General features: G+C 43.1%; 2 protein-coding genes across 3 annotated transcripts; both read left to right on the top strand.

Annotated features, from left to right (window-relative positions):
- Nucleotides 1-38,081: 38,081 nt before the first annotated feature.
- On the top strand, nt 38,082-124,314 carry LOC112229568 (HIVEP zinc finger 1). Of its 2 annotated transcripts, none has more exons than XM_042310481.1 (9): nt 38,082-38,170; nt 41,303-41,428; nt 95,936-95,992; nt 108,351-114,163; nt 114,354-114,481; nt 114,621-114,796; nt 119,627-119,725; nt 121,400-121,944; nt 122,298-124,314. In XM_042310481.1, exons 2-9 carry the CDS (start codon nt 41,389-41,391, stop codon nt 123,516-123,518), a joined length of 8,079 nt encoding a protein of 2,692 aa, XP_042166415.1. In that variant the 5' UTR covers nt 38,082-38,170; nt 41,303-41,388; the 3' UTR covers nt 123,519-124,314. The 2 variants fall into 2 exon arrangements, with proteins under 2 accessions (XP_042166415.1, XP_024251258.1); XM_024395490.2 differs by lacking the exon at nt 38,082-38,170 and adding an exon at nt 38,444-38,618.
- Nucleotides 124,315-128,805: 4,491 nt separating this feature from the next.
- Nucleotides 128,806-132,458, top strand: edn1 (endothelin 1). The gene is made up of 5 exons (XM_024395491.2): nt 128,806-129,240; nt 129,549-129,708; nt 129,818-129,967; nt 130,348-130,464; nt 131,415-132,458. Exons 1-5 carry the CDS (start codon nt 129,180-129,182, stop codon nt 131,533-131,535), a joined length of 609 nt encoding a protein of 202 aa, XP_024251259.1. The 5' UTR covers nt 128,806-129,179; the 3' UTR covers nt 131,536-132,458.
- The last annotated feature ends 11,721 nt before the right edge of the window (nt 132,459-144,179 follow it).

The raw sequence follows: 144,179 nt of genomic DNA, 5'->3' as shown, positions 1-144,179 counted from the left end.
AACTGCGATGGGAGAATCCAGTGAAGGTAATAAGAAATGTCTTTCTCTTGTTTGCTTTTGGAAACTGTGATGATAGAGACGGTCTAAAGTGTCAATGTGCTACCTACATCTCCTATTAGAACAGAATTCTTAGGCCCCCCACCAGCCTATATGGGCTACTGGAAGAACACATGGAAGCAGAGCATGAGATTCTCCCTTTTGTAATTCTATATTAGCGGTCAAATTAATTCCACGCTGTTACGTTCCCCAGATTATGTGTTGTAGTTTGTGTATTTGCATGTGTTTATTTCAGGAAATGGCTTCCTGAAATCCCTCAAGCAGCTGATTGGTCGACTCCAGGGCTAATTGGAGAGCTGACCCCGCCCCCTCGTCAAGACACAGCTGTCTCCAATTACCCATTCCTTCAGAAGCTATATAAAAGCCAGTGTTCTGTTCAGGAGATCTTTCTTTTTTGTAGAGGATTTTGCTGGAGGTAGATTTGCTAGAGAGATTTGCTGGGAGGTCATTGTTTTGTAGAGAGATTTTTTGCTAGAGATTGATTTTGCTGGGAGTTCATTGCTGAGAGTTGGTATGTTTTGTGAGTTTGTTGCTCAGATAGAACTTATTTGATGTCCTTTGTTATTAGTTTGTTTGTGAAATTGTTTAATATTCTGTTTCATTTGTTCCCAGGGGGAAGGGGAAGGCACCTAGGGAGTGCTTAGGCAAGAGGCCCGCGGGCATACATATACCCGTAGTATATTCGCTGTCTAGGCACACTAGGTAGGACCTGGGCGGACCACCCCTTGTATTTTGGTTAGGGCACCAGGTGGTGCTAAATTAGGTAAGTAGTGGGTAGGCAGGCAAGATAGGAGAGGGGGGGGGGGCTTTGAAATTTACTTTCTTTGCTTTGGTTCCGTCCAGCCCCTTTTCCCCATATTACCGTGTAAAGGAATAAAGTCCTTGTAAACGGTACCACATTCTGCTTGTTGTCATTTTTACTCGTACCTACAGTCCATACCTTTTTCGCTTCACAGAGAGTTTAGTTGTAGCAGGGTGTTGCGTTCCCTCTTCATAGAGGCGTGCGTAACACACGCGGACCAGGTGTCTGCGGATTTTCACTGTTCCCTTGAACTTGATTGATGTATTAAGGTCACGAATCACGTGTATATACTACCTAAATTGGCCCGACCAACCAGTGCTCCCACACATTGGCTAATCGGGCTATCTGCATGATGTCCTACCAACCACCCGCAAACCCCTCTTTTTACGCTTCTGCTACTCTCTGTTCATCATATATGCATAGCCACTTTAACGATACCTACATGTACATACTACCTCAATAAGCCTGACTAACAGGTGTCTGAATATAGCCTTGCTACTCTTTTTCAAATGTCTTTTTACTGTTTTATTTCTTTACACACACACACACACACACACACTCCCCTTGCCTGATTGTCTAGGTCTTATTTCTATAGGAGAAAGACATCAATTCTGGAGACCTGGATTGACGATGGGGTGGCAGGTAGCCTAGTGGTTAAGAGTGTTGGGCGTGTAACCAAAAGGTCACTGTTTCAAATCCCCAAGCCGACTAGGTGAAAAATCAGCTGATGTGCCCTTGAGCAAGGCACTTCACCTTAGTTGCACCTGGTAGGTGCACTGGATAAGAGCATCTGCAATATGTAACTTTTTGGGTGGACCCGATCTGATTCACATAGAAATACGATCTGATTCACATAGAAATATAGATCTGTCATTCTCATTGAAAGTAAGTCTAAGTGGTAAATCTGTTCTATGCACACTATTTTTATGCTTCCAGTGCTTAAGTTTAGTTTTTGCATCTTTTCCTTTTGGTTTTGTAGACCAGCTTCAAACAGCTGAAAATTCTATATTTTTGGTTATGAAAAAGATACTTCACAGCAGTTTAGATGGTACAATGATTCTCTGCACTATACTTGCTTGTTTTGTAACAAGCTGAAATTAGGCGAACTATTTGAATTTTAGAAACCAGTAAATGGTGGAGCAATTTCTGCACAGTGCATCTTTAAATGTTAATTTAAATGATGAGCACCAACTCTTCATGAAGAAAAGAAAATGGAGGTCAGGAGAGTTGGTATCAGTGGTGGAGGAGAAACGATGCCAAAGATGGTAAATAAATGAAGATGTCCCACTCAGGCCATTTACCATTGAAAAAATGTAAGTGTGCTTAAGAAGGTGGTTCTCCCATAGGCACCAATGCATTAGCAGCTGGGTCTGGTCTGCTTAGTTCATAGATTGTATACAAACCAGAAAAAATGAGGGAGTGGAATGCCTCGCTTCCTCTTCCGTCTCTGACGATGCCTTCCTACGTGCATTAAGTATTTTCTATTAACCCCTTTTTTTATTATATATATATATTTTTTTTTAACTAGGCAAGTCAGTTAAGAACAAATTGTTATTTACCATGACGGTCTACACCGGCCAATCCCGGACGACGCTGGGCCAATTGTGTGCCGCCATATGGGACTCCCAATCACGACCGGTTGTAATACAGCCTGGATTCAAACCAGGGTGTCTGGCGCCTCTACCACTAAGATGCAGTGCCTTAGACCGCTGAGCATCTCAGGAGCCAAAGTAACCCCATTCATCAATTACATTGGTAACCAGTTTATAATAGCAATAGGTGTTAATTGAAAGGAAAAAACTAAAACCAGCAGGCACTAGGCCCTCCATGGAATGAGTTTGACATCCCTGTTCTATAGCAAAGGGATTCAACTTTTACCCTAGGACAGGGTTTCCCAAACTCTTGTTGTCAGAATGAATGCAGTGAATGCAACTGTTTTGTGGCTCAGAACGACTCATTTGACACTTCCTACAAAAGACCAAATCTCAGAGCATGTCAAGCCACCGTATTCAGGAAGCTCTTAGTGTATTATGGTTCAGTCATTTTACTGGAATGTACAGCTCAGAGGGACAAAGATGGAAATATACACTGGAAGATCTGTTTGTGAGTGCGTGTGAATGTGTGTGCGTTTGTTGAGGGGGTTCTGTCTTGTGGTCAGATGGGAGCTGAGGCTAGATCCAATCCCATATTGATGAATTATATATGGCTTGCATCGCACCTCCCACGCTCCAATCTTATGTAATGGCAGCAGGGTGTGGAAAGTGTGTGTGTGTGTGTGTGTGTGTGTGTGTGTGTGTGTGTGTGTGTGTGTCTATTTATACACAGACTGGGATTGAGGGAGCGATGAGTCACCCCCTCCCCCTGATATACCAAGAAATATGCCTCATAAAAATATTGGTTTAGACATATCCCAACTGTATCATGTTGTCATAATACTGTTTCAATGTCTCTGTCTTTAGGTCCTACCTACATATATTTGAGATGAAAACATTACCTAATGTGATGTTCTGGATATTGACAATAGAAAAGCTTAATATACTGGATCCTATGCTCTAGTGAAATTCTATAGCAAATACTGCAACAAATCTAAACTCAATAGACAGACTACTAGAAAGTAGTATATCAATCAGAGCGTACAGCCACTACTGTATTTGAAGAGGTTGCAGTCAGCACAAGTGAATAACATACAGTAAGCCTACAACACTTGCTTAAAGCAGTGATACAGTAGAGTACAACCTGCTGGCCCAGCTCACCTACCAAACAATCCCCCCCCCAGCATAACAATGCTAATCGGTATTTCTCTGTGGGCAAGCATTGGTGGAAAGGTCGGAACTGTGGGACTGATAGGAATGCCTGGGGCTGAATCCCATATGGCACCATATATTAAAAATTGTCTCCCCTGTTTTGAAAGCAACGGGATGGCGCTGACACCCATGTCTCTAAATCAGCTGAGGCTTCATAGTGGCAGCACCTTAGCGAAGCCTCAATGAAAATTTCATGCCTCAGGTTGGGCCCCAGGTTTGGTCCAGTTGGAGCATGAAAGCAGAGCTCCCTCATGAGTCTTTTCAAGTACCCCTATGTGTAGGCCAAGTACCTAGTACCCCTATGTGTAGGCCAAGTACCTAGTACCCCTGGTTGGGAAACACTATTCTATGTAATCAAAAGGAACATACATTTCGACATACCAATTATGATCTGGCTAAAAATACTTGAATTAGTTATAGAACCCATTGCCCTTTATGGTTGAGGTCTGGGGTTCGCTCACCAACCAAGAATTCACAAAATGTGAAAAACACCAAATTGAGACTCTGTATGCAACATTCTGCAAAAACATCCTCTGTGTACAACGTAAAACCCCAGATAATGCATATAAAGCAGAATTAGGCCGATACACGCTAATTATAAAAATCCAGAAAAGAGCTGTTAAATTCTACAACCAGCTAAAAGGAATGGATTCCCAAACCTGAGCAGGGAGACATCACCAACAGAGAGATGAACCTGGAGAAGAGTCCCCTAAGGAAGCTGGTCCTAGGGCTCTGTTCACAAACACAAACAGACCCCAAGACAGCAACACAATTAGACCCAACCAAATCATGAGAAAACAAAAAGATAATTACTTGACACATTGGAAATAATTAACAAAAAAACAGAGCATTTGCTATTTGGCCCTAAACAGAGAGTACACAGTGGCAGAGTACCTGACCACTGTGACTGACCCACAATTAAGGAAAGCTTTGACTATTTACAGGCTCAGTGAGCATAATCTTGCTATTGAGAGATGCTACCGGCAGACCTGGCTCTCAAGAGAAGACAGGCTGTGTGCACACTGCCCACAAAATGTGGTGGAAACTGAGCTGCACTTCCTAACCTCCTGCCAAATGTATGACCATATTGGAGACACATGCAGTGCATTCGGAAAAGTTTTCAGACCACTTGACTTTTTCCATATTTTGTTACGTTACAGCTTTATTCTAAAATGGATTCAATAGTCCCCCCCCTCATCTACACACAATACACCATAATGACAAACCAAAAACAGGTTTAGACATTTTTGCTAATTTATTTAACATAAAAAGAGAAATATCACATTTACATTAGTATTCAGACCCTTTACTTAGTACTTTGAAGCACCTTTGGCAGCAATTACAGCCTTGAGTCTTCTTGGGTCTGACACTACAAGTGTCACACCTGTATATGGGGCTCTTCTCCCATTCTTCTCTGCTGATCATCTCAAGCTCTGTCAGTCCCGAATCCACTCCTCCGTTGTCCTGGCTGTGTGCTTAGGGTCGTTGTCCTGTTGGAAGGTGAACCTTCGGCCCGGTCTGAGGTCCTGAGCAGGTTTTCATCAAGGTTCTCTCTGTACTTTGCTCCGTTGATCTTTCCCTCGATCCTGACTAGTCTCCTAGTCCCTGCCGCTGAAAAACATCCCCAGAGCATGACGCTGGTTCAACCATGCTTCACTGCAGGGATGGTGCCAGGTTTCTTTCAGATGGGACGCTTTCATACAGGCCAAAAAGTTCAATCTTGGTTTCATCAGACCAGAGAATCTTGTTTCTCATGGTCTGAGAGTCTGTAGGTGCCTGTTGGCAAACTCCAAGTAGGCTGTCATGTGTATTTTACTGAGGAGTGGCTTGCGTCTGGCCACTCTACCATAAAGGCCTGATTGGTGGTGCTGCAGAGATGGTTGTCCTTCTGAAAGGTTTTCCCATCTCCACAGACAAACTCTGGAGCTTTGTCAGAGTGACCATTGGGTTTTTGGTCACCTCCCTAACCAAGGCCTTTCTCACCCCCCCCACACACACACACACAGGCCACTGTGTTCTTGGGGACCTTCAATGCTGCAGAAATGTTTTGGTATCTGTGCCTCGACACAATCGACACAGTTGTGTCTCGAAGCTCTACTGACAATTGCTTCGACCTCATGGCTTGGTTTTTGCTCTGACATGCACTGTCAACTGTGGGACCTTACATAGACAGATGTGTGCCCTTCCCATGTCCAATCAATTGAATTTACCACAGGTGGACTCCAATCAAGTTGTAGAAACAAGGATGATCAATCGAAACAGGATACACTTGAACTCAATTTGGAGTCTCATAGCAAAGGGTCTGAATAATTATGTAAATAAGGTGTCTGTTTTTTATAAATTTGCAAAAATGTCTAAAAACCTGTTTCGCTTTGTCATTATGGGGTATTGTGTGTAGATTGATGAGAATTTTTTAAATATAAAAAAAATATATACAGTTGAAGTCAGAAGTTTACATGCACCTTAGCCAAACACATTTAAACTCAGTTTTTCCACAATTCCTGACATTTAATCCTAGTAAAAACTCCCTGTCTTAGGTCAGTTAGGATCACCACTTTATTTTAAGAATGTGAAATGTCAGAATAATAGTAGAGAAGGATTTATTTCAGCTTTTATTTCATTCATCACATTCCCAGTGGGTCAGAAGTTTAATACACTCAATTAGTATTTGGTAGCATTGCCTTTAAATTGTTTAACTTGGGTCAAACGTTTTGGGTAGCCTTCCACACACTTCCCACAATAAGTTGGGTGAATTTTGACCCATTCCTCCTGACAGCTGGTGTAACTGAGTCAGGTTTGTTGGCCTCCTTGCTCGCACACACTTTTTCAGTTCTGCCCACAAATCTTCTATAGGATTGAGGTCAGGGCTTTGTGATGGCCACTCCAATACCTTGACTTTGTTGTCCTTAAACCATTTTGCCACAACTTTGGAAGTATGCTTGGGGTCATTGTCCATTTGGAAGACCCATTTGCGACCAAGCTATAACTTCCTGACTGATGTCTTGAGATGTTGCTTCAATATATCCACATCATTTTCCATCCTCATGAAGCCATCTATTTTGTGAAGTGCACCAGTCCCTCCTGCAGTAATGCACCCACATAACATGATGCTGCCATGGATGGGATGGTGTTCTTCGGCTTGCAAGCCTCTCACTTTTTCCTCCAAACATAGCGATGATCAGTTCCATTTTTGTTTCATCAGACCAGAGGATATTTCTCCAAAAAGGGACGATCTTTGTCCAAATGTGTAGTTGCAAACTGTAGTCTGGCTTTTAAGTAGCGGTTCTGGAGCATTGGCTTCTTCCTTGCTGAGCGGCCTTTCAGGTTATGTCGATATAGGACTCGTTTTACTGTGGATATAGATACTTGTGTACCTGTTTTATCCAGCATCTTCACAAGGTCCTTTGCTGTTGTACTGGGATTGATTTGCACTTCTCGCACCAAAGTACGTTAATCTCTAGGAGACAGAACGCGTCTCCTTCCTGAGCAGTATGACGGCTGCATGGTCCCATGGTGTTTATACTTGCGTACTATTGTTTGGACAGATGAACATGTACCTTCAGGCGTTTGGAAATTGCTCCCAAGGATGAACCAGACTTGTGGAGGTCTACCATTTTTTCTGAGGTCTTGGCTGATTTGTTTTGAAGGTAGGCCTTGAAATACATCCACAGGTACACCTCCAATTGACTCAAATTATGTAAATTGGCCTATCAGAAGCTTTTAAAGCCATGACATTATTTTCTGGAATTTTCCAAGCTGTTTTAAGGCACAGTCAACTTAATGTATGGAAACTTCTGACCCACTGGAATTGTGATACAGTGAATAAGTCCGTTAACAATTGTTGGAAAAATTACTTGTGTCATGCACAAAGTAGATGTCCTAACAGACTTGCCAAAACTATAGTTTGTTAACAAGAAATTTGTGGAGTGCTTGAAAAATGAGTTTAATGACTCCAACCTAAGTGTATGTAAACTTCCGACCACTGTATATTTTTAGAATAAGGCCATAACGTAACAAATTGTGGAAAAAGTCAAGGGGTCTGAATACTTTCAGAATGCACTGTATCTCCCTCAGATTACACAGACCCACAAAGAATTCGAAAACAAATCTAATTTTGATAACCTCCCATACCTATTATGTGAAATACCAGTGTGCCATCACAGCAGCGAGATTTGTGACATGTTGCAACAAGAAAAGGGCAACCAGTGAAGATTGTAAATACAACCCATATTTCTGTTTATTTATTTTCCTTTTTGTACTTTAACTATTTGCACGTCGTTACAACACTGTATATAGACATAATATGGCATTTGAAATGTCTCTATTCCTTTCGAACATTTGTGAGTGTAATGTTAACTGTTCATTTTATATTGTTTATTATCTATTTCACATATCTTTGCCAATGTAAAATGTAAACATATGTTTCCCATGCCAATATTGCCCCTTGAATTAAGAGAGGGAGAGAGAGAGAGAGGGGGAGAGAGAGAGAGGGAGAGAGCTTAATCAGTGATCAAGTGGAGGCGTCAGAAAGACATTGAAACGCAGGTCTCTTCCTCTCTGCAGGCAGACCAGGCTGCGCCCCAAATGGCAACCTTTTCTTTATTTAGTGCACTAATTTTGACCAGGTTCCATATGGAAATCTCATAGTGCTCTGGTCAAAAGTAATGCACTAAATAGGGAATAGGGTTCCATTTGGGACGCAGGCCAGTCATGTGCCGCGCCACTGCTGCCCAGGGCCCCGGCCCAGCAACACAGAGGACCAGCTAGTGACACTGCAGCCTGCATGAGGAGGATTACTAAGTGGTGTGGGGAGCTCATAAATCATCTGATGTATGATCTACCAGGGGCCCTGCATCTGGCACCACCACCACCTCACCCCTCAGCTCCCCACAAATTGAGCTTTTCAAACGCTTTTCAAGTGTGTAGACAAAGAGAAGTGTCTGAAAGAAGGGTGGTAAGGTTGCGCTTGGGGTAGGTAGGGCTTTTCTTTCCAGTGATGGCTCAAAAAAGAAGTGGCTGCACAGTCAGAGCTTTTCGATGACTTGGATTTTCCTTGTTTTTTTCCAGAGATATTTTTTCCACTGCAGCCATTTCAGACTGTATGTGCTTTGCAGTCTTCTATATTCACTTTGTTCATAGAAGAGGGTAAAACAGCTTCAGTAGTGTTTTCTCATAACCATGCGTACGTGTATGCAGTAGCATTGTTATCTGAGACTTTATATAAAAGCAATGGAATAAAAGTGATTGGAATAACAATATGATTTTGCTTTCCTCAGCTCTCCTCCTCAGACTGCTCTATTAAAATGACTTGTCTCATGGTGTCTACTTGGGCATGTCTTCTAGCCTTCTTAATATAGACCTCTCCTCAGGGATTTGCCTTACCAACAACCCAAGCAGCTTTTTCCCTCAAATAATGTCACTGGAAATGTTGACAAAATATTGAGTCCCAAAACACACCAAGCATCCAGGTTTCCAGTCTCCCTTCTCTCCCCCTGGGTGAGGTTCCCTCTCTTCCCTCTCTCATCCCACTGTGGATCATTGCTGAATTGTTGCCACAATGTTGCCATAACATCGTCTCAGTTGTGCCCTGCTGGCCTGGCTGGTCTTCAGTTGAACCGCTGCAGGAAAATGGACTGTAGTAATCCACTCACACCATGACCGGGTCAGTGACTCTTAAATAGGCCCAACAAAAATCCCCCAAAGAAGTAGGGCACTTCCTAATAATCTGGCCCCACTTGAAAGAAGTGCCCTTAAAAATGCATCTATCGCTTGAATTCCTCCCCTGGCCAGGTCACATAGAGACAATTAAATATGGGATTTATTTTTCCTCAAGCCTCGTTTTGTGGAGAGAGAAAGCAGAGAGCTGGATCCCGCCAGGCAGCCGTAGGTCGAAGGGAGCACAGAATCAGGGTTTACCGCAGGCAGGCAGCAATGTTAGTTTTCCGAGAAACGCTCTGCTTAAAGCTGATTCAGGGCAGAGTGATTTTCTCACCAGGGATTAGTATTAGGGTGTAAGAATATTTTTAGACTTCTCTCTCAGTGGACGTCAAAACGTTATATTCCATTACAGTGGCAACACTGATGAGGGAAGTTTGCATTAAATGCCAAATTCAAACACTGCCTTTTTCAAATCAATGGTTGCTACCTACTTTCATGTCTACAAACCCAGAGAAAATGTCCCATTTGAGAAGGCATAAGCTATGCACCCTGTGGAAGGTAAGGTCATGGTGATATCATTGCTTTATTCATAAGAATTCTACACATTCTTTTGCAACAAAGGAAAAGGGGCATGGATGAAGAAAACATCTTAAGTGAATTTTCCCCTTAGTTTCCTTAACTTTAATCCTCAAGGGTCTATAATTGATCGATGTGGGCTGTGTCTCAATCCACCACATCCGCCTATGTCAGCTTACCGCATCTGTGGTGGAAGGTAGCCATGCTACAGCGGTGTTTGTCAGACCATGACACGTCCCGAAAACTATAGAAGGGGGAGATTCTCACGAACACGATGGGGTTCTCCATTTTGCTCCATAACCCCCACAAGGATCACAAGACTGGATTTAAGTCAGTAATGCTGATGTGCCAACTTCTGTCTATAGCATCCAGTTTGAGCTACAAACTAATATGACCCTACTATGGAAAAGGGAGAATCGCATGAACACAATGCTGTTCTACATTTTTTCCCACAACCCCCACAAATGTCACAGGATTAATTTGAGGTCAGTAATGCTGATATGCCAACTTCTGACCGTAGCAATTTCTGTCTTTGTGTTATTCAAGCGGTTCCCCCGTTTTAGAGGTTTTTAATTCAGTTGCACAAAACATTATAGTGAACTTCCCCCTTAAATCAAGTGAAAAAGTTAAGGTTGCTCTTGAGGTCCCTTAATAAATGCTTCATTCAGTATGGATAATGTAAACAGCATTTGTGGAGGTGAATGTTGCTTTCCTCTGCCCTGGTTTCAAAAACAAAACATCCACCAGCTAGCTACTTAGCTAAACAATGGAAGGTGCACAATCCATGGCTATAAGGCCAAAGTTAACTTGACGTGTTAAAAAGTAATAGAAACAAGTTGAGAAAAAGTAGCTAAAATAAGTGTTTTGTTATCTTCTGACTCAATTTGTTTCTCTTGAATGTAGAAGTTCCATTTGCAATCTCCCAAAATAAATGAGATCTCTTTGATAAGACATTCAGTGAATCAGGTTATCTCCATGGTAACCAGAGACTCTTTCTGTCTTACATGCCTTCAAACTATTGCAAAACCTTAAACGTTTTACTGCAGTGGGCTAAATCAGGGTCACACAGAGTGTTTCTTGGTAGTCTTAAACAAATCTACTTTGAAGCAAAAGTATATACCTCACACACATGGTTACGGGCTTAAAAAAAGACAACTCAAATCAAATTGTATTTGTCACATACACATGGTTAGCCGATGTTAATGCGAGGGTAGCGAAATGCTTGTGCTTCTAGTTCCGACAATGCAGTAGTAACCAACGAGTAATCTAATCGAACAATTTCACACCAACTACCTTGTACACAGAAGTGTAAAGGGATGAAGAATATGTACATAAAGATATATGAATGAGTGATGGTACAGAACGGCATAGGCAAGATGCAGTAGATGGTATCAGATGGACACATATGTGTCACACTCTGACCATGTTTTGCGTTGTTTGTTTCTATGTTTTGTTTGGTCAGGGTGTGATATGAATGGGCATTCTATGTTCTATGTTGTATGTCTAGTTTGTCTATTTCCATGTGTTTTGGCCTGATATGGTTCTCAATCAGTGGCAGGTGTTTGTCGTTGTCTCTGATTGGGAACCATATTTAGGTAGCCTTTTTTGTATTGAGGTTGGTGGATTATTGTCTATGTTACGTTGCATGTTAGCACAGTGTTTTGATAGCAGTCACGTTCGTCTTGTTAGTTTGCTTGTTTGTTTAGTGTACTTCGTGTTTTTTCGTCTTTCATTAAAAAGATGTATTCACATCCCGCTGCGCTTTGGTCTCCTCACTACGACGATCGTGGCAGAATAACCCACCAACAACGGACCAAGCAGCGTGGTAATGGCCAGCAGCAACAGCGGCAGAGAACACAGGACTCATGGACTTGGGAGGAGATTCTGGACGGCGAAGGACAGCCAGGGGAATATTGTCGCCCCAAAGCAGAGCTGAAGGCAGCAAAAGCAGAGAGGCGCCGGTATGAGGAGGCAGCACGGCTGGAAGCCCGAGAGGCAGCCCCAAAAAATTATTGGGGGGGACACAGGGAGAGAGTGGCAGAGTCAGGACTCAGACCTGAGCCAACTCCCCCAGCTTACCATAAGGAGCCAAGGATGGAACCAGAGCCAGTTAGGGCGGTATTGGAGGTGAGCGAAGCAGAGACAATGAAGGAGTTAATGGGGAGATTGGAGGAGAGAGTTATGAGGGAGGTGCTGTGTTGGTGCCTGAGGCACGACATCCGCCAGACGGAGCGTGTCAGGGATTTGATGTCACCTGGGTCAGCTCTCCATACTCGTCCTGAGGTGCGTGCTAGCCGTCTGGTGAAGACTGTGCCAGCCCCACGCACCAGGCCTCCTGTGCGCCTCCCTAGCCCTGCATGTCCTGTGCCAGCTCGGCGTTACAGTTCTCCGAGCCGTGCTTACCGTCGCGGGCGTTGTACTGGTCAGGCACCGTGTTATGCGGTGGAGCGCACGGAGTCCCCAGTACGCGTGCTTAGCCCGGTGCACTACATCCCAGCACCCCGCATCTGCCGGGCTAGGGTGAGGATCCAGCCAGGGCGGATGGTGCCAGCCCTGCTCTCAAAATCTCCAGTACGCCTTCACGGTCCGGTCTATCCGGTGCCACCTCCATGCACCAGCCCTCCGGTGGCAGCCCCCAGCACCAGGCTGTCTCTCCGTCTCATCCCTACAGGTGCTCCCGCCTGTCCAGCGCCGCCAGTGCCTTCCTCCTGCCCAGCGCCGCCAGAGTGTCCCATCTGTCCTGAGCCGCCAGAGTCTCCCATCTGTCCTGAGGCGCCAGAGTCTCCCGTCTGTCCTGACCCGCCAGAGTCTCCCGTCTGTCCTGACCCGCCAGAGTCTCCCGTCTGTCCTGACCCGCCAGAGTCTCCCGTCTGTCCTGAGCCGCTAGAGTCTCCCATCTGTCCTGAGCCGCCAGAGTCTCCCGTCTGTCCTGACCCGCCAGAGTCTCCCGTCTGTCCTGAGCCGCTACAGTCTCCGTCTGTCCTGAGCCGCTAGAGTCTCCCGTCTGTCCTGAGCCGCCAGAGCCGCCAGTCAGCCAGGAGCCGCCAGAGCCATCAGCCAGCCAGGACCCACCAGAGCCGGCAACCAGACAGGAGCCGCCAGAGCCTTCAGCCAGCCAGGATCCGCCAGAGCCATCAGCCAGCCAGGAGCCGCCAGAGCCGTCAGCCAGCCAGGAGCCGCCAGAGCCGTCAGCCAGCCAGGAGCCGCCAGAGCCGTCAGCCAGCCAGGAGCCGCCAGAGCCGTCAACCAGCCAGGAGCTGCCAGAGCCGTCAGTCAGCCAGGAGCTGCCAGAGCCGTCAATCAGTCCGGAGCTGCCCCTCAGTCCGGAGCTGCCCCTCAGTCCGGAGCTGCCCCTCAGTCCGGAGCTGCCCCTCAGTCCGGAGCTGCCCCTCAGTCCGGAGCTGACCCTCAGTTTGGAGCTGCCCCTCAGTTTGGAGCTGCCCCTCAGTCCGGAGCTGCCCCTCAGTCCAGAGGCGCTCCTCAGTCCAGTGGGGCCTTTAATTAGGGTCTTAGGCCCAAGGTCGGAGGCGAGGGTTGTCACTCTAAAGAGGCCCTTGAAGAGGGCAATGACTATGGTGGAGAGGGGTCCACGTCCCACGCCAGAGCCGCCACCGCGGCCAGATGCCCACCCTGACCCTCCCCTATAGGTTTAGGTTTTGCAGCCGGAGTCCGCACCTTACTGTCACACTCTGACCATGATTTGCGTTGTTTGTTTCTATGTTTTGTTTGGTCAGGGTGTGATATGAATGGGTATTCTATGTTGTATGTCTAGTTTGTCTATTTCTATGTGTTTTGGCCTGATATGGTTCTCAATCAGTGGCAGGTGATTGTCGTTGTCTCTGATTGGGAACCATATTTAGGTAGCCTGTTTTGTATTGTGGTTCGTGGGTTATTGTCTATGTGATCTTGCATGTTAGCACAGTGTTTTGATAGCAGTCACGTTCGTCTTGTTAGTTTGTTTGTTTGTTTAGTGTACTTCGTGTTTTTCGTCTTTCATTAAAAATATGTATTCACATCACGCTGCGCTTTGGTCTACTCACTACGACGATCGTGGCAATATGAGATGAGTAATGTAGGGTATGTAAACATATAAAAGTGGCATTGTTTAAAGTGGCTAGTGATACATGTATTACATAAAGATGGCAAGATGCAGTAGATGGTATAGAGTACAGTATACATTATACATATGAGATGAGTAATGTAGGGTATGTAAACATTATATTAAGTGGCTAACATTGTTTAACGTGGCTAGTGATACATTTTTTACATACATTTTTCCATTATTAAAGTGGCTGGAGTTGAGTCAGTATGTTGGCAGCAGCCACTCAATGTTAGTGGTGGCTGTTTAACAGTCTGATGGTCTTGAGATAGAAGCTGTTTTTCAGTCTCTCGGTCCCTGCTTTGATGCACCTGTACTGACCTTGCCTTCTGGATGATAGCGGGGTGAAAAGGCAGTGGCTCGGGTGGTTGTTGTCCTTGATGATCTTTTTGGCCTTCCTATGACTTTGGGTGGTGTAGGTGTCCTGGAGGGCAGGCAGTTTGCCCCGGGTGATGCGGACCTCACTACCCTCTGGAGAGCCTTACAGTTGTGGGCGGAGCAGTTGCCATACCAGGCGGTGATACCTGACATGGTACAGGTAAATTGTATTCAATTTCACACTTGATATACACACACACATCACAAAAGACTGAAATATAACAAAACCGTTTGACATAGAAACACCAGATTTTCGGCGGGTTTTTGAAATAGTTTATTAATTATGAATAACATTACACCCATAAGGCCACTAGGTCATTAGACTGCAGGAAAATGCTTCATTATGCCCTTACTTGTAACAGTTACGTAACCACAGACGCTGGGAGACGGGAAGCAAGTACAGGGTGAAATTGTAATAATAAATAGACATGAAACTAAACAAAGAACAGCATCTGGACAAGAAAAACAAAACAACATCAACATAGACAATGAATGAAACTGAGGACGTGCCAGATATAGAGGAGGCAATCAATGACGTGATGAAGTCCAGGTGAGTCTGATGAAGCGCTGGTGCGCGTAACAATGGTGACAGGTGTGCGTAATGATGAGCAGCCTGGCAGCCTCCAGCGCCAGAGTGGGGGAGCGGGAGCAGACGTGACACTTACCTAAGGAAATGTTTGAGGGGTTTCCTTAAGGTAAACCCTAAAAGGAAACACTTAAGTTGTTTTATGCAACCAGGCCAATGTCCTCACGTGTCATTATGTATTCACTGCACATGCAGTGGAACCTACAGCTCCATGATGGATCACATGGGGGATACTGTATATTCCATCTAGCTGTTCCACCAGCCTCAAGTCTTCATGTGCACACTCTTAATTCTCCCCTCCATTCTCTCGATAAGAATCTCTGCATCTGTGTGGCTCAGTGCCTGTGGGTGGAGTAGTTACTTTGATTTGTGCATGTCCGGAAGCCCCTCAAATACCTTGTGAATCATAGACATTGGCTTCCTCTGAGCAAAGTGCTCTCGCAATGGCCTTTTTGGTGGGTTCGTAAAACCATATGCTCGCAAACATGGACGCACGCATGCACACCAAAATGTGACTTGGAACTCATACCATCCAGGGCAAGAACACATCGTAACAGTTCTCTATATGTGGCTAAAACTGACATTCATGCTCAAGCAGAAGCCCTAGAGGTCCAATGACCATATAAAAAGATCACTGGGTTTATCTCTAATACAGACCTCTTATCGTTAGACGGTTTTCAATTTTCATCCTCCCAAATTGATTTTATGGATGTGCAAAGAGCTGCAATGTTTCAAGCTGAAATCTATCAAGGATATTGTGGAGAGCACAGACATCAATACTCTCTAAGTGAATAGTTGAGAAGCACAGATCAGCAAAAATGTGAAGAGAAAAATGGCACTTCATTGAGTTTTTCATTGATTGCTAGAAAGGCAAAGCAAGCAAAGAATGCTCAGACTTGCCGATTGGAAACATGGAAGCTTCTACTTATTCCAGAGAGGCTGGTTGATGGTAAGGACTACAGTCACATGGTAGGCTATATGAATGGAGAAGGGAGCGGCAGTGTTGAGCTGAGAGAGCACTCAGTGATGTTCCCTGGAATACAAAGAGACAGAGTCTTCTGTGGGGAAGCCGGGTGCTGTTATCGTACGGCTCAGGAGGACCAGAGTGCCTGTGACCTTGAGTCCATCTTCTAGAGGGGATTACACCCACAAAGTAATGAGAATCGACTCTCATTGTTACCAGTGATATTGCGTGTTTTGTATGTGACTTGAACAGGAAGTAGCCTCCTTACATTTCTCTCAAAGGTAAGGCTACCTAGGGGTTTGCTTTTTTGTACAACAATATGTTTGACATTTGATACTTTGGGGTAAATTAAATTGTGAAGGACCAAGGCTGGTTCAGATGTATACGATAAAATGCCATAAAAAAAAACATTTTAATATATTGTACTATTCCTACTACACAGATGCAACATGAGATCCCCTCATGATGAAAAATGCATTCATAATTCCTTCATTATCAATCCACTCCCTCAGATCCCCTTTAAAAACCTCTAAAGGTCTAAGCCATTAGAATGTGGGGGGTTCTAATAAGTTAACATTTGGAGGGCTTCCTGAGTGGCGCAGTGGTCTTATACACTGGCCCAGCGTCATCCTGGTTAGGGTAGGGTTTGGCCTGCTGGGATTTTCTTGTCCCATGGTGCTCTAGCGAAATCCTAGTGGCGGGCCAGGCACCTGCAAGCTGACTACTGTCGCCAGCTGGGCAGCTGTACGGTGTTTCTTCCGACATAATGGTGCGGCTGGCTTCCGGGTTAAGAAGTGTGTCAAGAAGCAGTGCGGCTTGGCAAGGTGGTGTTTCGGGGTACGCATGGCTCTCGACTTTCACCTCTCCCGAGTCCATAGGGGAGATCCAGTGATGGGACAAGACTGTAACTACTAATTGGATATCATGAAAAAAGGGGTAAAAACAAGTTAACATATGGAATTTTTTAAAGATGGTCATACCATGGATCATTTAGCTATTTGAACACTATTAAACATTATTTGATAAAATATTGAATTTGGCCTTTACTACTATAGCCCATAGAAACGCATTGAATTAAAAAAAGACAGTCAAAAATGTAATCATAAGGAATAAAGTTTTGAAATGTCTGTCCTATATCTAGGATATATTTTTATTTGTATTTGACACATATTTAACCACTTATTTTTGTTGGCACAAAACTACCTCCATACTTCCATTAATTTGTATGGGTTACATTCAGACGAGTCCCGTGGGGCTTGTGGGGGTCGGAAAGAAAATACTATGATGTTTGTGAGAGTCTCATCTTTCCATATTAAACCGTTTGGATGCTATAGACATTTTCATGAGAATACTGATTTTCAGGATGTCTCATGGTCTGACAAACATCGTTGTAGCTTGGCCACCTCCACCACAGATGCATAAGGCCAACAACAAAAACAGATTCTCTAGCTTAAACTGACACGTGTTTATTACAGGTGTGTCACTAGACTCTTCATTAATGTGGCTATTTCATTTGTGTGCATCTCAGCCCCAAGGTATCTATTTAGACCCTCTTAGAAATAACATTTCAGGGCACCAGAGAGAAAGAGCACATGGGGATGTGTGAAACTTACTCCTCAGCCTATAGTGTCCCACTTGTGTTGCTTCATTAGCTAGCTTATGAGGTGGTGCGATCGGCTAAGACGCTTGGGCATGAAGTCATGTGTGTTTGGGAGGCAGAGGTCCTGAGTTCACTCTGGGTATGGGCCAAATCGGGAGGAAATGGTACTCCCTAAGCAAGCAGCGTGAAGTCTTTTACATGAGCAGCATTAAATCAGTCAGTCACTCATGTGGCCACAGAATGTCCTCTCTCTCTCATGAGCAGGGGGGCCTTGGAGTGGAGTCAGAGTCAGCGTTGCCGGGGCAACAGCCTCAGTTATGTAACATCATATGGCAAGGTGTAAACAAAGCGCCCCAGCAGTGTTCCCTCTTTCCCTCCCTTTAACGCTTGCTTACAATAATAGGAGCATTTTAACAGCAATGCGTGGTAGCCCTAACAGAAAATACTGAAATATAGTTTGCTTGGGGACTTACCAGCTGTTTGCTCTGTGGCTTCAGATATATAATAGCATTTAATTAGAAAAACTGTCTTGTGTGATATATGTTTATAGTAGCGCTTATCACTGGAAGACAGCTCCTTGTAGTGAAGTAAAAATTAAAGAATTTATGTTATGGTGTTCAATTGAGCCAAATCCTTTTAATATCTATAGCACTGTAAAATGGATGGTGGAAATAAATGAAAGCACTTCAACCTATATACTTCAATAAGGACATAAATCTATACTCTATGAAGAACAAATGTGCTAAGAGGAATATGTGCAGCCTACATGCAAGCATGCCCCTGAGAAAAGCTTGCTTAATTTGTGGGCAGGTTTCTGTATTCAATGAATATTTATCCATCCCGCCAAGAAAAAACATACCAGAACGCAATAAAAAACCCACTTAAACATAGTGTGTCCCAAATGGCACCCTATTCCCTACATTCTTCAATCTCAAGAAAATGAAGGTAACCTGCTGAAATGATTACCGCCCCGTAGCACTCACGTCGGTAGCCATGAAGTGCTTTGAAAGGCTGGTCATGGCTCACATCAACAGCATCATGTCGAAACCCTAGACCCACTCCAATTCGCATACCGCCACAACAGATCCACAGATGACACAATCTCAATCGCACTCCACACTGCCCTTTCCCACCTGGACAAAAAGGACACCTATGTGAGAATGCTACTCACTGAATACTGCTCAGCATTCAACACCATAGTGCCCACAAAGCTCATCCTTAAGCTAAGGACCCTGGGACTAAACATCTCCCTCTACAACTGGACCCTGAACTTTCTGAAGGGCCGGCCCCATGTGGTAAGGGTGGGCAAAAACACATCTGCTGCGCTGATCCTCAACACTGGGACCCTCACGGGTGTGTGCATAGTCACCCACGACTGCTTGGCCAAACACGACTCCAACACCATCATTAAGTTTGCTGACGACACAACAGTGGTAGGCCTGGTCACCGACAACGATGAGACAGCTTATATTATAGGGAGGAGGTCAGGGACCTGGCAGTGTGGTGCCAGGACAACAACTTCTCCCTCAATGTGAGCAAGACAGAGTTGATCGTGGACTATAGGAAAAGGAGGGCAGAACAGGCTCCCATTAACATCGACGGGGCTGAAGTGGAGAGGTTCGAGAGTTTCAAGTTCCTTGGTGTCCACATCACCAACGCACTATCATGGTCCAAACACACCAAGACAGTTGTGAAGAGGGCATGACAACACCTTTTCACCCTCAGGAGACTGGAAAGATTTGGCATGGGTCCCCAGATCCTCAAAAAGTTCTGAAGCTGCACCGTCGAGAGCATCCTAACCGGTTGCATTGGTATGCAGTTGATATGGCAACTGCTCGGCATCTGACTGTAAGGCGCTACAGAGGGTAGTGCTTACAGCCTAGTATATTACTGGGGCCAAGATTCCTGACATCCAGTTGGACCTACAGTTGAAGTCGGAAGTTTACATACACTTAAGTTGGAGTCATTAAAACTTATTTTTCAAGCACTCCACAAATTCTTGTTAACAAACTATAGTTTTGTCAAGTCTGTTAGGACATCTACTTTGTGCATGACACAAGTAATTTCTCCAACAATTGTACACAGACAGATTTCACAATTCCAGTGGGTCAGAAGTTTACATACATCAAGTTGACTGTGCCTTTAAAAATCTTGGAAATTCCATAAAATTATGTCATGACTTTAGAAGTTCTGACATCATTTGAGTCAATTGGAGGTGTACCTGTGGATGTATTTCAAGGCCTACCTTCAAACTCAGTGCCTCTTTGCGTGACATCATGGGAAAATCAAAAGAAAGCAGCCAAGACTTCAGAAATAAATTGTAGACCTCTACAAATCTGGTTCATCCTTGGGAGCAATTTCCAAATGCCTGAAGGTACCACGTTCATCTGTACAAGCAATAGCATGCAAGAATAAACACCATGGGACCACACTGCCGTCATACCGCTCAGGAAGGAGACGCGTTCTGTCTCCTAGAGATGAACGTACTTTGGTGCGAGAAGTGCAAATCAATCCCAGAACAACAAAGGACCTTGTGGAGATGCTGGAGGAAACCGGCACAAAAGTATCTATATCCACAGTAAAACGAGTCCTATATCGACATAACCTGAAAGGCCGCTCAGCAAGGAAGAAGCCACTGCTCCAAAACCGCCATGAAAAAGCCAGACTACGGATTGCAACTGCACATGGGGGCAAAGATCAAACTTTTGGAGAATTTTTCTCTGGTCTGATGAAACTAAAATAGAACTGTTTGGCTATAATGACCATCGTTACGTTTGGAGGACAAAGGGGGAGGCTTGCAAGCCGAAAAACATCATCCCAACCATGAAGCACGGGGATGGCAGCATCATGTTGTAGGGGTGCTTTGCTGCAAGAGGGACTGGTGCACTTCACAAAATAGATGGCTTCATGAGGATGGAAAATGATGTGGATATATTGAAGCAACATCTCAAGACATCAGTCAGGAAGTTGTAGCTTGGTCGCAAATGGGTCTTCCAAATGGACAATGACCCCAAGCATACTTCCAAAGTTAAGGCAAAATGGCTTAAGGACAACAAAGTCAAGGTATTGGAGTGGCCATCACAAACCATGACCTCAATGACCTCAATCTTATAGACAATTTGTGGGCAGAACTGAAAAAGCGTGTGCCAGCGCAGAGGCATACAAACCTGACTCCATTACACCAGCTCTGTCAGGAAAAATTGACCGAAATTCACTTATTGTGGGAGGCATGTGGAAGGCTACCCGAAACGTTTGACCCAAGTTAAACTATTTAAAGGCAATGCTACCAAATACTAATTGAGTGTATATAAACCTCTGACCCACTGGGAATGGGATGAAAGAAATAAAAGATGAAATAAATCATTCTCTCTACTATTATTCTGGCATTTCACATTCTTAAAATAAAGTGGTGATCCTAGCTGACCTAAGGCAGGGAATTTTTCCTTGGATTAAATGTCAGGAATTGTGAAAACCTGAGTTTAAATGTGTTTGGCTAAGGTGCATGTAATAAACTTCCGACTTCAACAGTATATGCTAGGCGGTGTCAGAGGAAGGCCCAAAAAATTGTCAAAGACTCCAGTCACCGAAGTCATAGACTGTTCTCTCTGCTCCCGCGCGGCAAGCGGTACCGGAGCGCCAAGTCTCGGACCAAAAGGCTCCCCCAAACCATATGACTGCTGAACAGTCTGTCTATTTATATTGACCCCGCCTTGTTTTTACCCTTCTGCTACTCGCTGTTTATTATCTATAAATAGTCACATTACAAATGACCTCATCTAAACTGTACCACCGCATGTTGACTTGGTACCGGTACCCCCTGTATATAGCCCCCTTATTGTTATGTCATTTTCTTGTGTTACTTTTTGATTAATATATAATTATAATTATTTTATTTTTAATCACTTTAGTTTATTTCGTAAATATTTTATTAACTCTATTTCTTGAACTGTATTGTTGGTTAAGGGATGGAAAGTAAGCATTTCACAGTAAGGTGAAATACAACAGTACCTGTTGTATTCGGCATATGTGACAAAAATGTTTTGATTTGATAGTGCATAGTCAAAAGTAGTGCACTATGTAGGGAATAGGGTGCCATTTGGGACAAAGCTATGGTAGGGGATAATATGCCCCAACCAGAAGCGACCTCCTTCCTCTCAACCCAGTCACATAAGAGGCCATTGTTCAGCAGGACAGTTCTGGAGGGCAGCTGTGCTTATTTACTGAAACCACCCAGATTATTAATAGCCATTCGCTGGTGGAGCCATTGGCTATGACTGCTGTGGAGGCAGTTCCCCTCTTGTAATGTGACCAAAATGTTATTTTATTGGAACATTGTCACAGGTTTTGGTGGCATTTGCCAAGTGTTGGAAATCTGGGGTTTCTCGGCTTGAGGAAGGTTAGGGTTATCCTTGTGGACCCGATAGGAGCCCATAAGTGGAGGATGTATCACATTATTTGATACTCACACAGCTCTCAATGCAGGTCTGACAGTGTTGACAAGCAGAAGTGGCTTTTCGTAGCTGGTTAGGAGAACTTACTTAGTATGTTAAGAGAATTAGGTAAGGAAAAATGTTAGGGTTAGCTAAAATGCTAAAATCGTCCCCGACATGACTCAAAAATATCTAGCTACAAACAGGCCTGCCAGGCCTGAGAATAGTATTGGTTAACACAACAACCAGGCCTGTGAACAGTATTGGTTTACACTAATGCGATTCAGCTAAGGGGAGGCGGGATGACTCTCCATTGTTCAAATTAGACTGTGGTTGTGTCCAAAATGGCACCTTATTCCCTGTAAATTGACACTCAGGTCTATTTAAAGATGGCGCCGAAGAACATGGTTGACGTTTTACATTCTCCCAACCAATTGCGCTATTTAGTCTTTTTTTTGTATTATGCGTAACTTTAAAAAAAATAAAAAATTCTGGACAGTGAAGTGAAGTGATCCGAAAGGTGATTACTCAGCGCGGACTGGAAGAATCTTTTTCCTTTAACGAGTCTGATGAGAAGGATATCCTGCTTTCACTGGAACAGGCCCAGGTCCACGACTTTTGCATGTAGAAAGACACCGGAAAAGGGGCCGCAGATCGGGCAGCCTTCTGAGAATCCGGAGGTGAGTGAGTAAACTCCCACTGCCATCCATTCTTCTTGCCAACCTGCAATCATTGGAAAATAAAATGAATAACCAACGATTAAGATTATCCTAGCAACGGGACATTAAAAACTGTAGCAAGCGGGATTTTCCATGCACCAGCAGAACAGAGACGCTACCTCTCATAAGACGAGGGGTGTTTGTCTATTTGTCAACAGCTGGTGCGGGATATCTAATATTAAAGAAGTCTCGAGGTATTGCTCGCCTGAGGTAGAGTAGCTTATGATAAGCTGTGGACCACACTATCTACCAGGAGAGTTCTCATCTATATTATTTGTAGTCTTCTATTTACCACCACAGAATGAAGCTGGCACTAAGACTGCTCTCAACCAACTCTATAAGGCCATAATGAAAGAAAAAAATGTTCACCCAGAAGTGGCGCTCCTAGTGGCCGGGGACTTTAATGCAGGCAAACTTAAATCAGTTTTAACACATTTTTACCAGCATGTCACATGTGAAAGCAGGGGAAAAAAATCCAAGACCACCTTTACTCCACACACAGAGATGCATACAAAGTTCTCCCACGCCCTCCATTCGCAAATCTGAGCAGGAGTCTATCCTCCTGATTCCTGCTTACAAGAAAAAACTAAAGCAGGAAGTACCAGTGACTTGCTCAATACGTAAGTGGTCAGGTGACGTGGATGCTACACTACAGGACTGTTCTGCTAGCACAGACTGGAATATGTTCTGGGATTCATTTAATGGCATTGAGGAGTACACCACCTCAGTCATCGGCTTCATCAATAAGTGCATCGATGACGTCATCCCCACAGTGACTGTACGTACATATCCCAACCAGACGCCATGAATTACAGGCAACATCAGCATCGAGCTAAAGGCTAGAGCTGCCGCTTTCAATGAGTGGGAGACTAATCCGGATGCTTATAAGAATCCCGCTATGCCCTTAGACGAATCATCAAACAAGCAAAGTGTCAATAAGGGATTAAGATTGAATCCTACTACACCGACTCTGACGCTCGTCGGATATGGCAGGGCTTGAAAACTATTACGGACAACAAATCCAAACCCAGACGCGAGCTGCCCAGTGACGCGAGCCTGCTAGATGAGCTAAATGCCTTTTATGCTCGCTACGAGGCAAGCATCAATGAAGCATGCACCAGAGCACCAGCTGTTCTGGATGACTGTGTGATAACGCTCGCAGTAGCCTATGTGAACAAAACATTTAAACAGGTCAACATTCACAAAGCTGCTGGGTCAGACAGATTACCAGGACGTGTTCTCAAAGCATGCACGGACCAACTGTCAAGTGTCTTCACTGACATTTTCAACCTCTCCTTGACCGAGTCTGTAATACCTAAATTTTTCAAGCAGACCACCATAGTCCCTGTGCCCAAGGAAGCAAAGGTAACCTGTCTTAAAGATTACGTCCCTGTGGCACTCACTCGGACCCACTCCAATTCACATACCACCCCAAAAGATCCACAGATTACGCAATCTAAGTCGCACTCCACACTGCCCTTTCTCACCTGGACAAAAGGAACATCTGTTCTTTGACTACAGCTCAGCGTTCAACACCATAGTGCCCATGAAGCGCATCACTAAGCTAAGGACTCTGGGACTAAACACCTCCCTCTGCAACTGGATCCTGGACTCCCTGACGGGCCACCCCCATGTGGTAATAGTAGGCAACAACACGTCTGCCATGCTGATCCTTAACCCTGGGGCCCCTCAGGGGTGTGTACTTAGTCCCCTCCTGTATTCCCTGTTCACCCACGCCTGCGTGGCCAAAGACGACTCCAACACCATCATTAAGTTTGCTGATGACACAACAGTGATCACCGACAACGATGAGACGGCCTATAGGGAGGAGGTCAGAGAACTGGCAGTGTGGTGCCAGGGCAACATCCTCTCCCTTGGTGTGAGAAAGACAAAGGAGCTAATCGTGGACTACAGGAAAAGGCGGGCTGAACAGGCCCCCATTAATATCGACGGGGTTGTAGTGGAACGGGTCGAGAGTTTCAAGTTCCTTGGTGTCCACATCACCAACGAACTATCATGGACCAAACATACCAAGACACTTGTGAAGAGGGCACGACAAAACCTTTTTCCCCTCAGGAGACTTAATAGATTTAGCATGGGTCCCCAGATCCTCAAAAGGTTCTACAGCTCCTGACCGGTTGCATCACCGCATGGTATGGCAACTGCTCGGCATTTGACCATAAGGCGCTACAGATGGTAGTGCGAATGGCCCAGTACATCACTGGGGCCAAGCTTCCTGCCACCCAGGACCTATATAATAGGCGGTGTCAGAGGAAAGCCTATAAAATTGTCAGAGACTCCAGTCACCAAAGTTATAGACTGTTTTCTCTGCTACCGCACGGCAAGTGGTACCGGAGTGTCAAGTCTAGGACCAAAAGGCTCCTCAACAGCTTCTACCTCAAGCAGACAGACAATTTACATTGACCCCCCACCCCCTCCCTTTTGTACGCTGCTACTTGCTGTTTGTTTTTTTATCTATGCATTGTCATTACGCCCCCACCTACATGTACAGATTACCTCAACTAGCCTGTACCCCCGCACACTGACTCGGTACCGGTGCCCACCTGTATATAGTCTCGTTATTGTTATTCTTATTGTGTTACTTTTTATTATTACAGTCTACTTGGTAAATATTTTCTAAACTCTTCTTGAACTGCACTGTTGGTTAAAGGCTTATTAGTAATCATTTCACGGTAAAGTCTACATTTACTGTGTAGACTTTACACAAAAGTAAAGTTTTATTTAATTTGATCTACTGAACAAAAACTCAAATGCAACATGTAACAATTTCAACGATTTTACCGAGTTACAGTTCAATTCAAGAAACCAGTCAATTGAAATGAATTCATTATCCCCTAATCTATGGATTTCACATGACTAGACAGGGGCACAGCCATGGGTGGGCCTGGGAGGGCATGGGCCCACCCATTGGGGAGCTAGGCCCAGCCAATTAGAATGAGTTTTTCCACACAAAATGGCTTTATTACAGACAGCAATACTCCTCAGTTTTATCAGCTGTCTGGTGGCTGGTCTCAGACCATCCCGCAGGTGACGAAGCCGGATGTGGAGGTCCTGGGCTGGCGTGGTTACACGTGGTCTGCGGTTGTGAGGCCGGTTGGACGTACTGCCAAATTCTCTAAAACGACATTGGAGACGGCCTATGGTAGAGTAATTAACATTCAATTCTCTAGCAAACGCTCTGGTGGACATTCCTGCAGTCAACATGCCAATTGCACGCTCCCTCAAAATTTGAGACATCTGTGGCATTGTGTTGTGTGACAAAACTGCACATTTTAGAGTGACCTTTTATTGTCCCCAGCATAAGATGCACCGGTATAATGATGATGCTGTTCAATCATCTTCTTGATATGCCACACATGTCAGGTGGATGGATTATCTTGGCAAAGGAGAAATGCTCACTACAGGGATGTAAACAAAATTGTGCACAACATTTGAGAGAAAACCTTTGCGTATGGAACATTTCTGGAATCTTTTATTTCAGCTCATGAAACATGGGACTAACACTTTACATGTGTTTCTATTTTTGTTCAGTATAGAAGAGGTAGGGGTTTATCGGGACATGCAGATTGCTTCTCTGTGGCTTGGCTAAACCAATAGCATGCTAAACCAATAGCATGCTAAACCAATAGCATCCTAAACCAATAGCATCCTAAACCAAGACTGTTCCCAAAAAGACCTACAATTTCTGCTGAGAAGCAGTTATGACATGCCAATGCTTCTGTTGAAGACATTGGCTACTCTCAAGTCCAAACATGATATTGCCCTTACCTTGGCTGACAAGAGCCGGAGCTTTTACAGGTATTAACTTCTCGCGTAATGCGGTAGTTCTTCAGATTTTTATTCCTTTTACAGGCCCACGGTGCAGAGACATCAGTTCAACATCTAGTTTTGATTTACATTGAGGTTGAGGTGTCCACAAAATATGTCACCATGTCATGAATTTCGGTTAAAAGTTGGATGAAAAAAAGATGAAATGCCCTTTTGTTGATGACTTTTTGCAAATCCAACCAGTTTTCCACGTTGAATCAACATCCTCATCCTCATCCTCGAATTCGTTGGGTTGAAATGACGTGGAAATGATGTTGATTCAACCAGTTTTTGCCCAGTGGGAAGTCTTCAACTTCTGGCATATTGCAGTAGCTCCCCAAGCCAACTCATCATGGATGGACCAAAATGTAAAGAATGATTACCTGGAGGAAAATATCTAGTCCAGGGGAGGGTCGTGTAATTTTTTATTGATGAAATGTCTTTATTTCTCTGTGTTTTAGAATTAGTTGCTTATTAGGCTATATATCGATGTGTGCCCCTTATCTCTGATTCTCTGCTGGGCGCACAATATCAAGTGTGCCCATATGCTATTTAGTGTGGTCTCAATCAAATTATCCATAGCCTTTAGGCTATGCAATATGCAAATTACACTACATCTCTCCTTTTCAGAGAACAAAGTATCCCACCGTACCTTCTCCGCTATGCAATCTGGTTTCCGAGCGGGTCAAGGGTGCACCTCAGCCACACTCATGGTCCTAAACGATATCATAACCGCCAACGATAAAAGACAGTACTGAGCAGCCGTATTCATCGACCTGGCCAAGGCTTTCGACTCTGTCAATCACCGCATTCTTATTGGCAGACTTAACAGCCTTGGTTTCTTAAATGACTGCCTCGCCTGCTTCACCAACTACTTCTCAGATATAGTTCAGTGTGTCAAATCGGAAGGCCTGTTGTCCGGACTTCTAGCAGTCTCTATGGGGGTGCCACAGGGTTAAATTCTCAGGCCGACTCTTTTCTCTGTATATATCTCTGATGTCGCTCTTGCTGCTGGTTATTCTCTGATCCACCTCTGCGCAGACGACAACATTCTGTATAGTTCTGGCCCTTCTTTTGACACTGTGTAAACAATCCTTCAGACTAGCTCCAATTCATACAACACTCCTTCCATGGCCTCCAACTGCTCTTAAATGCAAGTAAATCTAAATGCATGCTCTTCAACCGATTGCTGCCCGCAACCGCTCGCCCGTCAAGCATCACTACTCTGGACTAGAGGCCGATTAATTAGGGCCGATTTCAAGTTTTCATAACAATCGGAAATCGTCATTTTTGGACGCCGAATATGGCCGATTACATTGCATTCCACGAGGAAACTGCGTGGCAGGCTGACCACCTGTTACGCGATTGCAGCAAGGAGCCAAGGTAAGTTGTTAGCTAGCATTAAACTTATCTTATAAAAAACAATCAATCTTCACATAATCACTAGTTAACTACACATGGTTGATGATATTACTATGTTAAGTAGCTTGTCCTGCGTTGCATATAATCAATGCGTTGCCTGTTAATTTATCATCGAATCACAGTCTACTTCGCCAAACGGGGGATGATTTAAGTGCATTCTCGAAAAAAGTACAATTGCTGCACGAATGTACCTAACCATAAACATCCATTTCTTTCTTAAAATCAATACACAGAAGTATATTTTTTTAATCTCCATATTTAGTTCAAATAAATTCATGTTAGCAGGCAATATTAACTAGGGAAATTGTGTCACTTCTCTTGCGTTCATTGCATGCAGAGTCAGGGTATATGCAACAGTTTGGGCCGCCTGGTTCGTTGCCAACTAATTTGCCAGAATTTTGAATAACTTTGACATAACATTGGAGGTTGTGCAATGAAACAGCAATATTTAGACTTAGGGTTGCAAATACGGAACGGTTGTCACACCCTGACTATAGAAAGCCTTTTTATTCTCTATTTTGGTTAGGGAGGGGTGTGACTAGGGAGGGTGTTCCTATCTAGGTTGTTTAAATCTATGTTGGCCTGGTATGGTTTCCAATCAGAGGCAGCTGTTTGTCGTTGTCTCTGATTGGGGATCATATTCCAACGACGATCGTGACAGAAGATCCCACCACAACAGGACCAAGCAGCGTGCCCAGGAGGAGAGGGTATCCTGGACTTGGGAGGAGATATTGGATGAGAAGGGATCCTGAACTTGGGAGGAAATCCTGGCAGGACAGGATCGCCTTCCTTGGCGGCAGACGCAAGGAGAGAAGGGAGGACAGCATCGACGCCGGGGTTTGCGGCCACTTTGAAAGCCCAAAAAACAGCCCCATTTTTTGGGGGGGGGGGCACACGGGTTTGTCGGAGGAGCCGGGAGTGAGCCAGAGCCTGTGTGGGAGTCGATAGAGGAAGGTAATGAGAGATACCGGAAAGTGGTTTTGGCAAAGAGTATGCTGCAGCACAGGCGTGCTGAAGAGCGCCTTCTCAACCCGGCCCCATCTGTGCCAACTCCATGCACCAAGTCTCCAGTACGCCTTCACAGCCTAGTCGTCCTGTGCCTGCTCCCCGCACTCGCCGTGCGAAGTGTGTCATCGTTCCGGTACAATTTGTGCCGGCTCTACGCACCAGGTCTCCAGTGCGCCTCCACAGCCCAGTACGTCCTGTGCTAGCTCCCCACACTCACCGTGCGGAGTGTGTCATCGTTTCGGTACAAGTTGTGCCGCCTCTACGCACCAGGTCTCCAGTGGCCTCCACAGCCCAGTACGTCCTGTGCTTGGTCCTCGCACTTGCCCTGAAGTGTGTGTCACCAGTCCGGTACCACCTGCGCCGGCTCCACGCACTAGGCCTCCAGTGCGCCTTCCCAGTCCGGTACATCCTGTGTCTCCTCCTCACACTTGCCCTGAAGTGCGTGTCACCAGTCCAGTATTACCTGTGCCAGCTCCACGCACCAGGCTTCCGGCGACGGTCCCCAGTCCAGAGCTTCCGGCGATGGTCCACAGTCTGGAACCTCTGCGACGGTCCACAGTCCGGAACGTCCTGCGACGGTCCACAGTCCGGAACCTCCTGCGACGGTCCACAGTCCGGAACCTCCTGCGACGGTCCACAGTCCGGAACCTCCTGCGACGGTCCACAGTCCGGAACCTCCTGCGACGGTCCACAGTCCGGAACCTCCTGCGACGGTCCACAGTCCGGAACCTCCTGCGACCACAGGTCCACAGTCCGGAACCTCCTGCGACGGTCCACAGTCCGGAACCTCCTGCGACGGTCCACAGTCCGGAACCTCCTGCGACAGTCCACAGTCCTGCGACGGAAGCTCCTGCGACGGTCCACAGTCCGGAACCTCCTGCGACGGGAAGCTCCACAGTCCGGAACCTCCTGCGATGGTCCACAGTCCGGAACCTCCTGCGATGGTCCACAGTACGGAACCTCCTACGACGGTCCACGGTCCGGATCCTCCTACGACGGTCCACAGTCCGGAACCTCCTGCAACGGTCCACGGTCCAGAACATCCAGCTCCAGGGCAGGAGTCTCCCTCTGCGCCGGTGCCCAGTCCAGGCACCGTGTCCAGTCCCGCTCCATGGCAGGAGCCTCCCTCTGTGCCGAGGTCCAGTCCAAGCACGGCGTCCAGTCCCGCTCCAAGGCCGGAGCCTTCCTCTGCGCCGATGCCCAGTCCAGGCACGGCGGCCAACTCAGCTCCATGGCCGGAGCCTTCCTCGGCACCGGTGCCCAGTCCGGGTGCGGCGTCCAAACCAGCTCCATGGCCGGGGCCCTCTTCTGCACCGATGCTTAGTCCGGGCACGGTGTTCTACCCGGCTCCAAAGGCCCCGTACCGGAGCCGCCAGTGACACTAGTCCCCCTCCCTAACCTCTCCAGTTGGTTTCAGGTTTTGCAGCCGGAGTCCGCACCTTTGAGGGGGACTATTTTGTCTTGTTCAAAGTTCCACTTCAATAAATATGTGGAACCCAGATCACGCTGCGCTTTGGTTCGAGTATGCTTCCAATGACGATCGTGACAACGGTTCCGTATTTCACTGAAAAAATAAACGTTTTGTTTTCGAAATGATAGTTTCCGGATTTGACCATATTAATGACCAACGGCTCGTATTTCTCTGTTTATTATATTAAAATTAGGTATGTCATTTGATCGAGCAGTCTGACTGAGCGGTGGTAGGCGGCAGCAGGCTTGTAAGCATTCATTCAAACTTTACAGCATTTGCCAGCAGCTCTTAGCAATGCTTGATTCACAGCGCTGTTTATGACTTCAAGCCTATCAACTCCTGAGATTAGGCTGGCAATACTAAAGTGCCTATTAGAACATCAAATAGTCAAAGGTATATGAAATACAAATGGTATAGAGAGAAATAGTAGATGCATCATAATTCCTATAATAACTACAACCTAAAACTTCTTACCTGGGAATATTGAAGAACTGGGAATATTCAACCACCAGCTTTCATATGTTCTCATGTTCTGAGCAAGGAATTTAAACGTTAGCTTTTTTACACGGCACATATTGCTCTTTTACTTTATTCTCCAACACTGTGTTTTTGCATTATTTAAACCAAATTGAGCATGTTTCATTCAGTATTTTTGTAATTGTCATTAGAACAAATATGGAGTGTGGAGTGAGTAGGGCTCTCTGCCAGGTTTCTGCTTGATGGTATATGGTTGTTGTAAGCTGTGTGTAGATCTCTGATCTCTGACTTGCTAGTTCCTGCAAACATGTGATTGAACACATTGCCTGGGATTAACAGTCACATCGGCACCAGTGTCTACTTTGAATTTCACATTTCTGTCCATCACTTGAATGTCAATCATCGATGGGTCACCTCCTGCTGTTATTGTTCCTAGGATAATGCTATCATCCTCTTCTTGAACCTCATTTATAGCTCATGATGACATACACACATGTTGATAATGTCCTTTTTTCCAACAGGAGCGACACACTACTTCATTAGCTGCACACTGTGCTCTTGGATGTGTAGGGATTTTGCCACAGTTTCAACACTTTGACTGCTTTTTGTCATTAGCATTTTCATGGCTAGCCTTCTCATGCTGGACTTTCTGTTTCTAGTGGCTGCATTTCTCCATAACTCTATCCACTGAGCATGCCTATTTGTTGTTACTGTGTCACCTCGCAATCAACTTTGCTGCTTTTTCACTTCAGTTTGCCTTACCATCTCAATGACTCTCTCTAGCATGATATCTTTATCTATCTTGATAGTTTCTGACAGACGCATGTCTGCTAACCAAAAGACTAGCCTGTCTCTAATTAGTTGTCCACAGTGCTCTGGAAACCCACAACCTTCTGGCCCGCAGCCCTGTGTGCAAATGTATGCTTGATACGAAAATGTGGTTGGGGGTGCCGTATGGATAGTGTGACGCAATTGCAAAGCCTGTGGAGGCATGCTGAGCTCTGTAATTGAGCTCTGTACCGCATCACCGTGCGCCTTTCAACATTTTTAACAATGCGGAGGTCTCTGTATAGCTCCGCATTGACATGATTGGTTGACAGTAGGTGAGGGCGGGAGTTCCTGTATAAACACAAAATGAATTCCTTGACAACTTCCTTCACAATAGCTCTTTGCCTCTCTGCGAAGCTCAAGAAGTATGAATGCTCTGACTTCTGCAGAGGTCATATCACCATAAACGCCGCACGGCCAATGCAGATGTTGGATTGACCGGGCAGAGACTTTAAAAAGGCACTGCATGGTCAATCTGACATCTGAAGTGGCCATACAACATTTACTTTGATGCAGCCCCGGGGCTTTCATACTTCTTGTGCTTAGCGGATCAGAGCAATTGTTAAGGAAGTTGTCAAGGAAGTGAGTGTGTGTTTATACAGGACGTACTGCCCCCACCTACATTTTAGAGGTGGACGGCGATTCATTAAGGAGCTTGATTTGGCCTCTGCATGCCCCCGGAGGCTCCGCAATTGCTTCACATCTTCCAGACGAAGCCTCTGACCACATTCGGATCAAGCATAAATTGGCTTTAAGGCTGTGGTCTGTCCAAGAAGTGAGGGTAAACGGAAGACATGTTCTCTGCTATCCACTTTGTTTTAATTATTATTTTGGTTATAGGGAAGGGTCACTTGTTTTTGTTTTTTCAAGCGTTCAGGGAGGGTTTAGATCAAATATTTTTTTGTTGAAGGGAAGTCCATCCATTTTCATTTCAGAAAAATCAGATATTCTCCATGTAACCCTTATTATAAATAATGTTAATTCCCTTACCTGTCTGCATGGAAGAAAAGCAGTTCCATAAAATATTTCATATCACACCTTCATGTGCTCTCTTTCTCTGCAATAATAAAACATCTAGCTCTGTGGGTGGGAAGACAGTGGTGAATGCAAATGAGGTTATGTCTCTTCGAGAAAATGAGACGGATGTGTGGGAGAGTGCCCTTTAGATCATATCTGTTCTGCATTATCGTCTTCTGTAGGCTTTGTTATGTAACTGAACTTCTAAAAAGCATACACTTTTTAATATTAGAGAGAGAGATCAGTCCCTTATTTTTTCCCTAATTATAAAAAATATTATGCATTTGCTCAAGGTCAAGGAAACACATACATACTGAATAAATGTACCTATGTGAATATATTCACTCAAATAAACTGACCTACACCAACATAAACTTGATATATTTAGCAAAACTTGTCTTTGTCAAAATGTATTAATATCACATATTGTATTACATAGGCTATGTTCTGTGTGGTACTGTAGGATGCAGTTGAAAAGGGTTAGTCACAATGGGTGAGTGGGCTATTAGTTCAACTCTACAGGTAGTCTGAGATGTGATGGTGGGCAGCTTTCACATGACCACCTTTCAATGGACCTTTCAATGGCAGATTTACCACAGTCTGTGACTAATGACACTGGTGTAGTGTCAGAAAGTGTACCAGTGCATTGACTGTAGAAGGAACATGTGCTTTCTTACTTCTTTCTGTACCCTTTGACAGAAAACACAAATTGGCCACCATTATGGACATGACATTTAATTTGAATTTTAAATGGGATTAATTCGTAAATCTTAACTGCCTTGTTGAGTTTTCTAAGACCAGTCCTTCTGACTTCAGAGTCTGGAATGGCTCTTTGATGTTGTCGGCGCAATGCGTTGATAATGAAGGGACTGTGGTTTTACTGGTTGGCACTCTGTGTCCTTCTCAAACACCCACAGCCACACAGCCCCTGAGTGCCGCCCCCTTCTATTACAACGGTTGGATTTTCAAATCAGAACAACGAGAGGTCTCAACATTTGAGAGAACCAATCAAACGCGTCACACAATTTCTGAGCGACTATTGCATTAACTAACACCCTCTTATCCAGAGCAGTGTGGTCACAGCTCATTTGAGATGTGTAACTTGGTGAAAAAAAATGCATGTTCTAATTCATCAAAAAAGAGAGAGAAAAAAGCTATAGAAAGTGCCTATTAAGTGCCAAATAAAGTAACAGGGTTGACCATAACAGCTTTGAGATTTAATCTGAAATCAGCCATAAATGGGCAGCAGTTAGCCTAGCGGTTAAGAGCTTTGGGCCAGTAGTCTAATAGTCGCTGGTTTAAATCCCCAAGCTGAATAGGTGATAGATCTGCCGATGTGCACTTGAGAAAGGTACTTAACCCTAATTGCTACAGGGTTGCCATCAATAATGTCGGATCCCTGACTATGACCCCAGTCTCAGAGGGTGTCTCAGGGGGAGTGGGATATTCAAAAAACTCATTTCCAATCCACACATGTATAATAAACACAAATAAGACAAATGTAAGCACCCACCTAATTATACATCTATTATTATTATACATCTATTTGTGGCAGGGGAAATGGAAGCTTGTTATGTGCAACAGGAAGGGGCAACTGAATTTACGCTTCACAATTGTTTTTGTAATTGTTGAAACATTTCTAGCCTGTCTATCTATGGGTACCAGGGTTGACGTGTTGTGCTCGACCCACTCAGGTTTCCACCAGAAAACACCAGACATTTTCCAAAAAGAGTAGAACCAGCTCACCTGCTTTTACACTATAATTTGACAATTAGATGTTCAATGTTTCTTTTGAAAAAAATATTAAAAAGGAATAGTTTCACCATTTTAAAACGAGTCCAGTTCACCTAACAGAGTTGACCTTAATTATTTATTTGTTTAACGTTAAAATTCATCACGAATCACATGAAAGAAATAATAATCTGCAGAAATGACTTGGTCAAAAAAACAAAATAACTTGGGCTTTACAATGATGGTGAAAAATGTTGGGGTTAAGTGAATTACAATCTTCCTGGAAGTCAAAGGAGGTACATGGAGAGACATGTCAAAATGCTGCATTTTGGCACTTTAGCAAGTCTTTATTCATAATAAAACCATATTCATTGAATTCTCCATGTGGTCTATATTAAAGGGCACTTCATTGAATATAACAGGCATTTGGTGAACAATTTCTACTTAAAATATTGAAGGGACGCAAAAGTCCCTCATTTCGTGGAACAACCCAGCAGATATTCACACAGTTAACATATTATATAAATGAATACATTTCGCAATGACTGAAGATGGAATTAGGTTAGTACAGAAAACATTTATCACAGTGGGCTATTTCCTCCAACAAAAATAGCTTGGCCTGGCAATACGCCCCTAAAAATAGTACATTCACGTGATGCTATTTTGTATCCATTCGTTATCTCCCTCCCTCAAATATGCATGTTAGCACACATACAGTTGAATTCGGAAGTTTACATACACTTAGGTTGGAGTCATTAAAACTCGTTTTTCAACCACTCCACAAATTTCTTGTTAACAAACTAGAGTTTTGGCAAGTTGGTTAGGACATCTACTTTGTGCATGACACAAGTAATTTTCCAACAATTGTTTACAGACAGATTATTTCACGTATAATTCACTGTATCACAATTCCAGTGGGTCAGAAGTTTACATACACTAAGTTGACTGTGGCTTTAAACAGCTTGGAAAATTACAGAAAATGATGTCATGCCTTGAGAAGCTTCTGATAGGCTAATAGGCTAATTGACATAATTTCAGTCAACTGGAGGTGTACCTGTGGATGTGTTTCAAGGCATACCTTCAAACTCAGTGCCTCTTTGCTTGACATCATGGGAAAATCAAAACAAATCAGCCAAGACCTCAGAAAAAAATGGTAGACCTCCACAAGTCTGGTTCATCCCTGGGAGCAATTTCCAAATGCCTGAAGGTACCACGTTCATCTGTACAAACAATAATACGCAAGTATAAACACCATGGGACCACGCAGCTCAGGAAGGAGACGCGTCCTAGAGATGAACGTACTTTGGTGCGAGAAGTGCAAATCAATCCCAGTACAACAGCAAAAGACCTTGTGAAGATGCTGGAGGAAACAGGTACAAAAGTATCTATATCCACAGTAAAACGAGTCCTATATCAACATAACCTGAAAGGCCGCTCAGCAAGGAAGAAGCAATTGCTCCAAAACCGCCATAAAAAATCCAGACTAATGTTTGCAGCTGCACATGGGGACAAAGATCGTACTTTTTGGAGAAATGTCCTCTGGTCTGATGAAACAAAAACAGAACCGTTTGGCCATAATGACCATCGTTATGTTTGGAGAAAAAAGGGGGAGGCTTGCAAGCCGAAAAACACCATCCCAACCATCAAGCATGGGGGTGGCAGCATCATGTTGTGGGGGTTCTTTAATGCAGGAGGGCCTGGTGCACTTCACAAAATAGATGGCTACACGAGGAAGGAAAATGATGTGGATATATTGAAGCAACATCTCAAGACATCAGTCGGGAAGTTAAAGCTTGGTCGTAAATGGGTCTTCCAAATGGATAATGACCCCAAGCATACTTCCAAAGTTGTGGCAAAATGGCTTAAGGACAACAAAGTTAAGGTATTGGAGTGGCCATCACAAAGCCCTGACCTCAAACCCATTGCACATTTGTCTGCAGAACTGAAAAAGCGTGCGTGAGCAAGGAGGCATACAAACCTGACTCAGTTACAACAGCTCTGCCAGGAGGAACGGGCCAAAATTCACCCAACTTATTGTGGGAAGCTTGTGGAAGGCTACCCGAAACGTTTGACCCAAGTTAAACTATTTAAAGGTAATGGTATCAAATACTAATTGAGTGTATGTAAACTTCTGACCCACTGGGAATGTGATGAAAGAAATAAAAGCTGAAATAAATCATTCTCTCTACTATTATTCTGACATTTCACATTCTTAAAATAAAGTGGTGAACCTAACTGACCTGAGACAGGTACTTTTTGCTTGGATTAAATGTCAGGAATTGTGAAAAACGGAGTTTAAATGTATTCGGCTAAAGTGTATGTAAACTCGACTTCAACTGTAGGTTGCATCCCAAATGGCACCCCATTCCCTACATAGTGCATTACTTTTGACCAGGTTGTTGACCATTGTGTGGGGAATCTGTTCCACATAGAAAAACTGCCACTTCTGCCACACATGTTCATTAGTGAGGTATTTCTGTTCACAATGACAAAAATATACCTTGACCTTTTTCATTAGGTGATGTGTCATAGCTGAACACAGTGGTAGCCATCATGATTTGAGGCACACAGGCATGGGTTAAAAATAACCCACACGCAGCATCATCTGAATTCACATGTATCTTCTCTTAGCAGACAATGGGGTGCTGTGACTCAATTTATTGCAGTAGCAAGAATTCCAACTACTGTACAGTATGTTGAGTATATCTCCATTAGATAAAACTCCCATAGATACAATTCCCATAGTAGCTTATCTTATTTAACATGATGTGAACCTCAAATAGCCAACACATTTTTTTTTATTAGAAAAATGTAGTATTTAGAAATGTAGGAACCTGGAAAATAATAAGGAAGTAGAAGGCAGACTCTATCCAAAGTCAAGATTTGCAGGATACAATTCCATTGGGAATAGGCCTTTCTTAGTTCAAATGCAATTCAGTAACAGTCAAATATGGAGTATTCTGCAGGGTGCATCTTATACAATTTATTATAGAAGACCAGTATGCAATTTCATGTTTCATTTCATTAAAATGAAAACAAGTTAAATTAAATTGGATTTATACTCTATGGATGGGGAAAAAACAATAATGCAGGCTATGCAAAACCCGACTGCAATCACTGTATGGCACCCTAGTGTAGCTTTGAACTATGCTATATAATCTTCGATTTTCAAACTCATCCTGCCTCAATACCCCAGGCAAGTTCAAAGTCTGTTTGGCTTGAAAATAAATTGTTTAGTAATTGCAATGGGAGATCTGCATGGGAAAGCCCAGTCGGCAGTGGATGGGCGCAACGTGACCTGACAACAAGGAACCTCCGGGAAAACTGTCAGTCCCAAACTATGTGCAAAGGAAAGATCTTTAGGGGGTGCACGACAAACGACGCTTAAATAAAGACTATTTTAGACACGGTTTCAGTCGTAAATATGGTCTAAACTTACTTAATATACGTTTGAAATATATTTTTATAAATATGGTAAAAAATAAGGCCCTGGTGATATTGTTTTTAGTAATTTATTTGGTCGTAGTTTGATCGTCGCATACCTCCCGGAGATGACATCCTGTGGTTGGGAGGCGGAGACGGGACCCCCGTTGACGTCAGTTGGCCTGTCTGTTTCCTGCAATAGAAAGTGAGAGAGGGAGAAGCGACAAAAACAGACCTTTACCCTTAAGGTGTGTTACACCAGAAATCCCTGACAACTATTAAGACCTCACTTGTAAGTATATATATATATATATATATATATATATATATATATATATATATATATATATAATTATATAATGTATGAATTTAGTTTGTGGATATTTATTTGTCGTAAATGTGGTTGAAACTTTGGGCTGCATGCATGTGGAAGTGTTCTCTCACTGGGCGATCGTGTATGCTACAACGCCTGACGCCTGACGTTCTTGCTGGTTCGGCTAGTTATTTGTATTCAATGTATTCACCGTTGTGTTTCTTTTAGCTCACGCCTGTGCTTTCACGTTTGCAAAGAAGGAATGTCAAATTCTGGGATCAAACAAGTTAAGCTTTCAGAACCGTCGTTTGCTTACCATAGAATCGTTGTTTTGGTGTAACGTTATACGTCTGCAGCATTCGAATGTGGTGTGTGTAATGTTGCTGTCTTGCTTGCTACTGAATGTGCCTGTCTATTGCGCCAATAGGTAAGCCTGATCTATTGCCATTTATCTGATACATTAGCCATTTTTCTGATACATAGATATTGCGCAACAGATGAGAAAGTGTTCAAAAATACTGTCGCATATTTGTTGAATTAGGGAAGTGCCGCCGTAGTGTTGCAGAGAGCGAGGGGTTTTCCCTGACTCCTCCCTCAGTTAAAGCGCGTTCATGTGTTGCTTGTGCTACAGGCATAAAATACGCTATAACCCAGTCATTGTTTTTTATTTAGACGGCATTCCCTCACAATAAGATGCGGCTGTTGTGATGTAACATGTATTGTATAAAGACATTGATGCATGGCTACAAGGAAACAATGTTGTTCACCTGTTTTAGATGTGTCACTTGAAGCCACCGTTATTGGTTGGATAGATAGAGGCATTTGATTATGTCACAGGGGTTTGGCTATTCAGTGTTCATATTTCACAATGAAGGACATCATGTCCATTGTTTCTTACATGTTACAATGTTGCTGTAAATGTTGTTACAATGTTGCTGTAAAATGCAGCAAGGTGACTGGAAGGAATCCTCCTAGGTGTGTGTTGAATGAGGCGTAAGTCTGTCGTCAGGGATTTAGAGAGAACATTCTATTCGGACAGCTATAGGACTAGGCCTACTGCAACATTTACTCCGCCGCTTATTGTGGCATCCTCATCAAGCTGTCAGTTTCGGGGTGTTTCCTCAAAAAATTAAATTCTCAGCTGACACGCGCGCCGCACACGCACGTCTCGCTCTCCTCCAAATCACCAGCATCGTCTGAACTTAAGGTATTCGACCTGTCCTTCGTTCTCCCTGGGAGGCAGGTGGGAGCTTATGAACATGTTTGATTGTATGACTTTCATTGTCGTTCTTACTGGGCTCTGTGACCTGGTGCATGCGCTGTGTACATTACTGCCGATATATTTTGCGAGTTCAATGATGTCATTGCTGTAGCAGCGCACGTGTACCAGTATATGGTAAAAAAAATCCTACGGCTGTAGTAACGGACTGTTATGTAACATTGGCAAACGGAACAGACTGGATGTTGGAACAAAATGTACAGTGGAAGGGACTGATCTAGGAAGATCATGTAGGGAATTATCTATAAGCATAATACAGTATATACTATGTAAAATGTTTAGTCATTTTCAATACATTTATTGTTATGTATAGATAATGTATAGACTAGAGCAATGTATGTGCATTTCTATAGATCATGTCTATAGAAATGTATCAGGAGGGACTGAGGGAGCTCTGCTGATCATTCATTCTGCTTGTTCTTTTCTTTGCCTTGGGTTTTTGAAAGGTCAAGATTTGATATAATTTAGCTTCAACATACTGCTGATGGTGTCTGCTGATGTTTTTTTGCAGAGCTCAGATTTGCATGAAGTCTAAAATTAGTCCCTTTTCATCCACTGTAAAAAGGGTATCATTAGCAGCAATACAATAAGATTAAACAGATACTATACAGCTATGAGATCAAGATGCCCTTTCAGTGTTTGCTTATGTCTGATGGTGATGCAATGATCTAATGCATGTTCACTTTTATAAGAAGATCCGTCTGATTGTAGCCCGCTAACCGCGTAAGCACCCTGGAGCGCTGACTACCCGCCAGACACAAGGCCTTATTGTTTGCGTCTTTTGTCATCTGAAACGTGTGTGTCATCAAAGCGAAGGGCAGGGCAGTGTATCTGACATCAACTTGTCAATCAGTTGTGTACCAAAAAAACAGCCATCTCCTCTTGGTTTAGATCAGAATATAGATAGCCACTCCAGGTTTATATTTATATGGAGAGAGATGCATTCACATCTCAGAGTTGGTCCAGAACTCACCTGATATCGGTAGAGGAGCACCCTGTCAGTGGTGCTGTATTGGATATTATGCCATGCCATCAAACTTAGCAGGAGCCTCCCTATGGGCAACATATGTTGACAAGACGTTGATAACCGTCTTTTCAACGTATTGTGCTCACTGGGCTTTGTTTTGTGTACGTTTGGACTGGAACAAGAATGTAAGCCTTGTACGTTTGAACTGGAATTAGAATTTATACTGTGTACGTTTGAACTGGAACAAGAATGTAAGCCTTGTACGTTTGAACTGGAATTAGAATTTATACTGTGTATGTTTGGACTGGAATAAGAATGTAAGCCTTGTACGTTTGGACTGGAATTAGAATTTATACTGTGTACGTTTGGACTGGAACAAGAATGTAAGCCTTGTACGTTTGAACTGGAATTAGAATTTATACTGTGTATGTTTGGACTGGAATAAGAATGTAAGCCTTGTACGTTTGGACTGGAATTAGAATTTATACTGTGTACGTTTGGACTGGAATAAGAATGTAAGCTTTGTACGTTTGGACTGGAATTAGAATTTATACTGTGTACGTTTGGACTGGAATAAGAATGTAAGCCTTGTACGTTTGGACTGGAATAAGAATTTAGACCATGTACGTTTTGACTGGAAATAGAATTTAGACAGGGACAACTGTTAAACTGACAGACGCAACAACAGCAGTGTCCTTTCTGATTCTTGCCAAGTGAGAGGACGGGAGACTGCACACAGACAGCCATAGACACACACTCACACACACACACTTAGTAAGAAGATAAGGGCTGCTTAGTGTTTATTGATCTATGGTGTGTTGAGCTGACACTGACCCTCTCTGGTGTGTGTATGTGTGCTTTGTAGATGAACCCAGAGGGTGTTCGTCCACCTGCATTAGAGAATTGACAACCTTTCAGAAGATGTGTCAGTGAAACAACCAACAAGAAAAGATGCCGCGAACCAAGCAGAACAACCCGAAGAACCTTAAAGGTGAGTTGCCAACCTGAATTGCTGCGTTTTAAATGTCTGTGTGTGTAGGCCTATGTCATGTCATGCTACTGTGTGCTGTGTTGTTACATTTTTGGAGGGCATGTAATGTGTATGTTTTTATTGATTTGATCAAACTCAGGACTCCCTGTAAATTGTTACTAAGTGTACTATCCTGGGTAAACAAATGAAAGGTCTTTAAAAAAACAAAGGTCATCTTAGTTCAGACTTTAATTTAATATTCAAAGGTGAGAGATGTAGGGAGAAATAGATAGAAGGGATCACTGAGCCATCTGTCCTCCCACAGTCCCCTAGTCCCTTACAGACTGCTGTCCACACTTGCCCCCTACCCACTTCTCTGTCCACACTTGCTGACCAAATGTCTATTGAATCTGCTGAGCTGTGGTTGTCCGCTTTCCTTTTGTGATTTTTTTCGTTTAGTCTTTTGTTACACAATTGTCTTCACTATTAGTGCTTAGTTTTCCAATCTGTGTGTGCTGTGGAACCTATAGGAAACAACTAGAATCAATTGTGTCGTTCCATGGTGGAACCTCCCTTTATGTCGTTGGAGTCCATATGTTAGTGTGTAGGCTGTAACGGCTTATGTTTACAAGTGCATGACTGTTAATCAAGAACAGAGCTTTTCTTCGACTTTATCATTTGCCTTTGATAGGCTAATTATCGAACAATTATGCGTTATCGCAGAGGCGAAGTGTCTGTCAGAACCTAAGGCATGTACACTAGTAATGGATTTATTTAGAGGTTTGTGTGTGTTTCTATGTGTGTTGCATGCAAAACCCATAAGAATAAAATTAGAAAGAAACGTACTTTGCCAATGTCGGCAAGCGGCGACCAGTATTTGAATGTTTATTTATTATAACACCCCCACCCACCCACACCCACAAATTTAATGCTTTGAGCTTACTTGGCCAAACAACGTAAATAATTTAGTTTTATAACAGCAGATTGCCTAAAGGAGGAGTGTGGGATAGTACATTTCCCCAGCCACATTAGGCCAGTTACTGTTTTAGAGCGAGTGGAAACGCCCAGTTTTATTAGTAGCAGGGCTAGGCAGAGGTAATGTAAATGTCATGTAATGTGGGTATATCCATGCCAACTGTCCATATGTGGTCTAAAGGGTGGGGTTGGGGCAACATCATTTTGATGAGCTGTTAGAAAGTTAGGATCAATCAATGTGAATGAGCAAATTCAAAAGAAGAAATGTCTGTCACCTAAAGGCAGGACCTAATTAATTAAGGAATGGAAGGAAGATTGATATTTCCTCCATTGTTTCCTCTGGCAAAGTATGGATTTTGTTTTGTTACACATACAAATACTGCAGTGAACAAGGATGTCCTGTCCCGTTCTCTCTGATGCATTCCTCTGTTCCTCTTACCCCATAGTCCCCTCTCATACAGAGTAGGACCTGAATTTGATCTCCCCGTTACAGGAGAAATTTCCACTTTGAAATTTCCGACTTGATTTTCCCTTACAAAAAATGTTTCAACCCCGACAAAAATACCCATGAATTTTAATCCATATAATAATCCACATTTCCTGATGCTGCAGGATTATTTTCCTGCTGTACAAAACTGTCTCAAATTTAGATCCAACATCTGTAGTCTCGCTCTCTTTTGCCATCTGAAGTTACTCAGTGTAGTTTCAATAGGAGCTCAAGGAAATGAGATGATCAGATATATAAAAAATAATAGTTATTACTTGGTGCCTGTAGATGTAAATCCACCATTACAAATAGTATACGAGTATTTTACAGCTTCTGGTAATTTATATTGAATAGACATGGGGTCGTTTACAGCTTCTGTATTGTGGCTTTTGACCTTTGACCTGTTTCATCACCTCTCCCCCTCTGTGCTCAGGGGTTAATTAGTCAGACAGGAAATGCTATGCTGCTTAGTGCGTGGCGTGGCATGCTATCACAGGCAAACTCACATTCTGCTGAAGTGAGAGTCATACCACTTAGATCCTTGTAACGTTCTTCTTGGGAACCCCACACACCCTCCTCCCATTCCATTTAAAAAAAATTGTGTGTGATTATGAAGGCATAAGTTTCAAGTTTTAATGTCACATGCACCAGTACAGTGAAATGCCTTTCTTGCAAGCTCTAACCCCAACGATGCAGTAATCAATAACAATGTAATACTGAAAATAACAAAAGTAGAACCAAAACACAAAATATATCAAAAGAAGAAGAAGACGATAAAATAAGTAAGCATACTATATACAGGGTCAGTTCCAGTACCATATTTACAATGTGCGGTCATAGACGTAGCTATGTATAAGGGTAAGGTGACAAGGCATCAGAATATATGATAAACAAAGTAGCAGAAGCGTATATGATGATTGTATGTGAGTGGGTGTGTGTAGAGTCCGTATAAATGTATGTGCATATTATGTGTGTGTGAGCAAATGATGGAGTGAGTTTTGTATGTGTGTTGGAGTATCAGTGTGCATAGTGTGTAGGGCCCTGTGAGTGTGCATAGAGAGACTATTTTATTGTTATTTTTGCACTAAGTTAAACTCAGATAGTCCGTGTAGCCATTTTCTTAGCTATTTAGCAGTCTTATGACATGGGGGTAGAAGCTGTTCAGGAGCCTGTTGGTATCAGACTTGCACTAGTACAGCTTGCCGCGCGAAAGCAGAGAGAACAGTCTATGGCTTGAGTGGTTTGAGACTAACGATTTTCCAGGCCTTCCTTTCACACCGCCTGATATAAAGGTCCTGGATGGCAGGGAGCTCGGCCCCAGTGATATACTGGGCAGTCCGCACCACCCTCTGTAGCACCATGCGATTGGGGGCAGTGTTATTGCCATACCAAGCAGTGATGCAGCCAGTCAAGATGCTCTCAATGGTACAGCTGTAAAACATAGCCCCTGCCACACGCGCCAGGTGTCGAAGCCTGTGTAATATCATTCCACATTATTCCTACATTGTCCTTTTGCTCGTTTGATGACTCTGCGGTGGTCATTTCAGGATTTCTTGTACTTTTTCTATTCTCAGCCATAGCCTCGGTTGTCTGCGATAGCCCTGTGTGGGGTAGCCCTATCTAACCTCAGTGTTAATCCATGGCTTTTGATTGGGGAAGCAGCAAAATGTAACTGTCGCCGAAGCATTTCCTAATGAAGCCGGTGATGGAGGTGGTTAGCTCGTCAATGTTATCGGCAGAATCTCGAAACATATTTCAATCAGCGCTAGAAAAGCAGTCCTGTAGCATAATCTCTGATTCTGGAGACCATTTCTCAATGGAGTGAGTCACGGGTAATTCGTATTTCAGCTTCTGCTTGTAAACAGGAAGCAAGAATACGGAGTCATGATCTGATTTTACGAATGGCAAACGAGGGAGAGCCTTGTATACTTGCTTGTGGGTTAAACAGTGGTCTAGGACTTTATCGGCCCAAGTGGCGAGGGAGATGTGTTGATGGAAGTTGTGCATCACGTGTCTTAATGAATTAAAATCGCCGGCAAGAAGGATGTTTTCCTGCTTGGTTATAGCCTCGTACATTTCGTTAAGTCCCAGTTTGTTATTTTTCTTGTTCTGAGGTGATATACAACAGTCACGATAACAGCTAAAAACTCTCTCGGGAGGTAAAAGGGTTGGCATTTGACCATCAGGTATTCCAAAATGGGTGAACAATGGGTCGACACTTCCACCATGCTCGAGACAGCACACCAGTTGTTGTTGATGAAGCGGCAACCCCCTCCCCCCTTGATTTCCCAGAATCCACTGTCCTGTCGGCACGGTGAATGGAGAATCCATCAAGTTGGATAGCCAACTTGTCCGAGAGCCATGTTTCAGAACAGCAGAGAATATTGCAGTTGCGAGACTCCCGTTGGTAGCAAATCCGCAATCGGAGGTCATCCATTTTATTATCAAGTGACTGTACATTGGCCAGTAGAATGGAGGGAAGAGGTGGCTGGGTTTCCCTTCGCCTTAATCTTGCCAGGATCCCCCTTCTCTTGCCTCTGTAACGTTGGCGTTTTCTTATGGGTAGCCCGGAAATTCGGTCAGAATTACAGAAAGAGCCCAGGGCAGATAATCCAGAATTGAGGGAAGTAAGTAGTTCTATCCTAGGGATGTAGTGTACTTGCCTATTAATGTTATGTAATATGTAATGTTTTGTGTGGACCCCAGGAAGAGTAGCTGCTTCTTTAGCAGTAGCTAATGGGGATCCTAATAAAGTACTAAAATACTCCCCAAACTGACTCTTGCCATCACATGATAATGCTCAGACCTCAAGGCAATGTTACTGTATGTAGCCTGACAGAATTTTAATTTTTTTTAATTGAACCTTTATTTAACTAGGCAAGTCAGTTAAGAACAAATTCTTATTTTCAATGACGGCCTCGGAACTGTGGGTTAACTGCCTTGTTCAGGAGCAGAATGACAGATTTGTACCTTGTCAGCTCAGGGATTTGAACTTGCAACCTTTCGGTTACAATGACGGACTACCAAATGGCAAAAGGCCTCCTGCGGGGAAGGGGTTGGGATTAAAAATAAATAAAGTAAAAATGTAGGACAAAACGCACGTCACGAAAGAGAGACAACACTACATAAAGAGAGACCTAAGACAACAACATAGCATGGCAGCAACACATGACAACACAGCATGGTAGCAACACAACATCAAATCAAAATAAAATGTATTGATATAGCCCTTCGTACATCAGCTGATATCTCAAAGTGCTGTACAGAAACCCAGCCTAAAACCCCAAACAGCAAGCAATGCAGGTGTAGAAGCACGGTGGCTAGGAAAAACTCCCTAGAAAAGGCCAAAACCTAGGAAGAAACCTAGAGAGGAACCAGGCTATGTGGGGTGGCCAGCCCTCTTCTGGCTGTGCCGGGTGGAGATTATAACAGAACATGGCCAAGATGTTCAAATGTTCATAAATGACCAGCATGGTCAAATAATAATAAGGCAGAACAGTTGAAACTGGAGCAGCAGCACGGCCAGCTGGACTGGGGACAGCAAGGAGTCATCATGTCAGGTAGTCCTGAGGCATGGTCCTAGGGCTCAGGTCCTCTGAGAGAGAGAAAGAAAGAGAGAAAGAGAGAATTAGAGAGAGCACACTTAAATTCACACAGGACACAGAATAGGACAGAATAAGTACTCCAGATATAACAAACTGACCCTAGCCCCCCGACACAAACTACTGCAGCATAAATACTGGAGGCTGAGACATGACAACAACATGGTAGAAACACAACATGGCAGCAGCACAACATGGTTGCAGCACAAACAGGGTACAAACATTATCGGTCACAGACAACAGCACAAAGGGCAAGAAGGTAGAGACAACAATACATCACGCAAAGCACCCACAACTGTCAGTAAGAGTGTCCATGATTGAGTCTTTGAATGAAGAAATTGAGAAAACTGTCCAGTTTGAGTGTTTGTTGCCGCTCGTTCCAGTCGCTAGCTGCAGCGAACTGAAAAGACGAGCGACCCAGGGATGTGTGTGCTTTGGGGACCTTTAACAGAATGTGACTGGCAGAATGGGTGTTATGTGGAGGATGAGGGCTGCAGTAGATATCTCAGATGGGGGGAGTGAGGCCTAAGAGGGTTTTATAAATAAGCGTCAACCAGTGGGTCTTGCGACAGGTATACAGAGATTACCAATTTACAGAAGAGCATAGAGTGCAGTGACGAGCACCCGTAACTGCCGATCTATAAATTATGTCTCCGTAATCTAGTATGGGTAAGATTGTCATCTGAATCAGGGTTAGTATGGCAGCTGGGGTGAAAGAGGAGCAATTTACGATATATCTAGACTTGGTTTCCTCTAACTTTAGCTTGCATCCTTGATATGTGCTGAGAGAAGGACAGTGTACCGTCTAGCCATACTCCCAAGTACGTGTACGTGGTGACTACCTCAAGCTCTAAAACCTCAGAGGTAGTAATCACACCTGTGGGGAGAGGGGCATTCTTCTTATCAAACCACATTACCTTTGTTTTGGATGTGTTCAGAACAAGGTTAAGAGCAGAGAAGCTTATTGGACACCAAGAAAGTTTTGTTTTAGAGCGTTTAACACAAAATCTGAGGAGGGGCCAGCTGAGTATAAGACTGTATCATCTGCATATACATGGATGAGAGAGTTTCCCACTGCTTGAGCTATGTTGTTGATGTAAATTGAGAAGAGCGTGGGGCCTAGGATCGAGCCCTTGGGGTACACCCTTGGTGACAGGCAGTGGCTGAGACAGCAGATGTTCTGACTTTATACACTGCACACTGTGAGAAAGGTAGTTAGCAAACCAGGCCAAAGACCCCTCAGAGACACCAATACTCCTTACCTGGCCCACAAGAATGGAATGGTCTACCATATCTAACGCTTTGGCCAAGTCAATAAAATAGCAGCACAACATTGCTTAGAATCAAGGGCAATGGTGACATCATTGAGGACCTTTAAGTTTGCAGTGACACATCCATAACCTGAGCGGAAACCAGATTGCATACCAGAGAGAATACTATAGACATCAAGAAAGACAGTCAGTTGATTATTGACAAGTTTTTCCAACACTTTTGATAAACAGGGCAAAATAAAAAAATAGGCCTATAGCAGTTAGGATCAGCTTGATCTCACCCTTTAAATAAAGGACACACCGTGGCTGCCTTCCAAGCAATAGGAACCTCCCCAGAGAGGAGAGCCAGGTTAAAAAGGTCAGAGATGGTCTTGGTGATTATAGGGGTAGCAACCTTAAAGAAAACCCAGATACGTTTAAGGAGCTCCTTTAGCACCTCGGACTCAGTGACCGCCTGCAGGGAGAAACTTTGTAGCGGGGCAGGGGAAAAAGAGAGAGGAGCATTGGAGATGAGGAAATGTTGGATGGGCAACGAGGCATGGCTGAGTCAAATAGGAATCCTGGTGATTTTCAAAGAGCTTTAAAGAGCTCAGCCATCAGTAATAACCACATCGTCAACTTTAAGGGACATGGGCAGCTGTGAGGAGGAGGGTTTATTCTCCAGGTCTTGAACTGTTTTCCAGAACTTCTTGGGGTTAGACCAACAGAGAGAGAACTGCTCCTTAAAGTAACTAACTTTGGCCTTCCGGATAGCAGCACTTACTGTATTTCTCATTTACCTGAACGAGAGCCAGTCAGCCTGAGTATGTGTGTACCGAGCCGTTCGCCAAATGCAATTCTTTAGGTGTAATAACTCCCAGTCGAACCAGAGGCTAAACCTGTTTTTAATTGTCATTTTCATTATGGGGGCATGTTTGTTAACAATATCACTTGAAATATCAAAAACAAAGGTCCAAGCATCTTCGACAGAGGGGGGGGATCAAGCTGATTCTATACCAATATACAGATGCCAGGTCATGAAGGAAGGCTTGCTCATCAAAGTATTTTAGCAAGCGTCTATGACAAATCAGGACAGGTCGTTCCTTGAGCAGCCATTACGAACACAGGCTGTTAAACAGTCATCTTTATGGTCATAACAGAAAACACCAGACTGATACCTATCAGGATTATTTGTGAGGATAACATCGAGGAGAGTGGTCTTTTCTGGGTGTTTGGAGTCATACCTTGAGGGATTGGTAATAATCTGAGAAAGATTTAGGGAGTCCCATTGCTTTAGGACTTGGTCAGGTGGTTTAAGCATGTCCCAGTTTAGGTCACCTAGCAGGAGAAATTCAGACAGGAGAGAGCTTTTGGCAGGTAGGGTACAGGCTGGTGCTGATGGAGGACGATAACACCCAGCAACAGTCAACAAAGAGCTTATTTGAAAGTTTAATCCTTAAAACCAGCAAATCAAATTGCATTGATAAGATGGCTAGTAAAGTTATTTTTAGTCTAATACAATGAGTTAAATAAATATGAGAAAAAATATCGAACTCCAGGAAAAAAAACAGTGGCTTTGCCATCTTGGCCATTGTGGAGAGGTTAGAGTCTGTTTGATTGAGTGTGTGGACAGGTGTCTTTTATACAGGTAACAAGTTCAAACAGGTGCAGTTAATACAGGTAATGAGTGGAGAACAGGAGGGCTTCTTAAAGAAAAACTAACAGGTCTGTGAGAGCCGGAATTCTTACTGGTTGGTAGGTGATCAAATACTTATGTCATGCAATAAAATGCAAATGAATTACTTACAAATCATACAAAGTGATTTTCTGGATTTTTGTTTTAGATTCTGTCTCTCACAGTTGAAGTGTACCTATGATAAAAATGACAGGCCTCTACATGCTTTGTAAGTAGGAAACACAGCCGATTTTGCAGGTTATCAAATACATGTTCTCCCCACTGTACTCAGTGCCTCTTTGCTTGACATCATGGGAAAATCGAAAGAAATCAGCAAAGACCTCAGAAAAAAAAGATAGACCTCCACAAGTCTGATTCATCCTTGGGAGCAATACCCAAACACCTGAAGGTACCACGTTCATCTGTACAAACAATAGTACGCAAGTATAAATACCATGGGACCACGCAGCCGTCATACCGCTCAGGAAGGAGATGCGTTCTGTCTCCTAGAGATGAACGTACTTTGGTGCGAGAAGTGCAAATCAATCCCAGTACAACAGCAAAGGATCTTGTGAAGATGATGGAGGAAACAGTTACAAAAGTATCTACATCCACAGTAAAACGAGTCCTATATCGACAGAAAGGCCGCTCAGCAAGGAAGAAGCCACTGCTCCAAAACCGCCATGAAAAAGCCAGACTACAGTTTGCAACTGCACATGGGGACAAAGATCGTACTTTTTGGAGAAATGTCCTCTGGTCTGATGAAACAAAAATAGATAATGAAAATCGTTATGTTTGCATGAAAAAGGGGGAGGCTTGCAAGCCGAAGAACACCGTCCCAACCGGGAAGCACGGGGGTGGCAGCATCATGTTGTGGGGGTAATTTGCTGCAGGAGGGACTGGTGCACTTCACAAAATAGATGGCATCATGAGGATGGAAGATTATGTGAATATATTGAAGCAACATCTCAAAACGTCAGTCAGAAAGTTAAAGCTTGGTCGCAAATGGGTCTTCCAAATGGACAATGACCCCAAGCATACTTCCAAGTTGTGGCAAAACATCTTAAGGACAACAAAGTCAAGGTATTGGAGTCGCCATCACAAAGCCCTGACCTCAATTCTATAGAAAATTTGTTGGCAAAACTGAAAAAGCATGTGCGAGCAAGGAGGCCTATACACCTGACTCAATTACACCAGCTCTGTCAGGAGGATTGGGCCAACATTTACCCAACTTATTGTGGGACGCTTGTGGAAGGCTACCTGAAACGTTTGACCCAAGTGAAACAATTTAAAGGCAATGCTACGAAATACTAATTGAGTGTATGTAAACTTCTGACCCACTGGGAATGTGATGAAAGAAATACAAGTTGAAAGAAATACAAGCTGAAATAAATAATTCTCTCTACTATTATTCTGACCTTTCACATTCTTAAAATATAGTGGTGATCCTAACTGACCTAAGACGGGGAATTTCTTCCAGGATTAAATGTCAGGAATTGTGAAATACTGAGTTTAAATGTATTTGGCTAAGGTGTATGTAAACTTCTGACTTCAACTGTAAATATTTTTGAAAATATTAAAAATCAGTGTTTAAGGCCAAAGTTCCCTCCATTTTCTTTTTGGCTTGAAGCTCTGTACTGACTACTGGTACCATGATTACCAACAATCATGTCAGTGAGGGAACCACCCTTGTGTGTATTTGTCTGTGTGTCACCATGTATTCTCTTTAGGTTCTCACATTGGTCCTGTCAAGAGATACAAGATTCTTTGTTTTATTGACTCTCAACCCAGCTGTATGGGCAGGGTGCAAACAGGTGAAGTTAAAACAGGGTGAAGCTCCGATGTGTGTGTGTGTGATGTCAACATGACAGGAATGCTGTGACGCAGTTTGCGGGTAGCAAAGCAGGAAGTCAGGAACTCCGGACCCCCATCCAGGTCTTCTGTTTATTTCAAACAGCTGGTTTCCAACAGCTTTGGCTTGGCAGGCGCCAGGTCACAACAGTAGTTCCCCTTGGTCTAGCCTGCCACTTCCCCCGTCACTGACTGACAGATTCACACTCTATGGCCATCATACATACATTCACCATTGACACACATCTCCTTGGGATCTGCTTTTTTTTCTTGATTAAAAATGCAAAATATTTGCTGAAAATGTAATTATTCTCCTTACCAAGTGTCCATGATCTTGGATTTTTTCTTGTGTTGGATTATTTATGTCAGTAGTCTTGTAAACTTTATGATGTGCAGACTGGTACTGTTCAGTTTATGTTGTGTTTGGTCGGTGTTGACTTGCAGTAGCATAGCACCTCAGCTCACCCCCTAGCTACCCTCACCTCATATTCCTTTTTATTGTGCCCCTGAAAATGCCCAGTCTTGTTAACCACACCAGTTTTTATTATAGCACCGAGCTTGCATTCCTCCTGTCTTATAAAAGGTTTAATCTCACCAAGGCTCAGTATGTCTGGACCCCTGCTTTAGCAAACAAAACACTGTCTGCAAAATGGTGAACAATTGCTATGCAGGGGTCCACACTTTTAACAAGGTTTTACATTTTACCCCTTTAGAGGGAAAAATACATTCAATCTCTGCAAACTGTATAGGCTATTGCATTAATTGGGTAATAGCTTAGGTTGATATAGTGTGTGCTCTGTGTGTGTATAACGGCTCTGTTAGCCAGTTGAATATTTCAGAAATACGGTAGTTTCTGACCATACCAACATCACTCTGTCTGTGTCCCAATAAGCACCCTATTCCCTATATATTACTTTACCCTATGGGCCCTGGTTGAAAGTAGTGCACTACATAGTATAGAGAATAGGATGCCATTCGGGATATAGTCTGTTAATAATCAACCCATGGATCTGCAATCAATGACTTCATTGCTGCCAGTGGTTACTGGTTAGGTATTTTGGGGTCAGAGTCCCTGGTCTAACTCACACAGTAAACTAGAGATATGGGAGACACACACACACTCATTCTCACTTGTTTGTGGTTTCAAGACTACAATAATGTGTTCTTTTCTTCCTGCTTGGTGCGTGTATTTACTGTATTTATTTAGGCTAGTCACTTGTCTTTTTATGGTTTCAAGGACACAGCTTTTTTTCTTTCTGTAATGCATTTGCTGTAGTTATGCCTATTTATTTATTTACAGGATTTTATTTCGTTAAACAAAACTAACACACTCAGAAGGGGGAAGGGTAACATGATATCTTGTCTCTATTTGGTCAAGAGGTTAAAGAGCGACTGCCTTTAAAAAGCAATGAATCCCTTTGAAAACGTCCTATGTGGTATTGATGTGTCAGAAACAGCTATTCTAGTGTCAAAATTTAGTACAAAGTGTAAATACGATAATTTTGGTCATAAAGTCAGTCTTGTCGAAAACGGGTAAATGTCACATCCGTGTGTCACAACGGGTTTTGATTTGACTGTTCATTTACCCACTAACATGGGGTGGACAGCTGCGGTGATTGCTCTCTATTCAATAGCAGTCTGTTTACATAAGACAACCCGTCACACATATTTTTTACTTGAGAAATGCTGCACCACACACCTTAATTGCAAAATTGCACAACTAATGCGTCTTGAGTTATCTTAGACTAATTCTGGGGATTTTTCAGGAAGTGAAATAGGCTTCTGCGTCTACAGTGTCTCATGGGGGACAAACATCATAGACCAAATGCGGAATTGGTCAGGAAACACCTCCAAGACTGAAGTCTAGCTTTTCTAATGAGCAACAGAAAACACATGTGCTAATCGGTGTGTTCAGTGGCTCTTTAAGAGTGCTCTGTGCTGCTGGTCTGGCTCCTCTCCTCTGTTAGCTCTGCCTTACCAGGCCTCTGCTGACTGCTCCCCTGCCCTGTCCTGATGCCCAGTGAACCCCTCTGAATTCCCAGCTCAGGGCCACCGGAGGGTCAGGGTCTGAAAAGTCACTATGGGCCCAGGTCAAAAGTAGTGCACTATAAAGGGAATAGGGTGCCATTAGTGACGTAGTCTGGGAGATTCCCTTTCCCTCCATACTTAGGTCCTCCTCTCAGGAGAGGACCCCCATCCTGTAAGCAGTTAGGTCAGCTTAGTAAGCACTTTACCCAGGGCTGGATTGGAGCCTGGATTGGACTCTATATGCTTGACACCAGATTCTTAATATCCTAAGTAAATAGCCCAACAAGAATGCTCTATATTACTGGCCAGGTCTCTCTTGTAAAATAGGTCTCATGACCTCAATGAGACATCCTGGATAAATAAAGGTGAAATCAATCAAACGATATGTTGTATAGCATAGTGTCTGTCTGTCTACTGTACTTTGAGTTTAGCTCAGCTAGAGTCAATGGTGCGTTGAAAGAGCTAACACCCTGACTCCTGGCATGGATTTCTACACGTTGTGTCATGCTTAGGAAGCCAAACCAGTCCCTCTGTACTGTACCTCCTCCTTCAAATGAATGTGTTAGAAACCAGCAAGATTCACACAAAGGGAACTTCTGCCCCAGAGGCAGGAAGGACCCAGGGTTTTAGCAACAGTAACTAGTACAACAGACAGGCTGGGACGGGTTCACGGACGTCTGTTTAACTTAGTGTTGACCTCTGCGAACGGGAGAAGCCTTTCACTTTGAGAGGAAAGAGGAAGGGAGGGAGGGTGAGAAAGACAGGGAGGGGACAAGGGAGACAAAATATCATTTTTATTGTCATATTTTGTGTGAATGAAATTGAATACGTTGAAAAAACACACACCGGCTGTTCACTCTGTCATCTGTAATATGGGTTAAATTCTAAGCCACCTCCTTTACAAGAGGGAAAAGGCAGTGTGTTTTACTGCTCACTGTGTTTTCACTTCAACTGGAAGCCACCAAAGAGACCATAGCCAATGTGATAGATTTATATTCAACAACGGAAAAGTAGACCTATGATTTCCAATATGTAGTTTAGCTGTAACTCTTGACAACATTAGAATACCTTTTTTTCCCCCACCATTTGGTAGGGATTCAAACCATCAGGGGTGTCTCTCCAGTCTCCAAGAGCAGCTTGGGGGGTGTTTTTTCTCTAAAGAGGTGGGAGTTCACTGACAAATCACCTAGCCTAGAGGAGAGGGCAGGGCAGGTCTGCTCTGATGACCTCTCCATTACCGGCAAACATATGTTCTTGAGGAAGCACTTAACCAATGGCCAATTTCCAACAATCTCAGATGGCAGCAGTCCATTCAGGTAATTAGATCTTTTTGGATGTGAATTTCCAATGAAATAGGCCAGAACTCGTTGATAGTTACTTGGATAGGAACCCAACCCACGACTTGACTCTCAGGCCCTCGAGCTACGGTTGAGTTAACTTCGTACTAGTTCATTTTTTAAGCTGTGGGATTGGAACGCTTGTGTTGTTTTCTTGTTCTCAGTTTTATATTTTCTCTCTCTCTCTCTCTCTCTCACTGTTTGAGGCCTGCTTTCTTTTATTCCTCCCACCTCCTCTCAAACCATGCGCTCTTTTCAGACAGTTTCGGTTTGAATGTCTGTCAAAAACACTGCCTGTTTATCAGGCACTATATGGTGACTAATACCAGTGCTCACACCACCCACATGTCTGCGCAGAGAAGGCCCCATGTGTGTGTGTCTAGTGTGTGTTGCCTGTGTCCTACTGTGAAGGCAGTGAAACATTTTATTTCTGTTCAGTCCTTCCAGTACTTCTCAGAATGTGCCATACCCTTTAAAATGGAACTCAAGACAGTTTATTAATTGATTGTCAACTGTATAATTTACTTGTCAGAGTTGAGACATCCTGTTTTGATGTTAAATCCATTTGAACTCGATCACCTTTTTGGATTTGAACGAAACCTTCCATACATACTAGTGATGCACCGATATGTAATTTTTGGCCGATACCTGATATTTTCCTTGCCAAAAAAAACGATACCGATAACCGATATAATTTTTTTGGGCCAGCTTTTTAAGCATTCTAGTACAGTTAAATAGTTAACACATACATGAATTCAGCGGTCTAAGGCACTGCATCTCATTGCAAGAGGTGTCACTACAGTCTGTATCACATCCGGCCGTGATTGGGAGTCCCATAGGGCGACGCACAATTGGCCCAGCGTCGTCCGGGCCGTCATTGTAAATAAGAACGTGTTCTTAACTGACTTGCCTAGTTATATAAAGGTTACACACACACACACACACACACACACACACACACACACAACACACACACACACACACACACACACACACACACACACACACACACACACACACACACAAATGTTGGCATTTACGTATGTCCCCATAATCAAAACCTATTTCTTTCACTTGCTGTGCTGTTTCGTTGTTCATTTGTTTCATTCTCAACCAGGATTTTTATGGAACACCGTTTGGGTCTTTGCATGTCAAAAAAGATACACGTCAAACAACACTATTTTGACGTGTCAAATAACCTTGTTGACCAATCAGGACATGAATATGACTGCACATCACATAATTAAACGCGTTCATACATTTTTTACGTAGTTATTACACACTGATTACACTATCACTCGTATCTCATATGTCACAACGATTCATCGCCATATGATGCTGGTAAAGTTGACTCGCGCACCTACAGTGCTGGTCACAAAATAAAGCTAGCTAGCTCATGGATGCAAACAATGTTCTTCCCCAAAAACATAGCAAAATGACAATCTATTTCAGTACCTCCAGTTAGCTAGCTAACTATATAGCTAGGTGTCATCATCTAAAATAACCCTAATTTATAAGACAGTTTTTATTTGATTAAATGGTGGTCGGACCCATATATGTGAAGCTAGCCACAATAAGGTTTAGCCACAATAGTGGACTTTGCGGTTAGCCTTCAAAATAAAAGTATGGCATAATTCTACTATTTGTATTCATTTGCATCACTGTCAATGACGTATTTTTACTTTTACTTTGAATGCAAACCGCAAATTCCACGATTGTGCCTAATCCATATTGTGGCTAGTTTCACAACACAAACCCGGTCCTGTTTGAGCCTTACTAAATCAAATCAAATTTATTTGTCTCATACACATGGTTAGCAGATGTTAATGCGAGTGTAGCAAAATGCTTGTGCTTCTAGTTCCGACAATGCAGTAATAACCAACGAGTAATCTAACCTAACAATTCCAAAACTACTACCTTATACACACAAGTGTAAAGGGATAAAGAATATGTACAAAAAAATATATGAATGAGTGATGGTACAGAACGGCATAGGCAAGATGCAGTAGATGGTATCAAGTACAGTATATACATATGAGATGAGTAATGTAGGGTATGTAAACAAAGTGGCATAGTTTAAAGTGGCTAGTGGTACATGTATTACATAAAGATGCAGTAGATGATAGAGTACAGTATATACATATACATATGAGATGAGTAATGTAGGGTATGTAAACATTATATTAAGTAGCATTGTTTAAAGTGGCTAGTGATATATTTTACATCAATTTCAATCAATTCCCATTATTAAAGTGGCTGGAGTTGAGTCAGTGTGTTGGCAGCAGCCACTCAATGTTAGTGGTGGCTGTTTAACAGTCTGATAGCCTTGAGATAGAAGCTGTTTTTCAGTCTCTGCACCTCTGCACCTGTACTGACCTTCACTGACCTCACCTTCTGGATAATAGTGGGGTGAACAGGCAGTGGCTCTGGTGGTTGTTGTCCTTGATGATCTTTATGGCCTTCCTGTGACATCGGGTGTAGGTGTCCTGGAGGGCAGGTAGTTTGCCCCCAGTGATGCGTTGTGCAGACCTCACTACCCTCTGGAGAGCCTTACGGTTGTGGGCGGAGCAGTTGCCGTACCAGGCGGGGATACAGCCCGACAGGATGCTCTCGATTGTGCATCTGTATAAGTTTGTGAGTGCTTTTGGTGACAAGCCGAATTTCTTCAGCCTCCGGAGGTTGAAGAGACGCTGCTGCGCCTTCTTCATGACGCTGTCTGTGTGGGTAGACCAATTCAGTTTGTCCACGATGTGTACGCAGAGGAACTTAAAATTTACTACCCTCTCCACTACTGTCCCATCAATGTGGATAGGTGGGTGCTCCCTCTGCTGTTTCCTGAAGTCCACAATCACCTCCTTTGTTTTGTTGACGTTGAGTATGAGGTTATTTTCCTGACACCACACTCCGAGGGCCCTCATCTCCTCCCTGTAGGCCGTCTCGTCGTTGTTGGTAATCAAGCCTACCACTGTAGTGTCGTCCGCAAACTTGATGATTGAGTTGGAGGCGTGCATGGCCACGCAGTCGTGGGTGAACAGGGAGTACAGGAGAGGGCTCAGAACGCACCCTTGTGGGGCCCCAGTGTTGAGGATCAGCAGGGTGGAGAGGTTGTTACCTACCCTCACCACCTGGGGGCGGCCCGTCAGGAAGTCCAGTACCCAGTTGCACAGGGCGGGGTCGAGCCCCAGTGTCTCTAGCTTGATGACGAGTTTGGAGGGTACTATGGTGTTAAATGCTGCGCTGTAGTCGATGAACAGCATTCTCACATAGGTATTCCTCTTGTCCAGATGGGTTAGGGCAGTATGCACTGTGGTTGAGATTGCGTCGTCTGTGGACCTATTGGGGCGGTAAGCAAATTGGAGTGGGTCTAGGGTGTCAGGTAGGGTGGAGGTGATATGGTCCTTGACTAGTCTCTCAAAGCACTTCATGATGACGGAAGTGAGTGCTACGGGGCGGTAGTCGTTTAGCTCAGTTACCTTAGCTTTCTTGGGAACAGGGACAATGGTGGCCCTCTTGAAGCATGTGGGAACAGCAGACTGGGATAAGGATTGATTGAATATGTCCGTAAACACACCAGCCAGCTGGTCTGCGCATGCTCTGAGGACGCGGCTGGGGATGCAGTCTGGACCTGCAGCCCTGCGAGGGTTAACACGATTAAATGTTTTACTCACGTCGGCTGCGGTGAAGGAGAGTCCTTTGGTTGTGGGCCGTGTCAGTGGCACTGTATTGTCCTCAAAGCGGGCAAAAAAGTTATTTAGTCTGCCTGGTCCGTGACGGGGCTGGTTTTCTTTTTGTAATCCGTGATTGACTGTAGACCCTGCCACATACCTCTTGTGTCTGAGCCGTTGAATTGTGACTCTACTTTGTCTCTATACTCTAATAGCTACACTGTTTGTATTCGGTCATGTTTCCGGTCACCTTGCCCTGGTTAAAAGCAGTGGTTCGCGTTTTCAGTTTCACGCGAATGCTGCCATCAATCCACGGTTTCTGGTTTGGGAATGTTTTAATCGTTGCTATGGGAAGGACATCGCCAATGCACTTTCTAATGAACTCGCTCACCAAATCAGCGTATTTGTCAATGTTGTTGTTGGAAGCAATGCGGAACATATCCCAACCCACGTGATCGAAGCAGTCTTGAAGCGTGGAATCAGATTGGTCGGAACATCGTTGAACAGACCTGAGCGCGGGAGCTTCTTGTTTTAGTTTCTGTCTGTAGGCAGGGAGCAACAAAATGGAGTCGTGGTCAGCTTTTCCGAAAGGAGGGAGGGGGAGGGCCTTATATGCGTTGCGGAAGTTAGAATAGCAATGATCCAAGGTTTTACCAGCCCTGGTTGCGCAATCGATATGCTGATACAATTTAGGGAGTCTTGTTTTCAGATTAGCCTTGTTAAAATCCCCAGTTACAATGAATGCAGCCTCAGGATATGTGGTTTCCAGTTTGCAAAGAGTCAAATAAAGTTCGTTCAGGGCCATCGATGTGTCTGCTTGGGGGGGAATATATACGGCTGTGATTATATTCGAAGAGAATTCCCTTGGTAGATAATGCGGTCGACATTTGATTGTGAGGAATTCTAAGTCAGGTGAACAGAAGGACTTGAGTTCCTGTATGTTGTTGTGATCACACCACGTCTCGTTAATCATAAGGCATACGCCCCTGCCCCTCTTCTTGCCAGAAAGATGTTTGTTTCGGTCGGCGGGATGCATGAAGAAACCAGCTGGCTGCACCGATTCCGTTAGCATCTCTCGAGTGAGCCATGTTTCCGTGAAGCAAAGAACGTTACAGTCTCTGATGTCCCTCTGGAATGCTACCCTTGCTTGGATTTCATCAACCTTGTTGTCAAGAGACTGGACATTGGCGAGAAGTATGCTAGGGAGGGGTGCGCGATGTGCCCGTCTCCGGAGCCTGACCAGAAGACCGCTTCGTTTGCCTCTTTTACGCCGTCGTTGTTTTGGGTCACAGGCTGGGATCCATTCCGTTGTCCTGGGTGGAAGGCAGAACACAGGATCCGCTTCGCGAAAGTCATATTCCTGGTCGTACTGATGGTGAGTTGACGTTGCTCTTATATTCAGTAGTTCTTCCCGACTGTATGTAATGAAACCTAAGATGACCTGGGGTACCAATGTAAGAAATGACACTTAAAAAAACAAAATACTGCATAGTTTCCTAGGAACGCGAAGCGAGGCGGCTATCTCTGTCGGCGCCGGAAGTATTAGCCAGATGAAGCTAGCTGGCTGCTAAAAACGTTAGCTTTTGGCAACAGGGTCAAGTTGCTGGCTAGCTAAAAAGGACATGTTTTAACCATTAATGTCAATACTGTCAGTCCTCCATAGGAAACTTGTTGTAATCATAGAAATATAGATAATAGAATAGACACCAGAGCTATTGCCAGAGAATGTATTGCTCATTTCTCTACCATAAGACGCCTCCAACACCGTTTTGGAGAATTTGGCAGTATGTCCAACTGACCTCACAACCGCACACCACGTACGTGTATGGCGTTGTGTGGGTGAGCAGTTTGCTGATGTATATGTTGTGAACAGAGTTCCCCATGGTGGTGTTGGGGTTATGGTATGGGCAGGCTTAAGCTATGCACAATGAACAGAATTACATTTTATCAATGGCAATTTGAATGCACAGAGATACAGGATCCTGAAGGCCCATTGTCGTGCCATTCATCTGGCGCCATCGCCTCATGTTTTAGCATGATAATGCACAGCCACCTGTCACAAGGACCTGTACACAATTTCTGGAAGCTGAAAATGTTTGGGATGCTCTGGGTCGACACGTACACAGCGTCTTCAGTTCCCGCTTATATACAGCAACTTCGCACAGACATTGAAGAGGAGTGAGACAACATTCCACAGCCCACAATCAACAGCGTGATCGACTCTATGCAAAGGAGATGTGTCGTGCTATATGAGGCAAATAGTGGTCACCAGATACTGCCTGGTTTTCTGATCCATGCACCTACCTTTTTTTATGGTATCTGTGACCAACATTCCCAGTCATGTGAAATCCATATCCTAATGAATTAATTTCAATTGACTGATTCCCATATATGAACTGTAACTCAATAAAATCTTTGTTATTGTTGCATGTTGCGTTTATATTTTTGGTGGACTGGTGGCCATCTTTGTGGTATTTAATTAGAAATTACAATTTCAGTTAAATTTCAAATTCAATGTTGCACCAGATAAATTGCAGTTGTCTGAAGGGATATGCCCATTCTATGAGTTGTATTTCTATGATTGAAATGACACCCACCCATTTTTCAAGAGCATGTTGTGTCTCAACTAATGGTGGGCACAACACCATAACCTCAGATTATGTAAAATAGGGTCTAACCTATAACACATGTGAATATGCAAGACGCTTTTTCGTAGATATTAAGTAGTAGATCCCCAAATTCCCAATAAAAATACAATATAGTCATTAAGCTGGAATTGTGTAGTAATGCGAATAGGAGATGTATGTTCACCAGTAGGCATGTCCCAAAACCTTGCTCATCACTACTCAAATGACATTATCAGTACTGACCTATCATTCATGTATGTAGTAAAACAAGGTATTATTGAGTAGAACTTGTAAGGTAGTGATGAATAGTAAATAAAAATTTAAAAAATCATAAGGTTGTGGCAATATACTGCCACCTGGTGGCGACTACAAACAATTGCATAATAGGAACTATTACCAATTGATGGTCCTCCAAAATAAATATTAGTGCTTCAAACAGTACTTATAAGTCCTTGAATTTGACTTGCCACTGTCTGTATGAATCCTGTTACCCAGAAAGACTCACAGCTGTAGTCGCTGCCAAATGTGATTCTAATGTATTGACTCAGGGGTGTAAATTATATATTTCTGTATTTCATTTTCAATAAATTGGAAATTCTTTAAATATTTTTTTTCACTTTGCCATTATGGGGTATTGTGTGTATAAAAAAAACCTAAACGTTTTCATCCATTTTGAATTGGGGCTGTAACACAACAAAATGTGGAATAAGTGAAGAGGTATGAATACTTTCTGAAGGCACTGTATGAATAAGTGAAAGGGTATGAATACTTTCTGAAGGCACTGTATGACTACTTTCTGAAGGCACTGTATGAATAAGTGAAAGGGTATGAATACTTTCTGAAGGCACTGTATGAATACTTTCTGAAGCCACTGTAGGAATACTTTTTGAAGGCACTGTAGGAATACTTTCTGAAGGCACTGTATGAATACTTTCTGAAGGCACTGTATGAATACTTTCTGAAGGCACTGTATGAATACTTTCTGAAGGCACTGTATGAATACTTTCTGAAGGCACTGTATGAATACTTTCTGAAGGCACTGTATGAATACTTTCTGAAGGCACTGTATGAATACTTTCTGAAGGCACTGTATGAATACTTTTTGAAGGCACTGTATGAATACTTTTTGAAGGCACTGTATGCGTCTCTCACCTCAACCAACCACTATTTAGAACACTACTCCCTGATGCCAGTAGGTCTGACCTCCTGACTGGCCCTCCCTATAGTGTGTGTGTGTGTTTATGTGCCTTCTCTATCCGTGTGGGTTAGTAACGGTGACTATTTCTCAATCCGTTGGACTGAATCATTGATTGTGCAATTGTTGACACGTTTTAAACTGAAGTTCAAGTGAAGAGCTGGCGAACAGAGGCCTCCCCACTACACCCCCCGATCGCACAAACGTACGTACACACACACACACACACACACACGTTCCATAGGTGAGCTCAACAGCCCGGGGCTCCATTCCAACACCACTTCCTGGAACCTTGGTATAGCGGCATTGATGTTGCTTAGAAAGGGACATGTTTGCATTTTGACTGACCCGGACTGAGGGGAAAAACCGCATGGGAGCGGTCGAGCCCCCTTACAATTGCATCCGTCCTCGTCAGCACTATAAATCTGGAACCGTGGGAGAAGTCTCCTGCGGTCATGAAATGGTCCAATGATTGGACCTAGTGTGGTTTTGACACCCGTTCAGGAATCACGACACAGCGGGGGAGGTAAAGTAGATCCTCCCTCTATCTGATCTGCTTTAGAGAATGTGTCATTCCCAGAGAAATGCCTCTTGAACAAAACACTACACCTCTGTGTGGAGTTCACACACTGCGTTCTGTTTTCCCTCAGGCTCCTTTTATGATTGGGGAAAATGTGAGTTAATTCACTTCAGTTCAAATAAAAAAGGATTTGGAAAAACAGCTTTGGGTGAAAAAGAGAGGCAGTAGAACTGACGTATGCCAGCCGGAAACCCTTAATAGGGTGGTTGCGTGGGGGTGTATTTGTGTGTCTTTGTGTGTGAGTGCAGTGTGCTGGCAATGCCTAATGGTTTGCACAAGCGAATCCTGATGTAGCAGTTGCCAGGGCAACGGATCAGCATGAGTCTTAGTGTGCAGGTGCTGTTCCTTGTGTCCTACTCCTGGAGCCTCCTACGATGAGATAGAGGGAGGAAGGGAGGGAGGACAGGGAGCACTGGGCAGCTCAGGTAAGACTGATAAAATGGGTTTGATAGAAGTAGTGAAGTACATAAATGAGGGAGAGAGTGATTTTGTGTGAAAGGTGGAAAAATAACAGAGGAAGAAAAAGGGGTAGGGGGTAAGAAGAAGAATTTCACACAAAAGGACTCCAGAGTCTTTGAAGACAGTCCTGGACCTCAGCTGACGCTTGGTAGGGGCCCGTAAGAAAAATCCTACTCCTGCAAAGAGCAGGGATGACTGAGGGAGAGAATGAGAAGTAGAGAATGGGAGAGAAGAGTAGTTAACAGAGTAGGAGCAACAATGCAATAAACTCAGCAAGCCAGAGTGACTGGCAGAAGAATAGAGGTGTGGAGATCGGGGGGGCTTATGGCTATTGGGAGGGTTGGCACAGTGACAAGACAGAGTGTGTGGACGCACGTCAGCTTAGATCTACCGGCCAGAGAGGACAGCCATGCAGTGTTACCCCCCTAAAGTCTCTTTTCGCTTTCTGCTCCACAGTGACATACTGAAGGAAAAATAATAACAGCCAGCCTGGCAACAATGATATGCTCTCTGAGTCCCTGAGTCTCTGGGCTGGGGTTTGAATCACCACTGTTCTCATAATGTTTCCCTCTTTTCCTCCCTTTTCCATTCACCATCTCTAGTCCAATAATGGAACCCCTCAAATCATCAAATAGCATTTACTCCTTGGCCTGTAAGTGTACCATGTGACTTTTTGGTTATAGGGCTCTGGTCAAAAGTAGTGCACTACGTATGGAATAGGGTGCCATTTGAGATGCAATCCATGTCAACAACCTATTGGCAGCGGTGGTCATTACTATTAATGACACACAGTTTGTTGCCTGAACTTAATAGCTAAGCAGATCATTAATTCAATGTCAACATTTATATTCTGCATTCATACAGTGGACACACATTAGACCGTACACCATCTGACGCACAGACACATTAAAGAGCCGTTACATACTTATGTTGACACACACACACACACACGTTAGCATATGCGGGGCTATATGATACTAGCACAAACGACTCCCGTCTCTCTTTTTCACGCACGCATGTACACAGACCCTTTCTCCAGCCTTGTTATACGATGTTGTCTTTGACTACAGGTGACAAACAGGCTTTGGCTGGTGATGTGTGTTTGACAGTAGGTGGTCTCGACCTACCAGATGTTGGGGCTGACACATGGGTTGAGAGGGGCAGGTGGGCGGACAGAAGGGAAGTTAGGTGGAATTTGTGTGGTGGTTGGGTTAAGGTCATGCTAAAGGCTTAAAGTTGTATCTCTAGCGGCACGGCTGTACCGATGCATCAAGTCTGTAACCAACAGGACCCTGAACAGCTTCTACCTCCAAGCCATAAGACTGCTAAATAGTTTGTCCATGTAGCTATTGTTTACCTATTTTATGATCTGCGTTGACCCTTTTTTGACTCGTGACATACACTTCCGCTACTGTTTTTTATCTATCCTGTTGCCTAGTCACTTTATCCCTACCTATATTTACATATCTACCTGTTACCTCGTACCCCTGCACATCGACTGGGTACTGGTACCCCGCGTATATAGCCACGTTATCGTTACTCATTGTGTATTTATTCCTCCTGTAATTATTTTTCTATTATAAAAAAATATACACTGCTCAAAAAAATAAAGGAAACACTAAAATAACACATCCTAGATCTGAATACTTTTTTCTTTACATAGTTGAATGTGCTGACAGCAAAATCACACAAAAATTATCAATGGAAATCAAATTTATCAACCCATGGAGGTCTGGATTTGGAGTCACACTCAAAATTAAAGTGGAAAACCACACTACAGGCTGATCCAACTTTGATGTAATGTCCTTAAAACAAGTCAAAATGAGGCTCAGTAGTGTGTGTGGCCTCCACGTGCCTGTATGACCTCCCTACAACGCCTGGGCATGCTCCTGATGAGGTGGCGGAATGTCTCCTGAGGGATCTCCTCCCAGACCTAGACTAAAGCATCCGCCAACTCCTGGACAGTCTGGTGGAGGGAGCGAGACATGATGTCCCAGATGTGCTCAATTGGATTCAGGTCTGGGGAATGGGCGGGCCAGTCCATAGCATCAATGCCTTCCTCTTGTAGAAACTGCTGACACACTCCAGCCACATGAGGTCTAGCATTGTCTTGCATTAGGAGGAACCCAGGGCCAACCGCACCAGCATATGGTCTCACAAGGGGTCTGAGGATTTCATCTCGGTACCTAATGGCAGTCAGGCTACCTCTGGCGAGCACAGCCCCCCAAAGAAATGCCACCCCACACCATGACTGACCCACCCCTAAACCGTTCATGCTGGAGGATGTTGCAGGCAGCAGAACGTTCTCCACGGCGTCTCCAGACTCTGTCACGTCTGTCACATGTGCTCAGTGTGAACCTGCTTTCATCTGTGAAGAGCACAGGGCGCCAGTGGCGAATTTGCCAATCTTGGTGTTCTCTGGCAGATGCCAAACGTCCTGCACGGTGTTGGGCTGTAAGCACAACCCCCACCTGTGGACGTCGGGCCCTCATACCAACCTCATGGAGTCTGTTTCTGACCGTTTGAGCAGACACATGCACATTTGTGGCCTGCTGGAGGTCATTTTGCAGGGCTCTGGCAGTGCTCCTCCTGCTCCTCCTTGCACAAAGGCGGAGGTAGCGGTCCTGCTGCTGGGTTGTTGCCCTCCTACGGCCTCCTCCACGTCTCCTGATGTACTGGCCTGTCTCCTGGTAGCGTTTCCATGCTCTGGACACTACGCTGACAGACACAGCAAACCTTCTTGCCACAGCTCGCATTGATGTGCCATCCTGGATGAGCTGCACTACCTGAGCCACTTGTGTGGGTTGTAGACGCTGTCTCATGCTACCACTAGAGTGAAAGCACCGCCAGCATTCAAAAGTGACCAAAACATCAGCCAGGAAGCATAGGAACTGAGAAGTGGTCCACTCATTTATTGGGGGTGTCTTGCTAATTGCCTATAATTTCCACCTGTTGTCTATTCCATTTGCACAACAGCATGTGAAATGTATTGTCAATCAGTGTTGCTTCCTAAGTGGACAGTTTGATTTCACAGAAGTGTGATTGACTTGGAGTTACATTGTGTTGTTTAAGTGTTCCCTTTATTTTTTTGAGCAGTATATATATATATATATATATATATATATATATATATATATATATATATATATATATATGTATATGTATATGTATATGTATATGTATATATATATATATATCTGCATTGTTGGGAAGTAAGCATTTGTTTATGAAGCATGTGACATTTATGTGTTAAGGGATTGGTTTTGCATGGGCTGTCTGTCATCACAACACTGGACTGTAAGCTCTCCTATCCTCAGCACACCTGTGTGTGTGTGGCTCTCAGGTTGCTCTGAAATTATACCCTATTCCCTATGTACAGTAGTGCACTACTCCTATTCCCTATTTACTGCACTACTTTTGACCAGAGCCCATTACTTTTGACCAGAGCCATGGTCAAAAGTAGTGAACATTTAGGGATTATAAGGTGCGATTTGTGACACAGCCTCCGTGGTGTGTTGAGGGGCAGGACATTCTGAGGTGAATTGTCTTCAAGGTCCAGTAGAATGATGCTAAAGGTTCTCTGTAATAAGCAACACAACAGGCCATCAATCTGACATTATTGGGAAGATTTATTCTACACAGGTTTTGTTTTGTTAACTGCTGCTGTGTGTTTTCTCATTGTAATATACTGTTCAAGGTCCAGTTGAAGGATGGTCTGAAATGAACAGCACAACAAGCAATCTAATGCCATTCTCTGTAGAGAATTGCTCCACGATGCTTATGTAATGTTAACTGGTGCTTTGTGTGTTTGCTGGTGTAACCTGACAGATATTCCTGCCTGGTTTTGTAAGGATTAGTGCTGAGCGATTTCGTGCTTTTTGAGGTTGTTTCGGTTTGATTATTTTAAAAAATATCACAGTTTCAGTTTCAATATTATTTTTGCAAACATTTAATGCATAATGAAATAATGACATGACAATTATTCCAAAGCTCAAAATAGTGAACATTCAATTACCAAAACATTGAAAATATTCCATTGTCTCTGTCAGGTCCACATTGGGTAGACATCAATAGAAAAATAAGAAATTACTATGAAATAATAAAATATTTCAGTTGTGTATATTACTTTAGTTTTTATTTGATTACTATTAATTTTTATTCCTTAGTCATCATCTCATCTTTACTCAGACAGTTGCAGTCAACCAGCCAGACCATCTTATCTATGTGCTCCCAATACTGTGCTATTTAACTAGCCTGCCTAAGTATGCTGCAGAGCTGTCTGACTAAATTATCTTACTAGTTCTTCAAAGTAGATAAGACATACTTTCACAAACTGTCTCTGTCCCTCTCGTCATTGTGTACATTCCTCAATTAGTTGTTTTAATAATTGAACCCCCCTCAGTATCGGTAATGATGGTCTTGTGTGGGTGCGTGGGTGTGTGTGTGGGTGTGTATGGATTTGTAGGAAGGGAGAGGAGGTGGAGAAGGAATTGAGTGTATAGGCCTATGGTCTAAAGTGTGTGCTGGTGTCAGCATGGCCCTGTCCTTGGTTGTGTGGACCTGATGGATTCTAGCGGGTGGGTCGATGTTGATATATTGAAAGACCCCACTGTGGGTGTGTGAGTCATCAGGAACATGAATGTGGGGTCAGCAGGGTCAGTCAGGTCAATATTATACACACACACACTCACTAACTTACTCCTGAGGGATCGGGTTCAGACGGTTCCTGACCTTTCACCTCTCAGACAGTGTATAGGCAGCAGAGCCCGTACTGACAGGTGGCAGTCAGGTGTAAGGGGTTGATGTATTGTCTGGACTCTGGAGGATCTGGTTTACGATGGGAAACTCATGCTCCACTCCTCCTTACAGGTCAAGCTCTGGCATCAAGCCTCCATCAGCTATCGAGTGCTTCCCAAATGGCACCCCATTCCCTATTTAGTGCACTACTTTTGACCATAGTCCTGGTCAAAAGTAGTGCCCTAACTAGAGAATGGGTGCCATTTGAGATACAGCACTTCAGTTTGTTGACCAGACTCACTGTGGAAACAGCCTTTTCTAATGGAAAAGCCAGTCAGCCATGACACCAGTGTTTCTTTCCAAGCTGCCTCCCAAATCGCATCCTATACCTAGTAAACAGTGCACTATGTAGGGAATAAGATGCCATTTGGGACTCCCAAAGAAAATGTGAAAAATGTTGACCAAGGCCCTGGATATTGAGGGTGTGAAAGAGAGAAAGTAGGAGATGAGGTGTTGGAGAAAGAGAGAGGGGGGGGTCTACTGTAAAAAGAGTTGAAGGGGCCTATGCCAACAGAGCTGACTGAGGTCCGTTTGTGTTGCTCTACATAGTTCTACGTACATTTGTGCGGCTGTGTCTTCTCCGTTTGCGTAGCCTTTGTTGAGCTCTTAAGGAGGCAATGGAAATAGCTGTATGAGTAAGGGGGGGATGGAGGGGGGGGTTGACTGCCTGCTGGTTGTGTAACATGTGGGCCGTCTTCCTTTAGCAGCTGTTGCCATGGGGAAAAATGGTGAAGGGAGGTGTTTTCTGAGCTCACTACACCTCACTCGCATACTCAGGAGAGAGAGACTCTGACTGTCTGGGGATTTCTAAGCTCCCTGCGACTGTCCCTAACCGACTTGTCTGTCTGCCTGCCTGTCTGTCGAGGCTGAGAGAAGGTGCTTAAATTGTATGATTGTTTTTTCGAGATGCTGTAGATCCCACTGAAACTGGATTGTGTTTCTAAACAAAGCATAAATTCTGTTTTAGAGGCCCTATCATTTGCCTGGATATTATCATGAACTAGACTATACTTTATTTTATAGAGCATGAGAGTGCGTGTGCTCTCACATGGTGTGTGTGTTTATGACTACAAATCCTGTAATGAAACTGCTGGGCTGGGACTCAATGCTCCCTCAGGTGTTCCTTTTATAAATAAATAAATAAATAAATAAATATATATATTAATAAAAGAGCTATAAAAAATAAACTGTGTCTCTCCCAGTTTTTCTGTGTGTGTGAGTGCGTTTGCACGTGTGTGGGTGCGCCAATGACTAACTGGGTTGGGTCTCAGGAGTGTGTTGGTGGAGTCACTCTGTAACCAGGTGACTGACAGACAGACAGAGAGAGAGGGCTGCTGTAGCACCAGCTTGCAGAGAGAAGAACACAGCTGAGACCAAGCAGCAAGTACACAGCACACAATGTGCAGCACTCCCTTTGCTGAGACTTCCTGGTGTGTGTTTCTGTGAGAGAGCGGGAGATTCTGTGTGTGTGTGTTCGTGTGTGTGTGTGTGTGTGTGTGAGAGAGAGAGAGAGTGGGAGATAAATAGGGAGAGTGTGTGTGTGTGTACTGTGTGTGAGAGAGCGAGAGGGAGAGAGCGTGTGTGTGTGTGCACTTTTCCCTGTTTCTCTTTTTATGTGTGAGTGTGTATGTGTGTGTCTGTTTCTATGTAGGAATGTGTGTTTGTGTGTGTCTGTTTCTCTGTCTTTCTCTTTCTCTGTGTGTGTGTGTGTGTGTGTGTGTGTGTGTGTGTGTGTGTGTGTGAGAGAGAGAGAGAGTGTTTGTATACTGTGCACATGTTTCTCTTTTAATGTGTGTGTGTGTCTGTTTCTATGTGAGAATGTGTGTTTGTGTGTGTCTGTTTCTCTGTGTCTATTTCTGTCCTGCTATGTGTGTATGGGTGTGTTAGCTTCACTCATTAGTCCCTGTTTGTGTATTAGCTACGGATGTCCTCCTCGGCAGGAGTGAAGCGAGAACTCATGGTCCAGCAGCAGATAGGATCAATGCACAGGACAGATCGATGTGTATTCAAAGCTGATGTGGGGCCATGGGATGTTGTTGTGCACTACAAGTGGGTTAGCGGCTAATCTGCTCTGCTGTTGAGCAGTGTGTGTGTGTGTGTGCAGAGACGTCTTGCCCATAGGGGGCACAAGGGTACACCCCCTCAGATTTGTCAAGTTTTGATATTATTTTCACAACGTTAATTTAATTAATACACATCATTTTTAAGCCCATGTTTTATCATGATTATTCATAATCATATCTGTCAGCTGTATTTTGAGGAGGGGGCACAGTGACTGGAACCCCCCCCCTTTTATTCTCCTTAGTAAGGGTTTCCTTTCAAGGTGCACCACGGAGAAAAGACACACGTTGTTTGATTTGACTTGAGCTGCCGGTGATGTGCAGGACTCGCAGGAGATATGTTTGTATATTCATTTGCTCAAGATATGTAGCCTATTGATTCCTTCTCGATTAATATCTCGATTATAATGAACATGTTTTGTTGTTTCTCTGTAACACTAGCAACAGCCATTTTAGGAAGTTGGCTTTAGCTAGCCAGCTAGATTGGTTGGGAGACAGGGAACCTATAACTAGGTACCAAGCCAATTCAGGCTATCAATGGAGTTCGAGTCGCTTGTCTAACTATCTTAGCTTGCATGCCTGCTGGCAAGGTTGCTAGACTTTAGAAAAGCAAGCAATTACTAAATGTACTGAATAAGACACATCTTTTCCCCCCCAGATTTTACTAGAGACACAAAGAAGGATATTTAGTTTCTTTAAAAAAAAAAAAAAAGAGGATACAGACAGTTCAAGAGGTATGCTTAGTAATACAGAACATACTTGGTTTAAATGTAATCTGCCATTTTATGATAATATCATGATATTTGTGTATTAATTATGATGCCATGATATGTGCCTGTGTGTTAATTATTTTTTTATTTCACCTTTATTTAACCAGGTAGGCCAGTTCAGAACATGTTCTCATTTACAACTGTGACCTGGCCAAGATAAAGCAAAGCAGTGCGACACAAACAACAACACAGAGTTACATAATGGAATAAACAAAAGTACAGTCAATAACACAATAGAAAAGTCTATATACAGTGTGTGCAAATGAGGTAAGATTAGGGAGGTAAGGCAATAAAGAGTCATATTGGCGAAATAATTACAATTTATCAATTAAACACTGGAGTAATAGATGTGCAGAAGATGAATGTGCAAGTAGAGATACTGGAGTGCAAAGGAGCAAAACAATAAATAACAATATGGGGATGAGGTAGTTGGGTGGGCTATTTACAGATGAACTGTGTACAGGTGCAATGATCTGTAAGCTGCTCTGACAGCTGATGCTTAAAGTTAGTGAGGGTGATATGCGTCTCCAGCTTCAGTGATTTTTGCCATTTGTTCCAGTCATTGGCAGCAGAGAACTGGAAGGAAAGGCGGCCAATGAGGAATTGGCTTTGGGGGTGATCAGTGGAGTACCTGCTGGAGCGCGTGCTATGAGTGGGTGCTGCTATGGTGACCAGTGAGCTGAGATAAGGCGGGGCTTTACCTAGCAAAGACTTATAGATGACCTGGAGCCAGTGGGTTTGGCGACGAATATGAAGTAAGGGCCAGCCAATGAGAGCATACAGGTTGCAGTGGTGGGTAGTATATGGGTTTTTGGTGACAAAACGGATGGCACTGTGATAGACTGCATTCAATTTGCTGAGTAAAGTGTTGGGGGCTATTTTGTAAATGACATCGCTGAAGTCAAGGATTGGTAGGATTGTCAGTTTTACAAGGGTATGTTTGGCAGCATGAGTGAAGGATGCTTTGTTGCGAAATAGGAAGTCGATTCTAGATTTAATTTTGGATTGGAGATGCTTAATGTGAGTCTGGAAGGAGAGTTTACAGTCTAACCAGACACCTAGGTATTTGTAGTTGTCCACATATTCAAAGTCAGAACCGTCCAGAGTAGTGATGCTGGATGGGCGGGCAGGTGCGGGCAGCGATCAGTTGAATAGCATGCATTTAGTTTTACTTGCATTTAAGAGCAGTTGGAGGCCATGGAAGGAGAGTTGTATGGCATTGAAGCTCGCCTGGAGGTTTGTTAACACAGTGTCCAAAGAAGGGCCTGAAGAATTCAGAATGGTGTCGTCTGTGTAGAGGTGGATCAGAGAATCACCAGCAGCAAGAGCGACATCATTGATGTATACAGAGAAGAGAGTCTGCCCGAGAATTGAACCCTGTGGCACCCCCATAGAGACTGCCAGAGGTCCGGACAACAGGCCCTCCGATTTGACACACTGAACTATATCTGAGAAGTAGTTGGTGAAGCAGGCGAGGCAGTCATTTGAAAAACCAAGGCTGTTAAGTCTGCCGATAAGAATGCGATGATTGACAGAGTCGAAAGACTTGGCCAGGTCGATGACTACGGCTGCACAGTAATGTCTTTTATCGATGGCGGTTGTGATGTTGTTTAGGACCTTGAGCGTGGCTGAGGTGTACCCATGACCAGCTCGGAAACCAGATTGCATAGCGGAGAAGGTACGGTGGGATTCGAAATGGTCGGTGGTCTGTTTGTTAACTTGGCTTTCGAAGACCTTAGAAAGGCAGGGTAGGATAGATATAGATCTAACAGTTTGGGTCTAGAGTGTCTCCCCCTTTGAAGAGGGGGATGATCGCGGCAGCTTTACAATCTTTGGGGATTATGATCCCATGTACTGTGTTGTAATGTGGATGTAATATCCTAGGCATGTTAGTGGAGTCTGTTGTGTGATTAACAACAGTCAGTCTAACACTCTCATTAAAATCACAATTGAACATAATGACTATGGCTCAGGATTGCAGGAAAAAGCTTTTTAGGGTGTTTGAAAAATGGTAAATTCTCCAATTTCCACCCCCCTCCCCCTCCAAACTCACATACTTCATGCCCCCTCTAAAATAATGGGTGCATTACGCCTCTGTGTGTCTGTATTTGTGTGAAGCGGAATTAGGCACCAGATCTTTTTTTTTGCCCCTGCATCCTGCTTTGGTTAGATTGTTTTGAGAGAGATATAGCCACGTTAATCTGCATTTCTTACTTATTTTATTATTTTACGTGTTTTATTTTCAATTATTCTATTTTTCTCTCTCTGAGTTGTTGGGAAGGGCCCGTAAATAAGCATTTAGTCTACACCTGTTGTTTTACGAAGCATGTGACAAATAAGATTTGATTTGAGTGAGCGAGCGAGCTGACGCTTTGGTAGGGGAAGTCGGCACAATGGCAGCCAGGGCTTTCCCTGATTTAGAGCTGGGATTAAAAAAACTGGAGGAGAGAGGGACGAAAAAAAGGAAAGGCAAGGCAGAAAGAGAGAGAAGGAAGGGAAGCTTGGCTGCATGCTAGCTGCCGCTCCAGCAAAAGGGGAGGCAGGCAGAAGTGTAAAGAGAAAGCTCAGACTCTTGTCTCACTCAGTGGAGTTTTGAGTGAGTGAGTTCTCAGACAGACAGACGGTGACCAGACGGAGGCTCTCTGCCTTCCTTTCTGCTCTGCTGTGGCATTTCAGGAGTTGAGGAGGGGGCAAGAAGGAATGTCAGCCGGTTATTGTTCTGGAGGAGCATGTCTGACTGACCGACTGTGTGCGGAATGTTAGGTCAGGTGTTCCCCTGTAAGCTACAAGTCGTCTGACTCGAAGGAAAGACGAGAAGAGAAGACAGAGACTTCAGACTACACAACAGAACAGAGTTCTCTGCCTCTTGCACAGGTATTGTGGTGTGTTTGTGCGTGCTTGCGTTGATTTATGGCTGTGTGTTATTGAAACAGCATTATATACTCATATAGAGCTAGTTGAGTTTCAGTTTTCTCCTCTACTGTATCCATGTTTTTCATTGATCCCCTCTTTCTTTACCTCCTACTATATCAATGGTTTTCATTTGGAGATATAGATATTTTAGGGCCGATATCGATTTTTGGGTGTCAAGGAGGCCGATGTCTGATATTTTAGGCCGATATTCAAAAGCATTATATTTGTAAATTTTTATGACATATATTCCCAGAGATTATTGCATACATTTTTTAAAAAAAAAAAAATATATATATATATATATATATATATATATATATATATATATATATATATATATATATATATATATATATATATATATATCATGTTTTACTAAATTAACTACAAAGCAACATAATTGTAATACTTGAATACTTATTTGAATGGTAAATCCTTTGATAAACTGTATGAATTAAGATGGCATAGGCCTACTCACAAAACAGGTGAATGTGGAGTCAGTAAGAGTGTGTGCATGCATTGAGTTATTGAGCTTGTGTTCCTTCCATTTGGGACTTACACAGAGTGGACAAAACATTAAGAACACCTTCCTAATATTGAGTTTGATTAAAAATCCTTCTTTAACCTGTCTCCTCCCCTTCATCGTCACTGATTTGAAGTGGATTTAACAAGTGGCTAGTTCAGCTATCTGTCAAGAAATGGGCGTATTGTAACTTGATCCTACTGTTACATATCTCCCCATCGCTCATATCACTTGCTGCTGTTTACTGCTACTATGAGAACTAGCTCAATGACATTTGCAACCAATCCATACATGTGAATAATATTAAACAAGGAGACTGAGGGTAGGAAAAATGCTGAAAAGGCTATGCAAGTTCTGTCTGTGACTCAAGTCTGCCCATAGTTTGTGAAGTGAGAATGCACACTCGCTCGCGCTGATCTACAGCTTTCTTGGCCCCTAAACCTGCAGGAAGATTCTTAGGTTGCTAAACCTATTTCCAACCTTTATTTAGGCCGCTTAAAACACTTCCTACTTTCCCTATTACAACAATCATCTAATCTGACTGTCAACTGTCAATTTACGGATACGATTGCGGCTGGTCAGATCATCACACCAGTAAATAGCTAACTTTACACCAAGTCAGATGGCTCGTTGCCAAAAATGGTGCATGTTCAAAAGGATAACCAGCTAATGTTGGATAGCTACGTTGGCTATTATCTCCTGATAACTTAGCAGGGGTGTTTATCTAGCCAGCTACAGTAGCTAGCATAGTAGCTAATTTAGCTAATACCACAGATGAAAGGGTTAGTTATCATAATCTTTACTAACAGGGCACATAGCTATCTGCTTAGCTAGCTAGCTTGTTTATTGCATGCATGTCCGGGAATGCCGACACAAGCTTTATTATTAGTGAATTAACTAAATTAATATTTCCAGTCACAGCTAGCTTGCTGCTGATTTTCCTAGCTAGACATTCCTCTGCATTCTGCAGGGCTCGTGGCTCAGGCGGTGAGTGTCGGCTGGCATACAGTACCAACAGTTTTGCTATGTAAAGGGACTATCGGCAAAGCCAACAGAGATGTTCTAATAGAATAGAAAAGGCCAATATCGGCCCGATATATCGGCTGATTATCGGTCCTTCACTATCCTCATTGATCCCCCTCTTTCTTTACCTCCTCTACTGTAGCCATGGTTCTGATGGACTCCTTCTCTCTTCACCTTCTTTCGTTATCTCTCTCTCCTTTCATCTAACTTCTTAGACCATTAAGAGTGCTGCTGCTACTTTGTGGTGTTTTTGTGTGGCACTGTGAACTGTTTGTCATATCCTGTCCAGGCGGAGTTGGGATTGAGGCCTCCCTTTTCCCTGATCCTTTTTGAATTTGTTTTACCTTTACTGTAAAATAATACGTATCAAGTTTGGAGGGTGGTATGTTATGGATGATGTGTAACATCTTAAGAGTGCCTGTGTCTTTAAGAGTGTATAATAAGGAAAATCGCCTAGTGGGGATATGTTTTTTGTTCATTTATATGTGCCCAACCAGATGATGCAGTTAGCCTAGTAGTTAGAGCGTTTGGCCAGTTACCGATAGGTTGCTGGATCGAATCCCCGAGCTGACAAGGTAAAAATCAGCCGTTCTGCCTCTGAACAAGGCAGTTAACCCACTGTTCCCCAGTAGGCCTTCATTGTAAGCAAGAATTTGTTTTTAACTGACTTGCCTAGTTAAATAAAGGTTCCGTTTAAAAAATGTAAATGCAGGCTACTCTCTGTCTGTTGGCATTAACATTGGCAGAATGGTTGATGTTGGTCAGGGGCTAACAAGGCTAAATGCTAACTCCACTCCCACTAACTCCTCAGTCAGTCCAATCAGTGAGTGAGTCCTTAAGCAGGGCTTACTTACTGCACATGTTTGTGGTGTGTTTCTTCATGGGCAGAGTGACGTAGGACCAAGGAGGACGAGGTGAACCCAGCAGGATGAGCTGCTGGATGGGGGGTGGTTACATAACAGACAGCCAAGTCCCACAGATGAGAGCTGCGTGTGTGTGTGCTCGCGCATATGTGTGAGGAGGTGGTCTTGACTGACTCTTCCACCCACCATGAGCTCATCAGCTCATTCAGACACAATCCATGCTATGCATGGTTTAATATTAGCTAGTCCCTATCACAGCAATAGGGTGATGTGTGTTTCTGCATGTGTGTCTGTGTGTGGTGCATGCGCACAGTCATGTTTGTGTTTATGTGTGTAAGGTTGTACATTTGTGTGTGTGTGTGTGTGTGTGTGTGAGAGAGTGTGTGTGTGTGAGAGAGAGAGAGAGAGAGAGAGAGAGCATCTCTCTCCCTCAGTGTTTTGTTCCACATAGCCATGGTCTCCCTGCTTTATTTCATCAAGGTATTTTAATGACATAATCATCGTACTACCTCTGCTAGAGGTACAAGGACACCTTCATCTCAAATGGCACCCTATTCCCTTTATAGTTCACTACTTTTGACCAGGGCCCAACATTCACCATGATGAAATTAAAGGGTGGAAAAAACTAGCTTACGGGATTGTTACAATCTCTTTACCATCTGGGTGCAGTAATACTCTGTAACAGTGGTCTAATACACGACATTAACCTGATGTTCAGTGGATGTCTTTGTTTTGTTATGCTGTTATACGGGTGCATAAGAGATGGAGAGAGGAGAGAGTGGGAAGAGAGAGATGGAAAGAGTGGAGTGGGAGAGATGGAGAGTGTGGGGGAGGGTAGAGAGAAGGCTCTCCTCCGTCAGCGGTGTTCCACTGGGTGTGATTATGTAACGTTACCTCCTGCCTGCCTGTCGGTGATTGGCACCGAGTAACAACGTGAGGCAGAGGCATGGCAGCAGCAACAACAACATCAAGGTAGCTAGCAAGCAGTGCCTCTCTCCTCTCAGCCTACTGAGACCCTCCTTTCTTTCTGTGGACTGGTGTAAGACTCCACTGATTTTATGCCATTTTGCAACAGTAACACAAGCTTAATAGTGCACATTTTTGACACTCCTCGTGTCTTCCTTATCTTTCATATTTTGCTATAATAAGTGAAGAACATTTTATTTTTTGTGCACTGTTGTTCAAAAGACAGGCTGACATTATCTTTGATAAAGGTCTTGGCTGAGCAGTTAATTTCAGATGCATAAAGGAGCATTTGAACGTGGCCTTTCTGTCCCATTCCTGCAGTTCTGATCGCAACCATATTTGACACAAACACTATGCTGCGGTCTAGAGAAAAGACTGATAGAAATGCCTCATAGGGAATGTTATTAAAGAAGAGGCAGGCTTCTTCAATACAGTCGTTGTTCATCTGCTGTTTTGTCACTCTGGATGGGAGGCAGGGGGGTTGATCGAAGCAATTGCTTTAAATCAGAGGAATTCTTGTAATTTCATGTTTGTGTGTGTGACTGTGTGAATTGTAAAATATAACCCTATGAATATTACACACACATTAACTCAGATGTTCGTATCCTGCTGTGAAACTTCCATTAATACACACACAGAAACACTCTTTATCGTCCATTAACGCACACACAATACCAGTGAGAAGTTTGGACACACCTACTCATTCCAGGGTTTCTTTATTTTTACTATTTTTTTACATTGTAGAATATTATTGAAGACATCAAAACTATGAGGAATCATGTAGTAACCAAAAAAAGTGTTCAATCAAAATATATTTTATATTTGAGATTCTTCAAAGTAGCCACCCCTTACCTTGATGATAGCTTTGCACACTCTTGGCATTCTCTCAACCAGCTTCATGAGTCAGTCACCTGGAATGCATTTCAATTAACAAGTGTGCCTTGGTAAAAGATCCTTTGTGGAATTGCTTTCCTTAATGCTATTGAGCCAATCAGTTGTGTTGTGACAAGGTAGGGGTAGTATACAGAAGATAGCCCTGTATAGTAAAATACCAAGTCCATATTTTGTCAAGAACAGCTCAAATAAGCAAAGAGAAACGACAGTCCATCATTATATAGGACATGAAGGTCAGTCAATCCGGAAAATGTAAAGAACTTTGAAAGTTTCTTCAAATGCCGTCGCAAAAACCATCAAGCGCTATGATGAAACTGGCTCTCATGAGGACTGCCACAGGAAAGGAAGACCCAGAGTTCAAATCAAATTTGATTTGTCACATGCGCCGAATACAACAGATGTGGGTGGGCCTTACAGTGAAATGCTTACTTACAAGCCCTTTACCAACAATGCAGTTAAGTCAAATGTAGTGTTAACTTCTTGCGTCGAGCCATCCCGGATCCGGGATCGTGAATACAGCCTCAAGCTCATTACCATAACGCACCGTTAACTATTCATGAAAATCGCAAATGAAATGAAATTAATATGCTAGCTCTCAAGCTTAGCCTTTTGTTAACAACACTGTCATCTCAGATTTTCAAAATATGCTTCTCAACCATAGCAAAACAAGCATTTGTGTAACAGTATTGATAGCTAGCGTAGCATTTAGCATTAGCATCAGCAGGCAACATTTTCACAAAAACCAGAAAATCATTCAAATAAAATCATTTACCTTTGAAGAACTTCAGATGTTTTCAATGAGGAGACTCAGTTAGATAGCAAATGCTCAGTTTTTCCTGAAAGATTATTTGTTTAGGAGAAATCGCTCCGTTTGGTGCGTCACATTTGGCTACCAAAAAAAAACGAAAAATCAGTCATCAAAACGCTGAACTTTTTTCCAAATTAACTCCATAATATCGACTGAAACATGGTAAACATTGTTAAGAATCAATCCTCAAGGTGTTTTTCACATATCTCTTCATGATATATCGTTTGTTGAAAGCCTCCTCTCTCCTCTCAATCACTGGATGACTGCGTGCAGCTTGTAGATTACGCACCAATTTAGACAAAGGACACCGGGCGGACCCCTGGTAAATGTAGTCTCTTATGGCCAATCTTCCAATGATATGCCTACAAATACGTCACAATGCTGCAGACACCTTGGAGAAACGATAGAAAGGGCAGGCTCATTCCCGGCGCATTCACAGCCATAAAAGGAGACAATGGAAAACAGAGCCTCAAAAACTCTGCCCATTTCCTGGTTGAAGTTTCATCTTGGTTTCGCCTGTAGCATGAGTTCTGTGGCACTCACAGATAATATCTTTGCAGTTTTGGAAACGTTAGAGTGTTTTCTTTCCAAAGCTGCCAATTATATGCATAGTCGAGCATCTTTTCGTGACAAAATATTGCGCTTAAAACGGGCACGTTTTTTATCCATAAATTAAAAGAGCGCCCCCTATATCCAAGAAGTTAAGTAAAAAATAGATAATAGCAATAACAAATAATTAAAGAGCAGCAGTAAAATAACAATAGCGAGGCTACATACAGGGGGTACCGGTACAGAGTCAATGTGAGGGGGCACCGGTTAGTCGAGTTTATTGAGATAAAATGTACACAACCGTTCTGGGTCAAGTTTGGGGTCACTTAGAAAAGTCCTTGTTTTTGAAAGAAAAGCTAAATATGTCCATTTAAAATATCAAATTGATCAGAAATATAGTGTAGACATTGTTAATGTTGTAAATGACTATTGTTGCTGAAAACGGCAGATTTTTTATGGAATATCTACATAGTCCGTAGAGGCCCATTTTATAAGCAACCATCACTCCTGTGTTCCAATGGCACGTTGTGTTAGCTAATCCAAGTTTATCATTTAATAAAGGCTAATTAATCATTAGAAAAACCCTTTTGTAAATACAGTATGTTAGCACAACTGAAAACTGTTGTTCTGATTTAAAGAAGCAACAAAACTGGCCTTTAGACTAGTTGAGTATCTGGAGCATCAGCATTTGTGGGTTCGATTACAGGCTCAAAATGGCCAGAAACAAAGCACTTTCTTCTGAAACTCGCCAGTCTATTCTTGTTCTGAGAAATTAAGGCTATTCCATGCAAGAAATTGCCAAGAAACTGATGATCTGGTACAACACTGTGTTACTCCCTTCACAGAACAGTGTGAACTGGCTCTAACCAGAATAGAAAGAGGAGTGGGAGGCCCCAGTGCACCACTAAGCAAGAGGACAAGTACATTAAAGTGTCTAGTTTGAGAAACAGATGCCTCACAAGTCCTCAACTGGCAGCTTTGTTAAATAGTACCCGCAAAACAACAGTCTCAACGTCAACAGTGAAGAGGCGACTCCGGGATGCTGGCCTTCTAAGCAGAGTTCCTCTGTCCAGTGTCTGTGTTCTTTTGCCCATCTTAATATTTTTTTTATTGGTCAGTCTGAAATGTGGCTTTTTCTTTGCAACTCTGTCTAGAAGGGCAGAATCCCGGAGTCGCCTCTTCACTGTTGACGTTGAGACTGGTGTTTTGGGGGTAGAAGCTGTTAAGAAGTCTTTTGGACTTAGATGCCTTGGACTTGGTGCTTCAGGACCACTTGCCATGCGGTAGTAGAGAGAACAGTCTATGACTAGGGTGGCTGGAGTCTGACAATTTTTAGGGCCTTCCTCTGACACCGGTATAGAGGTCCTGGATGGCAGGAACCTTGGCCCCTGTACGCACTACCCTCTGTAGTCGGAGGCTGAGCAGGTATCATACCAGGCAGTGATGCAACCAGTAAGGATGCTCTTGATGGTGCAGCTGAGGACCTCTGCTGCCGAGGATAAGTTCATTCTAGTTAACTGCACCTCAGATTGCGGCCCAAATAAATGCTACAGAGTTCAAGTAACAGACAGAGGAGACTGGGTGGAATCAGGCCTTCTTTTTATTTTACCAGGCAAGTCAGTTAAGAACAAATTCTTATTTTCAATGACATACGACTCTAGGAACATACGACTCTAGGAACAGTGGGTTAACTGCCTGTTCATGGGCAGAACGACAGATTTGTACCTTGTCAGCTCGGGGGTTTGAACTTGCAACCTTCCGGTTACTAGTCCAACGCTCTAACCACTAGGCTATCCTGCCGCCCCCGGTCGAACTGCTGCAAAGAAACCACTACTAAAGGATACCAATAATAAGAAGAGACTTGCTAGGGCTATAAAACACGAGCAATGGACATTAGAGCCTTGGAAATCTGTCCTTAGGTCTGATGAGTCGAAATTTGAGATTTTTGGTTCCAACCGCTGTGTCTTTGTGAGACACAGAGTTAGAGAACAGATCTCTGCATGTATGGTTCCCACCGAGAAGCATGGGGGAGGAGGTGTGATGGTGCTTTGCTGCTGACACCAGCATGGCTACCACAGCATTCTGCAGTGTTACACCATCCCATCTGGTTTGCGCTTAGTGGGACTATCATTTATTTTTCAACTGGACAATGACCCAACACACCTCCAGGCTGTGTAAGGGCTATTTGACCTAGCAGAGTGATGGAGTGCTGCATCAGATGACCTGGCCTCCACAATCACCTGACCTCAACCCAATTCAGATGGTATGGGATGAGTTGGGCCACAGAGTGAAGGAAAAGCAGCCAACAAGTGCTCAGCATATGTGGGTACTCCTTCAAGACTGTTGGAAAAGCATTCCAGGTGAATCTGGTTGAGAGAATGCCAAGAGTGTGCAAAGCTGTCATCAAGGTGGCTAGTTTGAAGAATCTCAAATATTTTCTTGAACACTTTCTGGTTACTACATGATTTCATATGTGTAATTTCATAGTTTTGATGTATTCACTATTATTCTACAATGTCAAATATTTAAAAAAATGAAAAACCCTTAAATGAGTAGGTGTGTCCGAACTTTTGACTCGTACTGTAGTTCTTTGTTGTTTACAGGCAGAGACCCTTATTCCTGTCTAAAATTACCACAGTACACTACTGCCAAATTATCCCAGTGTCTCCCTAATTAGTGTTGGGTTTGTTTTCACTGTTTGGGTTTTGTTTTGCAACGATTTACCGGAACACATAAATGCCTATTTATTTACCACCACTTCACAGTGACATTGCAAAAAACAGTGTGGTCACTCACTAGGGTAGTGTCCCAAATGGCACCTTATTCCTATGTACAGATGTGCACTTCTTTTGATCAGGGCCCATACGACTCTGGTAAAAGTAGTGCACTGTATAGGGAATATGGTGCCATTTGGGAAACAGCCTGTGTTTGTCCCTGGCCTTGGTAAATATTTATCTGATTGGGTGAAGCCACTTGTTTAGGTTGGCTGGTTATTTTAGCCTTCAGGACTTCCCCTAATAGCCATATCCAAAACTGAAACCCAGGGAAGTTCCCTCTTTATATAGCCAGGCCCAAATAATCAGGCCAAACCTCCATTCAGGTTTCTAACTGCTCTAACACTATTATAATCATTTTCACAATTTCATAGTATTATTCCAAACTCAGTGTGGAAATATACAGGTATATTGGAAACACTTGAGAAATGAGGGCTACAGTGTCTATTGAACGCAGGTGGTCCCACATAGGTGTGGTTCCTGATTTAATTAATAACTTACTTCCCATCATGCTTAGCCATCATGCTTAGGGTCATGTATAAAAATGCTGGGCAGGCCAATATTTTGCCCATTATTTTGGCTACCATGGCTACACCCTCATAGAATGACAATGCTAGGGCACGAGTTGTCACTGATTGGTTTGATGAGCATGAAAACGATGTAAACCATATGCAATGGCCGTCTCAGTCACCAGATCTCGACTCAACTGAACACTTGTGAGATTCTGGGGAGTTTTCCACCACAGTCAACAAAACTACAAATGGAATTTCTCGTGGGAGAATGGTGTTGCATTCCTCCAATAGAGTTCCAGACATATAAAACATAGGAAAATCACATTTTTGGCTATACAGGGCCTTTAAGTTGTTTAAGTGTAGATGAAGTTTTAGTTGAACAATGAATTGAGTGATTCATTTTGAAAGATGGCTTTAAGAAGATGCCACATTAATTGTGTATCCCCAGTTTTGCTATAGGCCTACGATCTGTTAAATTTCTCTCTAAATAAGTAGGCCTACCCAATTAATGTTTTTGCGCATATAGTAAGTGAACACCACAGCTGCTAAGACAAAGAACAGAATTTGAGTTGTTTACCAGGTCTGAGAGAGGAGAAAATAATTAACTGGCTCACTCAACACCTGTATCTCCTCCTTGTTGAGTTAAAGTTGGGCAGAAGACTGTTGGCAGAGCCTACCACCCCAACTCCCGTCCTCCCCCCTCCGCTCCTCCCTTCCCTCTCCTTCCACCATTGCCTCTGGCACTTCAGACGAACGCTCTTGCTCCAAAAAGAGAGCAAGAAAAAGAGAGCTGAGCGAGAGAGAAAAAAGAACGAGAGAGCTGAGAGCCGGAACCCCTGGAGGGTACCAGAGCTTCTTCTAGTGACATCACCATACTCCACCACTGTGTTTGGGCTGGCCCAGCTCCCCTCCTTCCTCTTCTCCGTCCCTCCTTCCCTCTCTTCTGCCCTGACAGGAATTCCCCTCCTTGTCGCCAAGTTACTGTGGCTACCGCTGCAGCTCCACAGCTGTTTGGCCAAAAATGATGACTTATGACTGTGTTGACTGATGGATGAGTAGGTAAGCTATACAAAAGACTTGTTGTTTGCGTTTCAGGACAAAGGCCAGTCATCAAGTGTTTGTTGAATGTGAGATCAGACTAGCTAGCTTCTATATAGTATCTGGATGGAGAGATACATACTTTACAGTAGTCAGTAGGTAGGCTAGCGGTTAGAGCATTGGGCCAGTAACCGAAAGGTCACTAGTTTGAATACCCGACAAGGTGAATAATCTGTCTGTGCCTTTGAGCAAGGCACTTGAATTGCTCCAGGATCACTGTTGATAATGGCAGACCCTGCTGGCCCAGCTCCCCTCCACTCTCTGAGGGTCTCGGAGGGAGTGGGAATGAAAAAAAGATCTCCATTTCACACACGTGAAATAGGAGAACTATAAGCACCCACTAATGCTATTATATATACCCCCCGTGACTTATACAGTGAGTGTGTGTGTGAGCTGAATGGGTGGACTGCTCCCCAGGGGTTTAGGGAGCGTTCAGGGTTGAGTGCCGCTAACTGCCACCGTCCAACGTGTTTGATGAGAGCAGAGGTGACAGGGAGCAGCTCGGCTGCTGTCACTCATAGAGCAACTGTAACAACAATGGCAACCAATTTAATATGGACATTCATATGGTAAGGGGCCAGGGATGAGGGAACCGACATGTTAGGAATGAAATAGAGTTCATGTAGCCTTCAGTTTTTGCCTCAGAACACTACTGCTGTCTGTTTTAAAGTTTATCCACAGGAGACCTATCTGAAGCAAATGTTAAATGAACATGCAAGGTGTAAGTTTGTTTTAGATAGAACAGCTTGTTAGTGTAACCGGTGTGAAATGGCTAGCTAGTTAGCGGGGTGAGCGCTAATAGCGTTTCTTAGGCTTAGTTTTTTTTTTTCAGGGTAGCCTAATATTAATGTACCACACACCCGTGCTGAATTTCTCCACACCTACTTCTGGAGTTGTGACTGAGGCCGTGTCCGAGATGACACCCTATTCCCTATATCCCACCCCTAGGGCTCTGGTCAAAGGTAGGGCACTATATACTGTAGGGAATAGGGTGCTCTTTAGGACTCAGACCTGCAGTGAGTGAGTGGCAGAGGCTTCTCCAAACGACCTGCTTCAGCTAATGACTGTGTTGATGTAGCATTTAGCTTTAGCCAAGTGTGCAGAAGACATGGCAACTTCGGGCTAAAGTATCTAATTAATTAATGTGATTATGGAATGCATAAAAAAAAGTAATCTTAGTCTCAGCCGTGCGACAATCACCCAACCCTCAGCTTACCTCGGCTGGTCTGAAGGGCTTGTGTGAGGTTTGTTGTGCGTGTGTATGTGTGTGACTGCATGTGAAGGTTGTTTTTACACTGAATCTAATGGAACATGCTTCCTACCCCGCGCCATCCCGGTCGCCTTTGCTGGCTGTCTGTCCGTGGAGTCAGTTGAGTGGAACCGCAGTCTGGATGTTCGTTCTGTCAAACACACACACACACACACACACACACACACACACACACACACACACACACACACACACACACACACACACACACACACACTAGCTCTGGTTCACGGCCCCTAGAAGAACCAACCAATGGGGAACTTGAGATTTTGATCCAATCAACTTTGACGTGTGGCTTGTTTTGTTTCCCGTTTTGGGGTTTTATGCAGAGAAAGGAAAGAGAGTGTGTGTGTGTGTGTGTGTGTGTGTGTGTGTGTGTGTGTGTGTGTGTGTGTGTGTGTGTGTGTGTGTGTGTGTGTGTGTGTGTGTGTGTGTGTGTGTGTGTGTGTGTGTGTGTGTTTTTTTTGGCTTGCTGTAACATTTAAATTATAATTTCTCTCCCCTGTCTTAATCAATCAGGAAGTGATACCAATCACATGGACTGATTTCTCTGTTTTCTTTTCCCTAATTTCTTTACTAAATTTGCATTTTGTTTAATTTGTTTTGTTTTATTTGATCTATTTATCTATTTCAATTAGATCAATCTTTACCCATTCCACTGATAGAACATATTTTCGGACATTTTACATTCCGTGAGTGATTTGTAAGACACATTGAATCACATACCTGTTTGATGTGTTCCTGATTGTTTGTTAAATGTAAATATCAACCAGCAATGTCATTTAGTTCTGTTTTCTAGAGCCAGTCTGAATCATTGGGTCTATTTCAGCACCATAATCACACCTTCCATGATTGGCAACTGAGAAAGAAACAAATCATAATTTAGCTCTGCTTGGCCATGTGTTTTGGTTTGGCAGTCTGTCTCTTTATTTACACAGGACAGATTTTTGTCTAATAGCGATGGAAGTTTCAGAATTCACATTTGTCACCACCCGCGCCATTACGCAGACACACACCCACACAAACCCCCCAACCAACACATCTCAATCTGACCACTGTAGTTTTATATGCAGTACCAGTCAAATGTTGACACACCTACTCATTAAAAGGTTCTCTTACTTTTGACAATTTATCTACATTGTAGAATAAATAGAAGACATCAAAACTATGAAATTACACATATGGAATTACAGTATGTAGTAACCAAAAAGTGCTAAACAAATCGAAATATATTTGAGATTCTTCAAAGTATCCACCCTTTGCCTTGATGACAGCTTTGCACACTCTTGGCAATCTCTCAACCAGCTTCACCTGGAATGCTTTTCCAACAGTCTTTAAGGAGTTCCCACATATGCTGAGCACTTGTTGGTTGCTTATTCTACAATGTAGAAAATAGTAAAAATAATTAAAAACCCTTGAATAAGTCAGTGTGTCCAAAATTTTGACTGATACTGTTCAAGGAAGATTCCCACCAAACAATGGACGCCTGTTTGCTGCCTGCCGGTCTACTGCCTGCCTACCTACCTACCTCCCACTGTTTCCTGTGGGGCCAGCCGCACTGTAAAGAACCCACACCAAAACTTGTGTGTGTGTGTGTGTGTACATGTTCAAAACCATACTTGTAAGTTGTGACTGGGTGTTTGACTCAGTTTGTGCATAATGCATGTTGTGTCCATTCACTACCTTGCCTATACACACCACAACCATCTCCCTCCCAGTCTATCCCAATGGAACGAGACGCGCCCAGCCCCAACAGGAAACGCTGCACCATACCATCCTCCCACGCTGCCTCCCCTCCTCCTGTCCTCGCAGAGTGCTTAGTAGTCGGAAGCTGATCCCGTAACTACAGAGACAGAGCGAGATTCGCCTGAATTATTTGTTTGTCATGCTGCACGGCTTTTGAGAAGCGAAACTCTCAGACGTGCAGTCTCTCTCCCTCTCTCGCTCTCTGGATTGACGGAGAGAGTCGGAGCACACAGCACTGTAGTCTGGGTGGTTATTTCTTTCTCATCCTCACACACTCTCTCCATACCTCCTGGTCTATTAAGGCTGATGGAGCCAGTCGCTCCAGTGAGTGTCTGTGGGAGTGGGGAAGGTCAAAGCAGTGTGCACTAGCCTGTAAGTCTGCTGATGATAGACTGTTGGGTAATAGGACACTAGTCACTGGGCTTCCTCATCTCATCTACCACAGTGTGTGTGTCACCCACTGACCGTAACCAGGAGCTTACTGTACTTCCTAGAATACTGGGTGTAGGTTCTTCTTTTCTTGTCTGTGATTGGTTGTTTTCCCCAGACCCATAGGCGTCTCCAATGGTTTCTTGTAAGGGTGTGACCCAAACATGTGTCAGACAGACCGTACTGTACAGTAGCTATCTGCTTCAGGAGGTCCCTGCTGAGAGCTGCAGAAAAAGCAATATCTTATTTTCAGACGACAGGAAGAGTGCCCGAGGAGGAGGTAGCTCTTTGAGTTACACAATCTTCATCTCTCTCCCTTGCTGTGACAGAGAAGTGGGGGATGGCTGTCTGTTCCTGTCTCATCTGCAGCAGCATCAGTCTCACTTTTCCCCTCTCTCAATTCAGTGGGGCTTTATTGGCATTGGAAACTTTTTATATTGTCTAAGCAAGTGAAATAAACAAACAAGTGAGTGGACAACAGCATCAACAAAAAAAATATTAGAAATATTAGAAATTAGTTTCCTCATTTTGTGAACAGTGTGTACATAGCCCGTCTTTTCTCGAGGGCCAGATTTGCCTACAACAGCCTCTCTCAATAGCAAGGCTATGCTTACTGAGTCTGGACATAGTCAAAGATTTTCTTAATTTAGGGTCAGTTAGTGGTCATGTATTCTGCCACTGTGTTCTCTCTGTTTATTGCCAATACATAGTGCCCTATTGGCCCTGGTCAAAAGTAGTGCATTATATAGGGGATGGGGTGTAATTTGGAATGCAGCCAATAATAAAGCCATCCACCATACTGTTTGCTCTGCAGCCCACCAGGCATTGTCCTCCATTGTTGAACTGAACACACATATGCCAATCACAGATTGACTTAGTTGTTTGGCATAGTGGGCATGGCTAGGCCCAGGCACCAGAAGGGCAGAACAGGCTGTTGAGCGGAGCTAAATGTGTTACTGCCTGGCAGGGGTAGGTGGGCAGGCAGGGGACGAGGAGCCTGGTGGTTTTCTAGTAGCAGGCCGAGACAGGTAGCAGGTAGTGGGTGCTGCCTGTCACGAGGAGAGCCTCAGTCCGAGCCAGGCGTTTGCTGCAGAAGTGCCCTGCAACTCATGGGCACACTCCTCCAATTGTATTAATTTGGGCCTAATGCTGACAGGGGCCCTGTTTTATTGAAGAGTTAGAGCAAGCTATGCTCCTCCTCCTCCTTGCTGTGGCTTGGTGTTTCGGGAATTCACTAACATGTGGGCGTTGTAGCCAAGTCAATTATGTTTCACATGTGGTGGTTGTGATTTGTCATTTTTGGTCCATGGGGACCAGTTTAATCACATTCCACCTCACACTGAAGTGAGCAAAGAGGGGGCAGTGTGTGTGTGCGCGCGTGTGCGTGTGTGTGTGTGGGGGGGGCAGCCTGCAATGAGGATAGGATTCCTGGTTGTCATGGTAGCGCCAACGATGACTCGTTTTAGGCCCACGGCTCTGCAGCTTAATTGACATGCATCCTGCCCACACAAGCCACTTCCACCACCAATCTGATCCCCAGATATAATCACGTTGCCTGGATCAAAGTTTGACATGAGGGTCTTTAACGGGAGACTTTTCTGCATCCCAAATGGTACCAAAAAGTAGTGCACCAAATAAGGAATAGGGTGCCATTTTGGATGCTGCCTCTTAATGGGCTGCTGACTGGGCTCGTCATATCAGAGATTTGAGAGTGAGGGAGAGGTAAAACAGAGTGAGAGATAATGTAAAGGGAATAAAATATGGAGAGAGAGGTGTTAAAGGGAGACTCCATGTTACACAATAAAAGTTAGTTTTGTTCGATAAAGTCCCTCTTATGTCCAAAACCGTTTCGTTGGCACGTTTTGTTCAGTAATCTATTGGCTCAAAGGCGGTCACAGCAGGCAGACGAAAAATCCAAATAGTACTAGTGAAGATCGTATAAACATGTCAAACGATGTTTATAATCAATCCTCAGGTTGTTTTTTGTCTAAATAATCAATAATATTTAAACCGGACAATAGAGTCGTCAATATAAAAGAAAAACAAAAAGGTTGTTGTGCGCACCAAACAGCTCTGGGACTTTCCACTGTCCACTCATTGAAAGTGGTCATTCTCACTCATTTTTCAGAATAAAAGCCTGAAACAATCTCTAAAGACTGTTCACAGCTAGTGGAAGCCATAGGGAATGCAATCTGGGTCATATCCCTTTATATAGTGGATAGGCTTTCAATGGAAAAACACCCATTTAAAAATAATAGTACTTCCTGGATGGATTTTCCTCAGGTTTTAGCCTGCCATATCACTTCTGTAATACTCAGACATTATTTTAACAGTTTTGGAAACGTTAGTGTTTTTTCTATCTAAACCTACCAACTACATGCATATCCTAGCTTCTGGAGCTGAGTAACAGGCAGTTTACTTTGGGCAGACTTCTCATCCGGAGGTGACAATACTACCCCCTTCCCCAAACAGGTTTTAAGAACAAATTATTATTCACAATGACAGCCTAGGAACAGTGGGTTACCTGCCTTGTTCGGGGGAGAACGACAGATTTTTACCTTGTCAGCTCAGGGATTCAATCTGGCAACCTTTTGGTTACTGGCCCAATGCTCTAACCACTAGGCTACCTGCCACCCCCCAAAGAATTTAGGCTGTTCTGGAGGCAAAGGGGGTCTGACCCTGTACTAGATGGGTGTACCTAATGAACTGGTCATTGAGTGTACATAAAACATGTCGTTATATACATGCAATTGTCAGGGCCAACTCTTAAAATGAATGATCAAGGAAAACAAAATCACAAAAATGTTGTTCAATATGGGGAAAATAATCCCTGAATGCATTAGTTGAACCCTCAAGTTGAGCATAAAAGCTTTAAAAAATAACAAACAAATGAAATGGTTGGTGGAAACATAATTGGCTATTCTAGCACTAAGGTTAAGAGTATATGAACATTGCTTCCAGATAAAAGTTACTGTATCTGACCTGGCAGATTCAATGAGACATTCATGTTCTATGACAGAGTGGAATTTATTTGAATTGCACTGAATGAAATGCTATTTTCTGTCACTCAAACTGAAATTCTAATTCTACATCCTGTGGGGTGTGGACAATCCAATTTGAATTTCAACTCATGAGTTGAATGGGAATCAATTCTGAATTTATCACAACCATGACATATTATACTGGGTGTTATGTTCCAGTTTTGCTGCTTGAATACATGGTGAAAGCAGCTGTCTAAGTTGTAATAATTAACTCATTAAAATCAAGGAATTCATCTATGAAAGTGTAACCAAAGGGTGGTATAACCTACTTGTACTACTACAGACTCTGCCTAGGTCGGTGCAGTGCCCTGTGTCAAATGGAAAACAGCTGCATTGAACTGATTTATAGTCTCTGCTTTCTTGTATGAAAGCATCTTATGAACTTCAGATTTTTCTGTTTTCCTTAAGCCTGCACTCGACAGCAGTCCAGTCACTGGCAACCATAACATAGCTTCATGAGTTCAATACCCTAAAACAAATGTTGACCCTCCCTCCGTTTAAATTCCAGTCAGGGATGTGTCCCAAATGGCACTCTATTCCCTATATAGTGCACTAGTCTTAGAGGGCTCTGTTCAAAAGCAGTGCACCATATAGGGAATAGGGTGCCATTTGGGATACAACCCGTTTTAGATGATTGTGCTCTGTTCATCGTCACCGGCAACATAAATGCAGTGTTTATTTTTGACGTTATATTTGATTAATCATGTAAAAATTGCGTGATTAACATCTCTCCATTTTCTCCCTCTCGTGAAACACGTAGCTGTCTGGCTGTCATCCCAACCATGTCCAACATCACATCATAAAAGGCTCTTCTGAAAGCTTGCCTTTAATAACAGGGGTACTGGAATAACACACACAGTAATAACAGTAGCTAGGAATCTTAATGAGGGGAATAGGAACAACACTAATCATTCCCCACGGTCTTAATAACTCCTAGCATTCTGATTAAGTGTGTTATCTTCATCCCAAATCACACCCTATTTCCTTTATAGTGCACTACTTTTGGGGTCCCTGACATTTGGACCCTGGTCATGGGCCTTGTTCAAAAGTAGTGCACTATAAAGGAAATAGGGTTCTATTTGGTATGCAGCCAGTGCCTCCCTTTCTCCCTCCTTCACTGCTTCATACTGTAGCTGTGTTGTTCACTAAGGTTCAGAGGCGGTGTTGTTCACCACAGATCAGAGGTGGTGTGCACTCAGTACTGGGCATAGTGGCTTATACTTAATAGGTGTGTCAATCATTTGGTGTGTGTATTCTGATCTATGGTGAATGCTGTCCCTGGTCTCATACCCCATATTATCCCTCAGATTGTTCTGTTGTAGTAGTAATCAGTGAAGATTAGATTGCCAGTGTGGTCTAATGCAATACATGTACAAACAATAAAGCATAATAGTAAAAGTCTACCCTCAAATCCCCTGACCAATGAAAATGAGTATTTATTATTATTTGAAATGAGTTTGCAATAATATAATTTGTGGTATGCTTTAGGGAGCTTTGGGGGGATAGTTCTAGTGAATGGCTGGTAGGCAATGTGGTTCTATGAACTGAAGCTGAGGGAAATGTGTGTGTGTCGGAGGGACTCTGTTACTCTGTGGTTACTGATTCTGTCACTGGAGGCATACCAACCAGGCCTCAGTGCCAAGAACATGCTATCAGTCTGTGTCCCCTGTCAGAGGGCTATCTCAGTTCACACACTCATTCATACACACACACAACATGCTCCCAAATAAGTAAATACACACACGTGCGCAAACTGTGGCTGTTTAAGATTGCTAGAGGTGGTGGTGGAGGGGGAGGATGTCACAATTTCAGACGATGATTGTCAAGCAAATGACTGTTGGTCTCACGGTAATTGACAGTTAATTAACAAACACATAATCTCCTGGCTACCACACACAGCCTACAAGCCACTGATGCAGACCTTTGGAACGTCTACATTTTCAAAAGTCTAATAAATCCATGTAATATAGCCTATACCTTCACAATAAATCCATTAGTCTATTTCAAATGGCTGTGGGCTACACTAGTTCATTTAGCAGACAAGATTTGCTTAGAATTCCGTGGCATTATTTTATAGTATGAAGAATACAAATGAACAAAGCTGAATAAAATAGAAAGGATATTTTCTCCAAGCGATTTGAGGGAGTGAGCACATGCGGCTATTCTGTGTTGTGCTGTTAACAAAGAAATTGTTATTCCTATATGCTTAATTTAGAGTTATTAATGTAACTTTCGCAGACTTCTATTTGACAAGAACTTGATAATGCCATCCCGTTTGTGTGGCAGTAATGCATCCTAAAAAATCCATGCCTTTTACAGGCTACAAGTGAAGACAGACACATCCGGGACGCAACTGCTCGCGTCCTAATTCAATTCCGAGGTGCATATTGAAGATATTGTAAGAACTACATTTACTTTTCGGCAGCCAACAAGATGAGTAGGCCTAACGAACCGCAAAAGCACAAGCCTATGTCAATCTAATATCCCCCATTGTACAAAGTCGACCTATTCTGTGCGAGAAATAAATATTCCTAACGTGATCTGTGACAGTTGTGGGATGCGATCGTTTCCAAATTAAAACAACCAGTAGAATTTAAAAACACTTTACCCACTGTGGCTGACACAACAGATCAGAATGTTTAGCTTAAAATGTTGATAGCCTAATAGTTTATTTCTTCACATTATAAGCGCAAATATAATAAATATATATATATAATATATATATATATATATATATATATATAGCGTGAATGTTTCATTAGCGGAAACACCATTATCAAAAGTGCAATTGTGCATGTAATGCTTTTCTTATAAAGGTGCATGTAATGCTTTTCTTATAAAGGTGCATGTAATGCTTCTCTTATAAAGGTGCATGTAATGCTTTTCTTATAAAGGTGCATGTAATGCTTTTCTTATAAAGGTGCATGTAATGCTTTTCTTATAAAGGTGCATGTAATGCTTTTCTTATAAAGGTGCATTTTTATGGTGAAAATTATCTTCCCTAAACTTGAAACTCACGCACTGCTTTTTTTTGCCAGTTAGGCTCTACACCCCTTGTAAATCAGATTATTGTGCTTCATTTTAAGAAGTTATTTGGCCACTTTAGTTGTGATACAAACCTTATTAAAACATATAGGCCTATGGGCTAGGCTACATGAGGTGTGAAACTATGATTTGAAAAAGTTTATGCTTGGCATCATTCACGAGTGATAATATATAATTCACAAGTGATAGTCTAATATCACCCAACAGACTATTCTTGATTTAATCTTGTCTTTACATATAATAAATACTGTGTGAAATTTTTGATTTAGAATGGACCATTATCACGCACCTGTATTGAAACAGGGGCAGCAGGGGAAAAAAACATTAATCTATGCACTTAAATAGCGAATGGAGGGCGCTTTTCTCCGTTGTTTATTTTCATGCCAGCCAGATAGGCTATACTCCTGTTGTAAATATAAGCACGGTGTTTAATATTAGGAAAGTTGAGAAATAAATATACAGTAGTAGGCCTAGCCTATAGAAAGCTGATTCTAGAGGGACAATAGAGTGCTGAGTACCAGGCAGTTAGTAAGTTTGGTAGGCTACTAATAAAATATATATATATTTCCCCTTTATTGAACCAGGTAGGCCAGTTGAGAACAAGTTCTCATTTACAACTGCGGCCCGGCCAAGATGGAGCAAAGCAGTGCGACACAAACAACAGAGTTACACATAACACAATAGAAAAGTCTATATACAGTGTGTGCAAATGTAGTAAGATTAGGGAGGTAAGGCAATGAATAGGCCATAGTAGCGAAATAATTACAATTTAGCAATTAAGAATTTAGCAACCAAATGGCACCATATTCCCTTTATAGTGCCTTCATGTCACAATCGTTATAATGAGTGGACAAAGATGCAGCGTGGTATGGTTCCATTCTCTTTATTAGGAAGTGAAACTCAAAGAAAACAAGAAATAGCAAAACGAAACGTGAAGCAACAATCGTGTTCACAGGCAACTATACGTAGTCAAGGTCCCACAAAGCATAATGGGGATCATATTTAGGCAGCCATTTCCCCTATCAGAGACAACGATAAACAGCTGCCTCTGATTGGGAACCATACCAGGCCAACATAGAAATATAATTACCTAGATGACCCACCCTAGTCACACCCCGACCTAACCAACAGAGAATAAAAAGCTCTCTATGGTCAGGGCATGACACTTCAGAAAGTATTCATACCCCTTATTCCACGTGTTGTGTTACAGCCTGAATTCAAAATGGGTTAAATAGGTTTTTGTTATCACCCATCTACACTCAATACCAGATAATGACAAAGTGAAAACATGCATGTTTTTGTTTATTTTTGAAAATGTATTGACAATGAAATACAGAAATATATAATATACATAAGTATTCACACCCCTGAGTCAATACATGTGAGAAACACCTTTGGCAGCGATTACAGCTGTCAGTCTTTTTGTGTAAGCAACTCCAGTGTAGATGTGGCCTTGCGTTTTAGGTATTTGTCCTGCTGAAAGGTGAATTAATCTTCCAGTGTCTGGTGGAAAGCAAACTGAACCACGTTTTCCTCTAGGATTGGCATCATGGTGGAATCCCTGAGCGGTTTCCTTCCTCTCCGGAAACTGAGTTAGGAAGGACGCCTGTATCTTTCTAGTGACTGGTTGAATTGATACACCATCCAAAGTGTAATTGATAACTACATCATGCTCAAAAGGGATATTATTTGTCTGCTTTTTTTCCCACCCATCTACCAATAAGTGCCCTTCTTTGCGAGGCATTTGAAAATCTCCCTGGTCTTTCTTGTTAAATCTGTGTTTGCAATTCACTGCTAGACTGAAGGACCTTACAGATAATTGTATGTGTGGGGTACAGAGATGAGGTAGTCATTCAGAAATCATGTTAAACGCTATTATTGCACACAGTGGGTCCGTGCAACTTGTGACTTGTTATGCAAATGTTTACTCCTGAACTTTAGGCTTGCATAAGTAAGGGATTGAATATTTATTGACTCAAGATATTTTAGATGTTCATTTTCTTTTATAAATGTGTACAATTTTTGATAGACATAATTCTGCTTTGTCATTATGAAGCATTGTGTGTAGGCCAGTCAATTTAATCCATTTAAAATTTTGTCTGTAACAACAAAATGCGGAAAAGGTCAAGGGTGTGAATACATTTGGGACAAAGACACACTATAAAAGGTCTAATCGAGATGGAAATAATACACAGCCATGTGAGTTGTGTTGTGATGTCGCCTAGGTTGTGCTTGATCTTATCCATTCATTGATCCTCATGGAATCCCTTCAGTTTCTTAAAGGTAATTAGAATTACATTATCACTGCGTTCATTTCTTTAGCTCATTTCCGTTAACATGTATCATGAAAATTCTGTGGAATTGAGGTATTTTAAGAGCTCTCAACATTGTGTCCCAATTCATACCTTATTCCCTATAGTGCACTAATTTGGAAAAGGGTGCCATTTGGGACATTACCTATGTGTGTACTAGCCCTAAGAGCTGTTCTCATAATGATGTTTTTTGTAGTACTCTGGTGTTCTCCCTCCCCTAAGAAGGTCTGGTTCTTATTATAATAAAAAACCTCTCCATATCACAACACCAGTGTAGGAAACATCCCCAGGATCATTAGTTATTTTCTACATTGCCTATAGTGTGGATAATAATCAGCCTCTTACTTCTGGTTTGTTTCTCTGTACTGAAAACCAACAGGTATCCTTCCTTTCTTGTGTTGCAGATAAAATCGAAGAAGCACAGAATGAACTGAAAGATACCAAAGCCGGCGCACAGAAAGGTATAATTTCTAATCGATGAGTAACGATCAAAGGGAATTAATGGAATGCTTTCACTTTCAACATATGCTAGTTAACTAAGTGTATGCTGTGAGGGAAATTTATTTTCCTGTCCATACTTACGTAACGCAGTGATTTGTAAAGAACGTACTGTGCCATTTTACGTACTGCTGCAACTGCTGGTGTTCTGTGGCAAATGTTGGGAGTGTCTTTTTGAGCTCATCATAGGAAAAAGTATTGGTCCTTTGTGCGCTGTGTTAGTGGAGTTCAGTCATTACATTATGGAGATTACATTTTTAACGCAGGAAAAACTGCCTGGATATTTTCCGTCTGCGTTTCCTCAGGCAGTCATTGGTTGCTTCAGAAATGGCACCCTATTCTCTATTTAGTACACTACTTTTGACTAGAACCATATTGGTCCTGGTCAAATGTAGTGCACCACAGAGGGAATAGGATGCAATTTCTGACAGTCAGTGTATTGAAAAAGCTTTGCCTGGTTGCTACACAATACATTTTGTCCTCTGATGTTAATGATAACTTGAGGTAGCCTGTGTCGACCCTATGATTATACTGATGTAAACAGCACATCATTCAATGTACCCTAAAGTCAGTCAACTCAAAATGTTCTTGTTTTTTGTATGATACATGCAAGGAACATTTTAATTGGTCAATCACAGAAGCTCACGAGGTGGAATACGGCAAAGGCTTTGTTTTTGAAAGGGGTTATGCTAACTGTAAAAAAATATTTTTTTTTAAGTGTTTTCTAAAGCTAACCAGCTTCAGTTAGCTTGACATTCCAGCTCAGTGCATTCAGAAAGTATTCAGACCCCTTGACTTTTTTCACATTTTGTTACGTTACAGCCTTATTCTAAAATTGATTAAATTGTCCCCCCCAAGCTACACACAATACCCCATAACAAAGCAAATACATTTTTTTTTTTTAGAAATGTATGACGAATAAACAGAAATACCTTATTTACATAAGCATTCAGACCCTTTGCTATGAGACTTGAAATTGAGCTCAGGTGCTTCCTGTTTCCATTGATCATCCTTGAGATGTTTCTGCAACTTGATTGGAGTCCATCTGTGGTAAATTGTAATTATTGAACATGATTTGGAAAGGCACACACACCTGTCTACATAAGGTCCCATAGTTGACAGTGCATTTCAGAACCAAAACCAAGCCATGAGGTCAAAATGATTGTCCGTAGAGCTCCGAGACAGGATTGTGTCAGCACAGATGTGGGGATTGAAGGTCCCCAAGAACACAGTGGCCTCCATCATTCTTAAATGGAAGAAGTTTGGAGCCACCAAGATGCTTCCTACAACTGGCCACTGGCCAAACTGCAATCGGAGGAGAAGGGCCTTGGTCAAGGAGGTGACCAAGAACCCGATGGTCACTCTGACAGAGCTCCAGAGTTCCTCTGTGAAAATGGTAGAACCTTCCAGAAGGACAACCATCTCTGCCGCACTCCACCAATCAGGCCACTCGGAACCACTCCTCAGTAAAAGGCACATGACAGACCGCTTGGCACCTAAAAGACTCTCAGACCATTAGAAAAAAGATTCTCTGGTCTGATGAAACCAAGGTTGAACTCTTTGGCCTGAATGCCAAACGTCACATCTGGAGGGAACCTGGCACCATCCCTACAGTGAAGCATGGTGGCAGCATCATGCTGTGGCAATGCTTTTCAGTGGCAGGGACTGGGAGACTAGTCAGGGTCGAGGGAAAGATGAACGGAGCAAAGTAAAGAGAGGTCCTTGATGAAAACCTGCTCCAGAGCCTCACGCTGTGGCAAAGGTTCACCTTCCAACAAGACAACAACCCAAAACTCACAGCCAGGAAATGCAGGAGTGGCTTCAGGGCAAGTCTCTGAATGTCCTTGAGTGGCCCAGCCAGAGCCCGGACTTGAACCCGATCAAACATCTCTGGAGAGACCGGAAAAATAGCTGTGCAGCAACACTGCCCATCCAACCTGACAGAGCTTGAGAGGATCTGTAGAGAAGAATGGAAGAAACTTCCCAAATACAGCTGTGCAAAGCTTCTAGCGTCATACCCAAGAAGACTCGAGTGTAATCACTGCCAAAGGTGCTTCAACAAAGTACTCAGTAAAGGGTCTGAATACTGATGTAATATTTAAGTTTGTTTTTAATACATTTTTCCAAAATGTCTATACCTGTTTTTGCCATGTCATTATAGGGTGTTGTGTGTAGATTTGAGGAAAATCATCTATTTACTCTATTTTAGAACGTAATGTAACAAAATGTGGAAAAAGTTAAGGGGTCTGAATACTTTCCGAATGCAATGCATGTCTATGGTTGGTTCAAATAAAATTTTATGTCACATACACATGGTTAGCAGATGTTAATGCAAGTGTAGCGAAATGCTTCTGCTTCTAGTTCCGACAATGCAGTAATAACCAACGAGAAATCTAACCTAACAATTCCACAACTACCTTACACTTGTGTGTATAAAGGGATGAAGAATATGTACATAAAAATATATGAATGAGTGATGGTACAGAACGGCATAGGCAAGATGCAGTAGATGGTATAGAGTACAGTATATACATATGAGATGAGTAATGTAGGGTATGTAAACACAAGTGGCATTGTTTAAAGTGGATAGTGATATACATTTGTACATCAATTTTTCCATTATTAAAGTGGCTGGAGTTGAGTCAGTATGTTGGCAGCAGATACTCAATGTTAGTGGTGGCTGTTTAACAGTCCGATGGCCTTGAGATTGAAGCGGTTTTTCAGTCTCTCGGTCCCTGCTTTGATGCACCTGTACTGGCCTCGCCTTCTGGATGATAGCAGGGTGAACAGGCAGTGGCTCGGGTGGTTGTTGTCCTTGATGATCTTTATGTCCTTCCTTGCCGTACAAGGCAGTGATACAGCCCGACAGGATGCTCTCGATTGTGCATCTGTAAAAGTTTGTAAGTGCTTTTGGTGACGAACATTTCTTCAGCCTCCTGAGGTTGAAGAGTCGCTGCTGTGCCTTCTTCACCACGCTGTCTGTGTGGGTGGACCAATTCAGTTTGTCCGTCATGTGTACACTGGGGAACTTAAAACTTACTACCTCTCCACTACTGTCCCCTCGATGTGGATAGTGGGGTGCTCCCTCTGCTGTTTCCTGAAGTCCACGATCATCGTCCACACTCCGAGGGCCCTCACCTCCTCCCTGTAGGCTGTCTCTTCGTTGTTGGTAATCAAGCCTACCACTGTAGTGTCGTCTGCAAACTTGATGATTGAGTTGGAGGCGTGCATGGCCACTCAGTCGTGGGTGAACAGGGAGTACAGGAGAGGGCTCAGAACACACCCTTGTGGGGCCCCAGTGTTTAGGATCAGCGGGGTGTATATGTTACCTACCCTCACCACCTGGGGGCGGTCCGTCAGGAAGTCCAGTACCCAGTTGCACGGGGCAGGGTCGAGACCCAGGGTCTCGAGCTTGATGATGAGTTTGGAGGGTACTATGGTGTTAAATTCTGAGCTGTAGTCAGCATTCTCACATAGGTATTCATCTTGTCCAGATGGGTTAGGGCAGTGTGCAGTGTGGTTGCTACATCTGTGGACCTTTTGGGGCGGTAAGCAAATTGGAGTGGGTCTAGGGTGTCAGGTAGGGGGGAGGTGATCTGGTCCTTGACTAGTCTCTCAAAGCACTTCATGATGACAGAAGTGAGTGCTACGGGGCGGTAGTCATTTAGCTCAGTTACCTTAGCTTTCTTGGGAACAGGAACAATAGTGGCCCTCTTGAAGCATGTGGTAACAGCAGACTGGGATAAGGATTGATTGAATATGTCCGTAAACACACCAGCCAGCTGGTCTGCGCATGCTCTGAGGACGCGGCTGGGGATGCCGTCTGGGCTTGCAGCCTTGCGAGTGTTAACACGTTTAAATGTTTTACTCACATCGGCTGCAGTGAAGGAGAATCCACAGGTTTTGGTAGTGGGCCGTGTCAGTGGCACTGTATTGTCCTCAAAGTGAGCAAAGAAGTTGTTTAGTCTGTCTGGGGGCAAGATCCTGGTCCGCGACGCGGCTTGTTTTCTTTTTGTAATCCGTGATTGACTGTAGACCCTGCCACATACCTCTTGTGTCTGAGCCATTGAATTGCGACTCTACTTTGTCTCTATACTAGAGGTCGACCGATTAATCGGAATGGCAGATTAATCAGGGCCGATTTCAAGTTTTCATAACAATCGGAAATCGGTATTTTTGGACACCGATATGGCCGTTTTTTATTTTATTTAAAAAAAATTTACACCTTTTAATCTTTATTTAACTAGGCAAGTCAGTTAAGAACACATTCTTATTTTCAATGACGGCCTAGGAACGGTGGGTTAACTGCCACTTTCAGGGGCAGAACGACAGATTTTCACCTTGTCAGCTCGGGGATTCAATCTTGCAACCTTACTTAACTACTCCAACACTAACAACCTGCCTCTCATTGCACTCCACGAGGAGACTGCCTGTTACGCGAATGCAGTAAGCCAAGGTAAGTTACTAGCTAGCGTTAAACTTATCTTATAAAAAAATAAATCAATCATAATCACTAGTTAAACTAGTAATATCATCAACCATGTGTAGTTATCTAGCGTGTCCTGTGTTGCATATAATCGATGCGGTGCGTATCGTTGCTCCAATGTGTACCTAACCATGAACATCAATGCCTTCCTTAAAATCAATACACAGAAGTATATATTTTTAAACCTGCATATTTAGCTAAAAGAAATCCAGGTTAGCAGGCAATATTAACCAGGTGAAATTGTGTCACTTCTCTTGCGTTCATTGCACGCAGAGTTAGTATACTGTATACATATTACCTCGACTACCTCGTACCCCTGCACATTGACTCGGTACTGGTACCCCTTGTATATATCCTTGTTGTTATTTTATTGTGGTACTATTTTTCCTTCAGTTTATTCAGCAATTTTGTAGTTTTTTAGTCTGCATTGTTTGTTAAGGGCTCGTAAGTAAGCATTTCACTGGAAGGTCTGCACCGGTTGTATTCGGCACCTGTGACCAAAAAGAAAAGTGATTTAATTTGAAATGGAGTTAGTCTGAGTTAACCTGCCTCGTAGCAGGTTAGTTCTGAAGAATTCCTTGCCATTTGTAGGATACTCCTCTGGTCAGAGTTTATCGTGGAGAAAGGATGCATCCCAATTGACACCCTATTCCCTATACAGGGCAGTAGTTTTCAAACTGTGTTTTCCTAATATTGCTACTTTTTTTGAACACTCAATTATAAATGTAACCTGTGGAATGAATGTGATTATTTTATTTGGGAGCACCAGTCCCACTAGAAAGAATATCACTCAGATAATACATTGAATGGCACAAATGGTTACATTAGTATTAGTAGTATACAAATGATTATTTGTAGTATGTACCAGGTGAGGTGGAGGTCATCACCACTAAATAAGTTCAAAGGGACATTTGGGGAATTTTAGGTGTGGAATTTTTATCCCATCAGTGTGCCACAGTTGGGAACCACTGATATAGAGAATAGGGTACTATTTGGGACCTAGATATAAACATTTACTCATGCCTTGAACGCTGTTAAGGCTATGTTCCTTAGCTAGGAAGATTAGTGTTAGTATGCCAAAGAGATTACTACATCAGGAAGGTTCCGGTATTTCCTCTATCCCATTAGATCCCCCCCTGCTCTCTGAGCAGTCCCTACATAGTATCCATCCTAAATGGCACCCTTTTCCCTTTATAGTGCAGTACTTTCAACCAGGGCCCAAAAGTAGTGCTCTAAATAGGGAATAGGGTTCCCTTTGGGACACAGCCTCAGTCTCTTTTTGAATGAGGTTGGGTGGGGTTATGTGTTGAAGCGAGAGGATTCGGAACTAACAATGTATTGATCGTCTAAATCCCCTCTCCAAATACACCACCGGTGATGTCACCAGGCCTGTAAATCACAGGTTAATCCCCATGGAAAGGCACTATCAATAGGTGCTACTAGGACACCATTTCAATGACTTCTCATTTTCCTTGTCTTTCAGTCATTTTTCTCCCTTGCGTTCTAACTCATGGCCATTCCCTGCAATGTACTATGTAATCCAGAATAGTAATCTAAGATAAAACATGGCTGGTGAAAAACTGCATTTCATTGCAAGTGCAAATAATTGATTTATACCTATTAATTTACAAGACCACCAAGCATAACTTAGTGTCTTTTTTTAGAAAGTATTCACACCCCTTGACTTATTCCACATGTTGTGTTACAGCCTGAATTTAGCATGTATTACCTTGAGATTTTGTGTCACTGTCCTACACACAATACCCCACAATGTCAAAGTAGAATGTTTTTTTCTCAATGTTTACAACGTAATAAAAATGAAAAGATGAAATGTCTTTTGTTATGGCAAGGCTAAATAAATTCAGGAGTAAACATTTCCATAACAAGTCACATAATAAATTGCATCACATACAATTATCGGTAAGGTGCCTCAGTCGAGCAGATTTAACACAGATTTAACCACAACCAGGGAGATTTTCCAATGCCTCGCAAAGAAGGGCACATAGGAAAGGGGGATCTAGAAAGGGAAAGGGGACACCTAGTCAGTTGTACAACTGAATGCATTCAACTGAAATGGGTCTTCCGCATTTAACCCAACGCTCTGAATCAGAGGGGTGCGGGGGGGCTGCCTTAATCGACATTCACGTCTTCGGCGCCAGGGGAACAGTGAGTTAACTACCTTGCTCAGGGGCAGAAGGACAGATTTTACTTTTTATTTGACCTTTATTTAACTAGGCAAGTCAGTTTAAGAACAAATTCTTAATTACAATGACGGCCTACTCCGGCCAAACCCGGACGACGCTGGGCCAATTGTGCGCCGCCCTATGGGACTCCCAATCACGGCCGGATGTGATACAGCCTGGATACGAACCAGGTACTATAGTGATGTGTCTTGCACTGAGATGCAGTGTCTTAGACTGCTGCACCACTCAGGAGCCCAGTGAAGTTAGCATTGTGAAATTATTAATTACACTTTGGATGGTGTATCAATACACACTAGTCACTACAGAGATACAGGTGTCCTTCCTAACTTAGTTGCCGGAGAGGAAGGAAACCACCCACGGATTTGAACATGAGGCCAATGGTGACCTTAAGTGTTTAATGGCTATGATAGGAGACAACTGAGGATGGATCAATATTTTAATTATTCCACAATACTAACCTAATTGACAGAGTGAAAAGGTAACCTGTATATAATAAACATTTTCCAAAACATGCATCCTGTTTGCAACAAGGCACTAAAGTAGCACTGCAAAACAATTGGCAAAGCAATTCACTTTTTGTGCCAAGTACAGTGTTATGTTTGGGTCAAATTCAATACAGCACATTACTGAGTACCACTCCCCATAGTTTCAAGCATAGTGGTGTCTGTATCATATTATGAGTATGCTTTTATCGTTAAGGAATGGGGAGGTTTTCAGGATAAAAAAATAAATGGAATGGAGTAGGGCAAAATCCTAGAGGAAAACCTTGTTTGGTCTACTTTCCATCAGACACTGGGTGAAGTATCCACCTTTCAGCAGGACAATAACCTAAAACACAAGGCCAAATCTACACTGCAGTTGCTTACCAAGAACACAGTGAATGTTCTTGAGTAGCCGAGTTACAGTTCTGACTTAAATTTACTTGAAAATCTATTGCAAGACCTGAAAATGGCTGTCTAGCAATGATCAACAACCAATTTGGCAGATCTTGAATAATTGTGAAAAGAATAATGGGCAAATGTTGCTCAATCCAGGTGTGGAAAGCTCCTAGAAACATACCCAGAAAGACTCATTGCTGTAATCGCTGCCAAAGATGATTATACAAAGTATTGACTCAGGGGTGTGAAAACTTATTTAAATCAGATATTTCTCTATTTAATTTTCAATACATTTCTAAAAACATTTTTTCACTTTTCCTTCTGGGGTGTTGTGTGTGTGTAGATGGGTGAGAAGAAAATATATTTAATCAATTTTGAATTCAGGCAGGAACACAGCAAAATGTGGAATACTTTCTGAAGGCACTGTAGGACCAATATCTATCTATGTCAGGGACTAATAGGAATCCTGACATGATTTTATGGGTAATGTGAGGGGAAAAATGTAAAAGCCAGGAAATCATGACAGGCCTATAGGCCCTGGTCAAAAGTAACATAATATATAGGAAATAGGGTGCAATTTGGGATGCACACAGGGTACAGCTAACCTTATGTAATGGGTCACTAAAACCACACTATTTACCCTTTTGATGCGTATGATCACATATTTGTGATCATTGTTGAGTGGTCCCTGCAGCGTACCATTGCAAATACAGTTGACGTTAGACGTTTACATACACTTAGGTTGGAGTCACTAAAACTTGTTTTTCAACCACTCCACAAATTTCTTGTTAACAAACTATAGTTTTGACAAGTAGGTTAGGACATCTACTTTGTGCATGAAACAAGTAATTTTTCCAACAATTGTTTACAGACAGATTTATAATTCACTGTATCACAATTCCAGTGGGTCAGAAGTTTACATACACTAAGTTGACTGTAACTTTATACAGCTTGGAAAATTACAGAAAATTATGTCATGGCTTTAGAAGCTTCTGATAGGCTAATTGACATAATTTGAGTCAATTGGAGGTGTACCTGTGGATGCATTTCAAGGCCTACCTTCAAACTCAATGCCTCTTTGATTGACATCATGGGAAAATCAAAAGAAATCAGATAAGACCTCAGAAAATAAATGGTAGACCTCCACAAGTCTAGTTCATCCTTGGGAGCAATTTCCAAACACTTGAAGGTACCACGTTCATCTGTACAAACAATAGCACGCAAGTATAAACACCATAAACACCATGCCTCTCAGCAAGGAAGAAACCACTGCTCCAAAACCACCATAAAAAAAGAGACTATTGTTTGCAACGGCACATTGGAAGAAAGATTGTACTTTTTGGAGAAATGTCCTCTGGTCTGATGAAACAAAAATATAACTGTTTGGCCAGAATGACCATTGTTATGTTTGGAGGACAAAGGGGGAGGCTTGCAAGCCGAAGAACAACATCCCAACCGTGAAGCTTGGGGGAGGCAGCATCATGTTGTGAGGGTGCATTGATGCAGGAGGGACTGGTGCACTTCACAAAATAGATGGCATCGTGAGGATGGAAAACTACGTGGATATATTGAAGCAACATCTCAAGACATCAGTTAAAGCTTGGTCACAAATGGGTCCTCCAAATGGACATTGACCCCAGCATTCTTCCAAAATTGTGGCAAAATGGCTTAAGGACAACAAAGTCAAGGTATTGGAGTGGCCATCACAAAGCCCTGACCTCAATCCCATAGAACATTTGTTGGCAGAACTGAAAGTGTGTGTGAGCAAAGAGGCCTTCAAACCTGACTCAGTACACCAGCTCTGTCAGGAGGAATGGGACAAAATTCACTCAACCCAACTTATTGTGGGAAGCTTGTGGAAGGCTACCCGAAACGTTTGACCCACGTTAAACAATTTAAAGGCAATGCTACCAAATACTAAGTGAGTGTATGTAAACTTGTGACCCACTAATGCCATGGTCATTGCACACAATATAGCTGATTACACATAGTCCATTTAATCTGACCATCCGAACAAACTACCTCACTTTGTTGATTACATGACCCTGTTCTCACTCTCCCTCCGCTCCGACCAGGCTAAAACTTATCCAAGCCATAATACTTTTGATGCATTTGATGACGCAAAATTATCTTCATCGCTTGGCGACGAGGCAGGCGTCTTTAGGCTAAATCCCCAGTGGTGATAATACGTTGACAGGATGATCAAATGTAGGCACCGCTGTAGCCTAGTTTTTCCTGGGTAGAATAAATTACATACATTTTTTAAAAATGAACAAAAAGTATTTATGATGCCAGCATTTCCCTTAGCCATGGCCTGCATATGTAATATATGCTCATACCCCGCTATCACTTTGGTTTGTTCAACACTATTGTATCAAACACACCGGATTTAACACCTCAAGTTTCCCACCTGTCACGTGTTTGCCCTCTCTGGCCTCTAGCTCACCAGGCTGCTCGTTATGGTGCACACCTGTCACCGTCGTTACGCGCACCTGCACGTCATCAGACTTACTTGGACTCCACTTCCCTGATTACCTTCCCTATATATGCCACTCCCTTTGGTTCCTTCCCCAGTCGTCATTGTTTCTGTTTCAGTTTTATGTCTATGCGTTGTTCGTGTTTCTGGTTTTGTATTATGTTGCATTTATTTATAACACTCACTCCCTGAACTTGCTTCCCGACCCTCAGTGCACATCGTTACACCGTCTCACATGCGCAGACCCTCAGACAGGCTAATACCACAGCCTCTTTCATATATTAATTTAATATAGATCATAATAATTATTATTTAATTATAAATATTACTATAGATATTTGCTGCTACTGCTATAAGCAGAAAGGATAAGATATTGAGTGGTTAAAAATAGTTTTATAAAGCCTAATATGAAGCAGAAAATGTGATCTTGATGCAATGAGGGGTGCAGAGAATAGTGGCAAAATGCAACAATCAAATTCTAGAACAGCAGCATAGAATTCTGGTACTGTGTGCAAAAATAACTCTCACTATAAGGCGTTATTAATACTTAGAACTTAAGCGTCAAAAGGTTATTTCACTATGTTTAAATGTCACTATTTTTCAACTTCATATTCATCATCTCCAGCACCACCCCAACATCAACATATGTGAAAATGCAACGTTTCTACAGTATGTTTTATTGTAAAAAAGATAGACAATAAGTGATTCCAATGACACAATCAACCAATTAGTAAGTATTAGGCAATGCCTACTCATAGTTGGTTAAAATCACACAATGCACACGATGTCATTGGAAGCACTTGTCGTTTTTCCCACAAAACATAGACGTGCCATTTTTCCATATGTTGATGTTAGGGTGGTGCTGGAGATGATGAATATGAAGTTGAAAAATAGTGACATTTTAATGAACATCTCTTTCAAGGCCAGGTTTAGGAGTTATGGGGACAGCCATCTATTGGTCTATCTAGTTTAAACAGTAAAAGCTGTATTTGGTTGGGTAACTGACTGCACACCCACAGGATAAAAGCTGCAATTGCACTTAATTGTGTGGTAACGTAGTAATGAAATACACCTGTTGTTTCCCATTACTGTATTTGGTGTTATGTAATTATCTGGCACAATAATAATTAGCGCTGGTTCTCTCCAGGATTAAGTGCAATCAGGGATTGAATATGTTACTCGACATGTCTCCATATACTACACATATACCATATACCATATACTACACATATAATACACATGCACTACCTATTTAATGTATGCATATGCAATGTATATACAATAACATTGCATTAGGGTACACATTTATAGGGAAGAGGTTTGCTTTATAGGTTTGCTTTTTATTAATCTATCCTCAACATCATTATGAAATGGAAAATGTTAAGGGATGGTTTGAAAAGAAGTGGGAATGAGGAAGAGAGCGAGGGAGAGAGTGGGTTTTATTCATACTGTAATGATGCGTGGGCCTCAGTGGCTTCAGACGCACAGCTCGTGCTGCGGAGGAGAACTTCCAGAGCCCAAAATACGAAGCCTCATCCATGAGAACGAAATGTGTCAGAGACAAAAGGCAGTGAGCGGTAAAGGTTGGCTGGTGTTGGTGTTGAGGATCGAGGTTTTACAGAACAAACGACAGACATAGACAAGTGATTTGCTGCTACCGTTAAAAATCTTGATGCACAGGTAGAGTACAGCCTTTTATCTTTGGTAGAAAGACCGATGGTTAATGCAACTGGTGATGCGTTTTATTTTGTAAAATACCCTAATTGATTATCATGCTCTGAATATTTTGTGCAAGATAAAAAATAAACTAGGAATATGCCTGCGTACAGAATTGTTTGGATGAAATTGACAGAAAAATTTCAGAGGAATTTGTTCATTGAGGAGTATTGCATAACAAACTTCACTTCCAATTAATCAACAAAACAGAGGCTTGGTAGCACAGTTTGCAGGGTGGTTTCTTCTAACACAGGCCAAACCATATTTTTTATCTGGTTGGTGAATTCTTGGTGAATCATATCTATTCTTCTCAGTGAAGATCCTCATAGCATATCGGATCATTTTTATTTTGCATAAACTGCAGCTCAGGCTGTAGAGCATGGCGCTTGCAACTCCAAAGGGTCATGCGTTTGATTCCCGCTGGGACCACCCATACGTAAAATGAATGCACGCATGACTCTAAGTCGCTTTGGATAAAAATGTCTGCTAGCATGTTGTTATTGTATATCATATAATATTATTTCAATATTCATGCCAATTTCTCTTTTGTTTGCTTTACAGGGATCAATGAGGGTGGTCGAAGAAGTGCAGATAACATAAAGGCACTGAAGAGGAAAAAGGTTGTGGCAGAAAACCAGCTGAAGAAAATACCCAAATCTCCCGTAAAGAAGTCCTTGCAGTCCAAGACCTCCGTGGCAACACTCCAAGCTGCCTCGTCCAAGGAAGCCGCACCCTCTTGCTCCTACCCCAACAGCCCTTCTCAAAACCCTGCCAGCTCACCAAGCCAGAACCGAGATACGGAGTATGTCCAGCCTAATGCTGAATCCTCTGAGGGAGTGACATCCTCCATTGACAATGATAGGCTAAAGCAGAGGGATACGTCCTTCTCAAAGCCACAGTCTCTCGATCCCATCAGTGGTAAAGAGGAATCTGTCTCTGGTGTTGGGGAGTCTCAGCAGCTCAAGGACAGTAAGAGTGGCGAAACAAGCTGTGAAGGTGACTCTCCTTACCATGCTAGCGCTCCCCTTGAAGTCTTGCTCAGGGCTATGGAATCAGACTTCAGCTCCTTGTCAGAAAAGAACAAATCCTTTCCAGTCACAGCCGTTGAAAAACCTGGCCGAACTCTTTCTGCTCAGTCTAATAGTGAAGTAAATGCTATGCCAGCTATACATTTTGGACTGCAAACTCAGCCTGCGCATATGCAGAATGACTTTGTAAATAAACAAGAGACCTACACAATGCACTCCTCTACCCAGGCTGTTCCCTTGCAGACTTTGCAGCTTGCTACACAGCATTTCAGCAACTGTGGGGAAAAGCCTGGCTTGCAGATGAGCTTCAGTACTGGCTCCTCCGATACCCTAACTCATTCACCTGTTCCCTCAGGCTCCAATTCCTTGCCTCGGAGCCAGCCGCCGGTGGTGCACACATGCCAGTCCCTATCGGCTAGTGTCCCTAGCACCATTCAAGTCCCTGTTACACCTGGTTACAACCCAGCCCAGATGGCCACGGTTGTGAACTTTGGGCTTGAACAGATGTGTAGCATCTCAGCAAAGGACCAGAAGCCTAAGAAGCAGGGGAAGTATGTGTGTGAATACTGCAGTCGGGCATGTGCAAAGCCCAGTGTGTTACTCAAGCACATCAGGTCTCACACAGGAGAGCGTCCCTACCCATGTGTTACTTGTGGCTTCTCATTCAAAACTAAGAGCAATTTGTACAAGCATAAGAAATCCCATGCTCACGCAATAAAACTGGGGCTTGTGGCGCGTTCTGACTCTGGAAGTGGGTCCCTCTCCGTGGAGTCTGACAAAGCACTTGGAACACATTCAGATGTGGAGGAAAGTGGGGACAGCGATGAGGAAAGTAGCACAGCAGACCTAGACCCTGACTCATCACAAAGCAGTGTTGCAGCGTTCTCTGAGAGCAGTTTGCTGAGTGCAGGCACAACACAAGGCAATCATGGGGATGCAGGGGACCCATCAGCTGTTTTCCCTCTGAGTCAGAGGGGCTATGAGTCCAAAGGGACAGCTAGCCTACCAAAGGTGGTTGTCTATCCTGTCAATGTTTCCCCTCAGCGGGCGGACAGTCCAAGAGTCACAGACTCCAGCCCTGAGCAGGCTACTGCCCAGCGGCAAAAGGACTTCCAAACGGCACATCTGAGATCCAGCATCACCGTCCTGTCGTCCTTGAAAGAGGTGGATTGCACAAGCCCCTTACATGATGCAGGAAGTGAGGATGAGGATCAGCAGTGCAGGACTCCACCAGGAGGCGGACATGGTCAGCTTCAGAGGCAGCAAGCCACAGACTTTTCTCAGCAGCAGCAGGGCAAGTGTCTGCTTAGTCCCCGCAGTTTAGGCAGCACAGACTCTGGTTACTTCTCACGTTCTGAAAGTGCAGACCAGGCCATGAGTCCCCCGAGTCCCTTTGTCAAAATAACCCCACCAACAGACATGGATGTCACCAAAAATGTACTTCCTAATCTCCCTGCAGTGGTTGCCACTGCCATGCATGTGGCTTCTGTGGAGAAGCCACGTGTTGTGCAAGGACAAATGCGTCCTCCGTTAGAAACAAAAGCACTCTCTCTCGAGGAACGAATCTCAAAGTTAATATCGGACAATGAGGCAGTGGTTGACGACAAACAACTGGACAGTGTCAAACCAAGAAGGACTTCTCTTTCTAGGAGAGGTAGCATAGACTCCCCCAAGTCATATATATTTAAAGACTCTTTTCAATTTGACCTTAAACCAATGGCGAGAAGGTCGAGTTCCAGCTCAGACATACCCAAGTCCCCCTTCACCCCCACAGAAAAATCTAAGCCAGTATTTCTTCTATCTGTACCCAATCAGTATACACCAATGGACTGTTTACCAATAACAAGAAGTAATTCTATGCCCACAACTCCAGGGCACTCGGGTCTCCCACCTAACATTGTCCAGCAACCCCACCCACTACGGATCTGTCAGTCTTTTGATGACAAAATGAGTTCCTTAAACGATGATGTGTTTTCATCTGCCCCCTCTACCCCAAATCCAGCAATACATTCTCGTACTCTTGTACGACAAGTAGCAGTGGAGGATTTCTCCACAAGTGAGGGCCTTACCTCAGTCCGTTCCATGGACGAAGGTTACCATGGGTCTAGCATCTCCACTGAGTTAATGCAAAGAAGCAGGTCTTTTGAGCATGCACAAGACCGAAACCGAAAGCCTCTGCAGAGCAAAGGCACAATGTATGAATGTGAGACCTGTCGCAATAGGTACCGAAAACTAGAAAACTTTGAAAATCACAAGAAATTCTATTGTTCAGAGCTCCATGGTCCGAAAAACAAGCCAGTATCTGTCAGAGAGACTGAGCAGGATGTTTTTCAACATGTCATGCGGCAGCCGTTAGTCCCCAGAACAGTTATTTCAGGAATAATGGACCAACAGCAATCATTTAGAAAAAGAAGGAAAATGAAGAGTGTTGGTGACGATGATGACCAATCACCAACTGACACCAATCCCCCATGCTCTGTCAGTTTTGATTCTTGCCAACTATCAACAGCCAGTTCAGGTCAGCCATTTTCTCAGCACTCTATCATGGTTGATCTACAGCCTAAAAGCAACCCACCGCAAATAACTCAAAATCAGCTAGTAGCAAGAGGTACAGATGCATCAGAATCAAGACTGTCACCGATCAGAGAAACCCAGGTTAACACCTCTGGTAAAGAGAGAGGCGACCTACAGAGGCAAGGCAGCGGTACATCAGTTATCAGACACACCAACTCTTTAAGCAAGCCCAATTCCTTTGAGACCTCTGAATCTATTGACAGGGCCTCTCCTGTTGATTTCATGTACAAAGATGGCCATAGCACAGGAAAAACTAAGACCGATGCTACTGCCAATCTTTCATTAGAGAGCTACCATGAAAAGATGTCCATTCCTAAATGTGCCGACCAGGGGAAACAAGGGATGGAAAACCGTGTCGACAGCACTTTAGCAGCAGTGGCTGAGAGCTGTGCTGCTGTCCAGCAGTCTCGTCTGGTTCGCCAAAATAACATTCCTGAAATCCTGGTCACAGAGGAACCCGATCGGGAGCATGACGGTCAGAGCACTGAGCAAGGGGAAAAGGTTGCAGATACATTCAACTGGCCCCAGAGGAGCGAGAGCCTGTCCAAACTACCGACAGAAAAGCTTCCACCCAAGAAAAAGAGAATTCGTCTGGCTCAGATGGAACACTCCTCTGGAGAATCAAGCTTTGAGTCCTCACTGTCTCGTAGCCTCAGCAGAGACAGTAGCCTCTCAAGATGCTCCAGTATCTCAGCCTCCTTCGACCGGGATGAGCCATCCAGGTCAGAAAGCCCCTCCAGAGGAGAATTTGTGAACAAAATATCTGAGCATCAAGGGCTACCAATAGCCTTCAACACCCTGGGGGTCCCTGGCATGATAAGACGTGCTGCCTCAGAACAGATCAGTTGCACTCAACCCTCAGTGGAGATCTTGTGCGACTATCGCAGCAAGTCCTTTGACTTTGGCAGTGTCTCCCCCAGCAGGTCTCTGCCACCCAACAGGTCAATGTCACCAATGGAACTGCCAACGAGTGTTCAAGCCTTCCCATCTGTACAGGTACCTCTCATTGAAAGGCGAAGGGGGCCCTTGGTACGCCAGATGTCTTTAAAGATTGGGCCAGAGAGTCAGCAACATGTCGGGAGGCATGCCATACCTCTCCAGAGGCTCCCCACTGTATTCTCTACATCTCAGCAGAGGCCTCAACAGACTACCAACAAGCCTCCCCTTGCCCAACCCTTTATTGTGCATTGTGGAGAAACTCTCCCTCAGAAGAATGAAAGAATGGTGCAAAGCATTAACTTGGGCAGCCACGGTCAACTGCCTCAAATTCATGGCCTTCCACCCCCTTGGCACCTAACGTCGAGGGTTCAGACATGCCAAAATATACAGCAATCTGTGGTTCATGTTGTGGTCGGCCAAGAAGATGCCCAGAACAACTCTGCTGACTCTCAAGACAAAAGCTTTGTGCCCAAATATCAACTGCAGTGTCCTGCTCTGAGACCAAGCCAAACATACTCTCTCTCTACCACACAGGGTACTCAGACAACTTTGCCAGTCTTAACAATACCTATTGCCAATCAGATGCAAAGTATTTTGAAGTCTTCAGATGTTCTCCACAATGTCTGTGTGGCACAACCGTGTTTTCAGATTGTAAGCAATAAGACACAATCAATAGTCTTGCCTGTAAGCCTACAAAATGACCCACCTTCTCAAAACCTACCAGGTGCTCTCCAATTGCCACAGATACTGATAACTCATGAGCAGATGCACCCTTCCCTCTCTGTGACCAGTAACCTGTATGTTGTAGATACTGACACAAAGACTGTACCAGAAATGAACAAGGACAGGACTCCAGCATCTACTAGCCTTCAAGTAAAACACAGTTTAGTTTCCAATACCCAGAACCATATTGGAGAAATTCAAAGAGCTCCCTCCCTGGGGTCCTTACACTGCACACAGAAAATGGCAGCTGTGACCCTTTGCCCACAACAAGAGCCCATTGCCTCAAGCAAGAGAATGCTCTCCCCTGCCAACAGCTTGGATATCGCCATGGAAAAACATCAGAAGCGAGCAAAGGATGAACATGGTGCTGCATGCCTCACTGATGGCAGGTCAGTCAACTACCTGAACTCCAAGATGGCGGAGGTAACTAGGCAACGGAAGCTGATGCTAGTCCGGCAGGTGTGCACCACTGAACCGGTGGACAGTCCCATTGAAACTGAGGCCCCTCCACTGCAACACGAGAAGCCAGTAGGTGAAAAGGACGCCCAGACTCCTAAGAACTGCAAGACTATAACACCTGATTGCACCGGAAAGGATGAACCATCTTCTGTAGTTCCCCAGGAACAACCACGCTCTGCATTAAACACCACTCCAGGGAGTCATGTCTCCTCCTCTGTGCTAGCTAACGCCTCCCTGAAGCCTCAAGACAAGAGCGAGGAAGAGAGATGGTCTCCCGCCAAGTCTCCCATTAGGCCCTCGACTTTCCATGGACAGGTGAAATTGGCCTCATCTGTATCTGTCGTCAACACACGAGACAGCCATCGCCTGTCTTTCCCCAGCCTGAAAACTGCCACCACCTTTACTTGGTGTTACCTGATGAAGAGGAGGCCTCTGCATGTTCCCCAGACGGACCAGAAGGTCTCGGCCTACTCCACCTGGGCGGTGAGCCCCAACAACCCCAACCCACTGGGCCTGCCCACCAAAGTGGTGATGTCTCTCTTTGACTCCAAGCAGAACTCGAAAAAAATACACTACACAGAGGCCATAACGACAAGTATGAAATCCGACATCTTGGCCTATTCAAGCAAGCTGAAAGACGTCATGCCTAAGGTAAGAACCAAACGTTAATTGCATTTTTCACATTTATTTGTAGAATTATCTGTGTTTAATTTTCCATAATTTAATCCCTTAATCTATTTAAATATATCCATAATTTCATGATAGAAATTTGTGAAGGGCATGTCTCATTATCTTTTCTGTCTTGTACTTAGTTAATTTCTCAAATCAACTTACTCCCTAGGTCCTAAAGCCTCAGAAAACTGAGAATAACAGCAAAGTGCAACCTGAGAGTCAGGTGAGCAGCGAGTCAGACAAGGATTCTTCCTCATCCAAAATAGAGCCACGGAGGGTCAAAATATTTGATGGAGGGTAGGTGCCTTAACCGTAATATAAATATTTTCATTGTCCCTTCAATTTGATTAGTTATTGGATTCAGTTATTGGATTAAGGATTCAGTCATGTTGGGTGTATGCACTTATTGTTTTTCACCTTCTTGTGAACCCTGCAGATTCAAATCTAACGAGGACTATGTCTATGTTCGTGGGCGTGGTCGTGGTAAATACATCTGTGAGGAGTGTGGGATCCGCTGCAAGAAGCCCAGCATGCTGCGTAAACACATCCGCACCCACTCTGACGTACGGCCCTACCACTGCACCCACTGCAACTTCTCCTTCAAGACTAAAGGTCAGAGCTTACCGCAGCATTAGCGTGGTTTGGTTTCTAATAAATGAATCAATAGCTGTTATATCTGTAAACTGCTTATAAACCCTTTATAAATACAAGTTATATTATAACGTAATGTATATATTACATTATAAACTGGGAGGTTTGTGCCCGGAATGCTGATTGGCTGAAAGCCATGGTATATCAGACCATATACCACGGGTATGACAAAACATCGTATTTTTACTGCTCTAATGACATTGGTAACCAGTTTATAAACTGAGCAAAAACAGAAACGTGCTCACTGTCAATTGCGTTTATTTTCAGCAAACTTAAAATGTGTAAATATTTGTATGAATATAACAACATTCAATAACTGAGACATAAACTGGACAAGTTCCACAGACATGTGACTAACAGAAATGGAATAATGTGTCATTGAACAAAGAGGGGGGGGTCAAAATCAAAAGTAACTGTCCGTATCTGGTGTGGTCACAAGCTGCATTAGGTACTGCAGTGCATATCCTCTTAATTGGGCTGCAAGTTCTTGCCAGTTCTTGCGGTGAGATGTTACCCCACTCTTCCACCAAGGCACCTGCAAGTTCCTGGACATTTCTGGGGTAATGGCCCTAGCCCTCAGCCTCCGATCCAACAGGTCCCAGACATGCTCAATGGGTTTGAGATCCGGGCTCTTCGCTGGCAGAACACTGATATTCCTGTCTTGCAGGAAATCACGCACAGAACAAGCAGTATGGCTGGTGGTATTGTCATGCTGGAGGGTCATGTCAGGATGAGCCTGCAAGAAGGGTACCACATGAGGGAGGAGAGATGCCTTCCCTGTAACGCAGCATTGTAACACAGCATTGAGATTGCCTGCAATGACAACAAGCTCAGTCCGATGATGCTGTAACACACGCCCCAGACAATGACGGACCCTCGACCTCTAAATCGATCCCGCTCCAGAGTACAGGCCTCGGTGCACTTTAAGCCAGTCCTGTCTGGTCCAGCGACGGTGGGTTTGTGCCCATATGCGACGTTGCTGCCGGTGATGTCTGGTGAGGACCTGCCTTACAACAGGCCTACAAGCCCTCAGTCCAGCCTCTCTCAGCCTATTGCGAACAGTCTGAGCACTGATGGAGCGATTGTGTGTTCCTGGTATAACTCGGGCAGTTATTGTTGCCATTCTGTACCTGTCCTGCAGGTGTGATGTTAGGATGTACCGATCATGTGTAGGTGTTGATACACGTGGTCTGCCACTGCGAGGACGATCAGCTGTCCGTCCTGTCTCCCTGTAGCACTGTCTTAGGCGTCTCACAGTACGGACATTGCAATTTATAGCCCTGGCCACATCTGCAGTTCTCATGCCTCCTTGCAGCATGTCTAAGGCACATTCACGCAGATGAGCAGGGACACTGGGCATCTTTCTTTTGGTGTTTTTCACAGTCCGAAAGGCCTCTTTAGAAAGGCCTCTTTAGTGTCCTAAGTTTTCATAACTGTGACCTTAATTGCTTACCGTCTGTAAGCTGTTAGTGTCTTAACGACCGTTCCACATGTGCATGTTCATGAATTGTTTATGGTTCATTGAACAAACATCATAAACAATGTTTAAACCCTTTACAATGAAGATCTGTGAAGTTATTTGGATTTTTATGAATTAATAGCAGTAAGGCAGTAAGGCTACTCGGGGGTTTGTGATATATGGCCAATGCACCATGGCTAAGGGCTGTGTCCAGGCACACCGATTTGGCTCGTGCTTAAAAACAGCCCTTAGCCGTGGTATATTGGCCATATACCACACCCCCACAGGCCTTATTGCTTAATTATACCAGTAGCATGGTTTGGTTTATAATAAATTAATCAACGTGTTATTGCTGTTTATTAATTATCTATAAGCATTTAGTAAATTATAATCCTAACAATTAATAATAATAATAACTGTAAACTCATCTTTTTTTTTTTTTTTTTACAATTTGTATTATTTATAAACAATTTATAATGTGTAACATTATGTAAAGTGTTACCATTATTTGTAACTCAAGATGTTAAATTTCATCAAAAAAAATTCAGAACACACTTACACCTACTATACATAAAAGGGTTTTATCTTAATATGTAAGGTACACCTTATATACCTTTGGTTTACAATAAATTAACCAATGGGTTACAGGTGTTTATTACAGATTTATAAATCAGTAATATCTTAAAACGAATGATTATAAGGTACGTATAATATATATCTTAGTGTTAACATTATTTGTAACTCAAGATAGCTATTTGCTTATCTACAGGTCTGGGATCAATTCAAATTGAAGGCAGTCAGTAATTTAATATTCAAAAATTGAAAAACTTTTCCAATAAATATTTTATACTCCTCAGTTTATTGAGAAGTCACTGATGCTGTTTTTCATTTTGTATTTTTGTATTAAAAGTGACACTACTGGTCAAACATTTTCAGACACCTACTCATTCAAGGGTTTTTCTTTATTTTTACTATTTTCTACATTGTAGAATAATAGTGAAGACATCAAAACTATGAAATTACACTTATGGAATCATGTAGTAACTAAAAAGTGTTAAACAAATCAAAATATATTTTATATTTGAGATTCTTCAAATATCCACCCTTTGCCTTGATGACAGCTTTGCTCACTCTTGGCATTCTCTCAACCAGCTTCATGAGGTAATCACCTGGAATTCATTTCAATTAACAGGTGTGCCTTGTTAATTTGTGGAATTTCTTTCCTTCTTAATGCGTTTGAGCCAATCAGTTGTGTTGTGACAAGGTAGGGGGGTATACGGAAGATAGCCCAATTTGGTAGAAGACCAAGTCCATATTATGGCAAGAACAGCTCAAATAAGCAAAGAGAAATGACAGTCCATCATTACTTTAAGTCAAGAAGGTCAGTCAATCCAGGAACATTTCAAGAACTTTGAAGTTTCTTCAAGTGCCGTCTCAAAAACCATCAAACGATGTGATGAAACTGGCTCTCATGAGGACCGCTACAGGAATGGAAGACCCAGAGTTACCTCTGCTGCAGAGGATAAGTTCGTTAGAGTTAACTGCACCTCAGATTGCATCCCAAATAAATGCTTCACAGAGTTCATGTAACAGAAACATGTCAACATCAACTGTTCAGAGGAGAATTACTGCAAAGAAACCGCTACTAAAGGACACCAAAAAGAAGACGAGAATTGCTTGGGCCAAGAAAAACGAGCATTGGACCGGTGTCCTTTGGTCTGGAGTCCAAATTGGCGATTTTTGGTTCCAACTGCCATGTATTTGTCGGACGCGGTGTGGGTGAACAGATGTGTGTATTTCCCACCATAATGCCTGGAGGAGGAGGTGTTATGGTGTGGGGGTGCTTTGCTGGTGACACTGTCTGTGATTTATTTAGAATTCAAGGCACAGTTAACCAGCATGGCTACCACAGCATTCTGCAGCGATATGCCATCCCATCTGGTTTGGGCTTAGTGGGACTATCATTTGTTTTTCAACAGGACAATGACCCAACACAACTCCAGTCTGTGTAAGGGCTATTTTTTACCAAGAAGGAGAGTGGTGGAGTGCTGCATCAGATGACCTTGCCTCCACAATCACCCAGCCTCAACCAAATTGAGATGGTTTGGGATGAGTCGGACCGCAGAGTGAAGGAAAAGCAGCCAACAAGTGCTCAGCATATGTGGGAACTCCAAGACTGTTGGAAAAGCATTCCAGGTGAATCTGGTTGAGAGAATGCCAAGAGAGCATTCTGTCATCAAGGCAAAGGGTGGCTATTTGAAGAAACTCAAATATATAAAATGTATTTTGATTTGTTTAACACATTTCTGGTTACTACATGATTCCATATTTGTTATTTTATGGTTTTGATGACTTCACTATTATTCTACAATGTAGAAAATAGTACAAATAAAGAAAACACGTTGAATGAGTAGTACTTCTAAATCGTTGGACCCGTAGTGTACTTCCTGAATTGACTGCCTTCAATCTGAATTAACTCTAGCCCTGTAGATAAGCAAATAGCTTTCTTGAGTTACAAATAATGCCTAGCAGTAGCTGCTGGCTGTGACAGGCTTTGGTGTCATAAGGGATGTGCACAGAAAACAGTCATATTGTCATATTTCTTTGGGCAAGAAAACAAGAATTGTGAGGCCAATAACGTAATGTTCAATCAAATGACAGGATAAAAAATCTTAAATGACATGTGTGGGCAGACATGAATTGCCTGCCAGATATTGCACTTAATTCCTTTGATTCTACTTTTTAAGGCCCTTTTTACTTTCAATAGCACATAACTGAGTTTCGCTCTAATCTTTTTCCTGTTAGAAGCCTTTATGGTTTTGAAGACTTTGTCTCTCTCTCTGTCTTCTAAAAGAGGCAGGATGATTCACCATTCTCGAACCTGACTACCCACGCGGCACTGCAGAACAGTACTCGGTGTCAGAGCATCATCCCACGTTCCTTTAAAAACATTTATTTATCAATTACTCACCCATTACATGCAGCCTGCCTAGAGATAGTGGCACAATCTCAAATGGCACCCTATTCCCTATGTAGTGCACCAGTTTTGACCAGACCCTATCGGCCCTAGTTAAAAGTGGTGCACTATGTAGGGAATAGGCTGTCATTTGGGGCACAGTCAGTGCTCTCAGACTTACGTAAGCTCCTCCTGTGGTGTGTAAGCTTGTCCCACCTTAATGAACTCGTGGCCTTCTTTCTCAAAAAAAGAAATGATGTGGTTATGATGTGATGTTTGGTTTTTATTTCAGAATGGTCCTCCACTTGTAAAGAGCATCTTTATATTGCTGCTATGCATTGATGTTTCCATTTAAAACTTAAATCTCTTCTTACAGGGAATCTGACCAAGCATATGAAGTCCAAGGCTCACAGTAAGAAGTGCATGGAGATGGGGGTGTCTGCAGGCCTCGAGGACCATGATACAGAGGACTCAGGTACTTCACATTTCAGCATCGACCCGCTGACGTAGGGCCCCTATGTGCTGGCTATTTTAAAAATGAATTCACTACAGATCTGTAATACACACAGGCAATGATGGGCAAAAATTTTAAAATATATTTACAAAATACCATAAATATTAATGTATCCAAATAAACTACATCGTACTTTAATTAAAATACATGTATTTTGCATTTTAAAATACAGAAATACATTTGCAATTAGGCGGCCCGAACATCAACAACATTCGCTGTAACGGTTACAGAACTGTTTTACTTGCTATGACTGTGATATGTTGTTGTTCATCTACCTTAGTTGAATGGACTGACTATAAGTCACTCTGGATAAGAGTGTCTGCTAAATGACCAAAATGTACATGTGAAAATGAACATACAAAAATGAACTGCAAAGCACACTGGGTATTATTATTGGCCTTGTTTTGGGGCAGAGCTCATTAGAATAATTCTCAGAATGCTTTGCAATTGTACATGTTTACATATACATTTATATTTAGTTCATTTAGCAGACACTCTTATCACGCCATAGTGTCATCAGAGTTCTGATAACAATGCAGGGTGAAAGGGGGTCACAATATGGTGAACCGCTATAAAAAATAGTGTAGAAAAGTATTTTGTATTTAGAAAATACAAATTACAGCTCCCAAATGATCTTGTTACAAAATACATTGGAGTGTAGTTCAGCCCATTGTAATATAAATGACAAAATACTAAATAGTAATTTAAATATATATTTCAAATACATGTAACAGAAATTCTACCCATCTCTGCACACAGGTGTACTGACGTATGTGATAGGATAGCTGTTATAAAGTCAGTTCATCACAGGTTTGAAAGAGAGCATAAGCCAACAGGAATTAATGTATTCCTCTTAGTTCAAAGGGATATTACAGATTTGTAGTAATATTTGTGTTTTTTCACTTTCAGTATCAGAACTCTTAATCCACACAGATCCCATAGCTAAACTGGGGTGCACTAGCATTCAGATTTAAGCCTGTGTTTATAACACAAATGTGAATTTGATTTGGAAGGTTTACACCAATCTCATATGGATTCTAACAACAGAATCACCCTCTCCTCTAGTTCCCGAAAATGACTTCACACAGCTATGAAATGCCGATTCCCTGTCTGCGTAGTGTAGCCATGCCAATCAATAGCCATGATGCCACTGCTAGGTTTCTAATTAGACATTCTAAATGTAGCTTCTTTATCAGTTAACTGGGAGTACACGTGGGCGGCGTGCACAGGCAGTGTTTAGAAGGGAAATTGCTGTGTCTAATTTTAGAAAGAGAGAGGGAGAGAGGCAGAGGCTAAAAGGCTTTCTATGGTCCCAGGCCGATAGGATATTTGTTTTTCTCCTTCTGCCTCCTTCAGTGCTAGGTTGCATCCCAAATGGCACCCTATTCCCTATATAGTGCTCTACTTTTGACCAGGAACTTATACCCTTTTGGGTGCACTCATTGTGCACTCATTGTGTACTCAATCTTAATGCTATTCATTGCCAAGTTTTCTTACTTTAGGAGTGGGATATAGAAGCAGTGCCAGATATAGGATTTCCAAGGCCCCCATATGACTGTGTCAATGTTGGTTAATAGTTGAACATATTGACACTGCTGTCTCGTATACTAAGTGCCCTCTATCTCTCTACCCCAGGAGACCGTAGCCAGGTTGGCAGTACAGACCGCCCAGATTCAGACGGAGAGGACTCGGAGGGCGCTGACGATGACAACGATGATGACAACGAAGAAGAGGAAGAGGACAGCCAGGCTGAGTCGGGCCTGTCCACCAACCCCTCGGTCTCGGCCAGCCCCCAGCACATACCCTCCTCCCTCCAGGCTGAGCTCCCTCCCAGCTCCCTCCTGGCTCAGATGTCCATCCACCACCACCACCCAGCTCCCTTGTCCCTCCCCCAGCTCCCCACATCCGACTCCCACACCCACCACACCCACGACGCCTCAGACACAGAGTCCGTGCCCATGCTGAGCCCCGTCTCCCTGGTCAAGCAGATGTCAATCTCCGGTGGGTGCTCAAGCCCTGGCCCCCTACCCTACTCCCCACCCCCCCACACCTCCGACACTGAGTCGGTGCACATGATGAGCCCTGTCTCGCCGTGCAGGCAGATGTCCATCGACTACCCCGATGTTGACGTGCCCCCTAGTCCCCCCGTACCAGGCAAGGGCTGCTCCAAGCTCGGCCAGGTGAGACCCACCATGTTTTCCTCATCCCATCCTCTCTCTCTCCATCCCTCCCTCCATCCCTCTGTCCCTGTCTCTCTGCACTTTCATACCCAAACTCTTTTCCTTGAATCCCGCATGTGAGACACTTCAGCAAAGTTGCTCTGAATGCTTGAAAAGGTGAATACATTTCTGATGGGCAGCTTGTTAGAAGGCTTGTTTTCTAGTAACAGATGATCTTCTCATGTCTTCACTGAGTTTTTCCTGTGAAAAGATATGGGGAGTATGTTCAGTGTTTGTCCTGTTTCCAGTGATAAGACATGTAGAGTATGTAAAGGTTATAATTACTCATTTTATAAATGTTTGCTGTTTCCCAGGATGGCTCTTTGGCTGCTCCCACCCTACCAACGAGTGAGCCAGGTGTCCCTTTCGGGACAGACGTCAGCACTCAGACCGCCTCTTTCACCCCCCAGACTTCCTCCTACAGCCCCTGGCACTTTCCCTCCCAGGGCCCGACCCAAGGATCAGGGGCCACACAGGGGGGACACACGCACCTCTTCAGTCACCTGCCTCTGCACTCCCAGCAGCCCTCTTGCTCCTCCTACAGCATGGTCCCCGTGGGGGGCATCCAGCTGGTGCCAGCTGGCCTGCCAGCCTACTCCACCTTTGTGCCCATCCAGGCTGGCACTGTCCAGCTCACCATCCCTGCAGTGAGTGTCATCCACCGGAATACCAGTCCTCTCCCGTTCCCCAAATCCTCTAACTCCCCCCAGCCTGAGGGCTCTGTCTTGACCCCCACCAACCAGCCCCTGGTGGTTCAGGAGCCCATCAGCAGTATCATGCCCTGCTTCCCCCTGGGGCAGGTCACTGGACTTCAGGCCCTTGGGGCCTCCCAGCAGATGCTGCAGTCCATGGGTCTGGAGACCCTCAACGTCATGGGACTGACCAGCTCAGGAGCCCTGACCTCCACTCAGCTGCTGTCCCAGCACGGCCTGACGCTCAACGCAACCCTGGGCCTGCAGGCCCTGACTGCCAGCCCCAGCTCCCAGAGCAGCACGGGACCCCACCATCACCACACCCACCACACACCCATCCCCGGCCTGCAGATCCTCAACATTGCCCTGCCCGCACTCATCCCCTCGCTCAGCCCTCTCTCCGCCCTCAGTCCCCTCCCTGGACCCTCTGAGAGGCAGGGCAGCCCTGAGGCCCAAGGGGCCACCCCACTCTCCTCTCAGACTGAACTAGGACCCTTGGTCAGCTGTCCATCTGTTGCATCATCCCTTCCCACTGCCACCATGAGAGGAAGTCCCGCCCAGGAAATGACATCATCGGGCAGCAGACCCAGCAGCTCTGGGCACAGGAGCTCCGGAGGCTCTGATCACACGCAGACTCCCGGGAAGGAAGGGAGGGTTACAACATCTCTACCACAACCCTCCCCGGCTCCAGCTGCTGAGGGGGTTGTTGAGCGGGCAGGGGGAGCCAGTGAGCCTGTCATGCCTCGCAGGCAGTCGATGCTGTCACGGCAGCAGGTGACGGAAGACTTTATCGATGACTCAGCATCAAGCGATGACGAGGACCGACTGGTCATCGCCACCTGAAACCCCCAGTCGAATAGCCTGGTCAAATCAAACCGAATGCTGAGCTTACAATGGTGATCGCAGCATTCAATCTGGGTTACCAGGCTACCTATCGAAAAGCTCTTTCTTTGTTCTCTTTTTGTAATGCTTGTCACTTTCTAAGACTGAAAACACTTCAGGGTGGGTTTGTTACTCTGCAAATCACCTTTCAAAGCACAGTTTCTGACATTCATATTGTATGTGCAATCATAAATGATAATTATTATTATGATGATGATGATAATGATGACCAATCGTTTTTCTTTTTTAAAAATTTGTCAGCTCCAGACAATTTTCTTTTGTACATGTTGTATAGACAATTGTGCCTTTTTGGAGTTACTTGTTTTAGGAACCTGTAAATAATACCTTAAAAATTCAGCAGTTGCTTGTGTTTATTTCGATGACATGGAAGTAAAAATAGAGGATAACAATTTTATTTTGGAAGGTTTTATGTCAATCGTAAATTTATGGAAAAATAAATGTGTTGTACTGGTATATGTACATTTCTATGGATTTGGGGCATTGTTTCTGTGTACAGATGTTGTGTTCAACTATTTATTATATTCCATTTAGTGCCCATGATTATTCATAAATCCATAGGTATGTGTAATATGGTAGCTTTACATTGCGGTATCAATATTATTATCAACTGTATCAGTAAAACCTTGTTTACAAATGTACAAATGGTATTCATGTTTTTTGTCTCAGATGCACCTAAGTTTTCACATTTAATAAAATGTCATACTGTTTAGAAGATGGACTAGAGTTCTGGACCACATATGACAAAAGCCTTTTTCTTGATCTTTTGTACAAAATTTTATCTCACTTGCAGCAACAGTTCACGGATTAAAAACAAAAACATGAGCTTTTTCAACGCCATGGTTCCCCAATGCTCTACATAATTTCACAATCAGCCTTATAGTGGATTTCATGTTCCGTGGGAAAGAGCCATTTTCATCAGGAATGCTCTCGGAGGGCACTGACCAAACAAATGCAATCAGACCTCTATCACACTAGACCAGAGAGAGAGTGAACATCAGTGAGGAAGAGAACGTATTGCTCATCTCAAGAGTTTTTACAGTAAGACTCCTCATTACTCTAGTTAAATTGTGTATGCCCAAATGGCACCCTATTCCCTACATAGTGCACTACTTTTGACCAGAGCCCTGTTGACCCGATATAGAGAATAGGGTGCCGTTTGGGATGTAGATGGTGACTTATCTGCCTATCAGGGTTTGCGAGAGAGAGAGAGAGTCTGCCTCTGTTATTCAGTTAGTTAGTAGTTGTTGGGGCCTGAGGTGGATCCTGGGATGAGGCAACAGAGACGCCTAGAGGGCAATAGCCCTTCCTGTTAGAGCCGTAGGTGTAGTGTAGTGGAGCGGGTGGGAAGAATGTTGCCAAGTTAGAATACCCACCAAATCAGATACATGGAGAGAGTGAGGGTTATCCGTAGCCTTTTTACTTTCAGAGCCTACTTTGTTTGTGCAACCCCAAAGCAGCTTCATGGTCTGTTATGCTAGGTCTACTCCAAAGCCCTTTGAGATGGCGCCTATAATAAGGCTGAAAGAAGCTGCTTTATTGGGCTCTTATGAATAGGAAACTGAGGCTCTGCTCCCTGCATCATAGGCTGATGTCCTGACTGGAAAGGAGCCAGACAGGCTGTCCTGTCCTGTAGCCATTAGCACAAGCTATTCCTTGGCAAATGGAAACGGTCTAACACCAGGCCCTTGATTAGGCCCGTCAGAAATGTTTGACTCAGAATGTTTTACTTTTACGTTTTTCCACATTGCACCGCTTTGTACCCCCGTCACTTTCCATCATTAGTAAATGTGTAGCTCGATCCCCCATCAAATAGTTTACAACAGTCAAATTTGCTACCAAAGCATTCCATAGGGCTGCTCAAATTGGGATTAAATGTAGCTCAAGTGGTAGAGCATGGATCTTGCAATGCAAGGATAGTTGGTTCAATTCCCAGGACCAGACATATGTAAAAAAAAAAAAAAAAAAATGTATGCATGCATGACTAAGTTGCTTTGCATAAATGCACCGACTAAATGGCATAGATAATCGGTGATGATGTCATCATTAATCATCAACTTTTGGACCAGCCTTTGCCTAAGGTTACAAAAGACCACTTGAGATGAATTGCATTCTTTGATAATTTCTTTAATGTATCTACTTTATTTGGCCTAAATGTTGCTAATAGATTGCCATTTTAACTGCCTTAATTACCACACTCAAATGAGCATGCAGAAACAGGTTGGCATACTGCAAATATCTTATTGCTAACCTTTATAAATGTATGAAAGTAGGCCTACAATCAGACCGGACAAGGATCAATGAAAGCATGATAAAGTGTACAGGAGTGTCAAGAAGCACTTTCCATGAACACTGTTTCCCACAATGGCAGTATAGCCAGAATAAAGTGATGGCAGAGCACTCCCCAGCTGTGGCGGGGCCTCTCTCTACCTTTTCACACCATCTTTAGTTTGGCAGAGGGAAAATATACTTGGTGCCATTTTGGCCAAACCATGTATCAGAGGTAACTTTTTGTGACATTATGTTGTGTATAATGCATGCATAATACTGTATTTCAAATACATAGCGTCAAGTTGGCTCATTATTTATATTACATTCTCCTTGCAGTTTTGGGTCTTTATGCAGAAGGCAAGCTACTTTGGTTCGAAATATTAGTATAGATTAAATAGGTCTATACAGAAATCCCTGATGGACTGGGGCCTAGACCCAATTTACTCTCTAAGCAAGTGGGTTATATATCTTAAGGCCTTCCTACGTGTATATTCAAAAAACAAGTGGATTATATATCTTAAGGCCTTCCTATGTGTATATTCAAAAAACAATTATAGATCTAACTTCATTGGAATATACCTACAACTTTTTAAACATTTTTAAAAATGTATAAATTTACCACAAAATGGTTTTGTTAATATCTCCAAAAGTTGTGATGACACACAGGACATTTTTGTTGAGCAAGAGCAGTGACAGACAGGGAAAGTGTTACACAATACTTCCACACAGAATCTTTCCAGATCCTTGATATCCTTCATCTGCTCTTATGGACTGCCCTTTTCAATTCAAACCACATGGTTTCAATAGGGTTCAAGTCCGGAGACAGAGATGGTCATTGCAAATAAGTATTTTGAGGTCAATTAAGCATTTCTTTGTGGATTTTGATTAGGCCTTGTGCCTGGGTTATTGTCTCACTGGAAGTCAGATTTTGATTAGGCCTTGTGTCTGGGTTATTGTCTCACTGGAAGTCAGATTTTGATTAGGCCTTGTGCCTGGGTTATTGTCTCACTGGAAGTCAGATTTTGATTAGGCCTTGTGTCTGGGTTATTGTCTCACTGGAAGTCAGATTTTGATTAGGCCTTGTGCCTGGGTTATTGTCTCACTGGAAGTCAGATTTTTATTAGGTCTTGTGCCTGGGTTATTGTCTCACTGGAAGTCAGATTTTGATTAGGCCTTGTGCCTGGGTTATTGTCTCACTGGAAGTCAGATTTTGATTAGGCCTTGTGCCTGGGTTATTGTCTCACTGGAAGTCAGATTTTGATTAGGCCTTGTGCCTGGGTTATTGTCTCACTGGAAGTCAGATTTTGATTAGGCCTTGTGCCTGGGTTATTGTCTCACTGGAAGTCAGATTTTGATTAGGCCTTGTGCCTGGGTTATTGTCTCACTGGAAGTCAGATTTTGATTAGGCCTTGTGCCTGGGTTATTGTCTCACTGGAAGTGGAACTGGAAGTCAGATTTTGATTAGGCCTTGTGCCTGGGTTATTGTCTCACTGGAAGTCAGATTTTGATTAGGCCTTGTGCCTGGGTTATTGTCTCACTGGAAGTCAGATTTTGATTAGGCCTTGTGCCTGGGTTATTGTCTCACTGGAAGTCAGATTTTGATTAGGCCTTGTGCCTGGGTTATTGTCTCACTGGAAGTCAGATTTTGATTAGGCCTTGTGCCTGGGTTATTGTCTCACTGGAGGTCAGATTTTGATTAGGCCTTGTGCCTGGGTTATTGTCTCACTGGAAGTCAGATTTTGATTAGGCCTTGTGCCTGGGTTATTGTCTCACTGGAAGTCAGATTTTGATTAGGCCTTGTGCCTGGAATTGTCTCACTGGAAGTCAGATTTTGATTAGGCCTTGTGCCTGGGTTATTGTCTCACTGGAAGTCAGATTTTGATTAGGCCTTGTGCCTCTCACTGGAAGTCAGATTTTGATTAGGCCTTGTGCCTGGGTTATTGTCTCACTGGAAGTCAGATTTTGATTAGGCCTTGTGCCTGGGTTATGCTCACTGGAAGTCAGATTTTGATTAGGCCTTATGCCTCTCACTGGAAGTCAGATTTTGATTAGGCCTTGTGCCTGGGTTATTGTCTCACTGGAAGTCAGATTTTGATTAGGCCTTATGCCTGGGTTATTGTCTCACTGGAAGTCAGATTTTGATTAGGCCTTGTGCCTGGGTTATTGTGTCACTGGAAGTCTGATGTTCAAAGTCAAACTCACCACGTGTTCATGGCTGAAGATATCTATTTTCATGTAATCTGCCCATTGCACCGCTTGGAGTTTGATATTACGGAATCGGCACTTGGATTGGAACCGGTGCTGTCGTCAGATGACATGAAAATAGAGCTCTTTGGTCAAACACAGCAGTAGTGGGTTTGGCGTTGAAAAACAAAAGCATATTCAGAAAAGTAGGCCTACCTCATACCTAAGGTAAAATATGGTGGTGGATGTTTGATGTTATGGGGCTATTTCACTTCCATTGGTCCTGGGGCCCTTGTTAACTTTACCATTTTAGCCAAAAACCTGGTTGCCTCTGCCATGAGGCTAACACATTTCCACAAGTGGATCTTCCAGCAAGACAATAACTCGAAGCACTACTCAAAATCAACACACACACACACAAATGTTATTTTACAACTAAATTAACATTTTGCAATGTCCATCTCAGTCACCGAACTTGAACCCCAATTCAAAACCTGTGGTTTGAATTGAAGAGGTCAGTCCAGTTCTCCAATCAAGCCTGTGTAGTTATCCTCGCAAGGGGAGTGTATTGAAGAGCTAGAGTATTGAAAACAGGGACCTCCATTTTTATCAAGGGTGCCAAAAATGATGGACCTGACTATACATTCTATGGAAATTAAATCGTTTTAGAGAGCTGATGCGATTGTAAAGCTAATACATTGATACTTGGTCGCCATCTACTGTAAAATGTTTGCATTTACGTCTTCAGAACTTCCTTGGTCAAAACTTGGCTCGCGTCGCCGCCTGCCTCCCGGCGTCTCCATCCACAGTTCTTATCTTGGGCTGCACGTTGCTTGTCGGTGATTATTAACAAACAGCATTGTCTACGAATAAGTCAAAGGACAAAACTGTTTACACGCGACTGCAGTGGGGAGGGAGGAGGTGGTAAGTGCTTAGTATATAAAGGGCAGAAGGTGCACATGTGGAGGCACTGACAGAACCGTGCAAGTGGAATGCTTTTGCACTCCTTTGTGAACGTACCTTGTATGCGAACCTACGCAGTTGGCACCGGTGTCGCTTTTTGCTGGCTTTTTGGAGCCTTTTCATTAAAAAGGGAATATTCCATTTTGTAAACAAGATTATTTTAACTGTTCTAAAGAAATATAAAAAATGGATTTGAGAATAATTTGCTCCATGTTGTCAATGATGTACTCTGGAATTTTACATGCGGGTAAGATCTTCCAAAACGAGCCTCATGTTTTAGCAACTATTGAATATCTTGTGTTTTCAGTATTATTTGATTCACTTTTTTAACATGAATGGCCACAATAGGCTAGGTAACAATATATATATTTTACACTCTTTAATCCTGAAGCAACATAATGAATCCAACACAATAACTGCGCAATCGTAGTCGATAAATTACAATAGCCTATGCAATAGCATCTTATGTTATAATTTCTGGCATAGGTGTTTCAATATTATTATATTATTCAATAGTATTCAATTTAGGTAATTAACATACTTTCTCCCTCACAGTCTCATCCGCTCCTATGGAAGAGGATACAGCGGCTTCCACAACAGCCACCCCGGTGCCAGTGCGCCACATCAGGAACAAGCGATGCTCTTGCGCGACGTTCCTGGACAAGGAGTGCGTTTACTTCTGTCACCTGGACATCATATGGGTCAACACGCCTGAGTAAGTCACTTTTACGACCGACAATTGATTATATTTCTTCTATTCTATTGTTACATGTAATGTAACTGGCTTGGTTACAGTGGGCTAATAATTTCTTTAATTTCTTTAGGCGCGTGGTTTCCTACGGTCTGGGCAACGCTTCCAGAAAGAAGCGCGCCATCAAGGATCCCGCCCTCTCCAAGCAGGACCCTCGCTGCAAGTGCGTCCATGAAGATGACAGCACATGTACAAACTTCTGTCAGCTTGAAATTTACCTGAGGTACAACATGTTATATAATATTAGCCCAATAACTTTAGTTAAAACATGTCAAAAACTTCTTACATTATGTTATTAGCCTAATATTTGGGGTAATTACGCGCGTTCCACTCTGCTACTGCTATGTGGATGTTGCAACATTGTAGCTTATGATCAATAAATCACCCGTGCTTGGTATTTCAAAACGCCTTTTCTATTTATCTTGGCAATCTATTCAATTCGATTCTCATTTGAGCTGTCAACAATGCAAATCATCGTAACCTGTGTGAACAGGTTTACACCTCGTCTTGTTATTTCCCCCCTTAAATGTTTCGAAACGTTATGATTAATGGAAACCCGACTGACTCTATGTTCATGTCTTGTGTACTTTCGCTCTTCTTCAGATATGCTGCAGCAGCAGTAACGCCAGACACAGCGATCCAGCCCGCCGTGGGCGCTGACTGTGCTGAGAGGCATCAGTGCAAACACAAGTTTGCAGCCAAGACGAGTAGGATTAAAAGGTAAGAAGAGAATACCACAGGTCTAATTGCAAAATAAATGGACATTGTAATTATAACCTCACGAAAGATAGACGTAATCTAGCAGAGTGCATACTTTCTCCGTGGGTAAAACTGTAGGAGGATCTGTGCCGCTGTGAAGCTCAGGCGGCACGCATTGTGTAGTCAATGGGGGATATAAAGACGTAATTTGAGAGAGTGCTGGCCCTCAAGCATAGTATATTATATTATGGGAGAGAGTCTCACTGAAATATGAAATGTAAGAATGTGAAAGTTTAGAAACAACAAAGAAACAGTTTTCTTTCTCTAATTTATTTATGTGATGGAATTTCCCCACTCAGACTATGAGGGCATGTATCACTTTCCCTTGCATAAATGTCATAGTGATCCCTGTAATGGAGCCTTCACCTGGCACAGCTCTTCTCATGTGGCATCAGGGTTGGAAACCTACCCCCGCTCAGTCAGGCGCCAGTGTCTGCTCACATTCATAAAATGGAAACATATATGGCAAATTGCTGAGCATTTAGGTTTGATGTGTCAAAAGAAACCTGCAGGCGAGACATATGTAGGATCTTAATTTGAGCCAGTTTGTTACAGCAGGAAAATAATCCTGCAACTAGATGAAATGTGAATTACTCTATGTGGATTATAGTAAATATACATTTTTCGTGAAGGGAAAACACAGTTTGAAATTTCAAAGTGGACTTTTAAACCTCAAATACACTGCAAGTTTACATTTATTGCATTGCAAGAAAGTTCTCCTGCAAAGGGTTGACCAAATTAAGATCCTACATCTGATTGACAGGCCAGGCCAACCTTGTGGTTTTAGTATGCAAATAAACATCACCTGAATTCAACAGTCTTCATAGCCCTTCAGGGGATAAATACAGTTGTATTGAATTGAGTTAAGTCTAATCATTGGTGTCTAATGGGTCTCTCCTATTTCTCTCCAGGGTGAAATACAGAGACCAAAAAGTGGTGGGCCCATCAGCTCTTCAGGCCGCAGTCAAAGCTCGCTTGCTGCTGGAGAAATTGATGGTGGGACAACAACACAGGGCACGAGAAGAGAGATGAGAAGGGAGATGTCCACATACTCTGTCTCACACACAGAGAGGGCAGAGATTCATCTATCTCTCTCTATCCACCTGTCATTGGGGACTCATATGCTTTGGTCCCTCGAGATGCATAAGATACTCCACAGGAAGCCTGCTACTGGACCCCATGTTGGCTCAGTCACAGTGTGGGTCATTAAAGGGGGTGAATGGCAGTGATGGTGGGTGCAGTGTCAGAGAGATGCAGATGGTTGGAGACACATGCAGGAGAAATGCAATGAACTTGAGTCAACTTTATTGACACCACATCCTAAAGACAAAGACGGACACTCGATGGTCCTCCTGTGTACTGTTGACACACCTTTGGACTTCAGCAGCAACCCTCAAACAGAACTTCAGATCATAGCTAATACATTGAATGGCTGAAACTTTACTCTATGCATGCCTCTGATTATCACTGGATTTGAGGGACAGCTACTCAACAGCATCAGAAGCACTGTTGCTGCTACAGTGTATCCTGTCCAAGGTTCTTGTGTCTGCTCTCTCAAGAAAACAATGGATTCATAGAAGATCACAATCTCATAGACTTATTGAATTGACTCTATGACCTGGCATAAGAAACACAGCTGATTGATTTCAGGCGTTATCACAGTTTGACTAAGTTTCACTACTTTTGACAACAGACCTTTCTAAATGATCTTATGGTTATCCATTAGAACTTTAGCATTTTCTGATTATATTTGGTTCTATTTATTGCTGTCTGAGATTTCTCTATACATATTGTATAATAATTAATGCACATTGTTCTGTCCCTATGTTTTATTTATTCAATTTATTTATAGCCATATTGGCCCCATCCATGTGATAATTGTATGTCATTTCTGTGAAATGCTTTTGTCGCCAAGATACATTTGGCAAAACTTAGGGAAATAAATTGTCACACTTATTTAAAATCACTAAATCTCTCCTGGTATTCCTTCTGTTACACTCACATCACGTTTGGATTCTCAAAAACACCACATGAGATGGTTCAATTCAAGTAGTTATAGAGATGCATCAAAGTGGTTAGTGATAAAAAAAAGGTGATCAAATCAGATTTATGAATAATCCTTAGAACGATTGAGTTCAGATCAGTGACCTTTCACCGAGTCTGAGCTCTTGCCTCTTTGTTTATCATCTGAATTACAGAGCAGCAGAGAAACCACAGCAGTGGGAATGGGATCTGTACTCACAAAGCTGTTTTTGCATGCAATCCACTTCACTGCTACACACAGCCAGGTATTACCAACCACAGGCAGCCTCTGAAAACTGGGTCTGCATCCCAAATGGTTTCCTATTCTCTATGTAGTGCACTACTTTTGATGGGGCTCTGGTCAAAAGCAGTGCACTATATAAGAAACAGGGTGCCATTTGGGATGCATGTTAGCATTGAGTCAACAGTGAATAATGAGATCCATAAAGAACAGGAATAAACAGAAGTCCTTTGAGCCCCAGTGTGCATCCCAAATGGTACCCTACTCCCTAAATAGTTCACTACTTTTGACCAGCATCAAGTAGTGCACTCTTAAGGGAATACTGTGGCATTTGTGATGCACTCTGAGACTGTTGGGAGACCTGGGATAATGAGAGAGAAAGTGTTAAATAAAATGATTATATGGAAGCTTACCAAAGCGTGATATGAAAAATAAGGCTAACCTCAACCTTTAATCAGTGTGCTAAACCGATGCAAGCTTTACAATTTGTCAAACAGCTGCAAGGGAGGATCTCTTGTGTGAATACCAGGACACAAGTTACATGCATTGCTTAGCTTACTGCATAATTGTAGCTAGTCAGAGGTGCTTTTCATCTCCATTTCAATCAAGAAATATGTCAATTTTAAGACAATTAACTGTACATTGTAGTCCGTCTTATGAATGTTCAAGTGTTGCTTTCATTTTACAGATACTCCTATCCAGATTGATTCACAGGAGTAATTAGGGTTAAGTGCATATCTACAGATCTTTTCACCCAGCCAGCCTGGGGATTCAAACCAGCAACCTTTTAGTTACTGTCCCAATGCTCTTAATCTTTAGGCTATCTGACACCCATTTTCTGAGACAAGTGAGTTGTGACACAGCAAAATGTACACATAAACAGCTTAATAAAGCCTTTGAAGCCATTCTCTAACACCAGCCCTGTCCTTAGAGACCCACCTTCCTCCAGTCTCTCTGTTGAGACATAAAAGCCATCATTTACAGCTGGCATCTCTTAATCAGCCTTTACCAAGCCCAAAGGGCCTTAGTGTCCTTGTTCCTCCTCCACAATATACCCCAAACTCCTGACACCACAGCAGATACCCCTTGCATTCCTTTTCTTTTCATTCTAATCAGCCCTTGCTATTATCCCCCCCACTGACTGCCCTGTCCTAAATGGCACCTTATTCCCTATATAGTGTAATACTTTTGACCAGAGCCCTATCGGCATTATGTGGGGAAATGGGTGCCATATGTGACGCAGATTCACTACAGGCCCATAGAACTCAATAAGAGCAGTGATTGGGGCCAGTGTGTGTGTGTGTGTGGGGGGGGGTTATATGTAAGTTACTAAACTAGAACATAATATGTGACATTTGACCAGTGGCCTACACTAAGTGCACAAAAGATTATGAACACCTGCTCTCTTCGTGATATGGACTGACCAGGTGAATCCAGGTGAAGGCTTTGATCTCTTATTGATGCAACTTGTCAAATGCATTTCAATCAGTGTAGATGGAGGGGAGGAGACAGGTTAAAGAAGGATGTTAAAGCCTTGAGACAATTGAGACATGGAGTGTTTATGTGTGCCATCCAGTTTCCCGTGTGTATCAAGAATGGTCCACTGCCCAAAGGACATCCAGCCAACTTGACACAACTGTGGGAAGCATTGGAGAACATGGGCCAACATTCCTGTGGAACGCTTTTGATACCTTGTAGAGTCCATGCCCCAACAAATTGAGGCTGTTCTGAGTGCAAAAGTTTTGTACACTCAGTGTATGTTCTGTATTGAGTGGTATACTCTGTTGGATTATCTCAGGGTCCAACTTCAACAGACCCTGTAGAAGTCTATTGGCATGTCAAAACATCTTAGCTAATCGGGCAATACCATGCTCGTTACACTGTGAAATTCTCACTACATGACTCCTCACTGTATGGCAGAGATCACTTACTGTGGTTTTCAGGCCATTAGGAACTGAAGAGGTTATGCCACATGCCAGCCTATAATAGCCTAGAGCCTGGAGAGTAGAACTGGATAGCTCTTTGATGTCATTTTCAGCACCTCGGGCACTTTCTGCATCTTTTGCAAAGCCGAGATCACTGTGGTGAAATTGCTATGCTTTAAACTGTCAGATTTCCCCCTTTTAAATCTCAGCCTTGCAGTCGATGCATGTTACACAACATGTGTTTGTGGTGAGTTACAAAAAATAGACGTTTTATGTTTTAACAAAATCTTCAGCATTTCTTAAAGTCCTTTACTTCCAAACTATTCGATCCCTCCTCTCTAGTTTGTATCTGTCAATCAGATGCCGGCTACAACAGGTGCCAGAGACACTCCAAGCAAATAGAAGAAGAAAAGTCTACATTTCCTTACCAGCTTATTTAGCCAAATAACAAATCAACAGCAAACATTGTGCCTCTGGCCTGTTCTGAAGAACTGTCTCTACTTTGATGGTGTTTTTACAGGATTTCCTGTTGACTACAGGGGAAAGATTTATCAGAGATCAATCTGCTGATATTTACACTCTCTTGGGGAACACAAATTAACTTGATATAGATTAACTGATCAGATGTTTGATAACTGTTATGTTTTATTGCGCCAGTGGTCAGTAGTGATGATAATGACAACAGTAATGATGGTGGTGGTGCCCTTTATAATTGCGTTATCACCATTTAAACTTTCCAAAAGTCCTCCAGCCCCTAAACCCTGATAACTAATTTCAAAAGACTCACTGGGTCTTTGTACTTTTCCATTCAGGTTCCAAACTGTGGATCTGTTCACCCAAGACAGAGAAGATGACCTTTCATGACATCAGTATGCAGAGGTTATGTTTACCCCCTAATCCTTTCTCTAAAGTGTTGCTGTGTTGTGGTGGATAGCAGTTAGTTCATCAGTGTACCTGGATGCTTAGAAAAGGTTAACAACTCGTGGACAGGCTCCGAGCCCCTAGCAGCCCTTGCAACAATGGTCCTCACCTTCTGAGCTATGCAGCCTCTCTGCACGGGACTCCCCAGAGACATTAGCTTTGGTGTAACTCATTGGGCTTTTGAATAGTTCCAGCTTCTAACATAATAGCCCATTACACCGCAAGGAATCTCCTCGACTCGACAGGAATTTGCGAGTCTATGAGGCAAACAATGGGACTGTGTGCTAGATACGTCAGGGAGGGGTGGCCAGAACTTAGCCTCAGCCGCCCTGCCCCAGCCGCTCGATACCTCCACACACCCTGTTATCCAACTCCCAGCCATGCCAGTGCCAACGGATCTCACGAAACCCTGCTCGACCACAGGGACTAACCTCACTGATCCTCTATGTGCCCTGGTGCACACTTCTCAGACGTGATTATGGGAATTTGCAGACAGCTATCATTCAGCACTCTGTCAGTCAGTCAGTATGTCTGAATGCTGCAGTAATCCTCTCTCTCTCTCTCTCTCTCTCTCTCTCTCTCTCTCTCTCTCTCTCTCTCAGCTCTGCCAAGCCCAGTCACTCTCTAGCTATTTCCAGTCATTTCAGCTAGGAGCACAACAACTGAGGAGCAGTCCTGTGGAATATCCCTAAAACATTTTCAGAATAGTTCATAAACAGCCACAGTACTCTAATGGTGGTTCTGTGAGATCAACAATAGGGCAATGCTATCTTGTTCAAGCATTCTATGTTTTAACATGCAATCTTATGAAATGTTTGAAATAGGCAACTTCGTGTACAGTACTCTGTACCTTGAGCGGCGGTGTCCCGGCCACAGATAAAGCCTAGTCCTGGACAAAAAAACTATTTTGGATGGAGATTCTTCATTGAGCTTGCTTAAACTGTGTCACTGAATGTACATGATCTTTTCGCATTTTTAATTTACAGGTTTTTACATAGGCCATACATAACGACAGGCATTACTCATGAAATGTTCCAGATGTAATTATTTATCATCTGTAAAGTTAATCAACGTCAGACAAGAGAATGCCTCAAGGCCTGTTATCCAGAGAGAGCAACGTCTGCCTGCCCTACCTGCCTGTCTTCTCACAACAAAAGCCCCAACCAGAGGAATTAGCTGCAGGTAGTCGTATTTTTGGATCAGGAGCGTCACGCCATAATGTTAATACCATGTAGAGCAGGAATACCTTTGCCAAAACCACAGGTGAAGTGTAGTTCCCGGTGCAGTTTAATGTTGGATTCTTTTCTGGATCATAAATTGCTCCCAGTGGCAATTGGGTCTGGCTCCAGCAGATACTGTACCTTCTCACACCACAGATGCTGTCAGACATGCGAGATGAGACAGGATGTGGAATGGTGCCAGAGAGGATGGTGCATTACCTCCACCAACAGCAGGTGTGGTGAAATTACTTTTAGAATTAGACACTACTAGCTAGCTAGTAGCACAGACGACAGGGGCTAGTTACCAGTATCTTTGCTAGCTAGTTAGCTAAACTACTAGCTAGCTAGCCAGTGTAGCAATTTTTTAAGGTCACAGGCAGTTAACGCACAAGCAACAGTGGTTGCTTGGTTGTTGTGATCTTTGGTAGTAACATTATATAAAAAATTATAAAAACAAAATTCATCCTGACATAGCTAGCTAGCTCTCCCACTTCATATGTAAAGTAATTGCTCTCCCAAAGTCGACCACTACGATATTAACGTACTAATATAACACAATGGATCAGAGCTAGTGCGCCGGCTGGTATGTGCGTAGCACCCCGAGACCTTGGAACACATCACGAGTTCAGGTTGCGTGCGCACATACCGACCAGGTGTCGTCGGTACGCATCATCTGCACCCGGATGCTCCTCCCCCATGGAGGTGTAATCTTGCTTTTCTCTCCCAACATTGTGTCTGATAAGCGTATTGGAATGAAGTGTGCATTTTGCTATCTACAGTAAATCACCCTTATATAATAGATAGATATAACTTCGGGATTACCTTTCCGAGAGTCATTTAGCACACATTGTAACACTTGTGATGCGTCCCAAATGATGGTAAAACTTGGTGGTAAAACCTACAGTGTTGCTGTTTGCTTTGCCATCCTTTGTGTACATTTCTATGCAGGTGCCGAACAAGCTCTCTCTCTCTCTCTCTCTCTTTCTCTCTCTGTAGCTCCACAGCAAATGTATTCAAAATGCTGTAATTACGGCAAGGGTTCAATCTGTATACTGAGAGCCAGGACAATTACTGGAACTAGATACTTGAAATACTAGATACACACCCTGCATTGACAGGAGCAACTATTACCTGTGAAGTGTAATTAATTAATTCTCTTTACTTTCGACTCCCGTGTGCTGCATTATTCATACTATAAGTATAGGTGGATAACCTCGTCCTCAGGCTCATTTGCGACTGAGAGAGAGAGACAGTAGTTGGCTCGTTGGACCAGATTAGTAGGTAGATGATGCATGCAGGAATGATATCAATATCAGGTTAATTACAAAGATGAATCACAATGCATGCCAAATCTGCTGTCACCACCTGTTATGAAAGTCAGTAGCCTATTAATTAGGGCAAAGTTGAGCACCTGTTATAATATCAAATGGGGTGATCAACATGCTCTGTTATGACCTCACAAAGTACAGTCTCACCTGGTGACAATCAGCAACTTCTTCATGCTTCTCCTCATTGATTTCTCACAGCTACCAATTGATAAATGTCCACAAAACAGCAGTAGTTAAACAATGCAGCAACAGCAATTGTGCCATCTGCGCCAAAGTACCAGGCCGGAGAGGATGCAATATTGACCCAAGACATACCTAGGATGCGTCCCAAACGGCACCCTATTCCCTATATAGTGCACTACTTTTGACCAAAGCCCTATTGAGCCCTGGGAATAGGGTGCTGGGCTCCGTATCCAAGTAGTGACCTAGTTACGAAATGGGGTGCCTTTGGAACACAGCCCTAGGCTTTTAATCAGGGCATGGATGGGGCACAAGCTCAGAGCCTCCTCGATCACGCTGCCAATGGCGGGCGGCCTGGGACAACAACACTAAGAACCATGGGTAGTTGTTATGACAGGACTACTGCCAAGTGATAAACAAGTGGGTTAGACTCATTGTGTACTCTGCTGCTCAGGGTTCGTTCTTTCTCTCCTCTGTGTTCTTTTGTGTTAGTGGCCTTTCATTGTTTTGGTTTATGCCAAGGACTGTGTCCCAAATTGCACCCTATTCCCTATATAGTGCCCTATGGGCCCTGGTCAATGTAGTGCACTATATAGGGAATATGGTGCCATTTGGAATACACATAAAGTGATTGTTAATGGTAGGGTTTGAATTCACAGTCCTGGCCAGGTGGTGTTGCCCTTCCATTGTCCCACAAACAAGTTGTGGTTTGATCTGACACTATTCATGATTTAGTAAGTGATTACAACTATTATGCTGTCGGTGCCTCACTAGAATTTCTACATATACAGTCAGTAGTTCCTGGCAGCATTCAGGCAGTATTTTTGGATTATCATGTTCATTTCGTGACTCATCTTTTGTGCCAACATTGTGAAAAAGAAACATGGTGAAACTGTAACATTATTTTACCATAAATCAAACAATCTTCACATTTTAGTCAACACTTATCCAGAGCAACTAGGGGTTAGTGCCCTGCTTAAGGGCTACCTGCTGCCGTATATGACATTTAATCTCAGCCAATCAAATTACTTTGTGTGGTGATGCATTTAGGCCTGTATCAGTGGAATGCAGTATTAAAGAGGAATTTGTCACTGACTCTGAAAAGACCCACTGAGAAATGTTTCAGTTCCTCTGATTATTTCAGATATTGGAGCAGAGATAGCTGTTCAATTTGGAGCAGAAAGGTAGAGAGACGTAGCAAGAGCAAGAGAATGTCAATGAGGTAATTAATTAGATAGATTTAAAATTAATAGGGTAGACCTAATAATAAGCTTGGTCCTGTAACACTTAATGAGATTGGGTTCAGAGGAAGGTCACAAGTTTGTGACACTCAGATCCAGAGGGAGCCAGGCAAAGGAAATATGGGAGTAACAACAATACGGGTGCTGGGTTGGAAATGCGATCTATAAATACTGGATCCTTCCAGGAATGATGGGTGTGTTGACATCTATGCACTGCTGCAAAGAAGACGCACCCGGGATGTAAACATCAAACCGCTTTGATCTGATTTGTGCAGGCCTAGGTCAGAGATGTAAGCTCTGCAGGCCTTTTACTACAGGTCTGTACAAAGTGCAAAGCCCAGAAAGGGTTTAGCTAGTTTTCTATGGATGAACATTTTGTTGACTACAGCTTATGAAGATTGTAGCCTTGGTGATGTTCTGTAGATGATATGCTACTTACTGCCTCTGACACTCAAGGATCTTTGTATGGGAAACTGGTGTTTAGTTGCCTCAAGATTAACAATATGTTGACGACAGCCATGAAAAACCTGCTTAACATTAGATTTTTTTCCATGGTGATGTTCTATTTAGGTCTATTGATGTACTACTGCCTCCACGCTTCAAGTGTCCTTGCGTGGAAAACTAGAGTTCTGATCCTGTCAAGCAAAGAGAAAGCCCCTGGGCACTCCGGTGACCCTGTGTCTCAATGACAGGTGATACACACGCACACACGCATGCGCGCATGCACACACACACGCGCGCATGCACACACACACACACACACCCACCTACTAATAAACACTGGAGTGATGCCAGTTGGCGTGCTGAGTAAGTGATTAGAATTGGTGCCGCACACTTTTGGATGAACCTCTGGATGTTGTTGTTGTGGAGCAGACCTACCTATCCCAGGAGGAATGCTCTAATCCTAATCCTTATTCTCCTCCGACGAGTCACCCTCTATTCCTCAGCAAATCGATTGGAAAACTCAAAGTGCATTAACACTTGGTTTTTTTGACATCACATTTTGAATCCAGGCCTACTATTCATCATTTCCATCAGAGCCGATTAAAGAAAGAGGCTTTATATGGTAACAAAATAAATGTACATTCAGACAAACAAGCAGCATATCACACTGCAATACAATTGTCATAAGAGTTCAATATAGAGTACAAACAATAACTTGTACTCAAATATGATTTGAACCCAGGTATGTCAGGCAATAACAATACTAATGGGGGGTGACCCATCCAAAACAAATGGAAACTACACTTCAAACGTGGTAAAAAAAAACTGTGTATGTCTCCACACCTGGTAGGCACGGTTTCATATTAGGAAACTATTATGATGACATTAGAGGACATAGTGTCTACTCATTAGCTTTGCTGGGGTGGCTTTGGTACAGTCTCTCTCTCTCTCTCTCTCTCTCTCTCTCACACACACACACACACACACACACACACACACACACACACACACACACACACACACACACACACACACACACACACACACACACACACACACACTTTATCCTCCTCCCTCCCTCTCTCTCTCTCTCTGGGTGATACCTGAGAACAAGTAATGGTATTTTCCAAATGAGAGGTTACACATTCCTGGCTGTGTTTTTTTTTCAGGGCGGTGCAGCTTTTTCAAACCTAGCTGCCAGTCTCAACCTAAGGCCCCCGTTCCCCCAATTGACGCTGCATACCACGCTCACAGACACACACAAAACAAAAACTGACAACATGTTTCATTTGGTTCTTCTGGGATTCACTATTTCGCTCTCCTCTAACATGAATACCTCCAGTTTCAAATCCTTGTGTCATTTCATTTATTTGTACATTTTTCGTCAATGGTGTGATTAATACGGTAATAAGGCAAAAAAAAAAACATTTTATGCAACACATAACTGTAATTCCTCCATGTACAGTAAAAGTCTATTAAGAGAATCCCACTGAATCCAACAGGTATGTTTGAATCTCCCCACACTGGCTTCAGGGAAGCTATCTGGCTGCAGAACCAAAACAATATTGTCTGCACTTGCACTATGTAGTTGTACGTTGAATTAAAGTCCCAAAATTAAGAGTGCACTTTGTCAACAGCATATCGGTCAAATTATGAATAAGTCTCTCTGTCTCAGTCACACAACTAACCCAAACAACTAACAGGAACACCATTAACCCTAAAAGACTTGCAAATTAAGTTAATTTGTCGTGTTGCATTATACAGAATCTCTATGTGTATGTCTGAATGTATAGGCGAGTACATCAGTGAGGGCATATTACTTCATTTGAGACTTTCTAACACTTTGAAGGTTTGGAGATAAAGATCATAGATCACCAGGGTGTGTGTATATATATATACTGTATATATATATGTATATATATATATATATATATATATATATATATATATATATATATATAGAGAGAGAGAGAGAGAGAGAGAGAGAGAGAGAGAGAGAGCTTAATCGGCACCTGCATAGCAATGTACACAAAGGATGTCAAAGCAAACAGCAGAGAGAGAGAAGGAACTGGAGGCTGTCCTTCCCTCTCTCCACCAGCCTGTTAGTGTTTGGCTGTGAAATTAAGCGGAAAACGACAGTATGGCCACCTGTTTTCTTTGTTCCAGGGGTCTGACTGATAGAAAGGAAGAATGCCTCTCAATGCTGCTTTCAAGTGCAGGCCATGTACCTACCTGCTCCATTCAGGGGCCCTGAACAAGCCTTTTATGAGGGGGGCTATTTAGGATGCCATTCATGAAATTGTGACCTTCCTTCTGGGGGGGGGGTCCTTGGCTGTATCCAAAATGACACCCTATTGCTTATATAGTGCACTTCATAGGGGTCCTGGTCAAATGTAGTGCACTATATAGGGAATAGGTTGCCACTTGGGACGCATTCCTCAGGGCTCAGAGGGAGACAGAAGGTAGGGACGGTGGCCGATGAGGTCATTCTTATCCTTCTCCCCCTTGTTTTGTGTCCGTATGGCCCAGCCTTCATATTTCACCCAATTTACTCGATTTACGATGACACTAGAGTCCTTGATATAGGAAGGCCAGACCCAGTAATCTAACCCAGGGGTTCTCAAACCTCTCCTCTCCTCGGGACCCCCAGCCCTGTTCCAGAGCTAACACATTTGTCAATTAATCATCAAGTCCTTAATATGTTAGCATAGCATGGAATTGACTTGAGACACGCTGACCATAATGTTTGGGTTTTTATGAAATATGTAAATAAACAAAATATGTACTGTGTGCACACTAACAGTAGCAGCATGACATAACATACTGTATCAAAACATTTTTTAAAGAGTATTTGTTATTCTCCAGCGCCTTAAATGCTGAACACACTGCTCGCGTGTCGTTGCAAAATAAATGAACACATACATGTTGTTCAATCATTGCACTTACAATGCTCGCGCACGCCAGCGAGTGTGTGCGTAGCTGGGTGCTAAAATAGAACTTGGTTCTATTTGTGATGTTCATATCACTGCAAGTCCTACCTCTCAAATCTCCTCATTGGTTTTTAGGAGCATATACCCACGTGGGTGATTGAAAGATGAACTGAGGTCCACACTCCAGTCGGTTGTAGTAATGCTGTAAAGTTGGTTGCCAACCACCATATAAAGTCCAAAGAAGAAAAAGAAGTCTGAAGGAAGGAGGAGAGATAACGAGAAACAAATTCGATTTACCGTTTTATCTGTGGATTGATTGTCAGAGTAGAGGATCTTGTGCATTTCAGGTAAAATAACAATCCAATGTTTATATCATAGGACAAAATAGCTAGCAACAGCAAGCTAGTTTGCTTAATTGCCATAAATGTTTCATGCTTTTCGACCTGGCCCCAAAATAAAATAATTGGTTCAGAGTTTGTTTTGATATTTAAACCTGTGTGACCTGATCGCATCTGGTGTTGTGGGGACAAAATCAACATGGGCGTGATGGCGCATGCAGACGCAGGCGTGTGTGAAGTCTGGTCAGAATGTTAGTGAGCAGCCAGTATCATCATTTTAAACCCTACTGGCGTGAAAACCTACCACTTCTCCCATCCCAAACAACTTATGTTCCACATAGGTAAGAAGAAGAAGAAGTAAGTAAGTAAAACAGATCAGATAAGGGCTACATTACCCTATTAATGGTTTCCCAGAAATATACTATAACTATGACATCAGTAATGCACCTATGTGTAGGCCTACACCACAACATTTTAGATTGCATCCCCAAAAATGAAATTCGCAACAATTAATATTTATACATGAACAATCTTGAATTATTTAGAAAATGTACAAATAAGATGTTAAATGAATCCATAGAGGTTGATTAGTACCAACATTTTGCATGTTTTGCTTATTTGTTTTTTCTTCCAGTTTATGTGCTTGGACAAAGCACACAGACAGAGGGTTTATTTAATGATAGTGCAGTCTCTGGTCCTCATCTTCCTGTCAGTCAGTCACTGTGTTCTGTTGCATTACGTGTCTCTCAGAGGTGGCTGGTGGCACTTTAAATGGGGAGGATGGGCACATCGTAATGGCTGGAACGAATGATAACGAATTAATTCATTATTATGAGCCGTCCTCCCCCTACCAGCCTCCTCTGGTGCAGCTATAGAAGAATAGCTA

Source organism: Oncorhynchus tshawytscha, linkage group LG31, assembly GCF_018296145.1.
Source record: "Oncorhynchus tshawytscha isolate Ot180627B linkage group LG31, Otsh_v2.0, whole genome shotgun sequence".
NCBI classification, from domain to species: Eukaryota; Metazoa; Chordata; class Actinopteri; order Salmoniformes; family Salmonidae; genus Oncorhynchus; species Oncorhynchus tshawytscha.
This window is presented reverse-complemented; position numbering and strand designations above follow the sequence as displayed.

Excerpts from the sequence above, each read along its gene's own strand:
- edn1 (XM_024395491.2), top strand. The coding sequence starts at position 129,180 with ATGGATTTGAGAATAATTTGCTCCATGTTGTCAATGATGTACTCTGGA. Across the intron at positions 129,241-129,548 it reads CTCTGGAATTTTACATGCGG|TCTCATCCGCTCCTATGGAA; the intron begins GTAAGATCTTCC and ends TCTCCCTCACAG. Across the intron at positions 129,709-129,817 it reads ATATGGGTCAACACGCCTGA|GCGCGTGGTTTCCTACGGTC; the intron begins GTAAGTCACTTT and ends TAATTTCTTTAG.
- LOC112229568 (XM_042310481.1), top strand. The coding sequence starts at position 41,389 with ATGCCGCGAACCAAGCAGAACAACCCGAAGAACCTTAAAG. Across the intron at positions 114,482-114,620 it reads GTCAAAATATTTGATGGAGG|ATTCAAATCTAACGAGGACT; the intron begins GTAGGTGCCTTA and ends TGAACCCTGCAG. Across the intron at positions 121,945-122,297 it reads GCTGCTCCAAGCTCGGCCAG|GATGGCTCTTTGGCTGCTCC; the intron begins GTGAGACCCACC and ends GCTGTTTCCCAG.